The sequence below is a fragment of the Capricornis sumatraensis genome, chromosome 6, assembly GCF_032405125.1.
Source record: "Capricornis sumatraensis isolate serow.1 chromosome 6, serow.2, whole genome shotgun sequence".
NCBI lineage: Eukaryota > Metazoa > Chordata > Mammalia > Artiodactyla > Bovidae > Capricornis > Capricornis sumatraensis.
The window spans coordinates 78,695,502-78,808,158 of NC_091074.1; the positions used below are offsets into that span (position 1 = coordinate 78,695,502).

Here is a 112,657-nt window from a genome sequence, read left to right on the forward strand (position 1 = left end):
TACAGAATGAAGCATGGCAAAGGCTAATAGAGTTTTGCCAAGAGAACACACTGGTCATAGCAAACACCCTCTTCCAACAACATAAGAGAAGTCTCTACACACGGGCAAGACCAGATGGTCAACTTTGAAATCAGATTAATTATATTCTTTGCAGCCAAAGATGGAGAAGCTCTATACATTCAGCAAAAACATGACCAGGGGTTGACTGTGGCTCAGATAAGGAACCCCTTATTGCCAAATTCAGACTTAAATTGAAGAAAGTAGGGAAAACCACTAGACCATTCAGGTATGACCTAAATCAAATCCCTTACAATTATACAGTAGAAGTGAGAAATAGATTTAAGGGACTAGATCTGATAGACAGAGTGCCTGATGAACTATGGACAAAGGTTCATGACATTGTACTGGAGACAGGGAGCAAGACCATCCCCAAGAAAAAGAAATGAAAAAAAGCAAAATGGCTGTCTGAGGAGGCCTTACAAATAGCTGTGAAAAGAAGAGAAGCCAAAAGCAAAGGAGAAAAGGAAAGATATACCCATATGAATGCAGAATTCCAAAGAATAGCGAGGAGAGATAAGAAAGCCTTCCTCAGCGATCAGTGCAAAGAAATAGAGGAAAACAAGAGAATGGCAAAGACTAGAGGTCTCCAAGAAAATTAGAGATACCAAGGGAACATTTCATGAAAAGATGGGCTCAATAAAGTACAGAAATGGTATGGACCTAACAGAAGCAGAAGATCATTAAGAAGAGGTGGCAAGAATACACAGAAGAACTTATACAAAAAAGATCTTCACGACCCAGATAATCACGATGGTATGATCACTCACCTAGAGGCAGACATCCTGGAATCTGAAGTTAAGTGGGCCATTTGAAGCATCACTACAAACATAGTTAGTGGAGGTGATGGTATTCCAGTTGAGCTATTTCAAACCCTAAAAGATGATGCTGTGAAAGTGTTGCCCTCAATATGCCAGCAAATTTGGAAAACTCAGCAGTGGCCACAGGACTGGAAAAGGTCAGTTTTCATTCCAACCCCTAAGAAAGGCAATGCCAAAGAATGCTCAAACTACTGCACAATTGCACTCATCTCACATGCTAGTAAAGTAATGCTCAAAATTCTCCAACCCAGGCTTCAACAATACGTGAACCATGAACCTCCAGATGTTCAAGCTGGTTTTTTTTTTTTTTTTCCCAAGCTGGTTTTAGAAAAGGCAGAGGAACCAGAGATCAAATTGCCAACGTTCACTGGATCATGAAAAAAGCAAGAGAATTCCAGAAAAACATCTATTTCTGCATTATTGACTATGCCAAAGCCTTTGACTATGTGGATCACAATAAACTGTGGAAAATTCTGAAAGAGATGGGAATACTAGACTACCTGACCTGCCTCTTGAGAAATCTGTATGCAGGTTAGGAAGAAACAGTTAGAGCTGGACACGGAACAGCAGACTGGTTCCAAATAGGAAAAGGAGTACATCAAGGCTATATATTGTCACCCTGCTTATTTAACTTATATGCAGAGTACATCATGAGAAATGCTGGGCTGGAAGAAACACAAGCTAGAATCAAGATTGCTGGGAGAAATATCAATAACCTCAGATATGCAGATGACACCACCCTTATGACAGAAAGTGAAGAACTAAAGAGCCTCTTGATGAGGGTGAAGGAAGAGAGTGAAAAAGTTGGCTTAAAGCTCAACATTCGGAAAACAAAGATCATGGCATTCAGTCCCATCATTTCATGGCAAATAGATGGAGAAACAGTAGAAACAGTATCAGACTTTATTCTGAGGGGCTCCAAAATCACTGCAGATGGTGACTGCAGCCATGAAAGAAAAAGATGCTTACTCCTTGGAAGAAAAGTTATGACCAACCTAGAAAACATATTAAAAAGCAGAGATATTACTTTGCCAACAAAAGTCCATCTAGTCAAGGCTATGGTTTTTCCAGTGGTCATGTATGGATGTGAGAGTTGGACTATAAAGAAAGCTGAGTGCCAAAGAATTGATGCTTTTGAACTGTGGTGTTGGAGAAGACTCTTGTGAGTCTCTTGGACTGCAAGGAGATCCAACCAGTCCATTCTAAAGGAAATCAGTCCTGAATATTCATTGGAAAGACTGATGCTAAAGTTGAAACTCCAGTACTTTGGGCACCTGATGTGAAGAGCTGACTCATTTGAAAAGACCCTGAAAGACTGAAGGCAAGAGGAGAAGGGGATGACAGAGGATGAGATGGTTGGTTGGCATCACCAACTTGATGGACATGAGTTTGAGTAAACTCCGGGAGTTGGTGATGGACAGGGAAGCCTGGCGTACTGCAGTCCATGGGGTCACAAAGAGGCAGACACGACTGAGCGACTGAACTGAACTGAACTGAACTGAACTGAACTGAGTATTCCACTGCATATGTATGTATGAATATATATACCACATCTTCTTTATCCATTCATCTTAGGTTGTTTCTTACAACACTTAGGTTCTATATCTTGGCATTTATAAATAATGGTGCTGTGAACATTGGGGTGCATGCATCTTTTCAAATCAGTGTTTTTGTTCTCTTCAGACATCTGTTTAGGAGTGGAATTGCTGGGTCATATGGTAGTTAGCATATTCAAAAGCAGAGATATTACTTTGCCGACTAAGGTTCGTTTAGTCAAGGCTATGGTTTTTCCAGTAGTCATGTATGGATGTGAGAGTTGGACTGTGAAGAAGGCTGAGCCCAGAAGAATTGATGCATTTGACCTGTGGTGTTGGAGAAGACTCTTGAGAGTCCCTTGGACTGCAAGGAGATCCAACCAGTCCATTCTGAAGGAGATCAACCCTGGGATTTCTTTGGAAGGAATGATGCTAAAGCTGAAACTCCAGCACTTTGGCCACCTCATGGGAAGAGTTGACTCACTGGAAAAGACTCTGATGCTGGGAGGGATTGGGGGCAGGAGGAGAAGGGGACGACAGAGGATGAGATGGCTGGATGGCATCCCTGACTCGATGGACGTGAGTCTGAGCGAACTCCGGGAGTTGGTGATGGACAGGGAGGCCTGGCGTGCTGCGATTCATGGGGTTGCAAGGAGTGACTGAACTGAACTGAACTGATGGTAGTTCTATTTTTAGTTTTTTTAGAAACCTTCATACTATTTTCCACAGTGGCTGCACCAATTCTCATTCCCACCAACAGTGTACAAGGATTCCCTTTCCTCCACATCCTCACCAACATGTTATTTATAGACTTTTTGATATTAGCCTTTCTGACAGGTGTGAGGTGATATCTCATTGTGGTTTTGATTTGTATTTCTTTCATAATTAGTAGTATTGGACATCTTTTCATGCTCAACATGTGCACTTCTTCTTTTGAAAAATGTTCAGTTCTTCCCATTTTTAATCAAGTTGTTTTTCTGATATAGAGTTGTTATTAGACTCCATCTGCATTTATAAAATATTGGCTATATTCTCCAATTTGTATAATATATCCTTGTAGCTCATTTTATACATTTATACCTAATGGTTTGTACCTCTTAATCCCCTCCTCCTATACTGCCTCTTCTCACTTCTCTCTTTCCACTGGTAACCACTAGTTTGTTCTCAATATCTGTGAGTCTGCTTTTTTGTTACATTCACTAGTGTTTTGTATTGTTTAGATTACGTATACTAGTGATACCATACAGTATCTTTCTCTGTCTTACTTATTTCACTTAGCATAATGCCCTCTAAGTCCATCCAGGTAAATGGTAGGCAAATGGCAAGCTTTTGTTCCTTTTTATGGCTGAGTAGTACTCCATCGTGTGTGTCTTTCTGCGTGTATATATACATATATGCCCATGTGCTGTGCTCAGTCGCTTCAGTGGTGTCTGACTCTTTACAACCCCATGGACTGTAGCCCGCCAGGCTCCTCTGACCATGGGATCTTCCAGGCAAGAGTAATGGAGTGGGTTGCCATGCCCTCCTCCAGGGGATCTTCTGAACCCACGGGTTGAACCTGAGTCTCCTGCCTCTCCTCCATTGTGGGCGGATTCTTTATCACTGAGCCATAAGGGAAGCCCATACACTTATATCCATATCTATATATATTTGGATGCTTCTTAAAATTTTCCATACTTTCTATAGTGAATATGTATCTCTGTAAAAAACCAAACCAAAACAAAAAACAGAACAAAACGAAAACCTAGGAGCTGCGAGAAAGCTGGTGGACCTCAAAGCCCAGAGAATGAAATCAAAGCAGCTCTAGCGCCTCAGTGGGAAGCTAAGAGCTATTGAGTGTAGCTCTGTAGGGGACAGGAAGTGTTTTCCTTTGGTTAGGTTTAGTTATCATAAAACCAATATGGAGAAAAGTTGAAAAAAGTCTGGTTTAGAAACCAACACAACAAGATTTTACTAGAATATTAATATATTATTAAATTGACAGAAAGGTTAAATTTTTGAAAGCCAACACTCAAAACAATGTGGTAAAATGTTATGCATATTCTCATATATGATATATATTCATGTATACATTTTTATTGGTGATGCATATCGGCACAATCCTTTTTGAAAGTAATTCAGCAATATGTACAAAAAACCATAAAACGTGCATGTTCAAAAGGGAATAGCCACTATGGAAACAGTTTGGCAGTTCAATAAAATGAAGCATACAACTATCATTCAACCCAACAATTGCACTCGTGGGCATTTATCCCAGAGAAAGAAAAACATACAAAAACCTGTACGTGTATGCTCATAGCAGCTTTATTCATGATGGCCCTTAACTGAAAACAACCCAGATGTTCTTCAAAGGATGAATAGATAGACAAACCATGGGAATTCAGCAATACAAAGGAATGAACTAGTTATACTTGCATGATACATGCAACAGCTTGGATCATCTCCAGGGAATTATGCTGAGTGAACAAAGAAATCCCAAGAAGTCACACACTGTTTTCCATCTTCGAATGATTTCCACTCTGGAAATAACAAAAGTATAAAGATAGAGAACAGATTAGTAACTACCAGGGAGGGGTGAGAAGGAGGTAAGGGCGGCTGTAAAAGGGCACTTGAGGGATCCTTGTGGTGAAGGACTACCTTGTATGTGATATTTTGGTTGTGATACTATACTAGTTTACAGTATGGTACCATTAGGGAAAGTAAGTAAAGCATACTTGGTATCTCCACATGCTTTTTTTAACCTTTTTATTTATTTGGCTGTGCCAAGTGTTAGTTGCCTCACTTGGAATCTTCCATCTTTGTCAAGGCATGTGAAGCACAGTTGCCTGACCAGGGTTCACACCCAGACCTCCTGTCTTGGGAGCCCCAAGGCTTAGCTACTGAGTCACCAGGGTAGTCCCTCTGCACTACTGCTTACAACTACTCATGTATCTACTATTACTTCAGAGCAAAACAACAAAAAAAATTAAAGTACATCTTCTTTTGACCACTTATTGCCAAGTCTGGAAATTTGTCCTAGGAATAGAACCCAAAAGACTAAAGTACTTTAAAGGCACCAGATGTTCAAAACAGCGGTATTTACAACAGGAAAAAAGAACCATTTTGTGTCCAAACAGCGACACAGGCAAATCATGACGCAGCCACCCAAGAATTATGCAGTTGTTTGATACAGCCACAAAGAAATGTTATTTGAAAAGGGAGGATTCAAAACTGTGGTACAATATGAAACGTCTGTGATGGGGCTGGAATATATTGCAAAAGTTTTAATAGTTACTCTGTGTGAAATTCTAACAAATGTTTCCCTTCCCTCAAGCTATCTCTAAAGTTACATGGTTTGGGAGTGGAGGGAACGACAGTAAAGGACATTTTTTATGTTTAATTACAAACGTCAGAGTCACGACGAAAGTTCTTTAAATCTGTCCCTCCCCAGTAGAACGAACTTCGTTTTTCAGGTTCCAGGATTGGAACAAGCGTGTATACAAGGACCCACAGTCATAAGCCTAGGGCAGGTGCGATTGAGGCACCCGCCTCAACCGCTGCAGCTGCTCCAGCACTGTGCTCACGGCCCCATGTCCACAGCCCCACCCCAGGACCCCACCAGGAGTCCGACGAGGAGATCCCCCGAAAGAGGACGAGGACGCAGCCCGGAGGTGCAGTGACCACTCCAAGGTCATCATCAAGCCGGCAATCGAGGCTCGGCCGGGCCCAGCCTAGAGCTCCAGAACTCTGAGTCGGGGTCTCGCTCTCTGCCTCGCATCCCCACCCCATCCCGAATCTCGACCCCGAGGCTCCCCAGCGGCGAACTCCCACGTTGCGTCCAGATTGCCTCTGGGCCCCCAGATCTGAGCTGGGCGCCCCCACCTTATGCCCGGGGCCAAGACCCCGCGAACGTACCCTTCCCCTAGACCCTTCCCCTCTTCCTTTTTCGCCCTCTCAACCCAGCTTTTCCCGACTCCGGGAAGAACCGGGAAGAGAAGGCGGAGGCGAGCGAGACGCCGCGGGATAAATACTGTGGCCCGGCCCCGCCCACCGACATCACTTCCGCCCCGCGACAAGATGGCGGCGCCCCGGCCTTGCCACGCAGACTTCCGCCCGGCGCCGAGACTCGGAACCCGCTGCGCGTCGCGTCGGAGGTGAAATCGGGACGCGCGTGGTGTGGAACTACACCCTGGGTGCGGAGGGGTGCGTCTTTGCCTCGTGCTTGGCCGGGGGCCTGGAGAGAAGGCGAGCCAAGGGCCTAGCCGGGGTGTTCGGGGGAGTCCCGCCACGTGGGAGGGGGAGGAGCTGAGTCGCTGCCGGAGGGACGCGCCGACTCGGGGGGCGGGAGGCCACGTGGGTGGGGTTCCGCTCAGGGTCCGCGAGTCCTTCTCCCTCGAGTGACTTCGTTACCCCTTTTCGCCTTCTTTCTCAGGCATCATGTCGGAAGGAAACGCCGCGGGCGAGCCCAGCGCTCCGGGAGGGCCCCGACCGCTCCTTTCTGGGGCGCGGGGGCTTATTGGGCGAAGGCCGGCACCTCCCCTCACCCCGGGCCGCCTTCCCTCCATCCGCTCCAGGGACCTCACCCTCGGGGGAGTCAAGAAGGTACCCGACGGCACCTTTCCAACTACAATGAATTCCAGGCACTTGGGGGTTTGACTGTAGGGCCTACTGTGTGCCAGGCGTGGTGCTGGGCCTTGCGAATCTTGTCTTCAGACTTCCGCCTGCAATTTTTGGGGAGTCTGCCCTACCTTCAAGTCAAGATACTGGGTCCAAGATGTTGACATGGCTCTCAGAGATGGGTGAAGAGCAGAGAATCCTAATTAGCTCAGAAGCAACTTGAGCAGGGTTTATTTCCTTTTGGTGTGTCTTGGATACCTTTCAGAAACCCATGAAAGCTACGCAGACATAAACTTTGCCTGCAATTTAAGAGAGTTCTGAATTTGCCCTGGATCCCAGTGTGCAGACTTCTGGTCCAAAGTATTGAGTCTTAGGTGTGATATTAGAGCCTCTGTGTCTTATATTATGTTTGTGACTGTAGATGTGACGGGTAGACTGTAAAGAGAATGGGGAGGATGACAGAGCATAAAGCAGCCAGTTTTTGAAGACCTCAGTTTCCCTTTGTAAATTCTGGTGGCAGTCTAACCCAATCATCAGTTTGTGAGTGCTGGCAGAACTGTCTTTCCCATCTGAACCTTGCTGGTAGAGCTCATCCTCTATAATACTGTCTGGTCTTCTTAGCAATTTGAAGATGAAGTGTGAGAGTAGGTAAATTCCTCTGCTGAGGGTTGTCCTTTCAGGAGGCAGAAACTGAGGCTGCCATTTAAATGTTTTTTGATGCCCCCTTCTATATATAGCTTCACCATTGCCTTGGCATGACATTCCTCCTTTTCAAGCACCTGTCCATTTCAGTAAATCTTTGACAACAGTATGGAATGTGCCGAAGAGAGCCATATTGGTCTTCATCCATGGAAGATGCCCTTTGGAAGTTTTTCCTTTCCTCTGTACTTTGGGACCAGAATTTACCAAATCAGTGACTCCTGTATTTTACTTTCAGAAAACCTTCACCCCAAATATCATCAGTCGGAAGATCAAGGAAGAGTAAGTAGCTAGGCCTCCTGAATCCTCGCGCCTTGTTTGTGCGTCTGTGCTCAGTCACTCACTTGAGTCCAACTCTTTGCCACCCCAGGGACTGTAGCCCGCCAGGCTTCTCTGTCCATGGGATTCTCCAGGCAAGAATACTGGAGTGGGTTGCCATGCCCTTCTCCAGGGGATCTTCCCAACCCAGGGATGGAACCTGTATCTCTTGTGTCTCCTGCATTCTTTACCACTAGTGCCACCTGGGAAGCCTTGCCCCTTTGTTTACTTGCTCTGAATTTGGACCTTTGGGGAAATAACTAAGTAGGTGGCTCAGAAGTTTAAATTTGTAGATTTAGTTCTTTGCAGTAGTGATTAGCGACCCTGACTCCCAGGTGATTCTAATGTGCAAGCTTTAAAAAAATACTGATGCCTGGGAATCCATCCTTAAAATTGTTTTAACTTCTTTGCAGTGAAACAGTGATTATCTTTTTTATTTAACTTAATTTTTTATTGGGTTATAGCCATTTAACAGTGTTGGGATAGTTTTAGATTAACAGTGAAGGGACTGTGCCATATATATACATGTATCCATTCTCCCCCAAACTCCCCTCCCATCCAGGCCTCCACATAACATTGAGCAGAGTTCTATGTGCTATACAGCAGATCCTTGTTGGTTATACATTTTAAATACAACAGTGTGTACAAGCAGCCACAAGTTCAATTTCTAAGTCTGTAAGTCTCTTTCTGTTTTGAAGTAAATTCATATGTATAATTTCTTTTTAGATTCCACATATAAAGGATGTCATACAATTCTCCTTCTCTGCCTGACTTAACTTCAGAGAGAGAGTATGTTTTATAGCCAGAGTTGAGAGCCAATAGTTTGGGCAGAGATGGGTCAGGTTTTCCCTTACGTTCTTTTGCATTGCAACTTTCCCGCTTTCAGTCAATACCAAAAAAAAATCCACGTTTGGGGGCAATCTCTATAATTCACCTTTTGTGGTATAGTTCTAGTATACACTCTTCGAAAAGGTAAAGTACAGTAAACTGAAGGAGTCTGCCTCATCAAGGAAGTGAAAAAGGTGCTAGACCACCCACACAGGTGGGTGCTGTGCTTCTCATGATATAGTTGTTGGCTCATACACTCCCCTCTGGTGGAGCAGAGTGGTGTGGGAGAGTAAGACCAGTTCTCGGACGCAGGTGACGTCAGTAGTTTCCCTTGACCCTTTCGCTTTTCCAGGCCCAAGGAAGAAGTAACCATCAAGAAAGAGAAGCGTGAAAGGGACAGAGATCGACAGCGAGAGGGCCATGGACGGGGCCGGGGGCGCCCAGAAGTGATCCAGTCCCACTCCATCTTCGAGCAGGGCCCCGCCGAAATGATGAAGAAAAAGGGTACAAAGCAGCCGGGGCTCTGGGAGGAAGGAATCAGTGGATTTCAGTGCAGACTGCCCAAGAGAAGGACCAGGGTGGTGGTATTCCCCCGCTTGCTCCCAGTTTAGCCTCCCTTGCTGTTGGCTCCTCCCTGACTCCTGGTGAACTATGGGTGGTTTTCCACAGGAAACTGGGATAAGACCGTGGATATGTCAGACGTGGGGCCCTCTCACATCATCAACATCAAAAAGGAGAAGAGGGAGACAGATGAAGAAACAAAACAGATCCTGCGCATGCTGGAGAAGGATGATGTAGGTACCAGTGGACTAGGGGAAGGGGCTGCTTTTGTGATGAAAAGCACTTCCAGGGAACCAGGATGGGAGAAGCTCTCTAATGTCCTGAAAGTCTAGTGAGCAGCAGGAATCTTTGATTAGAAAAGAGCTAAGATGGACTGTGGGCTTCCCAGGTGGCTCAGTGGTGTAAATCCACCTGCAGTGCAGAAGATGCAAGAGACACAGGTTCGATCCCTGGGTCATGAAGATCCCCTGGAGAAGGAAACGGCAACCCACTCCAGTATTGTTGCCTCGAAAATTCCATGGACAGAAGACTCTGGAGGGCTACAGTCAGACACGACCGAGTGGCTGGGCAAGGTGGACTGCCCTCCAGGTAGGTGTGTATGCTGGCCCTGCTGTGTGACCCCCCGACTTTTCTTTGGCAGTTCATCGATGACCCTGGGCTTAGGAATGATATTCGAAATATGCCTGTGCAACTGCCGCTGGCTCACTCGGGCTGGCTTTTTAAGGAAGAGAATGAGGAAGCAGATGTGAAAGCACGGCTGGCTGGCCCCAAGGAAGAGGATATAGAGGTGGACATGCCTGCTGTGAAAGGTACTCTGTGTCAGTTGAGGTCTCGTCTCCTTTTCTCCAGCTGTTTCCACAGGAGTGAGCCTGCCTGACTGTTTTAAGATTTGTTTATTTATTTTTTGGCTGTGCTGGGTGTTCGTTGCTCCACACCAGCTTTCTCTAGTTGCAGCAAGTGGGGGCGTCTCTTTGTTGTGGTGTGTGGGCTTCTCATTGCAGTGACTTTTAATTGCCAAGCACAGGCTGTAGGGCGTGCGGGCTTCAGCAGTTGCGGCTCCTGGGCTCTAGAGCACAGGCTCAATAGTTGTGGCATGTGGGCTTAGTTGCTCTGCAGCATGTGGGATCTTCCCCAGACCAAGGTTCAAACCTGTGTCCCCTGCCATTGGCAGGAGGATTCTTAATCACTGGACCACCCTTTCTTAAATAAGTCACACAACTTTTGGATCCCTCTTTGTAAGCGCAAAGTTTCCCTCCAGCTTCTTGGCTGAGTGACAGTGGAGCAGATCAGGTGGAAGGGGTGGGTGCAGTGAGATGGCCTAGAGGTGGCCTCTCATAGCCTTCCCTTTCTGTTATCTTGCGCAGTAAAAGAGGAGCCCCGAGATGAGGATGAGGAGGCCAAGATGAAGGCTCCTCTCAGTGCAGCCAGGAAGATCCCGGGCCTCCCAAAGGACGTGTCTGTGGCGGAGCTGCTCAGGGAGCTGAGCCTCACGCAGGAGGAAGAGCTGCTGTTCCTGCAGCTGCCAGACTCACTCCCCGGCCAGCCACCCACTCAGGACATCAAGCCCGTCAAGACGGAGGTGCAGAGCGAGGATGGGCAGATGGTGGTTATAAAGCAAGAGAAAGACCGGGTATGCTCATCAGTGAGTGCTGTGAAGATGCGCAGGACCTGGAGGGGAAATAGCTACCTGGAGGGGGAAGCAGAGTGGTGTCGCCCATAGTGAAATTCGAGAATAATACGCATTTGTTCTTTCTGCCTGTAAGGGGCTTGCGGCTCTCTGTGCTTCAGCCCAAATTGTGTGTGTGTGTGTTTTTCACAGTGAACTATTTTGAACATATACAAATGAGAGAATATAAGTTCTCATGTACCATCACCTAGCTTCAGCAGTTACTGATACTTTGTTCATTTATCTGTGGTTTGGGTTTTTTTGTTTTGTTTATTGACCAGTGGCAGGCATTCCCAGGAAAAGGCCCTCTCTGGGAAGCTCATTCTTTTTTTTTTTGTTTAATATTGTTCTTCTTTTTTTAAAGGGCTTCCTTGGTGACTCAGATGGTAAAGCGTCTATCTGCAATGCAGGAGACCCGGGTTTGATCCCTGGGTTGGGGTGTTAGTTGCAGCATGCTAACTCTTTTGACTGTGGCATGTGGGGTCTAGTTTCCTGACCAGGAATCGAACCCAGGTTCCCTGCATTGGGAGTTCAGTTCTTAGCCACTGGACCACCAGGGAAGTCTGGGGAGCTCATTCTAACCTTTGCTGCTGATGCCTCCTTTGGGAAAGGGTTTGTTCTTGAAGGAGGGAGGAGATAGTTCCTCAACCAGTTTCCGTCCCCAATCTTCTTCACAGGAAGCCAGGCTGGCAGAGAACACTTGTACCCTGGCTGACCTGACGGAGGGACAGGTCGGCAAGCTGCTCATCCGCAAGTCAGGGAAGGTGCAGCTCCTCCTCGGCAAGGTGACTCTGGACGTGACGATGGGTACCACTTGCTCTTTCCTGCAGGTGAGAGTGAGCCTGGTCAGGGTGGAGGCTGTTCAGGATGTTGACAGCTTGGTGCTGAGTACGGGGGAAGAGCTCTTGGGATCATCGCATGAAAGTCAGAGGACTGAGCAGTGGGCTGTGTGGTCTTGCCTTTCATCTCCGTCTCTGTTGATTGGCAGGAGCTGGTGTCCGTGGGCCTTGGAGACAGCAGGACAGGCGACATGACAGTCCTGGGACACATAAAGCACAAACTCGTCTGTTCTCCCAACTTCGAATCCCTGCTGGATCACAAACACCGGTAAAGCGAGCAGATGGAGGACGGTGGTGACTGTGCCCACGACTGCTGCCTGCTCCAGACGTTTTGTTCTCAAATCTGTTCGACCCAGAAGGGGCCTGTTTAGCCCACCCACTCCAGCCATTGTCCCAGTTTTCCCCACAGGGCCCACACGTGGCTCCCTTCCACGGCGGCTGTGAACAGCATGATGACCTTCCCACAGTGAGGAAACCGCACACCCTCACTGCTACGGGGTTGGTCCCTGCTATTTATTTTTATATTTATGTCTTAGCTGTTCAGTGGACTGCACCCTCCCCAGGCAGAGAAGGATCGGTCTGGGCAAGGACAGGCTCCTTCTTTGGGGACGTCTTGGTTCTCAGGGCAGGAGACGCTATTGTTCCCTCCTTCCTTCCAAGAGGCAGCGCTTGAGAGAGAACAGAGATGTCTGGAGTCTGAGATTCAACCTCAGTTCTATCCATTACTAATTGTGTGACTGAACAAACTACCTAACCTTTCTGAGCCTGAGTCCTCATCTGACAAATCGAGGGCGATACCTACCTCACAGGGTTGGCGTGAGGATGCTGTGGAATACTGTCGATGAAATGTCCTTGCACAAGGCTGGACATACACTGTAGGAGCTCAATAAATGTTAGTTTAGTTTTCCTTCGCCTGAGTGTTTTCAAACAATACAGAGATTCCAAGGATCTCTCAGAAAAGGTGAATGGAACTGCTTCTCCCCACATTCTTACTCCATGTCCCATCCCTCTGGACTGATGCTCTGAAGGTTTGGGTTTGGGCCGCTCTCTGCCCTTTTTTCTCCTAAGCATCTTAGGCAAGCACTTCCTGTTCATTGCTGTGAGCCCCTAGCCATAGGTGCCATCAGAAGAGAGGAAAGCAAAGACTTGACTCCTCCCAGCCCTACACGTGCCTTTGGGTGTCACAGCGGTCCCAGGACTTATTCTTCCCACCCTCACCTCTTCCAGCTCCACTTAAATTATTTCTCAGAAGAAACCTGTGACTGCTTGTAGATAATTATCACCCTACCAACTCAAATACTGCTGAAAAACAACCCTGGGTGAAAAAGAAAGTAGAAATGATTGAATAATGACCTCATCAACACTGGACAGATGATCTCTCACTTCAAAAGTGTTAAGTTTGAGAAGCCTGCCTCTGTCTCCTGTCCTGGCATTGACTTGGATCCTGCTCTCCCTGGCTGCACGGGCCTTGTAGTTCATTGTGTCGTCTTGTTCCTTTCAGCAGCTCAGTACTCTCTTGACCCATCCAGTGTGTGGTCCCTGAGGAGCAGCGTCTCTTTCCTTATTCCTTGTCTGCAGAGCAGAGTCTTGGAGACACCTTGGAGGTTAGCGAAAGCCGCCTGCTGCAGTGTCTGTGGTCATTAGACAGCATTGCAGCTCCCTTTGCTTCGAGCTTAGCAAACTGCCTCTGGGACAGTTGGGAACCACACAGGCTCCATGAGAAATGCTCCCTGCTGATTTAGCTGGCCCTAGAGGTTTGGGAAGGATGCGCCTTTCTTCAGTCTCCTTTCTGTTCCTTGTGTTAGTTCCTCCGTTGTGTCTGACTGCGACATCATGGACTAAAGCCCAGACTCCTCTGTCCGTGGAATTCTCCAGGCAGACATACTGGAGTGGGTTGCCATTCTCTTCTCCAAGGGATCTTCTCAAGCCAGGGATCGAACCAAGGTCTGTCAGCACTGCAGGCAGGTTCGTTTTCTGTCTGAGCCTCCCGGGAAGCCCTTCTGTTCCTTGAGCCTGTTTTTAAATTCATCACCGCTGGGCTTTTCACTAAGCCCTTCAAGCTGCCTCACCAGCAGCTAGGAGGCGGGATTGACTATGTAGTCCCCACATTGCCCCTTCTTAGGTAAGAGCTCATTGAGCTCTGCTAGGTGGTGCTGTTCTGGTTTCTCATCACTGTAGAGGGCAGCTGAGCAGAAAGGGTCTGGAAGACGTGTGCCATGGAAGTCCTGTTTGGTCTAAGACAGTTTTGATGAACCAACTGCTTTTTTGTTCTCTGAGCTTTAATGTTTGCTCCTTTTCTATAGCTAATGCCTTGCCAGTAAGTCTCCATTGTAATCCTTTCTCTTGGTTTCGCAGGGGGCAGGCTGTGGCGTGTGGAAATCTTAGGTCTGTGACCAGGGATCCAACCTATGCCCCTTTCAGTGGAAGCATGGAGTATTAACTGCAGGACCACCAGGGAGGTGGTCCCTCTCTGGGTTTGTTTGGTTCAAAAACTCTTATGCTTTTCTGGGCTAACTCAAAGTCCCTGCCTCAGTAGACATTTGACGTTTCATAGTCTTTAATTCTCTGATTCTTCCACAAAAACTTGAGGAAGAGTATGTATCACTTTATAGCTCACTGTTGTGCCATTTCAAGTGCATTGGGGATTGAACATTAAGACCCTGAATCAGAGTCCCCACAGGCTCTTATATTCCTGATATACAGGTTGGACAGAAGTGTGGGGAGAAGACAGGACACATCTGCTTTCTTGGACAAGCCTCCAAAGCATACATTTGTACCGACAAATAAATACAAGTAACAGTAAAAAGCCCAAAGCCAGCTTCATGTATGAGTGAAAATGGATGAAAATTTATTACAACCTGCATCTATGTGTATGTATTTTGTTAAGACATGGGAAGTAAACTATAGGCTTGTTCATTTCTTAACTATGTAAGTGACAGAATGTGGGCTTTAGAGTCCGGATTGAGTTTGAATATAACTCCACCAGTATAACTTTGGAGGGCTTTAGAGTCCAGATTGAATTTAATAAAGTTGTTTTTAAATTACAATGGGCACAAAGTTTTTCTTTTATGTAAGACAAGAGTGCTGCTGTCAGTATGTGATCAGCACAAGGAGCAGAAAACTAGACTGACAGTGATGTGAGCAGTGGGATGTTTAATTATCTCATGTAACCAGCAGTCTGGAGATAAGATGGTTCCAGGGTCAGGTGGCAGCCAAAGCATCAAGATTTTCTAGGATGCGTTTGTTCCACCATCTTTGGTGTTCTAAAGTGGCCATAACCACTCAGCATCATTTCTTAAAATTAGAGAGTGTTCAGAGCCAAAGCAGGAAGCAAAGTACAAAACAGTACAGGAACTTTCTCCTCATTCTGCTCATATCAGGGAGGAATATGCTTCAGAGGCCCAAAGAGCTTTGGCCCTGTGTCTGATACAGCAGACCACATACCCACCCTTGGCTGGGCACTGGCAAAAAAGGATGGGTGGACCCATTTGTCCCTTGGCACTGATGCCTTGTTGCCTGTGAGGTAGGATTTTGTTCGGAGGGAGGAAACAGGAAAGGCAGGTATAGACGGTTCATGATAGGTACCACAATGATCAAAAAATGCTTTCTATTGTTAAATGATAAAGTCTATCTAGGTAGAATTTTTTTTTTTAATGTTCAGTTATCTTTTACTCTAAATAACCAGTTTTAACATTTTAGTGCATATTCTTTCAAGCTACAAAATTGTGTTACATATATAAATATGCTGTTTTATTATTGATTTTTGTCTCACTCAAATACAGTCCTTCCTGGTTAATAATAAGTATCTTGTACTTCAGATATTTCTGAACTAGCTGAAAATACCAGAGACAATGCCCTTTAATTCTACCAGACCTACCCGCACGGTCTAATTGATTCACACTTGGCTGTTTAAAGGGAAAGAGGCTTATTTCGTAGGTATGTGTTATATGCTCAGTCATGTCTGACTTTGTGACACCATGGACTGTAGCCCACCAGGCTCCTCTGTCCATGGAATTTTCCAGGCAAGAATGCTGGGCAACTTGCCATTTCCTTCAGAGGCTCTTCCTGACCCAGGATTGAACCTGTGTCCCCTGCATCTGCTGCATTGGCAGGCAGATTTTTTTACCACTGCGCCACCTGAGAAGCCTAGTCACAGTGGAAAAAAGTGACATCCATTGCGTTGCCTCATGCAGGATACATCACCGTTGGGGCATTCCCCTCTTAAGAGGGCTACAGCTGTGGTGACAGATGTTAACAGCTGCTCTGGGACTGGTTCAGCTGCCACAGTTCTACTGATGGAGGGTGGAGACTAGGGTGGGGTTGGGTCTCAAGGACATCATCTGAAAACATGGAGACAGGTTACCAACTCTAGGAGCACCTCTGTGTGGCCAACTGCTGACTTGGTTCTTCTGAAGCACTTCTGTCCCCTTCCATTGGAGCACTCACTGGTTCAACACCCTGAAAGCTGAGGCAGAGGTTGGACTTCCTTCTATTTGGCTAATTTACATTTAAGACCCAGTTGGTTGGGGAAAATTGCAGTTTTGATCATCATTGGCCCAACAATTTCATCTTGCATACTTTTCAGGATTCAGTGGAGAAATATAAACCACTCTAGGTACCCTAAATTGAGAAGTTTAAGGCAGGAAAATGCATATTTTTAGACCCATTGGAAAGCTGGAGGAGTGAGCCCTAGGTTGAATCTCCAGGACACAGAACCCTGGAGAACTGGTCCACCAGGGGAGCTATAGCCTTGGCTAAAACCAGGAAGGCAGAGGACCAGGATGGAGCTATGGGTTCCAGAACACCCTATGTGGCTGCAATCCAGGGATCAGGAAACACCCACAGTCTTCAACTACCTGGAAAACCACAGAGCTGAAGGTTGCACCCTGGAAAACCTGAAGAAAAATCCCCAGACACGTACTGAGTGCTGTCTGTGTGCTCAGTACAGTTCCAGTTTTAGGACTGGTCAGTGACAAGACAGAAAAGCCTCTGTCCTGGGGGAATTTGCATTCTACCAGGAGGGAGGGAGACAGTAAGTAAGTAGATAGCACTTAGACGGTGATGGGTACTTAGGGATTGTTTTTTTTTTTTTTAACTAAGTCTGACTGGTAGTGTCACAAATAGAGTAGGCTTTGATGAAAAAGTATCTGAAGAAGTGAATTAGCAGATCGGTAGGAGGTGGCTAGAATCAGGGTCAGCATGGAGACTGGCTGGAGCTGACACCATGAGGGGAGACAATATTGGAGGTGGGGTGAGTGGCCCAGATCCTACAGGGCTTTGAGGCTGTCGTAAGGATGTTGGCTTTATCCTGAGGGAAGTGGGGCTTCCCATGTGGTGCTAGTGGTAAAGGACCCACCAGCCAGTGGAGGAGCCAGAGGAGAGAGGGTTCCTATCTCTGGGTTGGGAAGATCCCCTGGAGGAGAAAATGGCAGTATTCTTGCTGGGATAATCATATATCCATGGGGTGAAAGAGTCGGACAGGACTGGTAATTGAGCACACACGCACTCAGGGAAATGGTTAGCTGTCACAAGTGTCTCTTGGGTTTCAAAAGGCTCACATTAGCTGTGGGGTTGAGGCAAGGGTAGAAACGGGCACCAGTTTGGAGGATGTTACACTGACCCAGGCAACTGATGGCAGTGGCTTGGACCAGGGTTGCTAGTGGAGGTATTGGGAGGAAGTTGGATTCTATCATAGACACTTATTTCAAAGGTAGACTCATCTTGATCTGCTGATAGAGGAGATGTGGCAAATGAAAGAAAGGGAAGAATCAAACAGCTGAAGCAATAGGAAGGTGGCCTGTGCTGCCACGTTTCAAATCCAAAACGGTAAAGCCTAATTCAAACCCAGAATCCCAGCACAAGAGAGTTGGGGAAATGTAGCACCCCGCTTCTAGCCTCAGTAATCCAGGCTGACGTTTTATGAAGTGGTAGTTGATGTGTGCTGATCAGTCGTACTCAGAGAAGTTGACTTAAGGACTCAAGATTTGAAGGTAAAGCTTTCTGTGACCATGTCATGCTGCCAATACAAGTTCTCTCTGATTCATTCCCTCAAAACAGTGTATTCCAAATGAAAACACAATACCTAAGCCTGACCGTACTGAGCGTGACTCTCACACCTCTCCCCAGTGCAGGATAATACAGGAATTATTTTAGAAACAGCTCTTCCACTATGTAATATAACATTAATGGCTACATTAGACTCCATCTTTTTCACCCAAATATTCCCTGATTTCTGAACAGTTTTGGTCTTTCCAATTTTTCGCTATCTTAAAAAAATGTGATAATTTTATAGTTTAATTGTTTCTGATATCCTGTTTATTTCCTTAGGATCTTTTTTAAATTAAAAATAGCTCTGTGGTGGGGGGGAGAAGGGGAGTGGGACTTCCCTGGTGGTCCAGTGGTTAAGACTCTGAGCTTTTAATGCAAAGGGCATAGGTTTGAGCCCTGGTTGGGGAACTTGGATCCCACATGCTGTGAGTTGTGGTGGGAAATAAGTCTTTTTTTGACCTTAAAAGTGTCAAATTCTCTGACGTCTTTAAGGCTTTTGGCAGAGGCCATCCTCCAGAATGCTTGCACCTGTCCACATGCCCATCAACAGTGTGTAAGAGTTGCTTGTGCAATTGTAAAGTTAGATGTATAATCAAGATTCTGCTTTTGAGCCTTATAAACATACAAAGACACTGTGCTCATGCTCAGTTGTGTCCAAGTCTTTGTGACCCCAGGAGCTGTAGCCCACCGGGCTCCTCTGTCCATGGGATTTCCCGGGCAAGAATATTGGAATGGGTAGCCAGTCCCTTCTCCAAGGAATCTTCCCGACCCAAGGATTGAACTTGGGTCTCCCATTTTGCAGGCAGATTCTTTACCATTAAGACACTGGGGAAGCCCCAAAAGATGCTGACCTATACTCAGCTGATCTGCCCCTCCATATCAGGCCTTCGAGCATTTCTCTTGGCTATCTGCTCTCATTCCCTCACCATCTCACCAGAATCATGGCTTTAAACTCTGCATGCCTATGATTCTCAATGTATTATTGCAGCCAGGACCTCTCGCCTGTCTCCCAACCTTATACTCAGCTGCCACTCCTTCATCTCTTCATGTATGTCTAGTAGGCAACTCACCCTTGACTACCAATTTTGGGAAATACAGACTCCAAGAAGCATATTAAGGTAACCCATGAGGGTCCCATCAGCAAAGCCTTGAGCCTATGGGACGAATGACTCAGGTTCTCCCACAAACTGTAAGGAAAAAAAGAAGAACCTACAGATTAAAAAGAGTTTTGAAAGATAATGTTAATTGGTTATAATACATAAACCTTTTTTATATTATTATTTTAAAATTTATATGTTTTATTAAGTATACTTATTAAGTATTAAGTATTTATATATATAAATAATTATATAAATAAAATATATTTTATATATTTTATTGAAGCATAGTTGATTTACGATTTGTTTCTAATGTATAGCAAAGTGACTTAGTTATACATTCAGTTATATATTCTTTTTCATATTCTTTCCCATTATAGTTTACTACTGAATATCAAATATATTAATAGTCCCCTGTGCCATAGAGTAGGACCCTGTTGTTTATCCACCCTCTATCTAATAGTTTACATCTGCTAATCCCAAACTCTCAATCCATCCCCCTCAACCCCTCCTACTTGGTAAGCATAAGTCTGTTCTCTATGTCTGTGAGTCTGTGTCTGTTTCATTTGTGTTATATTTTACATTCCACATATAAGCAATATCATATGGTATTTGTCTTTTTCTGATGTACTTCACTTTGTATGATAATTTCTTAACCCACCATGTTGCTGCAAATAGCATTATTTGTATTAACCTTATTTGGATATCGATTCTGAGAACTGCAATGAACTCTCAGCATGAAGACTCCAAATCTTGTACTGAAAAAAAAAAAAAATCTTGCACTGAGTGTCTTGACCAAACTTGAATGTGGGTTCTTCTATCAGCTTAAGGTCATGTGTCTGGGGTTACCCAGCCTCTTTTGAGTTCCTGTTTGGAAAAGCTTAGAGCTGTCAAAAAATATCTACTGTTTGTCAAAAAGTAATTGCCGTTTGTTTTGGATGACACCTGACGTAGCCCCCACGACCTCCCTTTATTATTTATTCAAAAAGGATTTATAGTTATGAATCCATTCTCTATCCCTTTGAGATGATACATATCTTCTCTAACTGTGAATTGTCATGTCTCAAGGACTCGAAAACCATTCCTGAAATGTAATTATCAGGAAAGAGAGGGCTTCTGTCTCCCAGTCTCTGGGAAGATAGAATCCTAAAGTCCATAATCACCAGCCAGCAGATACTGCTAACCTAATCACGTGTGCAGGGACAGACCCTTTGTGATTTTTCACAGGAGTCCTTGCCCCCATTCTCCCTTTACACTGCCTTTTTGCAAATCAGGATGGAGCTCAGCTTTTTGGCCTACTGTCAATAGTTACTGATATTTTTTACAAAATTTTTTAAAAATCATGAGGCAATCATGATTGAGTAAATATTTGATAATATTAAATCACTGTTGTTAGTGTTTTTAACTGTGATGATAGTGTTGTGATTATATTTTTCAAAATAATAATTTTAAGGAATTCCTTGGTATTTCAGTGGTTAGGAGTCCGAGCTTTCACTGCTGAGGGCGTGGGTTCGATCCCTGTAAGATCCCCCAAGGCACATGGCCAAAAGAAATTAAAAAAAAAATCTATTGAGAACGTTATCGATTCATACTACGCCCAGCATCATTCCTCTTGACCAAATAACATCCTCTCTTGTGGGATTTTTAACAGTTACCCTTAAATGATCTGCGGGCTTCTATACCCAAATCCCCGCCCCCCCCCACACACACACACATCAGTCTGCTCTCAACACATCAGTCAGAGAAACCCTGGTAAAATGTGCCATATTATGCCACTTCCCATCTCATTCAGACTAAGAGCCAAGTCTGCAAGACCTTATAGGATCCTCCTGTGATCCCCGTGACCTCGGGTCCGGCTCTACTGGACACTCCAGCCGATTCTTGTGTAACAGAGCAGGCAGACTCCTGCTTCCGGGTTTTGCGTTTTTTCCCTCCTGCCTAGAACCCAGTTTTCCCAGAGAACTTCATGTCTTGTTTCTTCATTCCTTCCAGGTCTCTGAGCCTCTCCCTGACCACCCTGCATAAACTAGGAAACTTCCATTCCTGACACTCCTTTTTAACCCCTTTCCTTGCTTTTTTCCTCCATGACATCTGTCCTGTTATCTATTTCCTTCTTTTTAATCTGATATTCCCAGTAGAACATAAGCTATGGGACAGTAGAGACTATTTTGTTCACTATTGTATCCCCAGAACTTAAGATAGACTCTTGCACATCAGTTCAGTTCAGTTCAGCCGCTCAGTCGTGTCCGACTCTTTGGACCCCATGAATCGCAGCACGCCAGGCCTCCCTGTCCATCACCAACTCCCGGAGTTCACTCAGACTCGCGTCCATCGAGTCAGTGATGCCATCCAGCCATCTCATCCTCTGTCGTCCCCTTCTTCTCCTGCCCCCAATCCCTCCCAGCATCAGAGTCTTTTCCAATGAGTCAACTCTTTGCATGAGGTGGCCAAAGTACTGGAGTTTCAGCTTTAGCATCATTCCTTCCAAAGAAATCCCAGGGCTGATCTCCTTCAGAATGGACTGGTTAGATCTCCTTGCAGTCCAAGGGACTCTCAAGAGTCTTCTCCAACACCACAGTTCAAAAGCATCAATTCTTCGGCACTCAGCTTTCTTCACAGTCCAACTCTCACATCGATACAAGATTACTGTAAAACCATAGCCTTGACTAGATGGACCTTAGTCGGCAAAGTAATGTCTCTGCTTTTGAATATACTATCCAGGTTGCTCATAACTTTTCTTCCAAGGAGTAGGCGTCTTTTAATTTCATGGCTGCAGTCACCATCTGCAGTGATTTTGGACCCCCCCCAAAAATAAAGTCTGACACTGTTTCCACTGTTTCCCCATCTATTTCCCATGAAGTGATGGGACCAGATGCCATGATCTTCATTTTCTAAATGTTGAGCTTTAAGCCAACTTTTCCACTCTCCTCTTTCACTTTCATCAAGAGGCTTTTGAGTTCCTCTTCACTTTCTGCCATAAGGGTGGTGTCATCTGCACATCTGAGGTTATTGATATTTCTCCCAGCAATCTTGATTCTAGCTTGTGTTTCTTCCAGTCCAACGTTTCTCATGATGTACTCTGCATATAAGTTAAATAAGCAGGGTGACAATATACAGCCTTGACATACTCCTTTTCCTATTTGGAACCAGTCTGTTGTTCCATGTCCAGTTCTCACTGTTGCTTCCTGGCCTGCATACAGATTTCTCAAGAGGCAGGTCGGGTGGTCTAGTATTCCCATCTCTTTCAGAATTTTCCATAGTTTATTGTGATCCACACAGTCAAGGCTTTGGCATAGTCAATAAAGCAGAAATAGATGTTTTTCTGGAACTCTCTTGCTTTTTCCATGATCCAGCAGATGTTGGCAATTTGATCTCTGGTTCCTCTGCCTTTTCTAAAACCAGCTTGAACATCAGGAAGTTCACGGTTCACGTATTGCTGAAGCCTGGCTCGGAGAATTTTGAGCATTACTTTACTAGCATGTGAGATGAGTGCAATCGTGTGGTAGTTTGAGCATTCTTTGGCATTGCCTTTCTTTGGGACTGGAATGAAAACTGACCTTTTCCAGTCCTGTGGCCACTGCTGAGTTTTCCAAATTTGCTGGCATATTGAGGGCAACACTTTCACAGCATCATCTTCCAGGATTTGAAATAGCTCTACTGGAATTCCATCACCTCCACTAGCTTTGTTCATAGTGATGCTTTCTAAGGCCCACTTGACTTCACATTCCAGGATGTCTGGCTCTAGGTAAGTGATCACACCATCGTGATTATCTGGGTCGTGAAGATCTTTTTTGTACAGTTCTTCTGTGTATTCTTGCCACCTATTCTTAATATCTTCTGCTTCTGTTAGGTCCAGACCATTTCTGTCCTTTATTGAGCCCATCTTTTCATGAAATGTTCCCTTGGTATCTCTAATTTTCTTGAAGAGATCTCTAGTCTTTCCCATTCTGTTCTTTTCCTCTATTTCTTTGCATTGATCACTGAGGAAGGCTTTCTTATCTCTTCTTGCTATTCTCTGGAACTCTGCATTCAGATGCTTATATCTTTCCTTTTCTCCTTTGCTTTTCACCTCTCTTCTTTTCACAGCTATTTGTAAGGCCTCCCCAGACAGCCATTTTGCTTTTTTGCATTTCTTTTCCATGGGGATTGTCTTGATCCCTGTCTCCCGTACAATGTCACGAACCTCATTCCATAGTTCATCAGGCACTGTATCTATCAGATCTAGGCCCTTAAATCTCACTTCCACTGCATAATCATAAGGGATTTGATTTAGGTCATACCTGAATGGTCTAGCGGTTTTCCCTGCTTTCTTCATTTTCAGTCTGAATTTGGTAATAAGGAGTTCATGATCTGAGCCACAGTCAGCTCCTGGTCTTGTTTTTGTTGACTGTATAGAGCTTCTCCATCTTTTGCTGCAGAGAATATAATCAATCTGATTTTGGTGTTGACCATCTGGTGATGTCCATGTGTAGAGTCTTCTCTTGTGTTGTTGGAAGAGGGTGTTTGCTATGACCAGTGCATTTTCTTGGCAAAACTCCATTAGTCTTTGCCCTGCTTCATTCCACTTTCCAAGGCCAAATTTACCTATTACTCCAGGTGTTTCTTGACTTCCTACTTTTGCATTCCAGTCCCCTATAATGAAAAGGACATCTTTTTTGGGTGTTAGTTCAAAAAGGTCTTGTAGGTCTTCATAGAACCGTTCAACTTCAGCTTCTTCAGCATTACTGTTTGGGGCATAGACTTGGATTACTGTAGTATTGAATGGTTTGCCTTGAAAATGATCAGAGATCATTCTATCGTTTTTGAGATTGCATCCAAGTACTGCATTTTGGACCTTTTTGTTGACCATAATGGCTACTCCATTTCTTCTGAGGGATTCCTGCCCGCAGTAGTAGATATAATGGTCATCTGAGTTAAATTCACCCATTCCAGTCCATTTTAGTTCGCTGATTCCTATAATGTCGACGTTCACTCTTGCCGTCTCCTGTTTGACCACTTCCAGTTTACCTTGATTCATGGACCTGACAATCCAGGTTCCTATGCAATATTGCTCTTTACAGCATCGGACCTTGCTTCTATCACCAGTCACATCCACAGCTGGGTATTGTTTTTGCTTTGGCCTCATCCCTTCATTCTTTTTGGAGTTATTTCTCCACTGACCTCCAGTAGCATATTGGGCACCTACTGACCTGGGGAGTACCTCTTTCAGTATCCTACCATTTTGTCTTTTCATACTGTTCATGGGGTTCTCAAGGCAAGAATACTGAAGTGGTTTGCCATTCCCTTTTCCAGTGGACCACATTCTGTCAGACCTCTCCACTATGACCTGCCCGTCTTGGGTTGCCCCGCGGGCATGGCTTAGTTTCATTGAGTTAGACAAGGCTGTGGTTCTAGTGTGATTAGAATGACTAGTTTTCTGTGAGTATGGTTTCAGTGTGTCTGCCCTCTGATGCCCTCTTGCAACACCTACCATCTTACTTGGGTTTCTCTTACCTTAATAGACACCAAATAAATGTTAGTTGAAAGAATGAAGGAAAGACTACTACTGTGCGGAGCCTGTGTGTGCTAAAGAACTGACGGTTGCATTTCTGTGTGAGTGCGTGTTTAGTTGCTCAGTCTTGTCTGACTCTTTGCAACCCCATGGACTGTTGCCCGCTAGGCTCCTCTGTCTATGAGACCACCCAGGCAAGAATACTGGAGTGGGTTGTCATTTCCTCCTCCAGGGAGTCTTCCCCACCCAGAAATCAAACCTGGAACTCTTGTGTCTCCTGCATTGGCAGGCTGATTATTTACCACTATGCCACCTGGGAAACCCCAACTGCCTTTCTGAGCAAGTCTAGAAAAAAGACTTTTGAAGTCTTCTAGGCTTCCTCCCAAGGGAAGAACGGCCCTCACTTTTCCAAGCAGAACACAGAAGCTGGCCAACCTTTTAGGCAGGGCTTTGGGCCAATTCAATGGACTGTCCTTGTGGCTTCTGCTGCTGACTGTGTAACTTGGCATTTCATGAATGTTCCATGAATGCTCATAAATGCCAGAAGGGATGATACCCATGGGGGATTGCTGCATTTAGAGAGGTGCTAGTATCTTTGGGACCCCATAACCCTATGATCCCTTTGAGCTAAAAATCTTTCTGATTGATTATCTTGTTTTCTTTTTTTAAATTATTTATTTTTGGCTGTGCTGGGTCTTCGTTGCTGTGCTCTGACTTTCTTTGGTTGTGGTGAGTGGGCTCTTCTAGAAGCACAGGCTTCTCGTTGCAGTGGCTTCTCTTGTGGCGCACAGGAGCACAGGCTCTAGGTGAACAGGCTTCAGTAGTTGCTCCACGGGATGCGAAATTTCCCAGATCTGGGATGGAACCCATGTCCCCTGCATTGGCAGATGGATTCTTATCCACTGGGCCACCAGGGAAGTCCTGATTATTTTTCTGATCAGAATGTTTGCGAGGCAGAGGAAGGTAGCCTCCACTGGGAAGTGTCTCTTGACGGGGTTTGTTGTCTCCCTGACGATGCTAAGAGGTATACCTCTTCTGAAAAGCATCTCTTACCTTGCTCTTGGGTTTTTGTCAAAACCTGTTAAAACAAACACTTATAGAGGGCGTGTGATCAATATTGGGGCTGGGAGGGGAGATTAACTCAGACTTAATAACTAACAATGTGGGGAGGGCCAAACAAACCTCCCTTGTCAGATGGAAATGATGTATTTAGGTCTTCTGGCCCCAGGGGCATTTTCAGGTTTACATGACAAACAGGCAGCCTCCCTTTGGGGAAAATGTTGTCCTCCACTCCACACCCTGAAGCAAAGCCACTCACTCAGTGGGGTTCTCAGGCCACAGTTGGGGTTGTTGTCTAGTCTCTCAGTCATGTTCAACTCTTTTGTGACCCCATGGATTGCAGTACACAGGCTTCCCTGTCCTTCTCTATCTCCCAGAGTTTGGTCAAACTCGTGTCCATTGAGTCAATGATGACAACCATCTCATCTCTCTGTCACCCTCTTCTCCTCCTGCTCTCAGTGTCTTTTCCAGTGAGCTGGCTCTTCATATCAGGTGGCCAAAGTACTGGAGTTTCAGCTTCAACGTCAGTCCTTCCAATGAATATTCAGGGTTGATTTCCTTTAGGATTGACTGGTTTGCTCTCCTTGCTGTCCAAGGGACTCTCAAGAGTCTTCTCCAGCACTACAAATCAAAAGCAACAATTCTTTGGCACTCAACAATTTTTATGGTCCAACTCTCACATCATATATGATTACTGGAAAAATCATAGTTTTGACTATAGAGTTTGTCATCAAGGTGATGTCCCTGCTTTTTAATACACTGTCTTTTTGTCATTGCTTTTCTTGCAAAGAGCAAGTGTCTTTTAATTTCACGGCTTTGGTCACTGTCTGCAGTGATTTTGGAGCCCAAGAAAATAAAATCTGTCACTGTTTCCATTTTTTTCCCCCATCTATTTGCCTTGAAGTGATGGGACCAGATGCCATGGTCTTAGTTTTCTGAATGTTGAGTTTTAGGCCTCAGTGCTTCCCCTAAATGTCTGGGCCTGGTTTGCTAATGGTTTGGCTAAGCTGAATTGCATGGTGTCCATGGTGGACACCGTGCTGTGGCTATTCAGCTACATGGAACAGAAAACAGATGTGATCACTCTGCTTGGTAGGCAAAATTCAAAGCCATTCTCACAGCTCCAGTCAGTAATCCTTGATGAAACTTGTTATATTTTTGCTGACTCTTGTTTAGGCTGTTGACAATGGCCCAGCTGTTTGGTCTGCCACATGGAAAACTACAGGCTGGCAGATTGAAGGCTTCCCTCTTCAGGGTCACCAACCATGGACACAAATCATGGCTGCTGGTGGAAACATCTGGTCACTCCTATAGGTGCCTCTGGTGAGGGCCCATTCCCTGATAAGACTGACTGGAATGAAGCTGTAGATTGAGCTTGCACCACCCAGATAGCCATCTTTGCTGCCTGGACCCATCGTTGAACCAGACATGCAACACACCTACCACCATAGACTGGGGCACCAGTAAAGGGCTCTATGTTTCAGATGCACCAGCTACTATTGCATGCCAGGCCTGCACCTCCTAATAGAAGGTCAGCTGTTGGTCTCGGTGAAGAAGGCCCATTGCATAGGGCAAAGCCATCAAACCTGTGTCTTCCTCTTGGGGCTCACTGCTATCGACAATTTTTCAGGTTGTAGTGTTGCCATCTCAATCCAGTCAGCTGACTCTGGCCAGACGCTGTAGCCCTTGAAACTAATCTTTGCTACATTTTTGGCTTTCTATACATTTGCGGTCTGATGATGACGTACCTTTAATCGCAATGGGCTCTCAAACCCAAAGGTAATTGATGGACTTTCCTATTGCCCGACCCTCCATAGGCATGTGGGCTTGTTGAGCATGGGAAGGGCCTCCTCAAAAATCAACTCAGGTCTTTCCTGGTGATGCAGTGGTTAGGAATTCACTTGCCAATGCAGGGGACACAAGTTCTATCTCTGGTCCAGGAAGATTCCACATGTCTTGGGGCAACTAGGCCCATGTACCACAACTACTGAGCCTGCATATGCTAGAGTCTGTGCCCCACAGCAAGAGAAGCCACCACAATGAGAAGCCCACATACCACAACTAGAGAGTAGGCCTGGCTCACCACAACTAGAGACAGCCCATATGCAGCAACAAAGACGTAGCAAAAACTAATAAAACAAAAATTTAAAAATCAACTCAAAGGGATTTCTGATCCTATATCCACCACCCTGTGGTCCATGAGCAAGATCATGCAAGGCAGTGTGGTCACTACATATGACTGTTTTCAGAAAGCTGTCTGGTCTTCTTGGCTACTCCCTGGGTACTAACCAGAATGAAGAGGTGGAATGTCATGTAGACCTGTTTAGAGAGCTGGGGATCCCCTTTTAGGAACACTGTTTCGTTATTTCTCCTAATGGCAACCCCAGCAGGCATGATTGCTTTGCTCTTTGGTGGCTGCCTGGCCAAAAGGGGGCCTAGGGGTTTCAAACCGAATGTTAAGTTTTATTTTTAATATTAATTCTTTATGCAATTTGTTAACATTCACACTCTTAAGTAATATGCAGTGTGACAATCTGATTTTGAATTCTTTTCCCCAAGAATTTTGTCCCCAAAACTGAGTAACAAGTTTGTTTTCTAATTCAGTTCCCAAACTGGGTCCTGAGGCAAATGAGGGTGCCTCGGTAGCAAGCCCATGGAGCACAGTTGACCCTTGAACAAGTGGACCCTTGAACACTGCATGATCTTGCATGTATGTGAGGTTTTTTCAAAAGTAAATATTGTAGTTCAACAAAACTTGCGGTTGATTGGATCTGTGGATATGAAAACTTGAATACAGGTGAAACTTGTATAGAGAAAGCTGGCTGTAACTTGGGCTTCCTTGGTGGCTCTGACAGTAAAGAATCTGCCTACAATGCAGGAGACTCAGGAGACCTGGGTTCAATCCCCAGATTGGGAAGATCCCCTGGAGAAGGGAATGACTACCCACTCCAGTATTCTTGGCTGGAGAATTCCACAGTCTACGGGGTTGCAAAGAGTTGGACACAACAGATATTGACACAACAGATATTCAACTGTGTGGAGGATCTGTGTCCCAATCTGACATGTTATTCAAGGGTCAACTGTAATTTATTTTTATTGGAGTACAGTTGATTAACAATGTTGTACCAGTTTTAGGTATACTGCAGAGTGATTCAGTTATACATATACAAATACTATTTTTCTTTAGATTCTTTTCCTATATAGGTTATTCCAGAATATTGAGTCCCTGGGCCAACTATATTTTAAATGTGCAAGAGAAGCAGAGTGATACTCAATATCTGTAGGTAAGCATGCAAACAACAAGTACAAGGTAGATCATTGGTTTCAACTTTAGACTGTTTTCCTTTTAATAATGTCATATCTTTGCAAAGTTGGGTTTTCTGCACTTGCTGTGATAAAAAGCAAATACTGCATGAATCTCAGTGTGGCATAGGAAATGACTATGGCACTACTGAGTCTGAGTTCAAGGTCTGAGAAGTTGTACAGCACCCAGCACATCCCATTAGCAAATAATTATGATTATAGCAGTCCTCCACCTGGGCCTCTTTATCCATGGGGTTTATGTTCCAAGACCTGTAGGAGATGTCTGAACCTCAGATAGTACTGTTTTAATTGCTCAAATCTTCTGTGATTATTGGATAACTCTCTTTTTCTCTCTTGGAGAAGGAAACGGCAACCCACTTCAGTACTCTTGCCTGGAGAATCCCATGGACAGAGGGGCCTGGAGGGCTGTGGTCTTTGGGGTTACAAAGAATCAGATACAATTAAACAACTGACACACACACACACTCTTTTTCTCTAGTAATAGTTTTTGCTTTAAGATTATTTTACCTGATACTAATATAATAGCACTAGCTTCCTTTCTTTTCTTCCTTCCTTTCTTTCTCCTTCTATTTCTTAATTTCTTTCTTTCTTTCATACTTGCCCACTGCATTTCCTTTTAATCATTTAACTTTTGATCTTTTTCTATTATTCTGCTTTATTTCCATCTTTTTCTTTTAAACACCATATGGTTGGGTTTTGTTTTTAAATCTAGTGTGGTAATCTTTGCATTTTACCTGAAAAGTTTAGCCCATTTATTGTAATTACTAATGCAGGAGGATTTATTTCTACTATTTATGTTGTTCTTTCTCTTTGTCCAGATTTTCCTCACCTTTGTTCTTTCTTGACTTTCTTGTTTGGATTGATTGAGTTTTTCTCATTTTATTATCTTTTTCCTCTCCTGATTAGAAATATATGGGTTTTCTTTCTTTTGTAAATATCACAGATTTGAAGTCATATGATCCAGCAATTCCACTTTTGGGTATTTTCCAAAGAAAACAAAAACACCAGCTCCAAGGATATATACATACCCTACCATGTTCATTGCAGCATTATTTAAACAGCCAAGTTGTGGAAACAACTGAAGTGTCCATTGATGGATGAATGGATAAAGAAAATGTGATACGTTTACACATGCATGCACGCATGCACAATGGAATATTATTCAGCCATCAGAAAATGTGAAATCTTGTCATTTGTGATATGGATGGAGCTTGAGAGCATTATGCTTAGTGAAATTCAGATAGAGAAAGACACATACTGCAAGACTTCATTTATATGTGAAGTCTAAACAAACAAGCAATATGTGTATATATGTGTGTGTGTGTATATATATATATATATATGTAGATAAAAAGATTGGTGGTTACCAGAAGTGGGAAGTGCAGAAGTGGGAGAAATTGGTGAATGTGGTCATAAGATATAAACTTCCAGTTTCAAAATAAAAGATCCTGAGGAGGTAATGTATAGCATGGCAATTCTGGTTAATAATGCTGTATTGCATATTCAAAAGCTGCTGAGAGTAAATCTTCAAATTCTCATGACACAACAAAATAACTTATAACTCTGTAAGGTGATGGTTGTTAACTAGACTTATTGTGGGGATCATTTTGTATACAAATAGTAATCATGTTGTACACCTGAAACTAATGAAATATTACATGTCAATTACACCTAGCTAAAATATTTTAAATATATATATATTTAAACTTTAGATTTCTCATGCAGCCTGGTGAGTAAAACTCTGGACTTCCACTGCAGGAGGCACATGTTTGATTCCTGGTCAGGGAACTAAACATCCTACATATCAGGCAGCAAGGCCAAAAAAATAAATAAATTACATTTAATATGCATTCTGAGAGAGTGTAGAGTTAATTATTACCTTCCTCCAGAACCTTATAATGCTTTTATTCGAATGACCTCTCTCCTGACTTAATATGCTATTTGGGGGACTTCCCTGGTAGTCCAGTGGTTAAGAATTCATCTGCCAATGCAGAGGACACTGGTTTGATCACAGATCTGAGAAGATCCCCACATGCCTCAGATCAACTAAGCCTGTGCACCACAACTACTGAGTTTGTGCTCTAAAGCCCACGAGCTGCAACTGTTGAGCCCAAGAGCCAAAACTACTGAAGCCCATGCACCTAGGTCCTGTGCTCCACAACAAGAGAATCCCTTGCAATGAGAATGGTGTACCCCACTAGAGGGTGGAACCTGCTCTCCACAGCTAGAGAAAGACTGCACGCAGCAGTGGAAACCCAGCACAGCCAAAAATAAATAGTATGCTATTTTTCTTAACCTCTTAATTCTTTTTTTTTTTAATTTCACTGTATTGGGCACCTGTTATGCCCCGTTGTAGTTTCTCTCAGTCTTACCTGTCCCTTTATTTAGCCAGTACTGTGGTAAACAGTTTTCTGTGGGCATTCACAAGATCTACAGGGATATCTCTTCAAGAAAATTGGAGATTCCAAGGGAACATTTCATGCAAAGGTAGGTACAATAAAAGACAGAAATGGCAAAGACCTAACAGAAGCAGAAGAGATTGAGAAGAGGTGGAAAGAACACGCAAAAAGGTCTTAATAACCCAGATAACCACAATGGTGTGATCACTCATCCAGAGCCAGACATCCTGGAGTGTGAAGTAAAGTGGGCCTTAGGAAGAATTACAAGGAAAAAAGCTAGCAGAGGTGATGGAATTCAAGTTGAGCTATTTCAAATCCTAAAAGATGGTGCTGTTAAATTGCTGTACTCAATGTCAGCAAATTTGGAAAACTCATCAGTGGCCACAGAACTAGAAAAGGTCAGTTTTCATTCCAATCCCACAGAAGGGCAATGCCAAACACTATTCAAACTACAGCACAATTGTGCTCATTTCTAGCAAGGTAAAATAAAACATCCTTCAAGCTAGGCTTCAGCAGCATCTGAACCAAGAATCTCCAAATGTACAAGCTAGATTTAGAAAAGGCAGAGGAACCAGAGATCTGTTGGATCATAGAAAAAGCAAAGGAATTCCAGAAAAACATCTTCTCCAAGGACTATGCTAAAGCCTTTGTGTGGATCACAACAAACTGTGGAAAATTCTTAAAGAGATGAGAATATTAGAACACCTTACCTGCCTCTTGAGATAGTTGTATGCAGGTCAAGATGCAATAGTTAGAACTGGGCATGGAACAACGGACTGGTTCCAAATTGGGAAAGGAGTACGTCAAGGCTGTATATTGTCACTGTTTATTTAATTTCTGTGCAGAATACTTCATGCAAAATGCTGGGCTGGATGAATCACAGGCTGGAATTAAGATTGCTGGGAGAAATATCAACAGCCTCAGAGATGCAGATGATACCATTCTAATGGCAGAAAGCAAAGAAGAACTAAAGAGCCTCTTAATGCAGGTGAAAGTGAAAAAGCTGGCTTAAAATTCAACATTGAAAAAACTAATATCATGGCATCTGGTCCCATCATTTCATGGCAAATAGATGGGGAAAAAGTGGAAACAGTGACAGATTTTATTTTCTTGGGCTCCAAAATCGCTATGGACAGTGACTGCAGCCACAAAATTAAAAGACACTTGCTTCTTGGAGGGAAAGCTATGGCAAACCGAAACAGTGTATTAAAAAGCAGAGACATCACTTTCCTGACAAAGGTGTATATAGTCAAAGCTATGATTTCTCCAGTAATCATGTACGGATAAAAGAGTTGGACTGAGCATAAAGAAGGCTGAGCACCGAAGGTTGATGCTTTTGAATTGTGCTGGAGAAGACGCTTGAGAGTCCCTTGGACAGCAATGAGATCAAACCAGTCAGTCCTAAAGGAAATCAACTCTGAATATTCATTGGAAGGACTGATTCTGAAGTTGAATCTCCAATACTTTGGCCACCTGATATGAAGAGCCAACTCACTGGAAAATACCCTGACCCTGGGAGAGATTGAGGGCAGGAGGAAAAGAGGGGGACAGAGGATGTGATGGTAGGATGGCATCACTGACTCAATGGACATGAGTTTGAACAAACTCTGGGAGATATGAAGGACAGGGAAGCCTGGTGTGCTACAATTCACCGGGTTGCAGTCGGACACAACTTGGTGACTGAAAAACAACAACAGGGATACAAGCTGATAATGCCTAGCCTCAAGCTTGCCCTGTGTATCTCCTGCTTTCTGCCCTGTTGCTTCTGCGTTGATGCCAAGTCATGGCGCATGATGGTGCACTTAAAAACTATAGGGATTAATACTCTTTGAGGTGAGACTTTGACCAAGGGAGAGGACAGTCAATGCATATCCAGCTCTTCCAGGTAACATCCTGTCAGGACTAGTAGTCATTTTTTTTTTTTTTTTTGGCTGTGCTTGGTGTTCATTGCTGCACATGGGCTTTCTCTAGTTGTGGAGACTGGGGGCTACTTTTTTGTCCCAGTGAGCCGGCTGCTCATTGCAGTGGCTTCTCTTGTTGTGAAGCACAGGTTCTAGGTGTGCAGGCCTAAGCAGTTGCAGCACGTGGGCTCAGTGGCTGCAGCTTGCAAGGCTCTAGAGCTCAGGCTCAGTAGGTACGGCACAGGGACTTAGTTGCTCTGAGGCCTGTAGGATCTTTCCAGACCAGGGATCGAACCAGTGTCCCTTGCATTGCAAGGTGGATTCTTAATAACTGGACTACCAGGGAAGTCCTCATGTTTTTTGTTTGTTTTTATAATTTTTCATTTGAGAATCTTTACTTTTAATTTGATCATTGTGTAATCCAGAATATTCTGTTTTTTGGTTGCATTGTTTACTCGTAATTTTAATGGCCAGAGTCTCATCTAGACATCACTTAAATGAAATACTGGTAAGACTTGAGGTCTGATTCATCTTAAGCCAATATTCTGTTCCAGCTATGAAGCTATGAAGAGGAAATAGCTTTGTCATGTAGGCTTGTGGTAGCAGTGGCAGCCCTGGTCATAGCTGAATCACCTTTGGGCTTATTCTTCCCTTTTCTTAAGTAATTTGGAGTGTTGAACTGAACTCCTCACGTAGGGGCCCCAGGTTTAATCACTGGGCAGGAAACTAGATTCCACATGCTGCAACTACAGTTCTTCATTTCACAACTAAAGATCCTGTGTGCTAAAATGAAAACCCAGTGCAGCCAAATAAATAAATACATTTAAAAAAATACACAAAAACAAAACTTTATTTCATCTAGTCAGATAGAGAGTGAGAATCTCCTGTATGACTCAGGGAACTCAAACAGGGACTCTGTGACAACCTAGAGGGGTGGGAATGAGATGGGAAGTGGGAGGGAGGCTCAAGAGGGAGAGGACATATGTATACCTATGGCTGATCCATTTTGATGTATGGCAGAAGCCAACCTAATATTGTAATTATTCTTCAATTAAAAAAAATTTAGAAGAAGAAAAAAAAAACCCTTTAATTCTTCCAGTCTCTGTTCTCATTGGTCCACACTGGCCATATCTCTGCTGGTATAATGCCATTTTTGCTCCAAGTTTCTGCTGAAATGGCTGATTAACTCCATAGTGAATCATGGATAATTTCCCAACAGAGAGACTGTCTACCCACATCCTTGGGTATTCTCTCGACAACAAACTTTCTCACTTTTGCACGATAGATAAGCTGTGTGTATGTGTTAGTCACTCAGTCATGTCCAACCCTTTACAACCCCATGGACTGTAGCCCACCAGGTTCCTCTGTCCATGGGATTCTCCAGGCAAGAATACTAGAGTGGGTTGCCATTTCCTTCTCCAGGGGATCTTCCCGACCCAGGGATCAAACCTGGGTCTCCTCCATTGTAGGCAGATTCTTTACCAACTGAGCCACCAGAAAATTTCCTAACTCTTCAAATTCTGGTTCTTTTTTGTTTAATCTTTCTTTCAGTTTATCTTTTTCCTCTTGCATTTTGATCCCTGGGTTGGGAAGATCCTCTGGAGGAGGGCATGGCAACCCACTCCAGTATTCTTGCCTGGAGAATCCTATGTACAGAGGAGCCTGGCAGGCTACAGTCCATAGGGTTGCAAAGAATCGGGCACAACTGAAATGACTTAGCATGCACGCACTCCTTATCTAAACACCCAAGTTTGTCGCTTGTGAGTTCTACCTTCCACAAAGCACAAGCCTACAATTCAGCCAGTTCTTTGCCACTTTATAACAAGGATCACCTTTCGTCCAGTTTCCTGGACGAGGAATAAGGTACTCCTCATTTCAGTCTGAGACCTTACCAGGAACACCTTTAATATCCATACTTGTACCAACAGTTTCTACAAGGGAATCTAGGGTTTTTCTAGCCTGTTTCTCATAAGTCTTCCAGTTACATCCATCACCCAGTTCCAAAACCACTTTCACATTTTTATGTATTTGTTACATCAGCACTCTGCATTTAGCTAGCATTCTCTAGTGAAACAGAAGTATTAGGATACATAGATATGTATATGAAGTCATATATACATGGCTTTATGCTAAGCATGGGCTTCCCAGGTGGTTCAGGGTTAAAGAATCTGCCTGCCCATGAAGATGTGGCTTTGATCCCTAGTCCGGGAAGATCCCCTAGAGAAGGAAATGGCAACCCACTCCAGCATTCTTGCCTGGAAAATCCCATAGACGGAGGAACCTGGCGGGCTACAGTCCATGGGGTTGCAAAGAGTCAGACACTACTTAATGGCCAAATAACAACAATAATACTAAGCAATTATAACATGTGATTATGGAAGTTGACAAATCCTGAAATCTTCAGTGGAGCTGCAAGAGAGCTGATGGTGGCGCTCTAGTCTGAAAGCTGGCAGCCTCAAGACCCAAGAAGAGCCAATGTTTTAGTTTGAGTCAAAAGGCAGAAAATGGCTCAGACCGTAAAGAATCTGCCTGCAGTGCAGGAGATAGGGATTTGATCCCGAGGTCAAGAAAATCCCCTGGAGAAGGAAATGGCTACCCAGTCCCATACTCTAGCCTGGAGAATCCCCATGGACAGAGGAGCTTGAGGGCTACAGTCCATGGGGTTGCCAAGGGACACGACTGAACGACTAAGCACACACAAAGGCAGGAAAAGGATGATGTTTCAGCTCAACTGAAATCACGTGAGAAAAATTCTTACTTCAAGCCTTCTTGTCCTGGTGAGGCTCTCAACTATTTGGATGAGACCAGCCACGGTAGAGAGGGCAATCTGTTTTACCCAGTCTTCCATTCAAATGCTAATTTTATGCAGAACACCCTCCCTGAAGCACTCAGAATAATGTTGGTCAAAGTATCTGGGTACCTCTGGCCAAGTCAAATTGATATGCAAAAGTAACCATCACAGGGAATTTCCTAGTAGACCAGGGTTTGATCCTTGGTCAAAAAAAAAAAAAAAAGATTAAAAAGTAGCTGTCACAGTTATTATCTATGCTATTTATTATAGCCATTCTAGTGGATGAGAAATACTGTGTATATGTTTTCAGTTTACATTCCTGTAATGTCTAGTGGTGCTGAGCATATTTTCATGAGGTTTTTACCCATTTGTATTTCTTTGGTGAAAGATCAATTCATATCTGTTGCCCATTAAAAAAAACTGGATTGTTTGTCTTCTTATTGAGCCCAATCTGTGTATTTAAAATTTAATTTAAAAAAAATTCCAACAAACAAGCAAAACTCACCCATTTTATTGACCCTCATGTGGTTTGTAATTTAACTTTTTCTTGTGAATTTCTGTGTGGGAACTTTAAGGGCCAGGGTGAGTGTGTATTTCTCCTGGGAGGATCTGTATTTACCTCTGCCTGGAACTCAAAGATACTACAGATGTCGATCCAATTTCAATTAAGTCCTCGGTGTAGTTTCTAGGCCAAAGAGGTAATGTCATTTTCTGCCATTAATTTTGCTGTAGCTCTATGTGACTTTATTTTCTCAACAACAAACCAGTATTTGTGGTCAGAATGGAAATATTTATTGGGGACAATGGGCCAGAGTCTTTGATGTCACGACTGCCTGGAAAAATCCAGATTGTATATAGTGACAGGACTGTCCTCATCCTGAATTTTAGAGTCTGACAAGGCCAAGTGGATGGAACTTGGTGTTATGAAAATATCACCTTATATCATCTGTAATTTAATTTTAAATACTTTAAACAGTACAATATGTGTGCAGTATTTTAAATCAATATCCAAGGGATTGTTAATTAACAATTGAAGTGCCCTGTTGTGGAATATAAACTCCAGGAGAAGTTCATATTTTGAAAGCTTCCAAGCAGATGTCCACACTTTAGAGCTTCAACCATCTTTATTTCCAGTCAACACTAAAACTGTAGATTTTCCTTTGGTGAAATAACTAGTACTTGTTATGCATGGATTGGCTATAAATGTTGTATAGGATATTTCTATACCCTGCTGAAGCTGAAGCTCCAGTACTTTGGCCACTTGATGTGAACAGCCAACTCATTGGAAAAGACCCTGATGCCGGTAAAGACTGAATGCAGGAGGAGAAAGGGGCAACTGGACACCACCACCACCACCACCACCACCACCACCAATATCTTGTCTACTTTTGCATGATACGATATAGAAATCTAGAGAATCCAATGTGTATATCCTTTGTAATGATGCTCTTTCAAAACTGACAGCTTCAGAAAATTGAGAATTGCTATTGCAAAAAGCTGCTGAGTCCTGTCCCTAAAATATTGTTTCTTAGGTATGGAACTATTTTTGAGTTTTTACTAAATGGGCATTCTGTTTGCATGGGCAACAGAATTCAGTATACATGTTATTATAACCCTGTAATGTTGTAAAGCAGGAAGGTTGTGAGGTAGAAGAACTTAAATATAACGTTAAACAAATTACATCTACAAAGAAGGAAGGGGTATCCTACCAATTAGATTTCTGCTTTGAAAAATCTCCTGCTCCAATAATTTTCAAACTCTATTCTGATTTGGGAAGGAGAGGAGTGTCCTTAAAGCAAGGTATGAGATATCTGAGGCTTGGAAAAGCCTTCTCTAGCCCTAGCCCTATTCCATATACAGTAGTTGCATGTCTCTACAGCATCAGTCAAGGTCTCTGGAAGCTTGACCTCAACCACCTCAGAAAACTGGGGGTTGGAGAGGGGTGCAGTTATTTGCCAAAATAATTGAGGAGGGAGAGAAATTTTTATGTCTTTGGAAAATATACTGTAGCTGCAGAATTAACTACCAATGCTTTTACATAATTTGAAGATAGCTCTTCTTGGCTCACAGATTCAGGTATCTATAAATAATAATAATATACAACATTTATGGAAGGCAATCATGTCTTGGTGCAAAGTATTTTGCACACATGCATGTACATTTCCTAGGTGGCCCAGTAGTAAGGAATCCACCTGCCAATGCAGGAGATGCAAGAGATTCCAGTTCAATCTCTGGGTGGGAAAAATCCCCTGGAGTAGGAAATGGCAAACTCTTCCAGTATTCTTGCCTTGAAAATTCCACAGCCAGAGGAGTCTGACAGGCTACAGTCCATGGGGTCACAAAGAGTTGGACACTACTGAGCATACACATGTAATTTCCATACAACCCTATGAATGGATGATTTTATTCCAGTTTTTTATCCAGTTTTATATATAAAAACAGTGGGGCACAGAGATCGCATAATTGTTTGACTGTAACTCAAGCTCATTTCTATGCACCACCATCCTCAATATCTTCTAAAGGGGAAAGCTATGCCTGTGCATGCTCAGCCACGTCAGACTCTTTGAGCTCCCATGGACTGTAGCCAGCCAGGCTCCTCTGTCCATGGGATTCTCCAGGCAAGAATATTGGAGTGGGTTGCCAATTCCTCCTTCAGGGGATCTTCCTGACCCAGGGAGCGAACCTGCGTGTCCTGTGTCGCCTGCACTGCTGGGGTGATTCTCTACAGCTTGAGCCATCGGGGAAGCCCCAATGGGAAGGTTGAAAGCGAAAGTGAAAGTCGCTCAGTCGTGTCCGATTCTTTGTGACCCCATGGACTGTACAGTCTACGGAATTCTCGTGGCCAGAATACTGGAGCAGGTAGCTCCAAGATTCTCCAGATCTTGCCAACCCAGGGGTCGAGCCCAGGTCTCCTGCATTGCAGGTGGATTCTTTACCAGCTGAGCCACGAGGGAAGCCCCAATTGGAAGGTTGAGGCAAGTCAATTTCTACATGAGCATGTAAGCTAACTCTCTTTAATGAGTTGCTCAGTAAGAGAGTCGGGATGTTGAAAGCGAAACACACTTCAACACTTAATTTCACTCCTAACTTTTGGGCCCCCCCCTCACTTCCCCCCGCTGACTTTGAGCACCCTTTCCGGGTGAACCTCGCTACCACGGCGTGAGACGGCTGGAATTGGAGAGGAAGGCTCTTTGCAGAAGAGCCAATGAGATGGCTGGTTCTTGTGAATGGCACGTTATTTGGCCAATGGGTTCAGTCCCTTAGGCCTCGCGAGAGGACGGGAACTCGAGGTCTGGAGCATGTGGGCTTTTGGTGTGGTAGGAACGTTGGGCACCGGCTTCTCCTGAGGCACAGCCAAGCTGCTCGGTGGCGTCCAGCTCCGGTGAGAGGACAGGACGCAGGTGTGGAAGACCAGGGAGGCAAAGGTCGCTCTGCTACAGGTCAGGTGCGCTCGAACTCAAGTTCTTGGTGGTAAGCTAGGGTCCCTGTGGCCCTCTCTCCCCGCCCCCGCCTTGGGAAAGCTTGGAGTCTGTGGGCCCCTGGGTGGAGGCTGGGCCTGGGGTGGGGGCGGGAAGTCGTTATTTGAGGTTGGGGGTGTAAGAGGAAGGCAAGCCCTCGAAAATGTGGAACCGAGGAGGGAGGAGGCTCTTGGCAGGGAGGTGGTTGAATGCGTGGAGTGTTCCTTGGGCAGGAACAGTGGGCCAGACCGCTGGTGAAATCTTGATTTGGGGAATGATGCTTTCTCCAGGTGGAAGGAGCGTAGGGGCCCTTCCCTTCTGGTTACATCCCAGTCATAGACCCCAGTCTGGAGCTCGCACCTGGAGGAGTGCAGAACGTAGGCCTCGCCTGTCCTGGGACCTGTCTGTCCTGGGTTTCTTCTGGGTTGGTTCTTAGACTCAGCCAGCTATTTGTTAAATAATCAAAGGAGAAAATCCACAGTACGGGAGGGCTTTCTGGAGGAGGTGCTTGAATCTGTAGAAGTGATGGTGGAGGTGAGAGAGGGGTGAAGAAAGAAGAGGATTCCAGAAATCCTGTAATTGGTAGGTGTCACAGTGCCTCTCAGTGTGTACCAGTTAGACTACTAATTGCTCTGGTTTCTTCCAGTGGTGGTGGGAAGATGTGAGCCAAGAGGTCCGGCTAACTGAAAAGGAGTTTGAACAATTACAGAGGAGAACTCTAGTAGCCTTTGAGGAGGAGGCATGCCTTTTTGTTTTAGTGTAAAAAATAATAGTTTGTATAAAAAAGTTTCGCCAAATCCTGAACCACTTTCATCTGTAGAATTGACTTAGAAATTGTATGTCAGCCTTTTCTTTATGTGCATGACCTGATTTCTCAGTAATTTATAGTTAAGACAGGTTTGTGAAAATTAAAAAGAGCTTACTTGTTAATTACAGAAGCTTCTTTGAGAATTGGGGTGAGTCAGGACAGTGAAAAGGAGCCCCTGAAAGAGTCCTGGGCCTTTGCTAGGGGTCCAGTGGTTAAGTCTTTATGCTTTCGCTTCAGGGGGCATAGGTTCGATTCCTAGCTGGGGAACTAAGATCCTATATGCCCTTAAAAGTGAAAGTTGCTCAGTCATGTTGGACTCTTTGTGACTCCATGGGCTATACATATAGTCCATGGAATTCTCCAGGCCAGAATACTGGAGTGGGTAGCAGTTCCCTTCTCCGGGGGATCTTCCCAACCCAGGGATTGAACCCAGGTCTCCCAGATTGCAGGCGGATTCTTTACCAGCTGAGCTACCAAGGAAGCCTGGCATGGCCTTTTATAAAAAGAGAAGTCTTGAAGTCTAGATTATATAAAGTGATTTTGAAGAGGCTTGGTGAGTCTGAGACTTGAGGGCCGAGAAGAGCAGCATCCCTGGTTACCTTGAGGGCAGGGGCAGGTATTAAATGTCACCTGTGAGACTAAGCAGGAATCATAGGCTCAAATGAGGAAGGGTCTATATGCTGAAGACCTCAGTTCTGATAGAGTTTGAGAAAAGAGCTCTGTTGAAAGGAATTGGATAAAGATTCAGAGAAGCATACTAAGGAATCAAGGAGGAGATGGAATAGTTTACTATGAAAATAGACTGGAAAAAAGATTAGGTCACTGGTAGAGATGCCCCAAATAAAGCAAAACATAAATATTTATTGACAGAAAATTTTTGTGATATGTTAACTATATACTTACTTATAAAGCAAAATCATGCTCATACATAAAAAATACTTTCTTCCCCAACTGGTAGTTAACTTGCAGGACTGAGTTCTCAAAGAAGCTTTTTGGGTAGAAAATATGAGTAAAATTAGGGAGGGTTTGACCTTTAAGAGACTGCTGATTGAGAGTATTTAGAACATTCTGGGCTAAATAGAAACTTTTGGATATAATGTATTGTGAATATAATATAGGAGTATCATTGGTGTGATCCAAAGTAGCTTTTTTTTCTTTTAATGCTTTGTGAGTCTGTTGTGAAGGAAAAGGAAACCCTTTGGGAATCATTTAAACTATAAAATTATGGCAGGTAATTAACAAGGACAGATTGACACTCATGTCCTCTGCAGCCTTACAATGGATCCTGTCCGACCACGCTTCAGGGGCCTGTCTCCCATGCACCCATCTCAGTCTGTGCGGATGCCAGGCTCTTGGCCACAAGCTCCAAAACCTTTGGACACAGCTCTGAGCAGGGCAGGACCTACAGGCAGGGGCCATGTGTTTGGAAAGCAAAAGGAGCCGAGTCCACAGAGTGGGCCAGTGCAAAAGGTAAGACCATATCTGTATACATAGTAGCAGCATGCAGCTTATCACTAGAGTAAATAATGGGTTTCAAGGTACATAGGAAACTGGGAAGCCGTATATGAAAGCAGGGGTTGTTTTTATTTCCCCCTTTAACAAGTAGTTTCATCTTCTAGGAATATATTTCAAGTTCTTGAATTGTAGGTCTAGAAAAAGTGCCTAATAATGAATGTTAGATGGACTTGGGTAAATGGCTTAGTTTTCTGGCTTCTAAAAGTATAAATATGTACATACATACATGAATGGTTTAGAGATACAGCCTTTAGTGTTTAGATTTTCACGACTCTGTGGTATTAGCAGCCACTGTTGCCGCTAAGGTCATAATTGTTAAGAATAGTTCCTTTCAGAAGGCTCTGTGCCCAAATTTTAAAGAAAAAAATGATCTGCGGCTATTGTTACTGCTGTGTATATACTTACATGGATGTGCATTCTTAATCTCCTGATTATATAGTAATTGTTAAAATGGTTTTTGTCTGTAATTAACAAATTTCAAAGAATAGAGAGTTAGATATAGGAAGAACCTAATAATGCAGTTTGACCATGTTAAGTAGTGTTGGCCGTGTTAGATATAACGTTCTATAAAAAGAAACACTGATGACAGTAATCCTGTGTTTTCACTCAGATGGATTGCTTGAGTCTATATGTGGCAACTCTGATTGGTGTAACAGTAGTAAACTTCCAAGACTGCCACAGGAAAACAGTAACAAGTGTTGTTGAGGATTGTTTAAAAAAAAAAAAAAACCCAAGACTTCTGATACCCTTAAATGACATGTTTTTGGGGAAAATTTATTAGCTGATATGCTTGTGCCCTCTTACATTAGGTGTACAGGAAATGAACTAGAAAAGTAGTTCTGTTGCATTTGGAATACTTATATTAAATCATGTACTATCAGTTCAGTTCAGTCGCTCAGTCCTGTCCAGCTCTTTGTGACCCTGTGGACTGCAGCACACCAGGCTTCTCTGTCCATCACGAACTGCTGGAGCTTACTCAAACTCTGTCCATCGAGTCGGTGATGCCATCCAACCATCTCTTCCTCTGTCATCCCCTTCTCCTCCTGGCTTCAGTCTTTCTCAGTGTCAGGGTCTTTTCTAATGAGTCAGTTCTTCACACTGGTTGGCCAAAGTATGCTGCTGCTGCTGCTGCTAAGTCTCTTCAGTCATGTCTGACTCTGTGCGACCCCATAGACGGCAGGCTCCCCGTCCCTGGGATTCTCCAGGCAAGAACACTGGAGTGGGTTGCCGTTTCCTTCTCCAATGCATGAAAGTGTAAAGTGAAAGTGAAGTTGCTCAGTCGTGTCTGACTCTTAGTGACCACATGGACTGCAGCCTACCAGGCTCCTCCGCTCATGGGATTTTCCAGGCAAGAGTACTGGAGTGGGTTGCCATTGCCCTCTCTGAGTATGAACTATATTTATGCTTAAAAACCTAATCTGAACTATGTTTATAAATCATGAACTATATTTATGTTTAAAAGCCAAAGATGACATAGTTATAAGTATTCTTCAAACCATAAGGATTTAAACTATTTTTATGAGGTATTTTTATCCTTTATTCTTGACATTTATAGAATTTAAGTGGATAATTTTTATTATTTACCAAGGTTTGAAGAAAATCAACAATATTTCTGGCCTTTTAAACTGTATCTTATAATAACATTATTCTTTGACTTTCTGTAGGAGTCTGTGGGTTTAGTCTCAATGTTCCGAGGGCTGGGCCTTGAAACAGCATCCCACACCCCTCTGAAACGGGAGATGCCTCCTTTAGGTATGTGGAAAACTAACTTGAGAAAATGTGATGTTGTGTATCATTGCTTTGTTCTTAAATTAACACAGTTTATCTTCAAAAAAAATACTGTATTTTACAAAATGTTCAGCTCACAGTTACAGCTGGGATCTGACTTTTCCTTTAGGTAGAGGCATTTTAGGTCTAGGCTTACCTACCAGTATGGCATGCAAGGTCAAAGAAGAACCCCATCCCACTTTTCTGGATCCTTCATTGTTGGCAGCTGGGGATAGCAAGATGGCAGAGGCCTCCGTTGGTTGGAATAGGTGGGTAAAGTTGCCTCCTTGGGTAGCTATCAAATTTAAATGAAATATCTCCAAGTCCAAAGAGAAACTCTAAAGTGGGTTATATTGTCTCACAAGGAAACAGTGCATGGTTTCATGATAAGAGTGGGCATTTTCCAAAAGTAGTCAGTAACTACTGACCCAGTCAGTCTTCGGACAAGGTAAAAGCAGTTTTCCACAGCACAGTTCACCACCCCGTTTGCCCTCTTAAGAAGTCATACTGATGGTGCTGATTCTTTATCCCAGGTGGGTCAGACTTCCACCTCAATTTTTGCTATGGAAGTTGGCCCTCAGAGTCCATTTAATAGTAATTGATGAGTGAGTCTTGTTGGCATATTGGATTCAGAGAGAATCCCAATACTTGGGTCCCTTTTGCTGACACCTCCAGGGAAAGAATGAGATTTGAGCACTCATTTAGTTGGGAGCATAGATAGAAGCATGATTAAGAAAGTCCTGATTTGTCTCTTTTCAATGATTCAGGATGCTCAGAAGAGGGAATTTGGATGCATCTTTGTCACCAGTGGGAAGAGCAGCTGGTGGTTTAGGCAGAGGAATATACAAGGCTCCTGGTGCTCTCAGCCTGCCTTATCAGGATCCTGCCCAGCTCTCACCTCTGCCCCAGGCCCCACTATACTCCCTTAATACCCCTCCACTTGGGACTGCAGAGCGCAAGAAGTAAGTTGGGAGTGCTGCCTTCCTGCTTGGGGATGATGTGGTGGAGGCCTTCTCATAGGATTGCACATTCTGTTCTCTCATAGGATTGCACACTGTTCTCTCATAGGATTGCACACCCTCTCCTGTTGTGTCTAAAGTCCTCCCTTGTGGTAGGCACCACAGGGTTGTTTGTTTTGTTTTTTGCCAGTGGGGAGAATGACAGAAAGTGGACAATCCCTGATGAGGTGAAATGGGGTTAGTCCTGATAATATATATCAGTCAACTCATGACTTTGCATTTCCTTCCCAGTTCATACATAGATAATCCCTTGTCATGTTGTACATAAGGAAATTATCTGGGAAATACATTGCAGCTGTTCATTTTTCTCTATAGAACTAATTCTTATGTTCTTAGTTAGCTGGCCTAGTTATTCCAGGACAAATAGGGTGACCTTGCTGCTCTAATTAGAAATTGCAAGAATTCTCCTTCTTTCTTTCAAAGCTTCTTTTGTATGTCTTGAGGACCTGTGTACCTATAAAATACTACTTCCCCCAATCTATCTGTCCTTCTTTCTTTGCTGCTTTGTATTTTTGTGGCATGGACTGTTCGTCTTTGGTATCTGTGGGTGCTTTTATTTTTTTATTTTTATTTTCTAGAGAGCTTTTTGTGAAGCAAGGATCAAAGGGAACACCTCAATCTTTGGGATTGAACCTTATCAAAATACAGTGTCATAATGAAGCAGTTTATCAATATCATGTGACTTTCAGGTATTCAAAGCTTCCCCCCACCCTGTATTGTTTACTTCTTAGAGAACAGTAAAGAAATAATGCAATAGGAATAACTGAATTGTTTTTCTGTATAATTCTTGATGCATTTACCCCCCCATACAGAACTTCAAATACTCAAATCCTTGCAGTAAGTTTGACATTAACTTTTCTGTGTGTCTGTTTAGCTGTATTACCAATCCAGATTTTAACTTAATAGGTGCAATTTTACGCATGAGGTTAGAAGTGGATTTTCTTTGAAGTTCATGAAACTTAGGTTCAGGGCCTTTTACTTGCATGGTACTCAGTCGTATTGGACTCTTTGCGACTCTATGGACTGTAGGACTGTAGCCCTCCAGGCTTCTCTGTCCATGGGATTTACCCGGCAAGAATACTGGTATGGTTGCCACGCTCTCCTCCAGGGGATCTTCCCAACCAACGATCGAACTTCTGTCTCTCAGGTCTCCTGCATTGGCAGGCATATTCTTTACCAGAGGCCCTACCTGGGAAGCCCCTTTACTTGCATAGACCCCTTCATAACCTTTGAACTTATCTTGTATTTGTATTCCTTTTCCTTAATGTTATTAGGGAAAAAAATAGATTAAAAGAACAAAGGGGAGCGTGGGCCATGAGAAATAGCCAGTGAATTAGCCACTGATTTTAAAAGTTTGTAAGATGATTGAGAAATGAAATGCTAATTAGAGAGGGTAGCTGGATTGCTTTAAATATTTCTGTGAGGTAAGAAACCAGAGCTGAGCATGTATGACGAGAGAAGGAGCCAAGAAACTGGATGAAATTGAACTCACAGGAGGAGAAGATAGTAAGAATGGGCCTGTTCTGGCACGTAAGGAACAGAGATGGGTGTTAATGTGAGGAAAGTGGGCTGACAGCTGTTCCTGAAACAGGAACTGGTGTGTGACTCCTCATGGATCTGTGCGTTGACCAGGCTGTGGAGACAACGTGGATTCTATACATTTTGAGATTGTAGTTGTGGACCTTTGAAGATACAATGTGTGCCAGGCCTTTGAGAGAATACCGAGAGGATGCACTACAGTGACTGGTCATCCTGTGGATTCCTTGACATGATAGGGCTCTAAAAAGACTAACTCAAAAGTTGTCTGGGGCATAACGGCTTGTGTATATTAATATATGATTTTTTTTGAAGAAGTGTTTTGAAATGTGATGTTAGCATGTGAGTGCTTAGTTTTGGCAATGACTGTACTGGATTACCACCTGAACTTTTTGTAGTTTTTGTCTTTCTTCACATACTTGAACACGTTTGACCCTTTTTAGCCTTCGATTTGTTTACATTTCGAAGTTGTAGGATAAGGTTGTGCATTACTATAATCTAATGGGAAAATCATTGTACAAAATAGCTGTTGGAATTTTTCAAAACTAAGATTTATGCCAATGAATTGATAAAAAGTTGAAATTGTTGAGTGAAAAATGGTTAGACTAAAATACTGTTTTTTAAAAATATATTTTTTAAAAAGTGTGTATTTCTACAGATGTTGGATCAGGGATTAGCAGACTATGGCAAGACTGCTGGGAAATCTGACCCACTGCCTATTTCTGTAATAAAGACAGCTAGAACATAGCCTTGCTTATTGGTTTACTTCACGTGGTCTATAAGGCTTTCGTGCTATGTTAGCAGAGATGAGTAGTTACAGAAGAAACCATATGGCCTGTAAAACCTTTCTGTAGAAGTTGTTTGGCCCTCTGGTCTATACTCTCAAAGAATGTACCCTGACATGCTAAGGCAGTTATGTTTGAGTGAGGATTGTCTTTATTTTAAGTGGGTTTTGGGTCAGAGTTCTTTCTTTTTTTGGTGGGAATTTTTATTTTTTTATTTATTTAATTAATTTATTTATTTTACGTTACAATATTGTATTGGTTTTGCCAAACATTGACTTGAATCCGCCGTGTGTTCCCCATCCTTTTAATGAGATATATTTGAATTATTTAGTATGACCACTAGATGGAGCAGTAGTCACAAGTGACTCTTTCTCTAACAAACCTACTGCCCTACTGTAAAGTCATACTGAAGTAAAATCCTCTTTATTATTTTCTAGCCCTGACGTGGAGTGCAGAAGCATGAGGTTTGGCATGTTGAAGGACCATCAAGCTGTCACCGGAAATGTCACTGCTTTTGATGGATCCATTCTCTATCTACCTGTTAGACTACAGCAAGTGAGAACAAATAGGAAATGCATTTTGGGACGAAGCCAGAGTGGTGGGAAATCATAGTGTCCCTGAACATTTGAGTTGTACTTTCCTATTGTGAGAGTGAGGGCTGACTTCTCTACAATCAAGAAACTGCAAACTGAGAAACTTTTTATATATGAGTTCTTTCTAGTTCCTTTCTTTAAGAGGAGTGGTTGGAAGCCTTTGACCTCAGTGACAAAGAATACTATAAGATTTCAAAATCATGAGGCTCTATTGCTAGTTCTCCATTGGGTGTCTCTTACCAAATCCTGTTGTAAATCCTGCTTGTCTTGCTGTGATTTGTCTAGTGTGGACAGCAAAGTAACAGAAAAAAATAAAACATGATTAAGATATGTTAGTGTTCTAGAACGCAAGTTGGATTAGATTAGGGCTTGGTAATGGCATTTCTTTTTACATACATGTGTTTATTTGTTAGGTTCTTGAGTTAAAGAGTCAAAGGAAAACTGACAGTGCTGAGATCACCATTAAGATTCAGTTGACAAAGATCCTGGAGCCCTGTTCTGATTTGTGCATTCCCTTCTACAATGTTGTATTCCGTCGGTGAGAAATGGCTGAAGTCTTATTTTCTTTAACCTCAGTCTTTGTAACAGAGCTCTTCGGGAGCCTTGGATGGTATTAAAACTACAGTGTATATATAGAGAGTTTGGAAATATTTAATAAATAAATGCATGACATTAAAGGCTAACTTATCTTGGGTGATTGGACAGATTTGGGTATATGAAAGTAGGTCTGAGGTGGTTGGCTAGAGGGAGATGGGTTCCTTTGATTCATTCAGGAACTTTAAAAGCAAATGTTGATGGTGTATATTTAATGATGTTACATTCAGCACGGTGATGGGTCTACATGAAGAGGTAGTATGTAAACATTTTTGCTAGAATTTCTCTCGGTCCTTTGAAGGTTTGGATATAGACAGCTCATAATTTTTTATTTTTACTCTTCTGAAAACTCTCAAATTTTCATGAAACTGTTATTCCCAAACCACTTCTTTTATAAAACACAAAACCTGATTTCTACTTAGTAAGCTGAACTGCTAGGAACAAACATAACTTCCTGTGCCAGACTGATATTCACAAATTTAGAAATGGACTCTCTTGTACTATTTTTAGTTAATAGGGTAAAGTAATGTAAATTGAGTTTGGGAAGTCAACTTGATTTTTGGTTACCTAGTTAGGAGAAAAAGCTGCAGTCATTTGCATATACAATGAGATAAATGCTTTGGTAATTTTTATTTTCCTTTTGTTAAGAGTGTTCTGTATATAAATGCTATATTGTGTAAAAAGCATCAGCCTTTCTCCCCTTTTAGGCTTCCAAAGGAAAATGTAGCTAAGAGCACTTGAACTTATTTATTTTTAAATCTTCTACTAGAAAACTCATTCTTTGCTCTTTATTTCAGGGTAATGAAACTTTTAGATATGAAGCTTGTGGGAAGAAACTTCTATGACCCTACAAGTGCTATGGTACTGCAGCAGCACAGGTTGGTGGTGGTTTCTTCTTCCTTCAAAATGTTTTGAACGTTCTACAAAGAAAATTTTCATTGCAATCACTGTATCAGTTTTTTATGATAGCAGGTACAATTTGTGAGTTAATTAAGTGTTTTATTAAGTTCATAGTGATGCTGACTTCATTTGTTTCCTATTGCTTTCTCATTGTTATTGGGGAGGGGCAGTATCTGCCCAAAGTATTGCCTCAAATAAGGGCATGGAAATATCTGTGGTTCTTTTAGCATCCCGGGGTAAAGGCCGTCTGTGTCTTCAGATTGCAGATCTGGCCGGGCTATGCAGCTAGCATCCGGAGGACAGATGGAGGTCTTTTCCTGCTAGCGGATGTCTCCCATAAGGTCATTCGGAATGATTCTGTGCTGGACATCATGTGAGTGGATGGATGGGGGGAGTCTGCCTTTAACAAGTTAACAGTTTTCTGAGAAGTTCAGTAGTAGCTGCTAATAAATACACATTTAGCCAATTGTTCTTTTTGGGTTTTAAATTGTAGAACAGATTAAAGATATTGAATGGATGTGCTCTTTCCTTGAGTCCTACCAAGATAGAAATCTGAATAGAGACCTGCTGTGCTTAGACTGAGGAGGAATGTATCTGAGTCTCTGGTTGAGAAGACTTGGTATAATATACACACACCCTGAGTTTTTGTTTGAAAGTATTACTCTAGTAAATAGTTACTGTAGTAAATACAGATGTGTACAATTTATAATGGCTATATGAAATCTTATACATAAATCTGTGTGCATCTATAATTTTTTTTTAATTTGGGTACCTAGAAGTGGAATTACTTAATGGAAAGGCCAAACACTTTAGACTTGAACTATTTACTATAATATATTTAAATACATATTGATTGATTAGCCTCTAGAAAACTTACATTATTTTCTCACCAGCTATGTATAACTGCTAGGCTTATCAGACTCATGAATCTTTGCTTATTGGATAAATTCATTCATTCCATCAACATGGATTTATAGAGCTCCAGTTTGTGCCAGAGTTTTGGGACTTTGCAAAGTCCCAAACAAAACAGAGATCCCTCTTCTTATGGAGTTTGCATTGTAGTCAGGTGAGATAAATAGTAAATAAAAAGCATGATAAGTAAATTGTGTAGTGTACTAGAAATGATGCAAGCTGCAGAAGAAAAAATAGGTGGAACACAGGGTAGGAGAGATCAGGAGTCTATGGGATGAGGTACATTAGGATGGAGAGCTGTCATTTTAAATGGCATGTCAAGCTCAATTGAACCAACATTTGGAACAGGTGAGGGAGTTAACCAGGTGAACATACAGGCTAAGGGCATTCTTGTTAGAGGGACAGCTGAGGTACAGACTTAAGTTAGAAGTATGCCTGGCTCTTCAAGAAGCACCAGAGAAACCAGGTTGGCTAGAACCGAGCGAGTGAGGTGAGAACAGTGGGAAGATGGAGTAGATGGAGGGACTGAGGATGTAGAGCTTGGTAAGTCTGTTGTGATTTTCGCTTTTACTGTGGGCGAAACATAAGGCTTATAGCCAGGAGTGGCACGGTATGACTTGAGTTGTGAAAGGATTCCTCTCCTTACTGCTTGGCGAATAGGCTTGGTGGGATGGAGTCAAAGTGGGGAACTAGCCAGAAAGCTCCTGTCCTAATCAGTGGGGAGGTGGGCGTGGCAGCGTGGTGGCAGCGAGCAGTGGTTGGCTCCTGGATAGGATCTGAAAGCGGCGCCCAGGCCATTTCCCAGCGGGATGTGGGCTGTGAGAGCAAGGGAGACAATGACTTGGATTTTCTTGAATGAATTTGTAATGGTTTATTCTGTCTCTTCTAGACTCTGTCTTCATGGTGGGGACTATGTTTCTTTTTCTCACATGGCAAACCCAGACTGAGTTTATTCCTAGACTGTAGTATTTAGGAATGTTTGTTAAATAAAAGTAGATGTCTTTGAATTCACTGTTTTTCTTTATGATTTCTGTCTTTGTTTCTCTGCTTAGAAAGGTCCAAAAAAGTGAAAGTGCTAGTTGCTAAGTCATGTCCGACTCTTTGTAACCGCCTAGGCTGTAGCCCACCAGGCTCTTCTGTCCATGGAATTCTCCAGGCAAGAATACTGGAGTGATTGCTATTTCCTTCTCCAGGGGATCTTCCTGACCCAGGGATGGAACCCAGGTCTACTACTTGCTCTATTTTTATTTCCAATGTTTTAAACCTTCTGGAACTTATCTTGGTATGATGTTAGGATTATCACAATTGTTTTGGTACTGTTACACGATATACTGAAAAACATTTTGTATTTTAAGTATTTCTATTGATGAATCAACTATCAGTGTTACTTTTTTTTAAGGTATTTTTTTTTTATCTTTAGTTTTTAGCAGTTTTGCTATGGAGGTATACCTCATTTATTGTGCAATACATTACAGTGTTCTACAAAATGAAAGTTTTGTGGCAATCCTTCATCAAAAAAGTATGGGCACCATGATTATATTTGTTATGATGATCTTTAGTGTTACTGTTACAGAAAGAGTACAACTTGCTGAAGGCTCAGATGATGGTTAGCATTTTTTAGCAATAGTCTTTTTTAATTAATATGTGTCACATTTTTAGACATAATGCTGTTGCATACTTAATGGACTGTACTATAGTATAAACTCGACTTTATTATGCACTGTGCTGTGCTCACTCAGTCATGTCTAACTCGCTGCTACCCCTTGACTGGAGCCTGCCAGGCTCCTCTCCGTGGGATTTCTCAGGCAAGAATACTGGAATGGGTTGCCATTCGCTTCTCCAGGGGACCTTCCCTACCAGGGATTGAGCCTTCATATCCTGCATTGGCAGGCGGGTTCTTTACCACAGAGCTACCTGGGAAGCCCTTTATATGCATTGAGCTGTGCTGTGCTTAGTTGCTCATTCGTGTCCGACTCTTTGCAACCCCATGGACTATCGCCTCCAGGCTCCTCTGTCCATGGGGATTCTCCAGGCAAGAATACTGGAGCAGGTTGCCATTTCTTCCTCCAGGGAATCTTCCCAACCCAGGGATCGAACCCAGGTTTCCCACATTGCAAGTGGCTTCTTTACTGCCTGAGCCACCAGGGAAACCTTATATGCACTAGGCAGCCAAAATTTTGTGTGACTTGCTTTATTGTAGCCATCTGGAACTTAATCGCAGTGTCTCCAAGGAATACCTGTAATGTGTCTAGATGTGGTTTCCCAGTATTTCTACTGCTTAGCCCTCACCTGGAGTGTGGGCTGGATTTATTGACCTCCTCCTTTTTTTTTTGCAATGCTGGATCTTGGTTGTGGTGTGTGAGCTCTTCATTGCATTGCCTGGGCGCTCTCTAGTTGTGCAGGAGTGTCTCTGGTTGCAGCGCAGGGGCTATTTGTTGTAGTGTGCGGGCTTCTCTTCTTGTGGCTTGCAGACTTAGCTTCTCGACATGTGGGATCTTAGTTCCCTGAACAGGGATCGAGCCTGTGTCCCGTGCACTGAAAAGTGGATTCTCTACCACTGGACCACCATGGAAGTCCCTGACTTATTTCTAATGAATGAAAAGTGGCAACAAACAGCCCAATCAAAAAAATGGGCAGAAGACCTAAATAGACATTTCTCCAAAGAAGGCATACAGATGGCCAACAGATACAAGAAAAGATGCTCATAATCACTAATCATTAGAGAAATGCAATCAGAACTACAATGAAATATCACCTCACTCTGGTCAGAGTGTTCATCATCAAGAATTCTACAAATAATAAATGCTGGAAATGGTGTGGAGCAAAAGGCACCCTCCTGTACATTGTTGGTGGGATTTAGTGTAGCCACAATGGAGAGTATAGAGGTTCCTTAAAAAACTAAAAATAAAGCTATCATATGATCCAGCAATTCCATTCCTGGGCATACATCAAGAGAAAACTCTTTAATTTGAAATGACACACCTACTCCAATGTTCATATTAGCACTGTTGACAGTGGATGACACACGGAAACAACTTAGATATCCATTGACAGATAAATTGATAAAGATGATACAGTATATGTATGTATACAGTGGAGCATTCAGTTCAGTTCAGTCGCTCAGTCGTGTCCGACTCTTTGCGACCCCACGAATCGCAGCACGCCAGGCCTCCCTGTCCATCACCAACTCCCGGAGTTCACTCAGACTCACGTCCATCGAGTTAGTGATGCCATCCAGCCATCTCATCCTCTGTTGTCCCCTTCTCCTCCTGCCCCCAATCCCTCCCAGCATCAGAGTCTTTTCCAGTGAGTCAACTCTTGGCATGAGGTGGCCAAAGTACTGGAGTTTCAGCTTTAGCATCATTCCTTCCAAGGAAATCCCAGGGCTGATCTCCTTCAGAATGGACTGGTTGGATCTCCTTGCAGTCCAAGGGACTCTCAAGAGTCTTCTCCAACACCACAGTTCAAAAGCATCAATTCTTCTGGGCTCAGCTTTCTTCACAGTCCAACTCTCACATCCATACATGACCACAGGAAAAACCATAGCCTTGACTAGACGGACCTTAGTCGGCAAAGTAATGTCTCTGCTTTTGACTATGCTATCTAGGTTGGTCATTACTCATCCATAAAAAAGAATGAAATAATGCCACTTGCAATGACATGGATGGACCTTGAGATTATCATATTAAATGGAGTAAGTTAGAGAAAGACAAATACATGGTGTGACTTACACATGAAATATTAAAAAAAAAGTTACAAATGAACTTACTTACAAACCGGAAATAGATTCATAGACATAAAAAACAAACTTATGGTAACCAAAGGGGAAAAGGGGGAAGGATAAATTAGGAGTTTAAAATTAACATATACATAATGCTATTTACAAAATAAACAACAAAGATCTTCTGTATATCACAGGGAACTATATTCAATATCTTATAATAATTTGTAATAGAAAAGAACCTGAAAAAGAGTACATATATATGTATAATTGAATCACTTTGCTATACACCTGAAACTAACACAACATTGTAAACCAACTGTACTTCAATGAAAAGAGAATATGGCAGAAGGGATCAGATAGAATATCACTTTAAAAAAATTGAGATGTAGTTGTCATATAATGTGTTTTAATTTCAAGTGTACTGCATAATGATATATGTAAATATTGTGAAATGGTCACCACAGTAAGTCACTGAGTCTCGTTAGCATCCGTTACCAGACAGTTGCAAGTTTTTTTCTTGTGGTGAAAACTTTTTAAGATTTGAAAGCAGCTTTTAAATACACAGTGTACTATTATTAACTATAGTCACCATGTTGTATATTACATTCCTAGGACATATTTATTTTATAACTGGGAATTTGTATCTTTTGCCTGGCTTCACCCATTTCATCTATTTCCTGTCCCCTGCTTCTGGCAACCACCAGCCTGTTCTCTGTACGGATGATTGAAGGTTTGGTTCCTTCCTCCCTCCCTCCCTCCTTTCCTTCCATTTCATGCATACATGAAATCATATAATATTTGTATTTCTTTGTCTGATTTATTTGTCTTAGTGTCATACCCTCAAGGTCCATCCATGTTGTCCCAAATAGCAGGATTTCCTTCTTTATAGCTGAGTAATACTGCATTGTATGTTCACGTGTGTGTGTGTTTAAATAATATGGTTTCTTTTTCCATTCATCTGTTCGTGGACACTTAAGATGCTTCCACATCTTGGCTTTTGTAAATAATACTGCAGCAAACATGGGAATGCATGTATCTTTTTTGAGTTGGTGTTTTTATCTCCTTCAGATAAATACCCAGAAGTGGAATTGCTGAATCGTATGGTGATTCTATTTTTAGTTTTTTGAGGAACCTCCATACTGTTTTTCAGTGGCTGCACTAATTTACATTGCCTCCCAAGTGTATAAGGGTTCCCTTTTCACCACATCCTCACCGATACTTACTTCTCATATTTTTGATAATAGCCATTCTAACAGATGTGAAGTGATCTCATTGTGGTTTTGATTTGCATTTTCTTGATGAGTAATCGTGTGAGCACCTTTTCATGTACCTGTTGACCATTTGTATGCTTTCTTTGGAAAAATAGCTCCTCAAATCCTTTGCCCATTCTTTAATTATACTGTTTTCTTTTTTGTTGTTATTGAGTTGTATGAGTTTATTGCATGTTTTGGATATTAACCCCATATCAGGTATGTGACCTGCAAATATTCTCTTGCGTTCTATAAGTTGTCTTTTCATTTTGTTGATGGTTTCCTTTGCTGTGCAGAAGCTTTTTGGTTTGTTGTAGTCCCACTTGTTAATTTTGCCTTTGTTGCCTTTGCTTTTGGTGTCAGTGGATGTCACTTCTGAGGTAAAATATAAAAAGACTATGGCATCTGTCTTGAGTACTCTCTCTTGCTGTCTTGGGTCACTTACCCTGGGGAAACCAGCTGCCAGGTTGTGGAGCAGCCCAGTGAAGTGAACTCAGAATCAGAGCCTTCTTTGGTTGAGCTTTGAGATGTCTGTAGCCCTGGTTGACACCTTGCTTGCAGCCTTGTGAAATACCCTGAACCAGAGACACTCAACTAAGCCACACCCAAATTACTGACCCTTTGAAACCATGAGGTAATAAATACATGTGATCCTTTTTAACAGATTTATTAAGACATGATTCATACAACATTCAGTACCTATTTTAACTGTGGCTTAATAAGTCACATAGTTGTACATCCATCAGGACAATCAACTATAGAACATTTTCATGGCCTCAGAAAGAAATCCTGCACCTCTTAGCTGTCACTTCTCAATTCCTTCATCTTCCCCCAGACCTCGGCAACCACTAATATACTTTGTATATCTATAGATTGACCTATTCTGGACATTTTATATAAATAGGGTCATGTAATATATGTGCAGTAATTTTTGACTTGGCATGTTTTTAAGGTTCATCCATGATGTGATATGTATCGGTACTTCATTCCTTTGCAGTGGCTGAATAATATTCCATTGAATTGATATATATCTTATTTTGTTTTATACATTCGTTTAGAGACAGACATTAGAGTTTTCGCTAGAGAACTATTGCAGATAACACTGCTATGAACATTCAGGCACAAGTGTTTCCTGTGGACTTATGTTTTAATTTTTTTTCTGTAAATACCTGTGAGTGGAACTGCTGGACCATATGTTAATTTTATGTTTCACCATTTGAGGAACTACTAGACTATTTTTTAAGAGTGACTACCGTTTTACATTCTCATCAGCAGTGTGTGAGGGTTGTGATTTGTCCATATCCTCACCAACATGTATTATCTGTGTTTATGATTCTCATCATTCAAGTGGTTGGAAATGGTGTAGTTTTGATTTGCATTTCACTGATGATTAATGATATAGAAAATCTGTTGCTGTGCTTATTGGCCATATGTATATCTTCTTTGAAGAAATGTCTATTCAGATACTTTGCCTGCTTTTTAAATGGAATCATTTGTCTTTTTACTATTAAGTTGCAGGATTTCTTTATATATTCAAGGTGCAAGTCTATCAGATCCATGATTTGGAAATTTTTTCTTATTCTGTAGGTTTTCTTTACTTTCTTGAAGTACAAAAGTCTTTGAAGCACAAAAGTTTTCAATTTCATGAAGTCCAGTTTATCCGTTTTTCCTTTTGCTGCTTCTGTTCCTGTATCATGTAAAAATCCATTGCAAAAATCTGAGGTCATATAGATTTACCCCTCTGTTTTCTTCGAATAGTTTTATAGTTTTAGCTCTTACATTTAGGTTTTGAATAAAATTTTCAGTATGGTATGAGGTAGGTGTCCAACTTCATTCTTTTGCATGAAGATATCCAGTTATTTCAATACCATTTATTTAAAAAACTGATCTTTCCTCCATTGAATGTTCTTGGCATCCTTGTTTAAAATCAGTTCCACACATGGATTTATTTCTGGACTCTCAGTTCTGTACCATTGGTCTATGACTGTCTTTTTTTTTTTAGTGACTGTCTTTAATTCAGTGCCACACTGTCTTATTACTGTAACTTTGTGTTAAGTCTTGAAATTGGGAAATGTGAGTCTTTTAACCTTGTTCTTTTTTAAGATTTCTTGTGATAGTTCTGGATCTCCTGCACTTCATATAAATTTTAGAATCAGCTTGTCAAATTCTACCAGTATATCAACTGGGATTCTGATAGGGATATGTTGAATCAGATTGATTTGAAGAGTGTTACCATCTGAACAATATTGTCTTCTGATCTAGGAACACAAGAGCTTTTCCACTTAGTTAGATCTTTAATTTCTTTCAACAGTGTTTTGTAGTTTTCAGAGTGTAATCAGTTCAGTCGCTCAGTCATGTCCAACTCTTTGCAACCCCATGAACTTCAGCACTCCAGGCCTCCCTGTCCATCACCAACTCCCGGAGTTTACCCAAACTCATGTCCATTGAGTCGCTGATGCCATCCAACCATCTTATCCTCTGTCATCCCCTTCTCCTCCTGCCCTCAATCTTTCCCAACATCAGGGTCTTTTCAAATGAGTCAGCTCTTCGCATCAGGTGGCCAAAGTATTGGAGTTTCAGCTTTAGCATCAGTCCTTCCAATGAACACCCAGGACTAGTCTCCTTTAGGGTAGACTGGTTGGATCTCCTTGCAGTCCAAGGGATTCTCAAGAGTCTTCTCCAACACCACAGTTCAAAAGCATCAATTCTTCAGCACTCAGCTTTCTTTATTGTCCAACTCTCACATCCATACATGACCACTGGAAAAACCATAGCCTTGACTAGACAGACCTTTGTTGGCAAAGTAACGTCTCTGCTTTTTAATATGCTATCTAGGTTGGTCATAACTTTCCTTCCAAGGAGTGATCATCATCTAATTTCATGGCTGCAGTCACCATCTGCAGTGATTTTGAGTGTATTTTGCAGTGATTTTTGAGTGTAAGTATTTTGAGTAATTTTGCAGTGATTCAGAGTGTAAGTTTCACGTTTATTCCTAAGTACAGATATTTTAGTCTTTTTAATGATTTTATAAATTGAATTTTTAAATTGCAGTTTTGGATTGTTCTTTGTAAGTATATAGAGGCACAGTTGATTTTTGTATACTGATCCTGTATCCTACAGCCCCTTTGAACTCATTTATCTTATTAATTTTCTTTACATATATCTCAAAGTCTTCTATATAAGAGACCATATAATGTGAAAATAGAGATATTTTTACTTCTTCCTTTCCCATATGGATGTCTTTTATTTTTTTTCTTGCTCAGTTGCCCTGCCAGGACCTCTAGTACAGTGCTGAACAAAAGTGGTGAGAGTGGATATCTTTTCCTGTTCTGATTTTAGGGGGGAAAACATCCAGTCTTTTACCATTAAGTACAGTGTTAATTACGGGTTTTGAAGATGCCCTTTGTCATATTGAGCAAGTTCTCTTTTATTCTTAGTTTGTTGAATATTTTTTATCATGAAAGGCTATTGGATTTTGTTGACTGCTTTTCGTGTGTCTGTAGAGATGATCACTTTAAAAATTCTGATTTTTAAATTGATTTTTGGATGTTAAATTGACTATACATTGCTGGAATCTACTTGGTCATATCGTGTAATTCTTTTCTTATGTTGCTGGATTTGGTTTCCTTGTAGTTTGTCAGGAATTTCTGTGTCTGTATTCATAAGAGATACTGATCTGTACTTTTCTTGTGATGCCTTTGTCTGGTTTTGTTATTGAGTAGTATTGACCTTATAGAAAGAAATGGGAAGTATTCTCTCCCTGTTCTGTTTTTTTTTTTTTGAAGAGTTGTAAAGGATAAGCATTCAGTTTTCTTTGAATGCTTCATAGAAATTTAACAGTGGAGCCATCTGGGCTTGAATTTTTCTTTGTGTTCAGTTTTTAAATTACTAATTTGTTGTATTGTTGGAGGTTTCTTCATGTTTTTATTTTATTCCTGGGTTAGTTTGTGGCTTTCTAGAAATTTATCCATTTCATTTAAGGGGATCTGATTTGTTGACATACTGCTAATAAGTGTTCTCTTATAATCCTTTTTGCTTCTGTGAGGCCAGTAGTGAAGTCCCCTGTTTTATTCCTGATTTTAGCAGTCTGGTCTCTTTGTTTTCATTGGTGGTCTAGCTAAAGGATTATCAATGTTGTTGTTGATATCCCTGTTTCACTACTTTTCACTCTTAAATTTATTATTTCCTTCCTTCTGGTTACTTTATTTCTAAATTAAAAAAAAAAAACTTGCTGACTTGCTGGTTTATTATAAACCGTGCAAACTTAGAAATAATCAAATGGAAGAGCAGTTTGGGGCAATAGAGGATAGGGCACACTCTCCAGGCACACCCACCCTCCCAGCATGTCCATGAGTTCATCAAACCTGGGTCTCCTGCAGGCAGTCTTGTGCATTGCAGGCAGATTCTTTACCAACTGAACCGCCAAGGAAGCCCCTACCAGTCTAGAACCTCCCTCAAACCTATCCGAGGTTTTTATGGAGGCTCCATTATGTAGGCATTATTGATTAGACTATTTGTCTTTGGCGGTCAAGTTCAATCTGCAGCCCCTCTCTCCTTCCCAGAAATGGAAGGGTGGGGCTGAAAGTTCTAACCCTCTAGATATGCCCTGGACTTTCTTGGGATCAGCCCCAATCCTGAAGCTACTCATGGGCTCTCTGTCCCTTGTCATCTAATTTTCCACTTGTTTCAGGTTTAACTTGCTCTTGTTTTTCCATTGTCTCAAGGTAGAAGAGTTATTTGAGATATTTCTTCTTTTTAATACAGGCATTTATAGCTATAAATTCCCTTCTCAATATTGCTTTAGCTGTATCCCATAAGTTTGATTATGTTGTGTTTTCATTTTCATCGAACTCAAAGTATTTTCTGATTTCCCTTGTAATGTCTTGTTTGACCCATTGATTATCTAGGATAATATGTTCTTTAATTTCCATGTTTTGTGTATTTCCCAAATTTCTTTCTGTCATTTATTTCTAATTTCATTCTCTGGTGGCTAGAGGACTTATGTATTTTTATCCTTTTATATTTATTGAGGTTTGTTTTATGAGTTAGCTTATGATCTATACTGGAGAATGTCACATGTGCACTTTGGGCATTTTATTTTATTTTATTTTATTTTATTTTTTTCTGATGCATGGGCATTTTAACTTTAACTCAAAAAATTTTTTCCCCCGTTTACCAAGGAAACGGCAAGATTAGGATAGTAGTGTGTCTTTTATATCAAAAGCAGGGAGACATTGAGACTTTGACATTAGCAAACCCATGACAAACAAGAAAAAGAAGCGCTAAGGTCATTGAAGGATGTGTGTTTGTGAACCGTATCTCAGGTTCCAACTGCAGATAGGAAGGGGCCATGAGATCAGTGACCCAACTATCATTGACCCTGGAATTTGAACTAAACAAACAAAGTGACCTTCTTTTACAAATTGACAAGGCAAGGAATGGCTTCATGACTTTTGAGAAATTGCTTTTTTACAAATTGGTCACTGATCTAGTGGGCCTCCAGCCATAATGTTCAGGTGTAGATCGGCTTGGTTTCAAGATTTATCTGGCTTATGCCTCTGTCCATTTATTATAGAACACTCCCTCGTACATTGAACAGAGACACGGAAGTCCAGGAGAAAACAAAAACAAATGAAAGAAGACTATGCATATTGACACATAATAGCTAAAGCAAAATAAGCAAGAATCGTCAACTTAATATCAAAAATATTTTCAAATAGTATATCTTCAAAACAGAAAGCCTAAAGACCTTGTACAAAGACCTCAATCTAATTATATACCAGATAATGCATTTGTAAACTGAAAGGCCGATGTTATTAAAGCAATTGGAGTCTAATGAAACTAGTCAGACCTCAGCTGGTTTTGGGATTTCTTGTCTTGGCAGGAGACCTGAAGGATAAGTGGAGTTAAGCATGGGGGGCCGAGTGAGTGCATCTGTTGGTTTGAGACTGCCTGGAATGTTGGCTGGGGAAGAGTTTTCACAGTTATCTTGGTGAGACTTCCAGAATTGTCAAAGGATGATGAGATCCTGGTGAGACTTCCAGAACTGTCAAAGGATGATGAGATCAGTCAAAGCTGATTTTCTACTTACACCAGTAAGAAACTGTTGATCTCATATAGAGTACTGCATTTGAGAAGCATGTAGTTTAGGACTGCAGACTTGCAGCCGACCAAGTAGGTCAACATTGTCTGTAAAAGCACTTGCTCAGGTAAGAGTTTTGTTGATTGATTGAACCAACTCAATTTTTAAAAAAAGGAAAATATGGATAGAATAATTTCCTAACCATTTAAATAATTAAATTCTTATGGGATGCTTATTGGACTGTTATTCCTTCATTTCCCCGGTAGCTCAGACGGTAAAGGGTCTGCCTACAATCTCTGGGTTGGAAAGATCTCCTGGAGAAGGAAGTGGCAACCCACTCCAGTATTCTTGCCTGGAAAATCCCATGGACAAAGGAGCCTGGTAGGCTACTGTCCATGGGGTCACAAAGAGTTGGACACGACTGAGCAACTTCACTTCACTTCACTCCCTCATTTCCAGAAACGGGGGTGACAGTGGTTGGGTTGGCTTGCAAAAGTGTGTTTTCTGAAGTGAGTTGATATAATTAAGCAGGTTTAAAATTGGTTCTTATGATTACTTGTTGAGGAGGGCATGGCAGCCCACTCCAGTATTCTTGCGTGGAGAATCCCATGGACAGAGGAGCCTGGCAAACTACAGTCCATGGGGTCGCAAAGAGTCAGACACAACTGAGGGACTAAGCACAGCAAATGACTACTTGTTACCATGACTACAGAACAATCCATTGTTTCTGAAGTTACTGGAGATATTTTTAATTCCCAAGAGTATAAGACTGTCTATGTTTTCATCCAGTTGTATTGTTTAATTTTTTACATAATTTTAAATTCATAAAGAATTTAATTATTTAAATGATTAGGAAATTATTCTATCCATATTTTTCTTTTCTTTTTTAAAAATTGAAGTATAGTTATTTACAGTAGTTTCAGGTATATAGCGTAGTGATTCTTTTTTTGCAGTTATAAACATACCCCATTATAAGTTATCACAAGATATTAGATATAATTCCCTGTGCTATACCTTAAATCCTTGTTGCTTACCTGTTATCTGTCTAGTTGTTTGTATCTGTTGACCCCATACTCCTAATTTGTTCCTCTCCCTCTCTCTCCCCTTTGATAATCGAAAGTTTGTTTTCTATGTCTGTGAGTCTGTTTCTGTTTTGTATATGGATTCCTTTGTATATTTTTTTAGATTCCACATATAATTGATATTATATAATATTTGTCTTTCTTTGTCTGATTTACTTCAGTAAGTATAATATTCTGTAGGTACATCCATGTTGCTGCAGATATCAATATTTCATTATTTTTTAATGGTTGACTTTTTTCATTGTGTATATATACACTGTATCTTCTTAAACTAATCATCTGTTGATGAGAATTTGGGTTGATTCCAAGTCCTGACTGTTGTCAATAATGCTGCTATGAACAGTGGGGTACATGTATCTTTTTGAATTACAGTGTTTGTTTTTTTCTTGATAAATACCCAGGAGTGGAACTGCCAGATCATATGGTAGCTCTGTTTTTAGTATTTTAAGGAGCCTCCATATTGTTTTGCATAGTGGAGAACCACTTTACATTCCCTTTAGCAGTGGAAAGGAGAATGTCTTTTTCTTCACATTTGTAGACTTTTTGATGCTGGCCATTCTGACTGGAGTAAGGTGATACCTTATTGTAATTTTGATTTGCATTTCTCTAATAATTAGCGATTTTGAACATCTTTTCATGTGTCTGTTGAACATCTGTATGTCTTTGAGGAAATGTCTATTTAGACCTTCTCCCCATTTTTTGAATGAGTTGTTTATTTTATTCATATTGAGTTCTGTGAGCTGTTTGTGTATTTTAGAAATTAATCTTTTATCAGTAGCATTGTTTGGATATATTTTTTTTCCCATTCTGTAGGTTATCTGTCTGTATTGTTGATGGTTTCGTTTGCTGTGTGTTAAAAGCATTTAAATTTGATTAGGTCCTGTTTTTTTGTTTTTGTTTTTTTTTGCTTTTATTTATTTTTGCCTTGGGAGAGTGATCTAAGAAAATACTGCTACAATTTATGTCAAAGAAGGTTTCACCTGTGTTCTCTTCTAGGCGTTTTATGGTGTCATGTCTTACATTTAGATCTGTAAACCATTTTGAGTTTATTAAAATTTGTATATTGTGTGAGAGAATGTTCTAATTTCATTGTTTTATGTGTAACTGTTCAGCTTTCCCCAACATCATTGTTGAAGAGACTGTCTTTTCTCCATTGTATATTCTTGCCTTCTTTGTCATAGATTAATTGACTCTAGCTGCATAGGTTTATTTCTGGGCTCTGATCTATGTTTATTGATACAGTCTTTTTTTGTGCCAGTATCACACTGTTTTGACTGCTATAGATTTGTGTTTAGCCTCAAGTCTGAGAGAATGATACCCCATCTTAATCTTTTTTTCTCAGGATTGCTTGGGTGATTCGGGGTCTTTTGTGGTTTCATATAAGGTTTAGGATTATTTGTTCTATTTCTGTGAAAAATGTGTATTTTGATAGGAATTGCATAATCTGTAGTTTGCTTTGAGTAGTATGGCCATTTTAACAAGAAACTTGTCCATTTCTTATGGATGGTCCCATTTGTTGGCATATGGCTGTTAATATTCCCTTATGATTTTGCATATGTATGTGGTGTTGGTTGTTATTTCTCATTCTTCATTTTGTATTGTGTTTATTTGGGTCCTCTCTTCTTGGTGAGCCTGGCTAAGAGTTTGTTGATTTTGTTTATCTTTTTGAAATCAAACAGCTCTTGGTTTTATTAATCTGTTGTGTTTTTTTAATCTCTATTTCCTCTCTGATCTTTATTATTTTCTTCCTTCCACTGACTTTGGGCTTTGTTTGCTCTTCTTTTTCTAGTCCTTTTAGGTCATAGGTTAGGTTGTTTGAGATTTTTCTTGTTTCTTGAGAAAGACCTGTATCACTATGAACTTCCCTCTTAGACCTGCATTTGTATTTCATTGTTATATTTTCATTTATTTCTGTCCATTTTTTTCTTTTGGCTGCACTGGGTCTTTATTGCTGTGCACAGGCTTTCTCTAGATGCAGTGAACAGGGGCTACTTTTGTTGTGCAGGGGCTACTCTTCATTGTGACTCACGGGCTTCTCATTGTGGTCGCTTCTCTTGTTGAAGGACTCTAGGCACACAGGCTTCTCTAGTTGCAGCACATGGGGTCAGTAATTGCAGCGTGCAGGCACTAGAGGGCATGGGCTTTAGTTGCCCAAGGCGTGTGAAGTCCTCCCGAACCGGGTATCAAACCCGGCATTGCCAGGCCAATTCCTAACCACGGGGGAAGTCCTGTCCTTTTTTTAATTATCTTTTTTTTTTTCTCACTAATTTGAAATACCACTAGTAATTACTGTAAATGCAATCCTAATCTGTAGTTCAGTCTAGTTCTGGATCTTTTACTCTGTTTCTTTTTTCAGATCTGTTAAAGACACAACTGACATTCAGTAAACCGCACACATTTAAAGTCTATGCTTTATAGAGCTCTGCTCAACGTTATGTGGCAGCTTGGATGGGAGGCAGGTTTGAGGGAGAATGTATACTTGTATATATGTATGACTGTGTCCCTTTGCTGTTCCCGAGAAACCATCACAGTATTGTCTGTTAATCAGCTATGTGTGTGTGTGCTAAGTTGTTTCAGTTGTGTCTGACTCTTTGCGACCCTATGGACTATAGCTCACCAGGCTCCTCTGCCCATGGGATTCTCCAAACAAGAATACTGGAGTGGATTGCCATGCTCTTCTTCAGGGGATCTTCCTGACCCAGGGATCAAACCCGCATCCCTTACGCCTCTTGCATTGGCAACCAGGTTTTTTACCACTAGCACCACCTGGGAAGCCCTTAATCAGCTATACCCAGGTACAAAATAAAAAGTTTTTTAAAAAAGTCTACACTTTGATGAATTTTGACATATTTTTCTATGTTTGAAACATAATGAAAAAAATTAACATATTCATTGCCCTCTCAAAATTTGCTCTTGTTTCTCTGAAACCTCTTCCCAAGTTTATTCTTCCTCTGCCCCATGGGCAGTGAACACTGATCTTCTCTGTGTCACTAGAGATTAGTTTGCTTTTTCTAGAATTTTATAAAAATAGAATTGTATAGTATATAACTTTTTTATTTTTGGCTGTGCCACATGGCTTGTGGGATCTTGGTTCCCCAACCAGGAATTAAACTGGGGCACTCAGCCATGAGAGTGTGGAGTCTTAACCATTGGACTGCCAGGGAAATCCCAGTATATTTTTAGTTGTAGATGTATGTATCAAAAGTTTGATCTTTTTTATTGCTGAATAGTACTCTTTTGTATGAATATACCACAATTTTTAAAGTTTACTCACCTGTTGTTTCCACTTGTTGGCTGTTACACATAAAGTTGCTGTAAATATTAGGGTACTAGTCTTTCTGTGGACACATACTTTGATTTCTCTTAGTTAGGTAATACTTGGGAATAAAATGGTGGGTTAAATGATAGGTATACATTTAGCTTTCTAAGAAACTGTTTTCCAAAGTGTCTGTACCATTTTATGTTCCCACCAGCAAATGTATGAGATTTCTGTTTGTTCCATGTTCTCGCCAACACTTGATATGGTCAGTTTTTTAATATTAGAAATTCTGATCAGTACATAGTAATACCTTGTTGTGGTTTTATTTTTTTTTTATGGTGAGAACATTTAAGATCCTGTGTTTAATTTTAATGCTTTCTAAGGGTTTTTATATTAAAAAACAGAGATATTACTTTGCCAACAAAGGTCCGTCTAGTCAAGGCTATGGTTTTTCCAGTGGTCATGTATGGATGTGAGAGTTGGACTGTGAAGAAAGCTGAGCACGGAAGAACTGATGCTTTTGAACTGTGGTGTTGGAGAAGACTCTTGAGAGTCCCTTGGACTGCAAGGAGATCCAACCAGTCCATTCTGAAGGAGATCAGCCCTGGGATTTCTTTGGAAGGAATGATGCTAAAGCTGAAACTCCAATACTTTGGTCACGTCATGCAAAGAATTGACTCATTGGAAAATACTCTGATGGTGGGAGGGATTGGGGGCAGGAGGAGAAGGGGACGACAGAGGATGAGAAGGCTGGATGGCATCACTGACTTGATGGACATGAGTTTGAGTGAACTCCGGGAGTTGGTGATGGACAGGGAGGCCTGGTGTGCTGCGATTGATGGGGTTGCAAAGAGTCGAACATGACTGAACTGAACTGAAGGGTTTTAAAAATTTTTTCTTTTATATTGGAATATAGTTGATTAACCATGTTGTGTTAATTTCAGGCAAACAGAAGAGTGATTCAGTTATACATGTATCTATTCCTTTTCAGTTTCTTTTCCCGTTTAAGGTTATTACAGAATATCGTTGTGGGTTTTAATTTGCATTTCCCTAGATGATGTTGAGCATCTTTTCCTGTGCTTATTTGCCATTCATTTGTCTATTTTGATGAAATGTAAAAAATTGGACAGTTTTCACCAATTTTTTAATTTTCTTTTCATGGAGTGTGTAAGAGCTCTGATGAGTGAGAAATATAAGCCCTTTATCAAGATACATGATCTGCAAACTTTTTCTCTTAGTTTGTGGCTTATCTTTTTATTTTTTTTAATGGAGTCTTGTAAGGATCAAACATTTTTAATTTGACTGTCTGTTAGTTTTTTTTCTTTCATAGATTGTATTTTTGTTTTCAAATCTAATAAATTGTTCCCTAACTCAAAGTCATAAAGATTTTCTATGTTATTTTAGGAGGCATTATTGTTTCACTGTTATGTTTAGGTCTGTGATCCAGTTTGAGTTAACTTTTGTGGACAATATGAGGTAGTGGTCTAAATTCATTTTGTTGCATGTAAGTCATAAAACACTGTCCTTTCTTGATTTAACTTGACACCTCTGTCATAAACATGTAAGTTTATTACTACCTTTCTTTCTCATATAATTTAAAGATGTAAACTTCCCTCTGACCACTGCATTAGCTATAATTCATGATTTTTTGATATTGGTTTTTTGCTTTCTTTCAGTTTGGGATACTTCCTAATTTCTTTTGTACTGCCATCTTTGAATTATTTAGAGGTTGCAGTTTAATTTCCAGATATTTGGGTACTTCCTGTTCTGTTTTGTTTTCTAGTCTTATTCTGATGTGTTTGGAGAACATACTTTGTATTACTTCAGGTGTTTTAATTTTATTGAGACTTATTTTATGGCCTAGTATAGAATCTGTCCTGGGAGTTCCTTTTGTAGTTGAAAAGGATATGCATTCTGCTGCTTTGGGGTAGACTGTTTTATGTACTCAGTTAGTTCAGTTGGTTTACTAATGTTGTTCAAGTCTTCTGTATCTTTCCTAATTTTCTATTTGTGGTATCAAAGATAAGAATATTGAAATCTTTTCAAGTTGTTTAATTCTTTAAACTTTGTCAATTTTTTCTTCAGGTAGTTGCCTTTGGCTACACATGCATCTATACTTACAATAAATGTACATATTTATAATCACTGTATCTTACTGATGAGTTAACTCTTTTATCATTGTGAAATGTGCCTTTTCATCTCTAGTAATAATACTGCCTTAAAGTCTATTTTGTCTGATGTTAGTGTAGCCAGTCTAGCTTTTTTATGGTTACTGTTTGGTATGTATTTTCTGTTCTTCTATTTCCAACCTGTTTATGTCTTTGAATTATTAATAAAATGTATATCTTGTAGACAGCATATATCTAGATTTTGCTTTTTTACCCAGTCTGACAATCTGCTTTTGGATTGGCCTGTTTAATACATTTATATTAAGTCTTAGTATTTATATTGTTGGCTGTATATCTGCCATTTGCTATTTGGTTTTTGTCTGTCTCATGTCTTTTTTTTCCCCTCCATTTTTTCTTTATTGCCTTCTTCTGTGTTAAATATTTTTTAGTGTATCATTTAAGTTCCTCTGTCAATTGTGTGTGTCTGTGTTTGTTTGTTCTAAGTATTTCAGTATCTTTCACATATCACAGTCTATTTTACATTAATGCATACTTAATTCCAGTAAAATATAGAAATTTTGCTCCAGCATAGTTCCATATTTCTCTCCTCTTTATGAATACATACCCAGAGACACAAACTGGATATATGTTATAAACCCAACAGTACAATGTTTTAGTTATTGCTTTAAACAGTCTTACAGTAAATAACCTTACAATTTTTTTAAGACATGAAGAAAAAGTATATTCATATAGTCACTTTATATTTACCTTCATATATATCGTTGCCAACATTCTTCCTTCCTGTGGCTCCAAGTTGCCATCTGGTGTTGTTTACTTATGCTGAGGGATAAAAGATTTATCTGTTAGTATTTCCTGTAGAGCAGAGTCTTCCAGGAACATGATCTCTTAGTTTTTAATTAGCTGGGAATGATTGTACCTTTCATTTTAAAAAAAGTTTTATTGAGATTTAACTGTATACCATACAGTTCACTCATTTAAAGGATAACATTAATGGCTTTTAGTATATTCATTATGCACCCATCATTACAATCAGTTTTAGAACATTTCCATTACAATCAAAAGAAACCCTTCACCCCTTATCTGTTACCCACCCTCAGTTCAGTTCAGTTCAGTCACTCAGTCGTGTCCGACTCTTTGCGACCCCATGAATTGCAGCACGTCAGGCCTCCCTGTCCATCACCAACTCCCGGAGCTCACTCAGACTCATGTTCAACGAGTCGGTGATGCCATCCAGCCTTCTCATCCTCTGTCGTCCCCTTCTCCTGCCCCCAATCCCTCCCAGCATCAGGGTCTTTTCCAATGAGTCAGCTCTTCGCATGAGGTGACCAAAGTATTGGAGTTTCAGCTTTAGCATCAGTCCTTCCAATGAACACTTAGGACTGGTCTCCTTTAGGGTGGACTGGTTGGATCTCCTTGCAGTCCAGGAGACTCTCAAGAGTCTTCTCCAACACCACAGTTCAAAAGCATCAGTTCTTCGGTGCTCAGCTTTCTTCACAGTCCAACTCTCACATCCATACATGACCACTGGAAAAACCATAGCCTTGACTAGATGGACCTTTGTTGACAAAGTAATGTCTCTGCTTTTGAATATGCTATCTAGGTTGGTCATAACTTTTCTTCCAAGGAGTAAGCGTCTTTTAATTTCATGGCTGCAGTCACCATCTGCAGTGATTTTGGAGACCCCAAAAATAAAGTCTGACACTGTTTCCACTGTTTCCCCATCTATTTCCCAGGAAGTGATGGGACCTGATGCCATGATCTTCGTTTTCTGAATGTTGAGCTTTAAGCCAACTTTTTCACTCTCCTCTTTCACTTTCATCAAGAGGCTTTTTAGTTCTTCTTCACTTTCTGCCATAAGGGTGGTGTCATCTGCATATCTGAGGTTATTGTTATTTCTCCCAGCATTCTTGATTCCAGCTTGTGCTTCCTGCAGCCCAGCGTTTCTCATGATGTACTCTGCATATAAATTAAATAAGCAGGGTGACAGTATACAGCCTGATGTACTCCTTTTCTTATTTGGAACCAGTTTTAAGTATAGAAGAATCTTTGTAAAAGATGTTCAGTCAGTTATTCGTAAGAGTGAAACAATAGAACTACTACTTAAAAAGTAAAAGACCAGTGAATTAATGTACCCTCCACTTAGTGAAATAGTGTTATGTAACCATTAACATAGTTGAAGAGTTTGATTTAAAATATTTTTAAAAAATAGTTGTATTGTTGAATAAGGCTATGTAAATGGGAACTAAAAATTCCTGAAATGAGCTGTGATAAAATCTCTAATCTTATTTCAAAACACAGTGTTACGCTCTAAGTGCTTTACATGAATAAAGTCATAGAGTTCTATCAGCAACAGTGAGTTAGGCAGTTTGTTCTGACTCCACTTTGACACAAGGAAAGTGAAACACAAGGTTAAGTAACTTGCTCAAAGTCTCATATGCTGGTAAGTGGCAGAGCCAAGATTTGAACCAAGGTTTTGGCTCCACGGTCTGTAGTCATTGTGAACTATTTCAAGTTTCTGATGGTTTTTCATCACTTAACTGCAGCAAGTTCAGCAGGATACTGATCACCTAGAGTGGTGATAGTTGTTCAAGGGACTAAAAGGGAAAAGGGAGGGAGGAGTCTGGGTTTATTAGTAAATTGTAGGTGAATGAAACTCAACATGTTTCTTTTTTTGTAGCAGTCTGATGTGGTAATGTATGTTGTGAACCTCTAAGAAGGGGTTACAGTAGAAGAACGAACTCAATTTTTTTATTGTAGAACCTTTTTCACCCCCTCAAGACTTCTCAAGGGACCAGTGTTCCTAAGGAGTATACTCTGAGTGATACTGGGCCCGCAGAGTGCTCTGACCCACAAGGAAATTAGTATCTGGTCCCTGTCTATCTTCAGCCTCCACTGATCATCTTCATCTTCGATGACCTTTTTTCACCTCTTTGCCTCGCTAGTGTGGTCCTCCAATAGTTGTAATTTCTTCCTTCAGCTAGTGAGGGCAAATATAGTTTTAAGAATGTTGTGTTGTTCCTGTGTAGACTGCCTCCGAATAATGATGATACAGATTATTTTGATGATTACAGTACCTTATTTTAAGGACTGTAGTGGATTTTATCAATTTTTAGTTGTTTTTATTTTTATCTTCTCACTCTTTTTGGGGAACATTGTTAAACAGAGATATGAGAGTTCTGTCTCCTAAAAGAGACAGGTGGAGCCTTTTGGAGCTAGGTGTTGGCAGTTGGAACCCTCAAGTACTTACAGGCATCCCCTGTCCCTTTCATGTTGCTCTGTGTATACTCCATATGATCCAGAGATCTTTTGTCTCTTTCCCAAGGCACACCATGTACTTGCAGAACAAAGAAAACTTCCAGGACGAGTGCACTAAGCTTCTGGTTGGCAATATTGTTATAACCCGATACAACAATCGTACCTATCGTATTGATGATGTGGATTGGAATAAGACTCCAAAAGATAGCTTCACCATGTCTGATGGGAAGGAGATTACATTCCTGGATTACTACAGGTAGAGGAAGGAGACGGCTTGGGCTTGCAGGTTGGGGCGTGGTCTGTCGTTATCCAGTAAGAATGACATGTAGCAGGACACATCAAAAGTAACTGGATTGGTAATGCACCCAGGATTGACGAGTTTGTCTGTGGCGTTTGATCTGAATTTGCTACCCTTACAGTATTATTTCCTTTAGTACTTTTTACAAGCTATTTCATAAATTAATCTCAGAGCTTTAAAATTATGTTTCCTTTTCTGTTTTGGTTTGAAGTCTGATTGGAGAGATTATATTCAAGTCACTTATCATTTGACTGTCATTTTGCCTTTCTAGTTACCTAAGCCCTTTGGCCTGATGAAGTTTTTTATTTGTATTTTTTTGTTTGTTGGCCTGATTCAGTTTTTAAAGAATTTCTTTCCTGGGCTGTTATCCTGTTTCCTCTCTATTTAGTTAGTTTAACTTGAGCCCACTTTTTCCAGTTAGGAATGTACTCTGGTGAGTTTATGATGGATCTTTGACAAGGGTATAATGCAAATAGTATACCTCAGTCTTGAGTTAACGCTCAGACTGTGTTGCAGTAAGAGTGGTGATGCTGCTACTGACAACTTTTTCCTGCCTCTGTTCTGCTCTAGCAAAAACTATGGGATCACAGTAAAGGAAGAGGACCAGCCATTGCTGATCCACAGGCCCAGCGAGAGACAGAATAACCAAGGGATGGTGAGTGGTAGTGGTGGTGGCGCATGTCAGGCTGATGGTTCCAGCCAAATTCTCTACCCATCAGCCACTCTTCACCTTCTTCTTCATGGCTCTGGGAGCATGAGGCTATGATTACAGTGTGGTTAGGGAAAGCTGTGCATTGTTTGTCTGTCTCCTATAGCCAGAGGTACTCTTGAAGTCCCCTTAGTGAGGAGCTAAACATCCAGAGAATGAGTTAGGTTAAGGAATAAGGAGAATTGACTGCTAAAGAAGATTGAAGTACTGGGTCCATTGGGGAAGCCGGAGACATTTTAACAGGGTTAGGGACCAGGGAAAAGTACCTTGATACCTAACTCCTCTATCTTCAGAGTGGAGACTGAAGATCAAAATAGGTTAAGATGAGACAGAGTCACCAGCTTGGTAGGATATATTGTGTGATATCCACCTACTTACTTGGAGGCCCAAGTGAAAAATTGGTTCTAGTTTTTCTAGTTTTCCCTCTGCTTTTGACAGTTTGAATATTTTTCTCTTTACCTAGTGCAACAGCCAATTGTGACCCAAGTGAGAAAAGAATAAACACTGGTCGTGTTTCCTGCCCTCTGGGGTCTTACGTTCCTAAGAGTGCCTGTTATACCTCTATGGCACCAGTTTGGGCCTGCCAGCGTCTTATACCAGTCAGAGGAACGGGATCCTCTTTGACTGCCTTGCTTTCCCTCTGTTCTCTCCTCCAAGTTGCTAAAAAGTGAAATCCTGCTGCTCCCTGAGCTTTCCTTCATGACTGGAATCCCTGAGAAGATGAAGAAGGACTTCAGAGCCATGAAGGTGAGAAGGGCCTGCTTTGAACCCCAGACCATTTTGATAGAGGTATGGCTTGCACTGGGCCAGATTTGCATCATCACCTGGGCAGGTTCATTTTTCCTCTCCATAAGCATGATCCGTGTCTCTTCCCACACACTGTGAAAGAGCCAATCACAGCTTTCTTTGTAATGTTGTTACAGTAGTAGAACAATTGGATTATAAGGTAAAAGGATACAAATAGTTCTAGCATCACCCTCCCCAATCTGATGGGGGACTGTAGGCTGGTCATGTGACCATAAACGATGTTCTTTGAGAGCACTGAATTTTTTTAACGTTTCTGTAAGCCTTCAGTTTATTTGAAGGGATAGAGGAGATAATGTAGCAAAAAGTCAGCAAGTTGGAGGAAGAAATTAGAGGATAGAAGTTCATGCTGTGGTGCTCGGGTGTCCTGGAGGTCTCCTGTAGGGCACAGTAGCTGGGAGGCAGTGTGCAGCTGCAGGGGTCCAGCCCCTGAGGGCTCCACCTCCATACTGTCCACTTGGGTCTTTGCACCTGCCTGCTGCTCTGCTGCTTCTGTCTCAGTCCTTGTCTGTCCCAGTTTTGGACCCCTGGGCTTGTCTCAGATGCCATGAATTGTTTTTAGTAACATCGTAAAGAGCTACAGTGAATTCCTATAAGAGAGTTCTTTCATGTTTACCTTCTGATACTTTCGCTTTCAGTATGTAGGTCAAGGCTCTTCCTTACAACTCCCAGTTACCTAATGACTTTATGATCACAGAGCTGTCTATATAGCCCCATAGACTCACCGCCCTAATGACTGCCACGCAGGGAGCAACAGCAGCTCAGTTCCTTAGTTCCAGAAGCTAAAGAAAGAATTCACTTACATGATTCTGAATCTTCATCCCATTAGATGTTCATTCAACAATAAATATTTAGAAAACACCTATTATGGGTCACACCCTGGACCAAACAAGTGTTTTATAGTGACGTTAACTGACTAGTATCATATGACATGAAGTATAAGACTAGATGTGTTTTATGTTTGCCTGCGTGCCTGGCATAGGGCATTTTTCTGCCCCGATGTTAAATAGGTATAGTCAAGTCTTCTTACATGGCTTTGAGAAAGAGAATAAGATTTAGATGTCATGAGAAAGAAACAGTGACAATTTTAAATACTTTAAGTATGTATGTGTATGTATATGTGTAACTGAATTACTTTGCTCTACAGCAGAAATTAACACAACATTGTAAATCAGCTATACTTCAATTTTAAAAAATTCTTACTGGCTAAAATTTTAACCTTATACTTCATTCACTTTCATGAGCTATTATAATAAAGTCCTGGGAGACACTTTGAAATTTCTACAGATTTCAGTGGGAAGAAGGTTTTTCTATGAAAATGTTTTTTACATTGGGGTTTCTTTAATCTCATACTGGAGAAGTAATAGCTTAGTATCTCCATTTTGATTCTATTCAGGATTTGACCCAGCAGATCAACCTGAGCCCCAGACAGCACCATAATGCTTTGGAATGCTTGCTACAGAGAATTTCGAAAAATGAGACAGCTAACAATGAACTGACACGTTGGGGACTCTATCTGCAGAAAGATGTACATAAGGTAAACTGGAAAATATGATGGTAGGAAATAGCATTACAAAGAATTCAGAGCTTTCTGAGACTAGGTGATAACTTGCTATCTTGTTTTTATTTTACAGTTTTTGCTTTATTATTATACTTTTTATTTGGTCCTAGTCATCATTGAATTTCCTTGACTTAATTTGCTATTAGCTCTTACAGGTTTTCTTCTGTATTTTCCAGGATCTGAGTTGTTAATTTCCAATCAAGCAAAAGGAATATTGACGCTCAAAATTTACCTCATTTTTAGTTTTCCAGCCCAGATTATTCTTAAAGTTCTATGTCTTTTTCTCCCCATTCTGCAAGTTTTTCTTTCCCAGTGATTAACTTGTGTTTCTTTGAATATATTACTGTTGTCGTTTCCATAGGCATAAAGTCTCAGACTTGTACATTTTAATTTTCACATGGCCTTTTCTGCCTGCAGTTGGCCTGAGTCCACTCCATTGTATTTTATGCAGCGTGAGACATAGTGCAGAGGCAGCATGAGTTGGTGAAGTCCTTGGCTTTGAACCTCAGTTCTGCCACTTGCCTTGTTGGTTACTTGAAACAAATTGCTTAGCATCTCATAGTTTCTTTATCTGTTAAATAAAGATGGTATTTAGTTAACAGAATTACATGGTAAAATCGTAGCATAATATTTGACACATAGCACGTGTTCAGTAAATACTAGCTTTTATTGCTTTTTTACTTTTCTCCTCTAGGTTATATCTAAAATACTAATAATTGATTCTATCTTATCTTTTGCTCTCTTTCACTCTGAATTGACTCCTTGTTAAATTTTTTTTTAATATTTATTTTATTTTTTGGCTGTGGTGGATCTTTGTTGCTGCGTGCAGACTTTCTCTAGTTGCAGCAAGCGGGGGCTACTCTTTGTTGTGGTGCACAGGCTTCTCATTACAGTGGCTTCTCTTGTTGCAGAGCATGGGCTCTAGAGCATGCAGGCTTCAGTACTTGCAGCACATGGGCTCAGTAGTTGTGGTGCACAGGCTTAGATAGCCCCAGGTATGTGGGATCTTCTCAGACCAGGAATCAAACCAGTGTCACTTGCATTGCCTGGCAGATTCTTAACCATTGGACCACCAAGGAAGTCCCGAAATTGTTTTTCTTTTTTTTTTAAACAAAAGTAGTGGAAAGTCAATAAGGAAAATGTGGATATCATGGAAAATGTAAAGAAGGAAATAAAAACATCAGTAGTTTCATCACCCAAAGATAATATCTTAGTGATTATTTTAGGCACATTAAAAAAAGATGTATTATTTTCAGTATATTTTGTTTCCATAAACTTTTTTTCCTGTGAGTGAATCTTTTCTTATAAAATTGTGCTCACACTATATATGGTTTTGCGTCTTCTTTTTCATGTATTATTGTATCTTGAACATGTGTTCATGTTATTAAATATTGTTTGAAGATGTAGAAAACTTAAGCCAAAGAAGAAAAGTGTTCATCTATAGTCATGCTATATCAGAATACCTGTAACCACTGTTAACTTTTTGGTATATAACCTTTCGTTTTTTTGGTCTGTGTATATGTGCATGCACATACTCACATGCGGTATGTATTTAAATGGTTTCCTCTTTTTTAATTCAGTTTATTTGTAATGTTTTTTCATGTCATTTAATATTTTTCTGAATATTTTAATGGATAACAGATAATTCATTTTACTAATAATTTCTTACTTTTTTACAGTCAAGTTGAATTTAGCATTTTCCTATGAAAATGAATCTGTGAACATCCTTATAATTACATCTTTGCACATGATGTTTATTTTCATAGATTTATGGAAGTGAAATTGCTAGGTCAGTGGACATATATATTTATGTTTCCAGTACTTTTTGGTATTTTGCCCTCCAGAAAGTTTCAGCAGTTTATTGCTTTCATAAGCAAAGAGGAGTCTGATTCCTTTGTTGTTCAGTCACTAAGTTGTATCTGACTCTTTTGTAACTGTAGCCCTCCAGTCTCCTCTGTCCATGGTATTTCCTAGGCAAGAATACTGGAGTGGGTTGCCATTTCTTTTTCCAGGGGATCCTCTTGACTCATTCTTCAATTCAGTTTTTATAACGTATACATTGCTGTTTATTTTTTGCAAAAACAGGATTACATTAAGTGCACTTAGAAAGTGATTGTAATGGTCAAAAAATATCCATCGTATGGATATATCATCAATTTAGTTATTTTCTTACTTTTGGATATTTAGATCTGATTTATTTATTATTCTTCATTTTAATTTGGTCTTTCATTATATGAATTTTTTTTCCTGTTTTTCTTTTGTATAAAGTATGATAGTACTTTATGTTCAGTCTTATTATGGCATTTTCTCTTTAATTTTCTACTTAAATTTTTCTAAATATTATTTTCCTGTTCACCTTGAATTTATAGGCATTTTACCTTCATTCTCTGGTTCTAAAAACACAGTGTTTTCTGATCCCTTTCTTGGGGACCATGTTGGGAGCTTCAGTAATTAAAGGGCTGCTGCTGCTGCTGCTGCTGCTGCTGCTGCTAAGTCGCTTCAGTCGTGTTCGACTCTGTGCGACCCCATAGATGGCAGCCCACCAGGCTCTCCCGTCCCTGGGATTCTCCAGGCAAGAACACTGGAGTGGGTTGCCATTTCCTTCTCCAATGCATGAAAGTGAAAAGTCAAAGTGAAGTCGCTCAGTCATGTCCGACTCTTAGCGACCCCATGGACTGTAGCCCACCAGGCTCTTCCATCCATGGGATTTTCCAGGCAAGAGTACTCAGTGCCTATCAAAACTGTGTGTGTTTTATTGTGAATTTTATTGACGTGGATTCTTAACTGCTAACAGTTGCATTTTTCTACCATTTTCAGAAGTTATGACAAGAACAGGTGTATATAGTAGAGTAGACCAGGCCTCTGAACATTTTTCTAACTAATGTTTGCAGATGGTTCATGTCATGGGTGCTTTATTTTCTGTTTAGATTGAAGGACGTGTTCTGCCAATGGAAAGAATTAACTTAAGAAATATATCATTTATTACATCTCCGGAACTAAACTGGATTAAGGAAGTAACCAGAGACCTTTCCATCTTGACTGTAAGTGATTTGTGAGGTGGTAAAGAGAAGGCCAGTATTCCTAGAAGTGTGAGGAAGCAGAAATTATTTAGTGTCCTCTTCATGAGAGGAGGTACCAACTGAATTCCCATGGAATTACTTACTAAACTAAGGTCCTTCAAACAAGAGCAAATTGATGAGTTGTTAGAGGTAAGCCCTTTGCTTGACCATAGATTCAGGACAAAGAAATAAATTGCTGTGGTAATTCATACAGTGCCAGCCTATTGCCAACTGCTCTTTGTTCTTCTTTCTTCCTTTCTCTTTCCTTCCTCTTTTCCCCTACAGTTTCCATGAAAGAAGTAAAATTAAAAGTTTCCCACCAAGGCAACTGAAGAAAAAAATGGTATTATAATTATTTTAAAGTATTTTTTGCTAACCTTGTTGCTATGGCCATGCGTAAAGTATACACATTTTGTTTCTAAAATGTTTTTTGGAAATATATTTTAAAAAGGTACACTTATGTATATAGTTTTGATTAATTTTCACAAATTGAGTAATCAAAACTGAGGGTTAAGAAGCAAAACTTTACCAGTGCCCCAGAAGCTCCCCTCCATGATCCTAATTATTACTACCTGTCATCCTTACATAGTCCCAAAATGGCCACTGTTCTGACTCTGACAGCATTGAACTTTTTAAAGCTGTGTTTGTATGTTGCATATACATGGAACCATACCGTATATATTCTTTCACGTCTGTCTTCCTTTCTTCAACCTTGCTTGATGAGTTTCTCCATATCATTAAGTATAGTTATAGAGCTTCCATTCTCATTGCTGCCTAGTAGTCCATTGTGAGCCTGCCACAGTGTACTTGTCACACACGTCTACTTTAGTAATTGGCATTAGATAAGACAGGACTGAAGCAGAGAGTGAAAAGCAGTTTGTTCTTTGGAGTAACATCTCCTGAAATGGTGTTGGAGTGTTGGAGATCTCATGGGAAGTACTAAAAAATAGCTTGTGGTTGTTCCTAGGTCCCCATGCATTTCTGGGCACTGTTTTACCCAAAGAGAGCAATGGATCAAGCCCGAGAGCTGGTGAACATGTTGGAGAAGATAGCCGGCCCCATTGGCATGCGTATGAGCCCACCAGCCTGGGTGGAACTGAAGGATGATCGCATAGAGACCTATATCAGAACCATTCAATCCATGCTGGGCGTTGAGGTATAAACTAACTTGAGCAAATTTTCTGGATGCCCATTTTGAAATACTTGAATACTTGATTTTCTATTGCCTTGGTTGTTGGTCTGCTGTTGATGGTGTCCAGGAACCTGGGTGTAACTCATATGCACATGGAACAATTAACAGAGTAGTCTACATGCCCTTAGGCTGCGTTTGCTTCTCTCCTGTGTTGGCGCTCTCACTCACTCTAGTGTTCGTTCCTCATGTAATCGGCCAAGAGAATAGCTGACTTAACTTCAGTTTGTTATCATTATAGAACATGTGCTCAGAAAGCAGTTTCCTGGGCCAGGTGCTGTCTTGCACAATTCAGTACTGAGCTGTCACAGTCTGGTCTGGCTTAAGATTCAAATTGTTCCAGTAGTGAACTTGGCAGGGGGCCCATCAGCTTGTTCCTGATAGCCGAACAGTACCACTAGAGCTGAGCAGGTCATAGTATTCACAGCTTAGTAGTTCAGGCCTACAGTTCTTATCTGTACATAAAACAGAGGAAAAAGACTAAGGAGGGAGCAAAAGCAGGCAAAAAATTTTGGAGATAACTGGTCCTTGGATTGAAGAGTCAGTTCATGTGAGATCAATACTAGAGTTAGGTTATGTTCACATCATGACTTTCTCTTGATCCACCACTCTGGGTGTATCATCTGTAGCAGCACACTCATGTTCTCCCTTTCTTTGTATTTTCTTGCTGACTTTCCATGTCTTCTTATTCTGCAGTGGCCTCCCCTGGGCCTGATAAATTCTGCCTTGCTTTCCAAAGAAAAGTCCAGCTTAGTACCTCAACTCCCCCATCTCATGACTTGGCATGTTCCTTTTATGAGAGTGCACTGCCAACAATCTTCATGGATATTGACATGGATATGAGTTACATTCCTAATGTAACTTTGTCTTACTTGGTCATATTGGTCTTATTATCTGTCATCTTTAGGGCATTCTATTTCATTATTCTCTTTATTTCAGGGTCATAAACTCAGATGTCTGCCGGAGTAAAGTGAGCCAGGAGGGGACTCTAGTGAATAAAGAGAGTAAACCCCATGACTGCAGATAACAGCCCAGCATTGTCAAATTGATTTTTAATTTGCTTTTCAACAGAAGCCAAAAATCTAGATTTGCACGTGTGTATCTACCTATGTTTAAATGTTAATGTAGAAAAGACTTGTGACTCATTATAGAGACTGAAAAACCACATCCGTTTCTTAGATCCAGCCCACAGGCTCACAGTGTACAGCCCTAGTTCTCTGTGACTTTGGAAGTTCCTTGATATGATTGCTGGAATGTGTGTCCTCTGAAAGATCTTAATTTAAAACTAATCTGGTTTGGAATAGTATACTGTTGATTTCTGATTCTGGCATAAAAGGTTGGCAAATTTATTTTACTTCTGTGCTGCTTTCCTTTATTCAGATTTTGAAAGAGCCTCTTTTTTTTCTCTCTCTTTAACTTTTTTCAATTTTTTTAATCACACTGCATGACATGTGGTACCTTAGTCCCCCAACCAGGGATCAAACCCAAGCTCCCTGCAGTGGAAGCGTGGAGTCTTAACCACTGGACCACCAGGGAAGTCAGATCCTTTGTTTTTAGTATCAGATCTCTTAAGTAGTGAGAGGTAGAAGATACTGATATAAGATAAGCTCCTGGCAATATTTTTTTCTATCCTAATCAGAGAGTTAGGAAGATCTTCTTATGGATTTGGCAGTGACTTCATTTCCTCTGCATTTGGCTCTGAATCCTTTCTTCTGGTATTATGTTCCCTATTTCCTAGTTAAAGTTCTGTTGCATGAATGTCATAAGGCACTTAGTTTACTGAAGAGAGTGGCAAAAAAAAAAAAAATTGTCGGGAATTAAAAGCATCAACTAATAAGAAACCCTTTCATATTTTTAAGTCTGGTCTTTTGCAGGCATCTTAAGTCTCCAAATGAATGTTAGGTAATCAGGAACAGCTCTAGATAATTTAATGTAGCATGTTACATAGCTAAGCAAAGAAGCCTGGAACCCAACAAATGTGAACCCAAAGGTGCATTCACCTTCAAGGACCTTTGTCTGTGTTGGAATGTCCACCATCTTTGTTTCAGCCCCCACTATACACTAAAGGTCCTCTGGCTTTCCAGACTCTTGAATTGTCCCTGACTAGAACCCTGTCAGGGTCCCCTCAGTGTTCCAAAGCCTGACTTATACATACTTTATCTCCTCAAGGGGAAGATACAGATGGTTGTTTGCATCATCATGGGTACACGTGACGATCTCTATGGGGCCATTAAAAAGCTGTGCTGTGTACAGACTCCTGTACCCTCACAGGTGAGTGGGAGCTGGGCAGAAGGCACAGATGGAAACTCTAGCATCCCTTGAGGCTTGGAAAAGAGCGATAAATGTGTTCAGAAAGACTGAAGTCACTATTAGAAGCCAGCGTGTGTAGACCCAGCTGGTGAAACTTCCCCTATTAGAGTAACCTGGTGAATAGCAGATGCTCTTTGTAAATACTGCTTTCGTGTTCCCACATGAGCACTTGTGCTTGTTCACAGCCAAGTCATCAGGTTGTTTCACATGACTGGGTTCTGAGAGTATAGGCGTCCCTTTGAAAGGGGAAAGCTGGCTTTTCCTATGGAGATTAATTTTTTTTTACTCTGCATGAGATATTTTTGAAAGTTTTTATTGGCTGGTTTTTTGGTTTTCATTTGCATTTTGTGTGCACATGTATGTATACGCATGCCTGACTAGAGACCCAGTTAGAGTTAGAACTGTTAGTGCAAAGTAAATTATCTGCCAGCTGGAGTTTCTTGAGCAAATGTAGTATTTGCTTTTGAGTAGTTTACATTGTCTGAAAAGTTGCTAGTGTCCTCTTTCCCAATACCTTTTGGTCCCTCTATTACAGGTCATCAATGTCCGAACCATTGGTCAGCCCACCAGGCTTCGAAGTGTGGCCCAGAAAATTTTACTTCAGATTAACTGTAAATTGGGTGGTGAGCTCTGGGGAGTGGATATTCCTCTGGTGAGTGGTGCTGAGATATGTCTTCATTCAGTTCATCTCCCCAAACAGCCCTGCCTGGCTATTTTCCTAATTTTCCTCCCAAAGTTTTCCATATTCTCATTGCCTAGTAATCAGAGTGGTTCATTACTTGTTTTCATATAGGCCAAAAGCTTAGACTGGTTTTCACATTTTTAAATGGTTGAGAAAAATAAACATAAGACTAATATCTCCAGACACATGAAAATGATATGAAATGCATTTTTCACTGTCCTTAAATGCAGTTCTGTTGGAACATAGCCTTACTCCTTTACGTACTACAACCTGTGGCTGCTTGTGTGTTGCAGTGGCAGAATTACATAGTTCCCCAGAGACCGTGAGGCTCACAAAGCCTACGGTCTTTACTGATTAGCTCTTTTCAGAAAGTCTGCCAATCCCTGATCTTGACAATCTCTGACTTTGTTCACAATGTTTAAAAATGTCAGTTTGGTTGCACCCTTTCTCCCCGTCCCCTGAACTTACTTTCATATGTTGCTTTGGGGTTCAGACAACAGTTCAATGTGGGATAGCAGTTTACTTGGATGTTTGGGTTTGTTTTTTGCTTTCTGACCCAGAAACAGTTAATGGTGATTGGAATGGATGTTTACCATGACCCCAGCAGAGGCATGCGCTCCGTGGTTGGCTTCGTCGCAAGCATCAATCTGTGAGTGCCACTCCTGGCTCTGTTGTGTTTGGTTATTTTAACACCTAGTCTTACTATAAAGCCATAAAATTTTTTGAGTATTCAATATTGTAGTAAAAGTATACTAAAATCCTTCCTTCTCTTCCTATAATATTAATTTGTGCAATTCCTTGTCACATGTGTAAGTTTCCTCCCTGGCTGCAGTGTAATCCCTTTCAGAATGGAGCCTGTGTCTTGATGGGAGTGGATTTTTTTTTCCCCCAGAAATGAGGGATTTTGTTTGTTTGTTCTGATTATAAAAATGAAGCTTGCTTCTGTAAAAATCTCTGGAAATTGAGAAAGTGAAAAGTCCTCATGGCTTATCTTTTATTAACCACCACCAAAGATTTGGCACATATATACTTTTAGGTTCTCTTTTATGTACATATTAACACTTCTAGGTAGCTGGTGGACACACAAGTGGCATATTACTATATATTCTGTTCCTCATTTTTTGTGTATTTAAACTATTGTTGCTTTTTAATTGCTGCATGGAATTTATTATATGCTACAGCACTGTTTATTTAACTAATCCTCTGTAGGTGGATATCTGGGTTCTTTTTTTCAATTAAAAGCAGTTTGGTAGCAAATATCCACAATTATTTATATTGTGTAGCTAGTTTACATGTATCTTTTCCCTGCATCAGGTTGTGATTTTACATGTAACATAAATGCATTTGCTGGATACTTGTGTGACTGATACATGGAGAAGCCTGTGTGTGGTGACATTCAAATGTAGTCCTTCCTCTGTGAATGTGTGTTTATCTTTTCTCTTTCTTCTCTCTCCACCTGTGCCCCAGCACCCTCACAAAATGGTATTCACGAGTGGTGTTCCAGATGCCTCATCAGGAGATTGTGGATAGCCTGAAGCTATGCCTGGTGGGCTCCTTAAAAAAGTTTTATGAGGTGAGGAGAACAGCAGTTTTAAAGAATCAGGGTTTTTAAGGACTGCCTTCCTGATCATTTTAAGAAGTCTGATTTAGTGGGGCTTCCCTAGTGGCTCAGCAAGTAAATAATCCTCCTGCAGTGCAGGAGACACAGGATATGCAGGTTCAAAGCGGATTTGATCTCTGGATGGAGAGGATCCCATGGAGGAGGGCATACAACCCACTCCAGTATTCTTGCCTGGAGAATCCCATGGACAGAGGAGCCTGGTGGGCTACAGTCCATAGAGTCACAAAGAGTTGGATACAACTAAAGTGACCGAGCACAGAGGTACTTTTTTAGAGAGAGGGATCCCAGATTGAAGGTGAGTTTCCTAAACAGACCACCAACAGGCAGCTCAGAAAGACTGCGTGCTTCTACTTGTTGAGCAGCTTGAAGAGCTCAGTGCTTTGATTTGGTTTGGTAAGTAATGATTATTTCCTGGCTTGTCGGCCTGTTGCCTATAAATATAATCTTTAGGCCCTTATCAGAAAAGTCAGGGTAAATTTCAATGATTAAAGCAGCTTATTAATTTTCTCAGCTTTTTATGGCTGTTATTAGGCACTGGCTCTTTTCATTTAGGTTCAAGATCAGTGAAAATCACCCCTAGAACTCCAAAGAATGCTGAGTGGAGAATTGCTGTCATTAAGCTGATACTGGGTCTGGGACAATCAGCAAGCGAGGTACTGGGTTTTGCCTTGGCCCGTACATCAAAGGAAGCACTGATAAGTAGCTTTCATTTCTTAGGGGTCAGAGTTAGTCCTTTGCATAAAGATTAAACAGCAAGAAATCTAATAATTTCTCGTGATTAAGGTCAATCTCAAGAACTCTACCTTGTTTCATTTTAGAGTAACATTTCCTACAGTGTCCTTCAAATAGTTTGATACTGTTTCATTATTAGACATTGTGTAAACCAGAAGTTCAGTTTCTGTCTCTGAAGAATTCCCTAGGATATGCCACTTTGTTACCAAGTTCTCCTGCACCTACCTTCTTACTGCTGCTGTTTTCCTGCAAAGTTCATAGCTTGAAGATTGCTTCTGTGAAGCCTTTCTCATATTACCCCCTCTGCTCTGTCCCTTGAAAGAAAGTGAAAGCGATTTAGTTGTGTCCAGCTTTTTTCGACCCCATGGACTGTACAGTCCATGGAATTCTCCAGGCCAGAATACTGGGATGGGTAGCCTTTCCCTTCTCCAGGGGATCTTCCTAACCCAAGGATAGATCCCAGGTCTTCTGCATTGCAGGCTAATTCTTTACCAGCTGAGCCATACTTAGCTGCTGCTGCTGCTGCTAAGTTGCTTCAGTCGTATCTGACTCTGCGACCTCATAGGCGGCAGCCCACCAGGCTCCCCCCGTCCCTGGGATTCTCCAGGCAAGAACTAGACTTGTTTTGTATGGTCCTTTCTCAAGGCCTTCTGTTTACATTCTGCATGGTGATTATCACATCCTGCTTTTTGTTAGTTGTTTGTATCTTTATTTATCTCTCCCTCTAGGTTGTAAATTACTTGAGCCCTGTTCAGTTATTGATGGCTGTGTAATAAAATACCCTAAAACTTAGTGACATACAGTGAGCATTTATGATGTTCACTGTCAGGAAGTTGGACAGTGGGCTTCCATTCCTCTCCATTTGGGCATCTTCATGTAGTCTTTTCACATGAGCTAGTTTAGGCTTCCTGAAGCAAGGTGGCTGGGCTCAGTGCTTGAGCATTCCAAGAGACTGGAAGAGCCAGGTGGAAAATGTGTTGCCTTGTATACGTTAGCCTTAAAATCCATGTAGTATCACTTCTACTGCATTTCTGTGAGCCAAGTAGTAACATTGTGAATTTGCCTAACTTTTGGAGGGGTCAGTTTGGGGTAGGGGTAGACTTAAAGAAAAAACTAATATGCTCTAAAAAGTCTTACTTATATTCTAAAACTTCTATACTAATTACTATTCCCTTCTTCATTTATTGGGCTTCCCTGGTGGCTCAGATGGTAAAGAATCTGCCCGTAATGTAGGAGACCTGCATTCGATCCCTGGGTCATGAGATCCCCTGAGGAAGGGAATGGCAACCCACTCCGAATTCTGTTTGTACCTTAAAATAAACTTGTACAAAACTCTTTAGCGTGGGAGTTAGCTTATGGTTTGCTAATCCTGTTCTTCCTCCGAGCAGTTATTTTTCCATCAGTATTATACATCCTGAGGAGGCTTTAACCCAACTTCCCAGTATATTTGCTTATAAGTTCAGTTCAGTTCAGTCTCTCAGTCGTGTCTGACTCTTTGCGACCCCATGGACTGCAGCACGCCAGGCCTCCCTGTTCATTGCCAGCTCCCGGAGTTTATTCAAACTCTTGTCCATTGAGATGGTAATGCCATCCAGCCATCTCATCCTCTGTCATCCCCTTCTCCTCCTGCCCCCAATCCCTCCCAGCATCAGAGTCTTTTCCAATGAATCAACTCTTTGCATGAGGTGGCCAAAGTATTGGAGTTTCAGCCTCAGCATCAGTCCTTCCAATGAACACCCAGGACTGGTCTCCTTTAGGATGGACTGGTTGGATCTCCTTGCAGTCCAAGGGACTCTCAAGAGTCTTCTCCAGCACCACAGTTCCAAAGCATCAATTCTTTGGTGCTCGGCTTCCTTCACAGTCCACCTCTCACATCCGTACATGACCACTGGAAAAACCATAGCCTTGTTAGACGGACCTTTGTTGGCAAAGTAATATCTGTGCTTTTTAACATGCTATCTAGGTTGGTTATAACTTTTCTTCCAAGGAGTAAGCATCTTTTAACTTCATGGCTTATATAAAATAGTTTAGCTTAGTGATCAGCTAATGACAGGATAAGAATTTCTTCAAATGCTTTGAATGTTCTATATCCTCCAGCGATTGCTGGATTATTTTTACAGTTACTGTGGTAGTGAAACTGCAGGTTTTACAGCTATTGCAAAGAAAAAGGGATATGAACAGAACAAATTAAAACACCACAAAACTCAAGATCCAGACAGGTTTATTGAATAAATGCTGTTCAGATTCTTTCAAGCTCTAGTTAGTTTTCACAGCCCTGAAAAGGTTGTTTTTGACCCTTTGTGCAGTATGCTTGTTGCCTTTATGGTTGAACGGTTTTTCAGAGGTCCTTACTTTCTCGTTCAAGAAGCATTTCTTGAGGAATGCTCTTGACAGTCTGCTTTTGTCAAGTGCAAGTATTTTTCTAGGTGGACAGTCATTAGACTTTAGAAGCCCCTAAAACTAGATTGCACTAGAAAACCTCCATCATTTGGTTTTAGGACCCCAAAGGGCTACTTTCTAGGAATAAGAGTAATTGAAAGCAAACTACAGCTCACCTTTGCATTATTTAAAATTTTTGAATGAGATATGATGATCTGGTGTGTTAGTGTTTCCGAGTTTCTCATAGTGCAAATATTCCAGGTACCTGGAAGAAACAGACTTGAATCTTCTCTGTGTGAAAAACGTTGTTCCAGGCCCCACATTACTTGTATTACTTGCTTAACAATAATGTAAATACAAGCATACCTCAGAGATATTGTGGGTTCAGTCCCAGACTACAACAGTAAAGCTAGTACTGCAGTGAAATGAGTCACAAGTTCTTAGTTTCCCAGTGCATATAAAAGTTAGGTTTACACTATAATATAATCTTACTAAGTGTTCAGTAAACACATATGCATATCTTAATTTAAAAATGTGTTGAAAAAATGGCACTGATAGACTTGCTCAACACAAAGTGACACAAACCTTTAATTTGTAAAAAATGCAATATCTGCAAAATGCAGTGAAGTAAAGCACAATAAAATGAGGTATTCTGTGTTTATGCTATGTCTATGTCTGTGCTATGTTAGCATTCAGTTTTTTAAAAGGAATATTACACACTCATGTATATACATGTGTTTGATATAGTTATATACATACACATATATACATAAATATGCATTCAAAATACATATATATACATACATATGTGTGTATATATATCATTTATCATATATATATTTGAGTTTAATTGAAAAGAAAGATTAAGTAGGTGAAAATACAAATAGACTGAAACAGAGAAATGATGAGAGCTGCATTTGGGTTCTTTCTCTTTAGGGACATAAGCTAATTCTGGAAGAGGCAGCTGAAACACTGAAAAGCTATGAAGCACTTTTGAAGTCTTTAGAAATCAAAAGCTAGAGGCCTGGGCCCCCACATCAGTGTCATCTGGAGTCTGCTCCCCATTACTTGTGAATCTGAAGGGCTGCAGACTCTAAATAAAGAAGAACTGTAGGTAGACCAACTCTGAATTAATTTCAGTTCTTGAATATGGATTCAGGTAAACTCTGCTAGTTTTACTGCCCATTTGCCAAAAGCAAATAAAAATCCTCTGAAGGAAGATAGTAGTATCCTGGGCATCACATTTTTTCTGCAGTATCTAGCAATCAGTAAATAATAACCAAGGATACAAGAGAAAATGAAGGAACTGAAAAACCAAGAAGATAACAGATAATTGATCCAGATACACAGAGGATTCAGCCAGATGAGTAATCAGATAGGTTTTAAAATAACTATACTTAATAAATTCAGAGAAATGGAAGATAACATTAAGAATTTTAGCAAAGAATTCTTGGGGAGTCCTGTGGAGAAAAACTGAAATTTATAGAACTAAAAATTACGCTTACCAAAATTAAACAGTCAATGAATTGGTGTATTAGTTTGCTAGGGCTGCCATAACAATATTCCATGGATTGAGTGGCTTAAACAATAAAAGTTTATTTCCTCACAGCTATTATGTAGGTTAGGAAGTCTAAGATCAAGGTGCTATTTTAGAGCGCTGGATTCTCCTGAGGCCTCTCTCCTTGTCTTAAAGATGGTTGTTTTCTCTCTGGGTCACATAATATTCACCTCATGTATGTCTGTACCAGTCCCTTCTTCTTAGAAAGACACCAGTCATATTTGACGAGGGCCCACCCCTGTGACCTCATTTAAACTGAATAACCTCTTTAAATAGATATCCCAAGTACAGTTACATTCTGGGTATGGTGGATTAGGTCTTTAACACACAAATTTTGGAGAAATATATCTTTGTGCATAACAATGGGTAACCTTAGTTTAGGCTTAATTGAGGAAATAAAGAGACCATTAAAATATAGGTAAAAAAAATAAATTTCACTGAGATACAGAGGGTTAGAAAATATAACAAGGGAACAGACATGGGAGTTATGGAGTTAAAATATAATACACACATAAGTGGCCCAAAAGGAGGTAAGGGAGAATAGAGGGGAGAAAAGACAATGGTAAAGAACATTCTAAAAGTGATAGAAAACACATCAAGTCATAGAGACAAGAAATCCGTCACATCCAAAGCAGGATATAAAAAGTGCACTTAGGCACATTATTGGAGAAGGCGATGGCACCCCACTCCAGTACTCTTGCCTGGAAAGTCCCATGGATGGAGGAGCCTGGTGGGATACAGTCCATGGGGTCGCAAAGAGTCGGACATGACGGAGCGACTTCCTTTTCACTTTTCACTTTCATGAATTGGAGAAGGAAATGGCAACCCACTCCAGTGTTCTTGCCTGGAGAATCCCAGGGATGGGGGAGCCTGGTGGGCTGCCGTCTGTGGGGTCACACAGAGTCAGACATGACTGAAGTGACTTAGCAGCAACAGCAGCAGGCACATTATAATAAACTGTTGAAAGTAAAGACAAATATATATATACACCTGTTAAGACATATTATATATATACACACCTGTTAAGGAAAACAAGAGCACTTATCTTCAAGGAGCAACAAATTGACAAATAGTGAACTAGTCAAACAGTTTGAACCACAAGATAAAGAGTAGCTACAAAATGCTGAAGGAAAATAACTACCAACATAGAATCTGATATCCACTAAAAGTAACTTTTAGTAAGGTGGAAAAAAGACTCTATTATTGGCAGATTTCCACTGAAGGCATATACTAAAGAGCATTTTTCACCTAGAAGGAAAATTATCCCAGAAAGAAATGTAGAAATGGTTAAAGAAATAAAAATAGGAGTAAAAGTGCCAAACATGGGCATAAATTTAAATGAATGCCTATCATCTAAAATAATTAATATTTTTAATGGATATATATTCATTTGTGTGTATAAATTTCAAGATAATGACAATAACATTATATCTTGGAGATATAATATATCTAGGAGAAGTAAATGAAATTCCAGTGCCTTGAGTTTCTTTAATTATTGAGGAAAAGGTGAAAGTACTAATATATATTATATTTTGATACACTAAAGAGTTGTAATTTCCAGGGTAGCCACTAAAAGAATAAAAGAAGAGCATGTAACAATTGAGACAAGAGAAGAGAAAATAAAATAATAAATTTTTTGAGGAAAAAATATAGATTAGGTGAAACAGCAAGTGATACCTGGACCTTGAATATGTCATGCTAAGTGAAAAAAGCCAGTCATAAAGGACCACACATTCACATATTACATGAATCCATTCATCAGAAATGTTTAGAACAGTGACATTTTTAGGAACAGAAAGTAGATTAATGGTTGCTTAGGGCTAAGTTAGGGAGAGAATAAGAGATATAGAGTCGTGGTAGTTCAAGCGTCTGGGGCTTCTTGTTGAGGTGATGAAAATGTTATAAAATTGATTGTGGTGATAGTTGTATATATCTGTGAATACACTAAAAACCACTTAATTTTACACTTTACATTGCTGAATTACATGGTATATGGATTATCTGAATAAAGGTATTTTTAAGAAAATTAACCTTATAGAAATTCTGGCATTCTAAAATGTAATAAATGAAAATTTCACTATGGGGGCTTAACATCAGATTTGATTAGGCAGAAAGAAATTGCTAGAAATTTGAAGATGGGTCAGTTGATACTATTCAGCGTGAAGAAAAGAAAGAAAAAAATAAGGAATTCTAACAGCGGCTCAGAGATCTGTGGGACAACATCAGCCATAGCAATATGAATATAATATGATTCCCAGAAGGGGAGTAATGAGAAAGGATAGGGAAGAAAGAACACTGGAGGAAATAATAGCCCCAAATTCCCCAAATAGTGAAAAAAATCATTCATCCAAGAGGCCTAATGAACAGTAAATAGGAAAAACTCAAAGATACCCACACTGAGACACAATCTAGTAAAACTGCTAAAAGACAAAGAGGGCATCTTGAAAGCACCAAGTGAAAGCCACTCGTTATGTTCAAGGCATCTTCAGTTCGATTAAGAGCTGACTTCTCATCAGCAATCATGGAGGCCTGAAGGCAGTCAGATGACATATTGCAAATGCTGGAAGAAAAAGAAGGTTGAATAGGAATTGTATATTCAGAAAAGCTCCTGTTCAGAAATGAAGGCGAAACCTTGACATTGTGTTCAGTGAAAGAAGCTAGACATAAAAAGTCATGTATTTATATTATTCCGTTTCTATGAATGGGCTTCCCAGGTGGCACTAGTGGTAAAGAACCTGCCTGCCAATGCAGGAGACATAAGAGATGAAAGTTCCATCTCTGGGTTGGGAAGATCTCCTGGGGGAGGGCATGGCAATCCACTCCCGTATTCTTACGTGGAGAGTCCCATGGACACAGGAGCCTGGTGGGCTACCACATAGTCAGACACTACTGAAGTGGCTTAGCATGCATATCTGAAGTATCTGGAATAGGCATATTTGTAGAGACAAAATGCTGGTTTCCAGAGAATGAGCATGCTGGCAGGAATAGGGAGTAACTGCTGATGGGTACAAGGTTCTTTTCAGGGTGATGAAAATATTATTGAAATAGGTAGTGTTGATAGGTACGTAATTTAGTGAATATACTAAAATCTCTGAATTATACTCTTTGAAATGGTGATTTTTTGTGATTTATATCTCATTTTTTTTAAAAGGAGAAAGTAAGACATTCTGAGGTAAAAGCTGGGGGGGTTTGTCACTAGCAAACCTGTCCTACAAGAAATACTTAAGGGAGTCTTTCATGTAGAAATGAAATGACATACACAGTAACTTGCATCCACAGGAAGAAATAAACAGCCCCGGAAAAGGTAACTGTATAGATAAAACAGAGCAAAAATATATATTTGTTTGTAACTTTTCTTCTAGTTTGTGTTTTAAGAGACAAAGGCAAAAAGCAATAATTATAAATCTAATTGGATGTGTATACAGTATATAAATATATAATTTGTATGACAAAGTTACAAAGGGGAGCGGAGGGAATAGAGCCATATAGAAGCAAAGTTTTTGAACAATACTAAAGTTAATTTTGTATTAATTGACCAAATGAGATTGTTATAATATGTTAATTGTAATCCCCAGGTGAAACACTAAGAAAATAACTCAAAAATATAAGAAAAAGAATGACGAGGGAGTTAAAATGGTAACTAGAAAATGCCTGTTTAATGCAAATTAAGGCAGTAAAGGAAAAATAGAGGGACACAAAAGATATAAGGCATGTGGAAAACAAATAGTAAAATGGCAGATGTAAATTTTACTCTGTCAGTAATTGCACTAAATGTAAATGGACTAAATCAAAGGTATAAATTAGTAACTTAAGTGAAAATATGAAGATGTACTTTCTACACGAGACATATTCTAGTTTCAAAGACACAGTATGTTGAAAGTAAAAGAAGAAAATAAACCATGCAAATAATAACCAAAAGAGAGCTGGAGTAGCAATACTAATAGGCCAAATAGACTTTAAGACAGCAGTTGTTAACTGGAGACAAGAAAAGACATTTGTAATAGCAAAAGGGTCTGTCCATGAGAAGATCATAAAGAATAAACTTATGTGAAACTAGCAATATAGATCCAAAAATATATGAAACAAAAACAAATATAAATGAAAGGAGAAATAGACAATTCAGTAATAGATGGAGATTTCAAAATTCCATTTTCAGTAATGGATAGAACAAGTAGAAATACAATCAACAAGGAAATAGAATATTTGAACAATTCTGTGATCTAACTCAACAGACATCTACAGAGCACCCAACAACAGAACTCCCATTCTTCTCAAATGTACGTGACACATCCTCCATGATAGAATGTATGTAAAACAAGACTCAGTACATTTAAAAAGACTAAAACTCTGCAAAATATGGTCTGAAACCACAATAGCATGAAATTAGAAGTTAATACAAGGGATATTTGGGAAAGTCACAACTATATGGAAATTAAACAATACTCTTAAGTAACCAAGAGGTCAAAGAAGAAATCAAAGGGGTAATTAGGAAACACTTTGAGATAAATGAAAATAAAACATATCAAAACGTGTGGATGTATGTAAAGCAGTACTTAGAAGAAAATTTATAGCTGTAAATGAGTGAGTGAGTGAGTGAAGTCTTTCAGTTTTGTCCGACTCTATGCTGCCCCATGGACTGTAGCCTACCAGGATTCTCCATCCATGGGATTTTCCAGGCAAGAGTACTGGAGTGGGTTGCCATTTCCTTCTCCAGGGGGTCTTCCCAACCCAGGGATCGAACATCTCCTGCACTGTAGGTAGATGCTTTACCATCTGAGCCACCTATATTAAATAACAAAAATCTGCAAACAACCCAAGTTCCATCTTAAAAACTAGAAAAAGAAGAGCAAACTAAGCTCAAAGCAAGAAGGAAAAAATTGATAGAGGTTATAGCGTAGATAAGTGAACTGGAACACTAAGAAACAACAGAGAAAATCAGTGCGACCAAAAATTGATTGTTTGAAAAGATCAACAAAATTGATAAGCCTTTAGCTATAGCACCCATGAAAAAGAGAAGAATCAAATACTAAGATCAGGAATGAAAGACTGACCTTGCAGAAATAAAAAGGATTTTAGGAAATGAACAACTATGTGCCCAGAAATTAGATTACCTAAGTGAGATGGACAAACTCCAAAAAAGGCACAAACCATCAAAACTTTTTAGTTATACCAAACATTGAAAGAATATTCTTTCACGAACTCTTCCAGAAAATAGGAAAGGAGGGAACATTTTCCAGTTTGTACCATAAGGCCAGTATTACCCTGATACTAAAGCTAAACTGGTTCCAAATTGGGAAGGGAGTATGTCAAGGCTATATATTGTCACCCTGCTTATTTAACTTACATGCAGAAGACATCATGCAAAATGCTGGGCTGGATGAAGCACAAGCTGGAATCAAGATTGCAGGGAGAATAACCTCAGATATGCAGATAATACCACCCTTATGGAAGAAAGCAAAGAGGAACTAAAGAGCCTCTTGATGAAAGTGAAAGAGGAGAGTGAAAAAGCTGGCTTAAAACTCAACATTCAAAAACTAAGATCATGGCATCCAGTCCCATCACTTCATGGCAAATACCTGGGGAAACAATGGAAACAATGTTTATTTTCTTGGGCTCCCAAATCACTGCACATGGTGACTGCAGCCATGAGATTAAAAGATGCTTGCTCCTTGGAAGAAAAGCTATGACAAACCTAGACAGCATATTAGCAGAGATGTTACCTTGCCAACAAAAATCCATTTAGTCAAAGCTATGGTTTTTCTAGTAGTCATGTATGGATGTGAGAGTTGGGACTATAAAGAAGGTTGAGTGCTGAAGAATTGATGCTTTTGAACTGTTCTGTTGGAGAAGACTCTTGAGAGTCCCTTGGACTGCAAGGAGATCCAACCAGTCAATCCTAAAGGAAATCAGTCCTGAATATTCATTGGAAGGACTGATGCTGAAGCTGAAACTCCAATTCTTTGGCAACCTGATGTGAAGAACTGACTCACTGGAAAAGACCCTGATGCTGGGAAAAATTGAAGGCGGGAGGAGAAAGGGACGACAGAGGATGAGATGGTTGGATGGCATCACCGACTCAGTGGACATGGGTTTTTGAGCAAGCTCCAGAAGTTGGTAATGGACACGGAAGCCTGGCATGCTGCAGTCTGTGGGGTCACAAAGAGTCAGACACAACTGAGTGACTGAACTGAACTGAAAGCTAGACAAAAATATCATAAGAAAATTGCAGAAGATTTCTAGACTGGAAATGAAGTTAAAGTATGCCTTTTAAAATATTTTGTTTGTTTGTTTGTTTGTTTGTACCAGGTCTTAGTTGCAGGTGGGATCTTTAGTTGTGGCTTGCAAACTCTTAGTTATGGTATGTGGGATCTGGTTCTCTGACCAAGGATCGAATCTGGGCCCCCTGCATTGGGAGCATGGAGTCTTAGCACTGGGCCACCAGGGAAGTCCCAAGTTAACTCTCTGTATCTATTTGACATTGTCTTACATACAAAAAAGTCATAAAGAATACATGTATACACACTACTGTAGCTAATAAAAGTTCAGCAGGGTGAAAGATACAAGATTAACATGCTGTAATCAACTCTTTCCCTAAGCCACTATTGTATTCCTACAGAAAGAGGAAAGTTTGGTCACAGAGTTATAGAAGGCCATATAAACAAGCAGAAACACATACACAGAAGAAGGCACTGCAAAGGTAGAAATGAGATTAGAGTGATGTATATACAATCCAAGAAGCACTAAGGATTGTCAGAAACCACCAGAAGCTAAAGTAGGTCAAGGAAGTATTCTTTCCTAGGGCTTTTGGAGGACGCATGTTGCACTGCTGATAACTTCAATTCTGGACTTCTACCCTCTAGAAATATGAGAGAGTACATTTCTGTTGTTCCAAGCAACTCAGTTTGTGGTTGTTAAAGCAACCCTTGAAAAGAGTACAACAACCTAGTGGGTTATAGTCCAGTTATACAAGGTTGGTTCAGCATTTGAAAATTTGTATACAGTCCATCAGTAGGCTCAAGAAGAAAAATCCTGTCACACAAATAGATGCAGAAAAAGCATTTGACAAAAATCAGCTCCCATTCATGATTTAAACTAGCACTATAGGAGGAACTTCATAAACTTGATAAAGAACACCTACAAAAATCCTACAGCTAACCTTGTACCTAATTCTGAGAAACTACATACTTCCCCCTAAGATCAAGAACAAAGTGTTTCTTCTCTCACCATTCCTATTCAGCATCATGCTGGGAGTCCTAGCTAATGCAAAAAGACAAAAAGGAGTAAAACTTACACAGTTGAAAAGGAGGGAAAAAACTTTACAGATAGCATGTCTACATAGACATCTCAAGAAGTCAACAACAAAAGAGAACTGTGCTGGAATTATAACGTTGCAGGATACAAAGTAAATATACAAAAGTAAATTGCTAAAATAAACCCACGAAATCAATTCCTTTTCTATATACCAGCAATGAACAATTGGAATTTGAAATTGAAAGCTAGACAATTTGTATTAGCACCAAAAAAAAAAGAAATATACAGATATAAATCTAACAAAGTTTGTGTAAGATCTACATGAAGAAAACTCTTAAAACTCTCATGAGAAATATCAAAGAATCTAAAAAAAGGGAGAGCTATCCCATGTTCATTGATAGAAAGACTCAATATTGTCAAGATGTCAGTTCTTCCCAATTTGATCCATAGATTCAGTGTAGCACTAAACAGAATCCCAGCAAAGTTTAAATGGAAAGGCAAAAGACACAGGGTAGCCAACACAGTATTGAAGAAAAACAAAATCAGGGGACTTAGGCTACTGTAAATCTACAGTAGTATAGATGGTGTGGTGCTGACAAAAGATGACAAGGTAACAGCCCAGAAATAGACTGGTACAAATACATTCCAGTGACCTTTGATAAAAGATCAGGGGCACTTCAGTGGGAAAAGGAGACTCTTCAATAAATGGTACTGGAATAGCTGCCCATCCACATGCAAAAAAAAAACAAAAAACAGTGACAAAAAAAAACGCAAACTATATCCAGACCATATACCTTTCACAAAAGTAACTCAAAATATCACAAATTTAGTGTTAAAATACTAAACTGTAAAAGGTATAAAAGGTATAGAAATTCTTGGTCACCTTGGGTTTGGTGATGACCTTTTGATACCAAAGCACTACCTATTACCACGTGGACATTTCACTGTCCATGAAAGAAAGAACTGATGAACAGAACTTAATTAAAGTTTTTTAAAACGTCTGTGAAAGACACTAAGAGAATGGAAAGAAGCTACATATTCAGAGGAAATACTTGCAGAACACATATCTGATAAAGTCCTGTTACTTAAAAAACAGAATTATTAAAAACTCAGAAGTAAAAAGATGGGCAAAAGACTTGAACAGACTTCTCATCAAAGAACATATACAGATGGCAAATAAGTATATGCAGAGATACTCAATAATATTAGGGAATGGCAAATTTAAACAAGATACCACTGCACATCTTTCAGAATAGCCAAAATCCAAAAACTGACACCACCAAATGCTGGTGAGGATGTAGAGCAATCTCTCAACATTGCCTGAGGAAGTGTGGAATGGTCCAGCCATTTTGGAAGACAATTCAGCAGTTTCTTACAAACTAAACATTCTCTTACCATACCATCCAGCAGTCTTACCCCTTAGTACTTACCCAGATGAGTTGAAAGCATATGTTTACACACACACACACACAAAATACACAGTTTTTATAGCAGCTTTATTTATAATTGTTAAAACTTGGAAGCAACCAAGATATCCTTCAGTAGGTGACAGTTAAATACACGACATATTAAATATTCAAATAAATATTTGAATTTAATTATTTAAACAAATATTTGAATTTAAATACACAGACATTGAATATTCAAATAAATATTTGAATTTACGCAGTTAAATGACAGTTAAATACACGAGACAGTTAAATATTCAGCAGTAAACAGAAATGAACTATTGAATCATGGGAAGATCTGGAGGAATCTTAAATGCGTAATAGTAAGTGAAAGAAGCATATCTAAAAAGGCTGCATACTGTATGATTCCAACTATAGGACAGTCTGGAAAAGACACGAAACTATGGACACAGTAAATAGACAGTGATTGCCAGAGGTTTGGGAGGGTGAAGATAGGATAAATAGGGAGCACAGGGGATTTTTAGGACTGTAAAAATATTGTATATGATACTACAAATGACATGTGACAAATGTAGACAAATGGCATGTATTTTTCAAAGCCTATAGAATGTATGAGAGTAAATTCTAATATGAACTGTGTGCTGTGCTCACTCACTCAGTCATGTCTAACTCTTTGTGGCCCCATGAACTGTAGCCTGCCAGGCTCCTCTGTTCATGGGATTTTCCAGGTGAAAATACTGGGCTGGATTGCCATTTCCTACTCCAGGAATCTTCCCAACCCAGGGATTGAACCCAGGTCTCTTCATCTCCTCCATTGGCAGGCAAATTCTTTACCACTGGGCCACCTGTTGACTTTAGTTAAAAATAATGTATCAGTATTCATCAGTTGTAACAAATGTCCTATCCTAATGTGATATGGTAACAATAGGGGAGACTGTGTGATTGGTGGGGAAGGTGTATATGGGAACTCTGAACTACAGCCTCTTGTTTCTTTGTAAACTTACTACTGGTCTAAAAAACAAAGTCTCTCAAAACATGCACATACCATGGGATGCTACCACACTGATACTAAAGTGAAAGTTAAAGTTGCTCAGTTGTGTCTTGACTCTTTGTGACCCCATGAACTGTAGCCTGCCAGGTTCCTCTGTCCATGGAATTCTCCAGGCCAGAATACTGGAGTGGGTTGCCATTCCCTTCTCCGGGGGATCTGCCCAAACCAGAGATCAAGCCCAGGTCACCCACATTGCAGGTAGATTCTTTACCATCTAAGCCACTGGGGAGCCCACACACACACTAAGATGGCTAAAATAAAAGAGTGTTGTTGAATATGTGGAGAAATGGGAACCCTCATGCATTGCTGGTGGGATTGCCAAACAGTCAAGCTACTTTGAAAAACAGTTTGGCATTTCTTCAGAATGTTAAGCATAGTTACAGGAGACCCAGCAGTTCTACTCCTGGATGTAAACCAAAAGAATTGAAAGCATATGTCCACACAAAAACATGTATATGATGATCATAGCAGTATTATTCATAATAGCCAAAAGTGAAAATACTCCATATGATTGATGAATGGACAAACAATGTGATGGAATACTATTTGGCAGCATAAAGGAATGAAGTATTGATACATGGTACAGCATGGGTGAACTATGAAAATATTATGTTTGGTGAAACTATTTAGTCACAGAGACCACCTATTGATTATGTTTGTCCAGGACAGTCTAATCCAAAGAAACAAAAAGTAGGTTAGTGTGTTCCAGGAGTTGGGGTTGAGGTGTCATGGAAAATAACTGCTAGTGGGTATGAGATTACCTTTTTGGGGTGATGAATATATTCTAAAATTGATGGTGGTTGCAAGATTCTATAAATTTAAAACTTTTGATTCTTGTACCTTAAAAGAGTGTCTTTTACGGTGTTGCACATTATATCTCACTAAAGCTGTGAATTAGAAAAAAACACTACTCCCAAACATCCATCTAGCTTACGTACGTGTGTGGAATCAACAAATTAACACATGCTGCCGAGGGAAAAACAGGTTCGAAAGGTTGGCTTATTTCCCTGGGGCCCCACCCTTCCTCTGATGTGCCTTCACATAGATGTTTTTATATTTTGTCCAGCTTTTCCAATTATCCTCAGCTGTAGGATATCCCAGAATTCCTGGTCTATGAGTGAGGCCTTGCTGGCAAGCTTCATTTCATCTATGGTTTTATTTAAAAATCTGTATTTAGATTTATTTTTCTAGTCCAGCAGTTCTCAGATTTTCTGATCTAAGGAAACCTTAAATATTACTGAGTTTTTTGTTTGTATAAGTGTATATCTATCAGTGATTATCATATTAGATTTTAAAACTGAGAGCATTTTATATTTTTAAATTTTACTTTCAAATACTAATAAGCTCAATACATGTGAATAACAAAAATCACATTTTAAAGATCATAATCACAAAAAGATAAATACCCTATGATTGCACATATATGAGATACTCAAGAGTAGTCAAAGATAACTACTTTAAAAATGTTTGGTAATGTTTGTTTTTCATTTCAGTGAATGGCTGTAATGTTTGGGTTAGTAAAAGGCAAGGGAATATCCTGCATTTAATTTATTGTGGTGTCACACATCATTTACTTTTTGGAAAATTCTGGTGAATATTTGTGAGAGAATTAGAGTGAAAATGCCAAGTAATGTAGTGGTATTGTGAGAACAGTTTTGACTTTGTGGACTCCCTAAAATGACTAAGGGACTCCTGGATGGGAAAGGATTGGAGCCCAGAGCACAGGGAACCACTGCTGTGGCCCATAGCATTCGTCAGAGCTCCGGGACCACATCTCCCACTGCCTGCGAGGCTCCTCTAGTACTGGGATGGCTCATGGACCACTGAAGCCTGACATGTGAGTCTGAGTACCAGGGTCGCTTTCCATTCACGTGTGAAAATCAAAGCCAAGCTGTTCTTGACACTTGCCTTAGCTTTTAGCGCTCATGATTAGTAATCACCTGATGTTGAGTTTATCTGTTATTTGGCCTGAGGTTGGAGAAAATTAAACTCAGCTGTAGTTGATGCAGCCCCTGTTGCTTCTGATGTGACTCTGGCTGTGGCTGTGACTACCAGCCTGGTCTGACTGGTGTCTGACTCTGAAGACAGAAGGGCCATGGTGTTACCTTTGGAATCAAAAGTTGCAGGCAGCCAGCTTTACGATGTGTGAGTGTATAGGTTCTTTCTGCTTCTCAGTTCTACCTTCACTTCCCTTGTCTTAGCAGAATTGGGAGGATCTTAGGGTGGAGTTCTCTTGAGCCAGTGATTATTTGGGAACTCTTCCAGAATTTAGCCTACCCTTATTGAACCTACTGTTGCCAATATCTTGCTGGCCTCTTCTTCCTCCTTTTTTTCCCCCAATTTTTTTTTTTTAATGTCTGTACTGGGTCTTTGTTGCCACGTGGACTTTTTTTTCTCTAGTTGTAGTGAACAGGCTTCTCACTGAAGTGGCTTCTCTTGTTGCAGAGCATGGGCTATAAGCACCCAGGCTTCAATCATTATGGTGCATGGGCTTAGTTGCTCTGCTGCATGTGGGATTGTCCCAGACCACGGATGAAACCCATGTCTCCTGCATTGGCAGGAGGATTCTTTACCACTGAGCCACCAGGGAAGCCCCCACTGTTTTTTAATTAAGTAAAATACATATAAAACTTAACATTCTATCCTTTTTAAGTATAACTTTTTAATGGTAGGAAATCGATAATGTGCAGTCGTCTTCATCATCCATCTCCGTAGCTCTTTTTGTGTTGTAAAACTGAAACTCTCTTCATTAAACAATTGTTTCCCATGCTCTCCACCCCCTCACCCCTGGCCGCCACCATTCTACATTCTGTCTCTGATTTTGATGACTCTTGAGTATCTCACATCCATGGAATGATACTCATTTGTCTTTTTGCAACTGGTTTGTTTCACTTAGCATAATGTCTTCAGAGTTCAGCCATGTTGTAGTACATTGCAGAATTTCCTCCCTTTTAAGAGCTGAATAATATTCTGTTGGATGTCTGTGCCACATTTTGCTTACCCATTCTTGTGTTGATGGACACTTGGGTTACTTACATCATCATATAGGTCAGTCTCCAGTTGTTTACTTGCCCCTTATCTAGTCACAGTCTAGAACTTTGCTCAAGCTCTACCTGGAATCCTTTTACCCTTCTTTGCTGACTGAAGTGTCTGCTGATTATTTCACTGAGGTTCACATATTCCTCCAGGAAACAAATGTCTTACAGTTCTCTGTTCTCATAGCATTTTATTTATACCTTTGTTATATTATTTATAATGTCTTGAGAGCATTTACTTTTATGTGTGTGTCTCCCCAGTTTTAAGTTCCACTAATATTTGGAAGGTATCAAGATAAATTTTGGGTTTCCCTCGTGGCTCAGATGGTAAATAATCTGCTTGCAGTGGCAAGAGACGGGGATTTGATCACTGGGTCGGGAAGATCCCTTGGAGAAGAGAATGGCTACCCACTCCAGTATTCTTGCCTGGAGAATTCCATGGATGCCTGGCCAGCTACGGTCCATGGCATCACAAGAAGTCGGACATGACTGAGCGACTAATACTTGCACATCCTTTCAAGATAATTTTTATGAGACTAGCACAGTGGCTCATATCTAGTGGGCATTAAATGTTTGTTCAGTGAATGAATGCAATCACACATAAAAGAACATCTCAAAGTTTCAGCAGATACTTATTATCTCCTTGACCCTCACCATTGTATTTAGTGCTAGAGACACCAGGCCAACAAGCACAATCCTCCTTTCAAGATATCCTTGAATTTATTGTTTCATGTATTTACCATAGTACTGAAGTGATTTGATAATGTATATTTACTATTAATGTTTCAGTATTGTGACTTGTCTCATATTTTGACCCTCCTAGATCATATGAAATGAAGAAGATGGGCTAGATGACCTAGAAAAGCTACCATTGTTGACTGTTAACTATATTATAATATTTTCATGCTCCTTGGTAACAGGAACCATGTCCTTCACTCTTACTGGAATCTTATGTAGGACCAAGTATAGTGACTCTCCCTCAGTGGTTGGTTGCCGTGCCGTGCTAAGTTGCTTCAGTCTTGTCTTACTCTGTGAGACCCTATGGACTGTAGCCTGCCAGGCTCTTCTGTCCATGGGGTTCTCCAAGCAAGAATACTGGAGTGGATTGCCAGGGTTAGCAAATTTTAAAGAAAGACGTAATATCAGTGAATACTTCAGTTGAATTTGATTCTGATTTATACTCCATTGATCTTGTTAGATTCCTTCCCTGTGCTTCAGAATATCTGTATTTCCTTGATCTAGTCTGTCTTCAACTTTTGTATTCATGATACACACACTTTATCTCTCAACCCTAAGAAGAAGAAGGTGAGGTGATCATCATTTTTCAAGTGGGGAAACCGTCTTCAACAGCATAGCTGAGGAGCAGTGCATGCAGACTCAGTCCCAGGTCTGCTGACCCCAGATCCAGTGTCATACTTCTGTTTCCTCACCTGTGAACTCAGGGTTTCTTTCAGATCTCAGTGCCTGTGTTACCCAGCCTTTAACACAGCGTATCAAGACTCTCTGGGAAGTCACAGAAATGTGCTCACTTTAGCAAAATGGAGATTAGTTGGTAGGATCATGAAGAGCCTCAGGGAATTGGTGAGAAGGTTGAGCGTCAAACTGGGAAATGGACTGGAGTTCTAGAAGCAGGGACCTGAAAAAGCACCATCAAACTCCAGGTGTTTCTGGTTCTCTGCCCAAGAGTCAGAGTGAGGGAAAAGCATTCTGCTGGCATAGCTGGAATCATCTCCTGTCTTTTCATTAGCGCAGTGATTCTCAACTGGGCACAGTTTTGTCCTCCCATTGGGAAACCTGGAGACATTTTGGGTTATAACTGGGAGAGAGAGCTACTGGCATCTAGTGGGTAGAGGCCAGGAATGCTGTGGAATGTGCTCTGGTGTCAGCCCCCAGTAACAGAATTCACTGGTCCCACACATCAATAGTGTTGAGGCTGAGAAGGCCCGGATTAGGGGGAGGCAATTAAAATTAAATTAAAATCCCACCAGACTATCCTACTGGAGGCAGAAGAACACTAAAATGCTCTTACCAAAAAAAAAAAAAAAGGTGGAATAGATACTAGACAGAGAAAAACAAGATAAAAAAGCACTTCAACTAGGGCAATAATTCCAAGGTTGTAAAGAATCAGATCTGACTGAGCGATTAAGCACACACACACACACACACAGAATAATTATTTAGTAAAGGATCCTTGTATTAGCAACTTTGGATGTGGCTGATACACAAAAATATCAGGTTGGTGGATCTGTGGCATGTGCAGTTATATGTTAGAATCTCTTCAACAGTTCACCTTGTTCTTTGCGTAGACAGTAATTTAGTGTTAAATCCAAGTAGAAGGAAGATTGATTCAAGCCTGTAATTTTCCTTCTTTTTAACTTTGTTCACACTGTTTCAGTATAAGCCTTGTGTATATGACTCAGAGCTTGCTTATTTGGTTCCGTATTTTATAACACCTTGGCTGTGCCAGACCTGTTTTGCTACCCTGAGGAAATCTAGAAATGACTAGAAGCTGCCTTTCCTTGCCCTTCCAATATGGTGGCTTCGGGCCCAGCTGTCAGAGGGACCTACTGCCATGTCTCCAGGTTGTTCGCTGAGTGAGCCACCCTCTGCCGGGGATCATTAGCCCTAGGGCCACGCGGTTCACCTCAGCAAGGTGTCGTTTCAGGTGAACCACTGCCTCCCAGATAAGATTGTGGTGTACCGTGATGGAGTGTCTGATGGCCAACTAAAGACAGTTGCCAGCTATGAAATTCCTCAGCTACAGAAGTGTTTTGAAGCTTTTGAGAATTATCATCCCAAGATGGTGGTGTTTGTAGTGCAGAAGAAAATCAGCACCAACCTGTACCTGGCTGCCACTGAGAACTTTTCGACTCCCTTCCCTGGGACTGTGGTAGATCATACGATAACAAGCTGTGAGTGGTAAGTGGGCGAAACTCTCGTATTTCAACAAGAATAGGTTGGGGAAGTTCTCTGTTCCCTGGGTATTGGAATGGCGAGGTAGCCTAGAGAGATTTGGAATGGAATCCTCAAGAGATTTTCCTGGTAAAAAATAAAATTTTAAAAGCTATTTAGAAAACACACAAACCACCAGTGAAGCTTTTACCTCTTAAGTATAAAATATTGAACATGCATTCTTTTCCTAAGAATATGCATGCTTAATCTTCTGCACACAGATGTGGTCGTTTCTACCACTACTTTTAAATAGCCTGTTGAGTCAGGAGACCTGAATTCTCATCCTCGTTTGGTCCTTGTGATGTCCTTGATCCAGTCATTTGACCTCTCTGAGCCTTGAATGAAGGAGCATCTCTAGTTCTATAACTATACCATTAGTTTGTACTTTTTCCTTACTAGGGTGGACTTCTACCTTCTTGCCCATCATGTGCGGCAGGGTTGTGGCATTCCAACCCATTATGTTTGTGTTCTCAACACTGCAAACCTGAGCCCTGATCATATGCAGAGGTGAGCTGACCAGTAACTTACTCCTAACTTGTGAATAATTCTGGCCACTGAGCTAAGTCTAAGACCTGGAGTTTAAAAACCTCTGAATTCAGCAAATTGGATTTGGCTTAATTCAACAAATCACTGGTTTTGGCTTAATAATTTTCTGATTCTCTCAGAAAGCATTTTTTTCTGAAAGCATTTTGAATTTATCTTTTGGAGTTGGATTTACTAAGACTCATTTTCTCTTATATAATCAGAAAAGACAAATACTGCCCGCCCCCTTACCCCTTGAGTTTCTTTATGTCTTTGATGATAATGATATATCTTTTTGAGGAGTAATTGATAATCGTTGTTGTATGCTAAAATTACCTGAAGACCTTTCAAAAAATTACTAACAACCAGGCTTCACCTCGAAGCATTTTGAAGCATTTGTATTTTTAAAAACTGCTCCCAGTGATTATGACACACAGCCAAGTTTGAGCCCCATTGCTCTTGAGCTCAGAGTAAATAAATACTTTGCTGGGGTACTTCTCTTTCTGCAGCCTTTTCTTGAGACAAGAGAAAAAAAATGTTCTTGTTTTCCTTATTTTGCTATAAAAACTGGAGCATCTAAATTGGGAATTTCCCCATGTCCTCTTGACTTAAAATTAGTGGAAATAATTTCACTTAAAAATAATAATTCCAAAAAGTTGCATCATATATTCCTCAGTCCCCCAGTTTGCTTGTAAATATGCTGTGTCATGCACCCAGAAGGACATAATCATGCTTTGCACTGAAGATGGAGAGTGATAAGGCTCATGTTTTCTTCTTGGCCTACAGGTTGACTTTCAAACTGTGCCACATGTACTGGAATTGGCCTGGTACCATTAGAGTTCCAGCTCCTTGCAAGTATGCCCACAAGCTAGCCTTCCTGTCAGGACAGATCTTGCACCACGAACCAGCCATCCAGCTGTGCGAGAACCTGTTCTTCCTGTGACTGGACAGTCAGGACACGGGCTGGTCAGAGCAGGCAGACTTCTGAACTCAGCTGTGAACTCATCTGTGCAGGGTCAACAGCAACCGGAAAGGGGTTTGTGTTGGTGTTTGGTCTTTCACCAACTCAGTAGAATATCTTTCTTTTCATTTTCTTTTCTAAGTGTTAACACTGAGAATCAGGTTCCATCATAAATTTCAGCTAGAAATTGTCTTATGCCTTTGTAGAGCAAATGGGGCTAGTCTGCTGCAATGTACATGGGGTGGGTGAAGATGGGTGACCTTTCAGGAGTCTCCAAAGCCGACAGAGCCGTAGAAACCTGAAGAAGCAGCAATTACCCTTATAAACTCTGCTTACTAAGCAGTTCCCATTTCTGGTGCCAGAGCCAATAGTGAATGAAGTCTTTGCAAAGTTCTTAAAGTAGAGAGCTACTTATTTGGGCAACTGGGAAAGGTAAGAAGGCAAAGTTTCTTAGGATTTGGCTGTTCCTGGCAAATGTGAAAGACATGTCACGAAACCAGTTGGTGGGTACTTTTCAGGCTCTTGCTGACCTAATCATCTCTAGGGATTGAGTTGATGACACATGACTTGAACTAGCTTTGGAAGGGGTGTTTAGTTATTTCTTGCCTCCAGAGAGGACAAACACAGTTTTATCTGTATATTTCAGTTGCTTTATAGTATGCAGTATTGGTTTCTTCCTACCTTCCTCCCCCGACCTCCACCACACACACACATACCAAGATACCTTTGGTACTTGTCCTTGTTACTGACCTCTAGTAAGTTTCAGTTTTTTAAAACTAAAAATCAGAACATGTGAAATTCAATATCTTTAAAAGTTCATGACAGGCCATGAGCTTTTCTTGACCCTTTCTCTGCAGTGTATCACTTCCTTTTCTCTTGATATGTTTGCAAATTGAACCACTCACTTCCCTTGCTCAATACTCTCTTCCCGGCCATTAGCTCATTTTGTTAGGAATTTCTCTGAATCTGCATTAAGATTTCCAGAAGTTGGCTTTGGGAAACATGACACTCCTTCCAAAGTCCAGACATTTCAGTTTAGAAAGTTGTCACTATGCCTGCGAGTTTCAGTGTTTTTTGTGTATGTGTGTTTATTTTTCCCCTGTTTAAAAATCTTCCAGTCCCTTCAGGGCTAATTCAGTCTTACCTTGTTTTATCTAGATTTTTAAAAGCCAGTTTTATTTAACATTTTGGAATTTGTATTTATTTGTGTATGTATTTTATTTATTAATTTATTTTTTGGTGTGATGGCAGGGAGGGATGACGCAGAAATCCTCATTTTATATGACAGTGTGTGAGAAGAGAAACTTTAGCTTAGGACTCCTTAGATGAAGAAAACCAACCTAGCATTGTGTTGCCTGCAGCATGAGGCAGAGGCTGAGCAGCCCTGGGGGTCAGCGGTCTCATGTGCGCTTCTGGTTCCACGCGGAGTGAGGGACAGCGAAGGGCTGAGACCTGGGGTTTAAATACTGCAGAATCAGGCACATTGGATCACTGGTTTTGATCAAACAGTTCTCCAATTCTCTTTGAAAGCATTTTGAATTTCTCTTTTGAAGTTAGGTATCCTAATTCACATTTCTTCACTTTTTCCTCCGGTTTTCTTTCCTTGTTTTTTTTCAGTCTTAATGTGAAATGACTGGGTCATGGGGTGGAAAATAAAAAGAAATTTGTATAAATGTGTAGTTGTGTTTGTAATAATGTTGACATATGGTAGTGATATAGTTCTTTTTCTTCGTAAACCTGTAGCACTTGTTAGAATTATTAATTTGTTAGTGGGCATGCTAGGGGCAGCTGCACTATTGGTACTCAGGTAATTTCACTGAGATCTGGCAGTAAGATTTCTTTAAGAAGATACTAATAGTCTGTCTTCTGGGCACGTGTTGTGTATAGGGGTGTGTGTGTGTTTTGTCTTGTTTTCAAAATTCTCTTCCCATCAGAGAATTTCTGTTAGCCTGAGTGAAAGCCAACTCCTAAGGGTGGCCCTTCCCTCTCGCCTTTTCCTAATGCTTGTCCTTCTTTACTTGTACTTCATGATGTGTCTGTAACCTTTTTAAGTACCTTCCCTAAGAACCCTGACTGCTTGCTTCACCACTACATCCTTTTCTGTTTATTTAGAAACTCCGTCTTCAGTGATTCAGTGCTTCTTGAACTCATCCTTAAAAGGATATAATTTAGCCCCCTTTTACTTGAGCAGCATTTTATTGAGTGGTGTGAAAAGGGAAGTAATTTTATAAATGACTAGCTCTTCATATTGAAAATGTTATAACTTGTGCCTGAAATTTCTCAGTGATTTGAGATAATTGGAGAAAGACCCTACTTTCTCCTTTTTTTTTCTAAACCTAGCTTTTTCTGAGTGTCTTACCTTTCCCTGTCTAGACTTATTTTCTCTCTTTTAAAAAAATGAGGAAATTGAAGAGAATGAGAAAAAAAGCCACAGACTGGAAGAAAATATTTACAAAAGACACATCTGAGGGGCTCCCTGGCAGCCCAGTGGCTAAGACTGCTCTTCCACTGTAGGAGCTCGAGCTGAAGCCCTGGTCAGGGAAGTTCTACATGCTGTGAGGCGTGTCAAAGGGAAAAAAAAAAGGTGTATCTGATAAAGGACTGTTATCCAAAATATACAAAGAACTCTTAAAATTCAACAGTAAGAACAACCTGATTAAAAATTGGGCAAAAAGACCTGAAGAGAGATTTCACCAACTAAGATATACAGTTGGCAAATAAGCATATGAAAATATGCCCAACATCATAGGTCATTAGAGAATTACAAATTAAAATGAGATACCACTGCACACCTCTTATTAATAGAATGGTCCAGAGTCAAAACACTGACCACTTCAAATGCTGGTGAGGATGTGGAACAGGAATTCAATCATTCATCATTGCCCGAGGGAATGCGAAATAGCACAGCTAGTTTAAAAGACAATTTGGTAGTTTCTTACAAATCAAAACATACCCTTATCATATGATCAAGCAGTCACACTGTTTGGTATTTGCCCAAAAGAGTTGATAATTTACATCAACACAGAAGCCTGCATTGGATGTTGATAACAGCTTTATTCCTTCATAATTGCCAAAACTTGTAAGCAACCAAGATGTCCATCAGTAGGTAAATGGATAAACAAACACTGGTATAAGAAGACAATGGAATATTAGTGCTAAAAAGAAATGAGCTATCAAAGCCATGAAAAGACCTGGAGGATACTTAAATGCATATTACTAAGTGAAAGAAGTCAATCTGAAAGTGTTACATACTGTATGATTTCAACCATATAACATTCTGGAAAAGGCAAAAACTATAGACAGTAAAAGGATCAGGGTTTGGGCAGAAGGAGGGATGAATGGGCAGAGGAGTTTTAGGGCAAGGAAACTATTCTGTAGGATACTGTAATGGGGGATCCATGTCATTATGTATTTGTCCAGACTCATAGAATGTGAAACACTGAATATGAAGCCTGATATTCTTTGAACCTTGAGTGGTTATGACAAGAAGTTGATGTAGGTTCACTAACTGTAATTAACACAAGCACCATTCTTGTGGGGGATGTTGATAATGGGGGAGGCTGTGTGTATATGGGAAACATCTAACCTTTGCAAATTGTGCAGTGAACCTAAAAATGTGTTCTAAAAAATAACTTTTTCTTAAAAGAATGAGTTAGGGTGGGAGTTCCCTAGTGGTCTAGAGATTAGGATTCAGTGCTTTCACTCTCCTGTTGTTGGTGTTGAGTCACTAAGTCATGTCTTAACTGTTTTGCAAGCCCATGTACTGTAGCCTGCCAGACTCCTCTGTCTGTGGGATTCTCCAGGCAAGAATACAGGAGTGGGTTGCCATGCCCTCCTCCAGGCGATCTTCCCGACCTAGGGATTGCATGCATTGCATGCCTGCATTGCAGGCAGATTCTTAACTGCTGAGCCACCAGGGATGCCCTTCACTGTGCTGACTGGGCTTCAATCCCTGGGTCCCTGGTCAGGGAACTGAGATCTCACAAGCTGCGCCACATGGCCAAAAGAAAGAATGAGTAAGGGAGACTTCTGGAAACTTTAGAGACTTTCGGCAATATGGTAGACTGAGCTGCCCATACTGAGAAATGTTTAGAAAACAAAAAATTTTTTTACATTAATTATCTGGATTTGGGGGAAATGGAACAAGGGAAGAGATGACGATGGGGGAAGGAGTAAGGAAGGAAAATAATTGAGGCTGAAGAAAGGGAAGCCAGAATGGTTATGTTGTTGTTCAATTGCCAAGTCGTTTCCTACTGTCTTCAACCACATGAAAAGCACACCGGACTTCCCTGTCCTTCACTGTCTCCTGGAATTTGCTCAGACTCATGTCCACTGAGTCGATGATGCCAACCATTTCATTCTGTGTCACGCCCTTCTCTTCCTGTCCTCTATCTTTCCCAGCATCAGGGTCTTTTCTAATGAGTCAGCTCTTTGCATCAGGTGGCCAAAGTTTTGGAGCTTCAGCTTCAGCATCAGTCTTTCCAATGTATATTAAGGGTTGATTTCCTTTAGGATTGACTGGTTTGATCTCCTTGATGTCCAAGGGACTCTGAAGAGTCTTCTCTAGCACCACAGTTCAAAAGCATCAATTCTTTGGTGCTTAGCCTTCTTTATGGTCCTCCTCTTACATTGTACATGACTATTGGAAAAAGCACAGCTTTGACTATACGGACCTTTGTGGTTATAGTTGATGCCAACATAGCTCCCAGGGTTATGGACAAAATGCAGGGATGGGAGCACTGAGGTTTTTCATTTCAGATAAGGGTAGAAGATGCAGCCTTAGACTCTACAAGGCACAGGATTGCTGGAGTGAATTCTTCTGGATGAAGACAGCTGGAGCCTGGAAGGGGAGTAGAAAGTCCATGCTGACCATCCAAGAGCAGTAGGAAGAAACTAAAGGCAAAAGACATTCATGAGAAATCCCCAAGCCTGGACCACAGATAAGTATGTGCAGCCTGAATTAGTATTATTAACATGTGGAAGGACCACATGGTGACAAATTATCACGAAGATTAGCCTAGACTGTTGAGAGCCTGTAGCCCCACAGAAACAAATGGTCAGTCACCTGGACTGCATTGGAAGGACTGATGCTGAAGCTAACACTCCAGTCCTTTGGCCACCTGATGAGAACAGGTGGCTCATTGGAAAAGACCCTGATGCTGGGAAGGATTGAAGGCAAAAGGAAAAGAGGACAGCAGAGGATCAGATTATTGGATGGCATCACTGACTCAGTAGATATGAATTTCAGCAAACTCCAGGAGATAGTGAAGGACAGGGAATCCTGGTGTGTTGCAGGTTCCCATGGAGTCACAAAGAGTCTAACATGACTTAGCAACTAAACAACAAATGGAAGAGAAGACATAGGAGAGAATGAGAAGGTATAATAGGACTTGCTGCAGGTTAAAATAGAATAAGTCACACAATATGGAAGATACAGAATTTTCCAGAATTAGAGACAAATATGAATCTTCCACCAGAAGAAATTGAGAATAAAGAAAAGCACAGCCATTCCTAGATGTACTGTAGTGTACTGTAGTTCTGTAGTGAACTACAGAACTCCAAAGACAGAATCTTAATCTTAAAAACAACCAGAGAGATTGCTTATGAAGAAAGTTAGATTGACAGCAGACTTATTATCAACCACAACAGATGCTTAAGACAAAAGGAATAGTAATTTTAAGATTCAGTGTCAACTTGGAACTCAGTTCCCAGCTAAACATTCATTCAAAGGTGAGGACCAAACTAACATTTTCTAATAAGGCTCAGTACCTAGTAATCATGTATGGATGTGAGAATTGGACCAAAAGAAGGCTGAGTGCCAAAGAACAGATTCTGTTTGAACTGTGGTGTTGGAAAGACTCTCTAGAGCCCCTTGGATTTCAAGGAGATCAAACCAGTCAATCCTAAAGGAAATCAACCCTGAACATTCATTGAAAGGACTGACGCTGAAACTGAAGCTCCATACTTTGGCCACTTGATAGGAAGAGACAACTCGTTGGAAAAGCTCCTGATGCTGGGAAAGATAGAAAGCAGTAAGAGAAGGGGAGGACAGAGGACGAGATGGTTGGATGGCATCACTGACTCAATGGACATGAGTTTGAGCAAATTCTGGGAGATAGTGAAGGACAGGGAAGGTCTGGCATGCTGCAGTCCATGGGGTCACAGAGTTGAACATGAGTGAGTGACTGAACGACAGCAACAATAAGGATCAGAGCAGAAGTGAATGAGACAGAGTATAGAAAAGCAATATCAGTTCAGTTCAGTCATTCAGTTGTGCCCAACTCTTTGTGACCTCATGAACTGCAGCATGCCAGGCTTCCCTGTCCATCACCAACTCCCAAAGTTTACTCAGACTCTCGTCCATTGAGTCAGTGATGCCATCCAACCATCTTATCCTGTCGTTCCCCTTCTCCTCCCACCTTCAGTCTTTTCCAGCATCAGGGGCTTTTCCAATGAGTCAGCTCTTTGCATCAGGTGCCCAAAAAGTTTCAGCTTCAACATCAGACCTTCCAATGAATATTGACTGATTTCCTTTAGGATGGACTGGTTGGATCTCCTTGCAATCCAAGGGACTCTCAAGAGTCTTCTCCAACACCACAGTTCAAAAGCATCAATTCTTCGGCCACTCAGCCTTCTTTATGGTCCAACTTGCATCCATACATGACTACCGGAAAAACCATAGCCTTGACTAGATGGACCTTTGTTGGCAAAGTAATGTCTCTGCTTTTTAATATGCCGTCTAAATTGGTCATAGCTTTCCTTCCAAGAAAAACAATATAGAAAATCAATAAAACCAAAAGTTGATTCTTTAGAAAGATTAACAGAATTAGCAAATCTTTAGCTAAATTGTCAAAAAAAAAAGACTCAAACTACTAAAATCAAGAATAAAAAAGAGGACCACTGACCTTACAGAAATGGATTATAAAGGAATATTCAGTTCAGTCGCTCAAATGCCAGCAAATTAGTTATCTTAGATGAAAAGGATAAATTCCTATAGGTAACTTGCTCCCGAACCAAGTGCTATTTTTCCCAGTTGTCTGTCCGCTGAAACTATCGAATGGTAACAGAAATGATTGATAAGGCTTCTAAGGATGTTCTCTTTTGGCTGACAAGAGTGTAGGGTGCTAGTCCTCTGGCATGATTTTGGGTAAACTAGAACCTGCACATTCCTTCCGATCCTCTTGAATTTGTTAAGACATGCCAAAACACAGAGAACTCGTTTTTTCCCCTTAGAAACCTGGCCATTGGCTTTTTTCTTCGGTCTCTTAGAGCTGGCCTGATAGTTCGGGGTTGGGAAGGGGATCTTTGCCCCACCCTACTGATCACGTTGTCTACCTTGTCAATATGCCACAGAACCAGCTTTGGTTTCTTGAGTATATTCTTTGGGCCAGGCTCTTGTTTCCCTAGCTTCTTTCCCAAGGCCATTCTACTCACTTCAGCTTTGAGAAATCTGCCTGTATATCCTTTGAAAAGGCAGGCAGCTGTGATACCTTGTCACAAGGGAAATAGCAGTCTTGCTAATGTCAGATTTTTATGCTTAGTTCCTTAAATATTCCCCAATGTCAAACTTTTAGTGAGCTGGCCTATTCATTCATTCAGCTAATATTTACTGAGCATCTGTTCTGTGCAAGATGTTAGGAGATGCAAGTATATACAGAAATCTTTGGTAATCAAGACAGATTAAGTTTCAATATGGAGGTTAGAGATGGAAATGAAATAATTTTTAAGAGGAAAAGCAAGTATCATTAGTTCAGTTGCTCGGTCATGTCTGACTCTTTTCGACCCCATGGACTACAGCACACCAGACTTCCCTGTCCATCACCAACTCCTGGAGTTTGCTCAAACTCATGTCCATCAAGTCTGTGAGGCCATCCAG

The 112,657-nt window shown here is 40.7% G+C and overlaps 2 protein-coding genes across 3 annotated transcripts; both read left to right on the top strand.

Moving 5' to 3' along the window:
• Positions 1–6,478: 6,478 nt before the first annotated feature.
• On the top strand, positions 6,479–14,824 carry POLR3D (RNA polymerase III subunit D). Its single transcript, XM_068973959.1, has 9 exons — positions 6,479–6,585; positions 6,825–6,994; positions 7,947–7,990; positions 9,207–9,358; positions 9,524–9,648; positions 10,056–10,224; positions 10,780–11,045; positions 11,759–11,911; positions 12,070–14,824. The coding sequence occupies exons 2-9, from the start codon at positions 6,830–6,832 to the stop codon at positions 12,190–12,192; spliced, it is 1,197 nt and encodes a 398-aa protein (XP_068830060.1). The 5' UTR covers positions 6,479–6,585; positions 6,825–6,829; the 3' UTR covers positions 12,193–14,824.
• Positions 14,825–41,574: 26,750 nt separating this feature from the next.
• Positions 41,575–104,763, top strand: PIWIL2 (piwi like RNA-mediated gene silencing 2). Of its 2 annotated transcripts, XM_068974173.1 has the most exons (22): positions 41,575–41,766; positions 43,476–43,563; positions 43,709–43,847; positions 44,346–44,540; positions 45,176–45,286; positions 47,356–47,473; positions 47,925–48,049; positions 48,903–48,983; positions 49,265–49,378; positions 70,766–70,954; positions 71,567–71,651; positions 72,363–72,452; positions 73,906–74,046; positions 76,998–77,111; positions 78,097–78,285; positions 80,488–80,589; positions 81,164–81,280; positions 81,871–81,959; positions 82,778–82,883; positions 103,012–103,265; positions 103,698–103,805; positions 104,607–104,763. In XM_068974173.1, the coding sequence occupies exons 1-22, from the start codon at positions 41,575–41,577 to the stop codon at positions 104,761–104,763; spliced, it is 2,904 nt and encodes a 967-aa protein (XP_068830274.1). The 2 variants fall into 2 exon arrangements, with proteins under 2 accessions (XP_068830274.1, XP_068830275.1); XM_068974174.1 differs by lacking the exon at positions 103,698–103,805.
• Positions 104,764–112,657: the final 7,894 nt, after the last annotated feature.

Coding starts and splice junctions, on each gene's coding strand:
- PIWIL2 (XM_068974173.1), top strand. CDS start 41,575: ATGGATCCTGTCCGACCACGCTTCAGGGGCCTGTCTCCCATGCACCCA. Junction 43,848..44,345: donor GCCTCCGTTGGTTGGAATAG/GTGGGTAAAGTT, acceptor TCAATGATTCAG/GATGCTCAGAAGAGGGAATT. Junction 80,590..81,163: donor AGACTCCTGTACCCTCACAG/GTGAGTGGGAGC, acceptor CCTCTATTACAG/GTCATCAATGTCCGAACCAT.
- POLR3D (XM_068973959.1), top strand. CDS start 6,830: ATGTCGGAAGGAAACGCCGCGGGCGAGCCCAGCGCTCCGGGAGGGCCC. Junction 10,225..10,779: donor GGACATGCCTGCTGTGAAAG/GTACTCTGTGTC, acceptor TATCTTGCGCAG/TAAAAGAGGAGCCCCGAGAT. Junction 11,046..11,758: donor TAAAGCAAGAGAAAGACCGG/GTATGCTCATCA, acceptor TCTTCTTCACAG/GAAGCCAGGCTGGCAGAGAA.